The 117,894-nt window shown below is 35.4% G+C and overlaps 9 protein-coding genes, 1 long non-coding RNA gene and 1 pseudogene across 20 annotated transcripts; 6 read left to right on the forward strand and 5 right to left on the reverse strand.

The window, feature by feature from the left end:
- Positions 1–30,249: 30,249 nt before the first annotated feature.
- Positions 30,250–32,626, reverse strand: LOC108216986 (LIM domain-containing protein PLIM2b). The gene is made up of 5 exons (XM_017389840.2): positions 32,334–32,626; positions 31,844–31,943; positions 31,679–31,704; positions 31,511–31,600; positions 30,250–30,785 (listed from the first exon to the last, which is right to left on the reverse strand). Exons 1-5 carry the CDS (start codon positions 32,466–32,468, stop codon positions 30,471–30,473), a joined length of 666 nt encoding a protein of 221 aa, XP_017245329.1. The 5' UTR covers positions 32,469–32,626; the 3' UTR covers positions 30,250–30,470.
- Positions 32,627–33,632: 1,006 nt separating this feature from the next.
- On the reverse strand, positions 33,633–41,016 carry LOC108219343 (uncharacterized). Of its 5 annotated transcripts, none has more exons than XM_064092246.1 (14): positions 40,842–41,016; positions 40,656–40,703; positions 40,498–40,583; positions 40,095–40,169; positions 39,880–39,981; positions 39,657–39,739; positions 39,271–39,384; positions 38,756–38,870; positions 38,432–38,622; positions 38,214–38,333; positions 37,424–37,504; positions 36,886–37,124; positions 35,167–35,206; positions 33,633–34,946 (listed from the first exon to the last, which is right to left on the reverse strand). In XM_064092246.1, exons 3-14 carry the CDS (start codon positions 40,547–40,549, stop codon positions 34,356–34,358), a joined length of 1,803 nt encoding a protein of 600 aa, XP_063948316.1. In that variant the 5' UTR covers positions 40,550–40,583; positions 40,656–40,703; positions 40,842–41,016; the 3' UTR covers positions 33,633–34,355. The 5 variants fall into 5 exon arrangements, with proteins under 5 accessions (XP_063948316.1, XP_063948314.1, XP_063948315.1 ...); XM_064092244.1 differs by having other exon boundaries at positions 40,382–40,583; XM_064092245.1 differs by having other exon boundaries at positions 39,657–39,688; positions 40,382–40,583; positions 40,842–41,014.
- Positions 41,017–46,801: 5,785 nt separating this feature from the next.
- On the reverse strand, positions 46,802–52,390 carry LOC108216987 (uncharacterized). Its single transcript, XM_064092084.1, has 5 exons — positions 51,919–52,390; positions 51,357–51,473; positions 49,885–51,255; positions 47,335–49,668; positions 46,802–47,253 (listed from the first exon to the last, which is right to left on the reverse strand). Exons 1-5 carry the CDS (start codon positions 52,388–52,390, stop codon positions 46,802–46,804), a joined length of 4,746 nt encoding a protein of 1,581 aa, XP_063948154.1.
- A 1,273-nt stretch (positions 52,391–53,663) lies between these two features.
- On the reverse strand, positions 53,664–57,204 carry LOC108216988 (replication factor A protein 1-like). The gene is made up of 10 exons (XM_017389842.2): positions 57,148–57,204; positions 56,962–57,050; positions 56,404–56,521; positions 56,047–56,320; positions 55,362–55,449; positions 55,094–55,221; positions 54,763–54,980; positions 54,522–54,676; positions 53,966–54,260; positions 53,664–53,813 (listed from the first exon to the last, which is right to left on the reverse strand). Exons 1-10 carry the CDS (start codon positions 57,202–57,204, stop codon positions 53,664–53,666), a joined length of 1,572 nt encoding a protein of 523 aa, XP_017245331.2.
- A 5,996-nt stretch (positions 57,205–63,200) lies between these two features.
- Positions 63,201–81,080, forward strand: LOC108216989 (DEAD-box ATP-dependent RNA helicase 8-like; annotated as a pseudogene).
- A 2,655-nt stretch (positions 81,081–83,735) lies between these two features.
- Positions 83,736–88,571, forward strand: LOC108215831 (probable 6-phosphogluconolactonase 4, chloroplastic). The gene is made up of 4 exons (XM_017388419.2): positions 83,736–83,903; positions 86,070–86,476; positions 86,623–86,758; positions 87,803–88,571. The coding sequence occupies exons 2-4, from the start codon at positions 86,097–86,099 to the stop codon at positions 88,262–88,264; spliced, it is 978 nt and encodes a 325-aa protein (XP_017243908.1). The 5' UTR covers positions 83,736–83,903; positions 86,070–86,096; the 3' UTR covers positions 88,265–88,571.
- Positions 88,572–88,999: 428 nt separating this feature from the next.
- On the forward strand, positions 89,000–90,551 carry LOC108216415 (probable 6-phosphogluconolactonase 4, chloroplastic). The gene is made up of 3 exons (XM_017389168.2): positions 89,000–89,313; positions 89,383–89,518; positions 89,857–90,551. Exons 1-3 carry the CDS (start codon positions 89,093–89,095, stop codon positions 90,448–90,450), a joined length of 951 nt encoding a protein of 316 aa, XP_017244657.1. The 5' UTR covers positions 89,000–89,092; the 3' UTR covers positions 90,451–90,551.
- Positions 90,552–90,568: 17 nt separating this feature from the next.
- Positions 90,569–95,636, reverse strand: LOC108216416 (uncharacterized protein At3g61260). 2 transcript variants are annotated; one of them, XM_017389171.2, is made up of 6 exons: positions 95,482–95,636; positions 92,345–92,395; positions 92,085–92,135; positions 91,685–91,772; positions 91,349–91,430; positions 90,569–91,012 (listed from the first exon to the last, which is right to left on the reverse strand). In XM_017389171.2, exons 1-6 carry the CDS (start codon positions 95,561–95,563, stop codon positions 90,806–90,808), a joined length of 561 nt encoding a protein of 186 aa, XP_017244660.1. In that variant the 5' UTR covers positions 95,564–95,636; the 3' UTR covers positions 90,569–90,805. The 2 variants fall into 2 exon arrangements, with proteins under 2 accessions (XP_017244660.1, XP_017244661.1); XM_017389172.2 differs by lacking the exon at positions 95,482–95,636 and adding an exon at positions 92,734–92,888.
- A 2,019-nt stretch (positions 95,637–97,655) lies between these two features.
- On the forward strand, positions 97,656–103,388 carry LOC108216990 (uncharacterized). The gene is made up of 5 exons (XM_017389843.2): positions 97,656–97,750; positions 97,953–98,213; positions 100,043–102,313; positions 102,426–102,533; positions 102,632–103,388. The coding sequence occupies exons 1-5, from the start codon at positions 97,656–97,658 to the stop codon at positions 103,386–103,388; spliced, it is 3,492 nt and encodes a 1,163-aa protein (XP_017245332.2).
- A 179-nt stretch (positions 103,389–103,567) lies between these two features.
- LOC108216991 (uncharacterized) lies at positions 103,568–106,957 on the forward strand. Its single transcript, XM_064092322.1, has 11 exons — positions 103,568–104,016; positions 104,107–104,279; positions 104,380–104,459; positions 104,548–104,608; positions 104,698–104,778; positions 104,882–104,941; positions 105,076–105,307; positions 105,382–105,626; positions 105,738–106,034; positions 106,154–106,225; positions 106,310–106,957. Exons 1-11 carry the CDS (start codon positions 103,587–103,589, stop codon positions 106,661–106,663), a joined length of 2,085 nt encoding a protein of 694 aa, XP_063948392.1. The 5' UTR covers positions 103,568–103,586; the 3' UTR covers positions 106,664–106,957.
- Positions 106,958–107,871: 914 nt separating this feature from the next.
- On the forward strand, positions 107,872–110,625 carry LOC108216715 (uncharacterized). Of its 6 annotated transcripts, none has more exons than XR_010290969.1 (5): positions 107,872–108,057; positions 108,635–108,746; positions 108,961–109,169; positions 109,757–109,995; positions 110,189–110,625. It is a non-coding gene; the product is annotated as an uncharacterized LOC108216715 (long non-coding RNA). The 6 variants fall into 6 exon arrangements; XR_001806131.1 differs by having other exon boundaries at positions 108,961–109,132; XR_001806132.2 differs by having other exon boundaries at positions 107,873–108,057; positions 108,961–109,036.
- Positions 110,626–117,894: the final 7,269 nt, after the last annotated feature.

A 117,894-nucleotide genomic window follows, 5' to 3' on the forward strand; every position in this document is an offset into this window, starting at 1 on the left:
GAAACACTATCCAATATGGATCTGTATTCAGCTTGAAAATCTTGTTCACTAAACCCTTCATTGACACCTGCATTTCTCTCAATTTCTCTCTTTTCTTGCATCAAGGGCTCCCCTTGGCTCACCACACCACTTACCTCTCCCTCACTTACCCTTACTAAAGGGTCACTCTTTTCCTCTCCTTTTTCCTGGCTAGAAGAAAATGCCAGACCCTCCACACCCTCTCCTTTTGCCAGCTCACTAGGCTGCCTCTCCACTCCATAGCTCACTCCACTCAATCCTAGAAGTGTTTGTGCTACCATGTGATCAACTGCTGTAGAAAAAGGTAAATTAATTGAAGTAGCAGCAGTTGTCAACTGATGAGGGACATCAGTTGAAACATGAGTAGAGGAGGCATTCAACTGATGAGAGCTGTTAAGCAGATCAGCTGAAGGACAAACACTATTCAACTGATGAGGGAGATCAGTTGAAGAAAATGAAGAAATAGGTTTAGAGGCTGTGATAGTTGAGTCTGTGGTGATTGATTTTAAAGGAAAATCCACAGAACACACTGTCACAGAAGAAGGAAATGGAAGAGAAAGATCCAACAAATCATCAAAATGATGATGATCAATCTCAGAGGGGGGCTTCTCCATGAAATCCAAAGATGGAGAATTTACAAGTGTGGTGTGAATTAATTCCACATCCACAGAAGAGGTTGGGGATTGTGTTTGAGTAGGAGAGATGGTAAGATCATAAATATGGGTGATTTGTTGAGATGAAGAAGGGGGCTGTGACTCCACATTTATTGAAGTCACATCAATCTGACTTTGAGAAATTGCAGGCATAAAATCCAGAATGGATGCCTGTGTGTGTGCAGTGTGCTTAACTTTGTCACTTCTCATCTTCTTTCTCCCATAAGCTTTGATTGGTGAAGAAGTGGTGTCCCTCCCCCTTTTTAGCTGTGTCCCTGGTTGGGGACTATTTTCAATAGCAACATCCTTTTGGGAGGATGCTGCTAGGGATGAGTTTAATTCCATATTAACATCTGCAGTCTTTTGGGAGACTGCAGAGTGGCCAGGCTGGTCAACACTCACCTCTCCATCCTTGTTCTTAGGGCTTCTTTTATGTTCACCCTTTCCCTCCCCCTCACAACCTCCAATCACACTCCCCTCAGGTTTGTGTTTCTTGGATTTTACAACAGATGCCTTTTGGGAGGCATCTGAGGTTGGTTTAGAAGATTTGGTTTTAGAAGGTTTTGCCACTTGTGTGGACTGTTGATGGGCCTCTTCAACAGCCCTGATGGCAGAAAGCAAAGAAGGTGAGGGTTGAGAAAGAGTATTAGGAAAGCCATGTACCTCTTTTTCCTTTCCAGCCTCCATAATTGGCAGGTACACCACCTCCAAGGAGGGGTATAGATTCATCCTAAAGAGGTCTTTAAAGACTCTCTTTTCCTGCACAAAACTGGGAAGCTTGGCTTCCTTGTTAGTGATAACTAGCTTTTTATTAAGATGATTAGCTAGCATCATGAGAAATCTAACATAATAAATATTCCTAGGTCTACCAGTTTTATCACCTAGTTTCTCCCCAATTTCTTGGATCATCAAACCACCAAAGTTGAAATATTCATTAGTCAGGTACATGTCAAGCATTTGTAGAATCTGGGAAGTAAGAGCATTGAAATTACTAATTTTACCAGAGAATGCCTTAATAAATGCATCACACAAATAACTCCATTCTCTCCTAAGACCTCTTCTTTCTATTTTACCTAAGGCATCAGTTGGCAAAACATAATTCATGGCATAAAGTAAATTAACCAGCTGAACATCACTAGGCAAAGATAAAACAGTGTCTTCAGGAATCTTAAAGCATGCTTTCATAACATCAGCATTGACAGAATGAATTTCATTATTGACAGAGAAGGTTAGAGTTTCATGCTCACTATTAAACTCTGCAGAGGTCCACATCTCCTCCACTATCTCATGGTAGATGGTAGGAGCTTCAAGCATAGCATAAGAGAGCTGGCTTGACTTGATGAACTCCATCATCTTGTGATACCCCTTCTCCTCTACAGCCTTGGTATCCACAAATGATGCGAAGTTGTTCTTCTCATAAATAAACCCACTTGGTGCAGTGTACTTCTTCATTGGTGCCATTGCAATTACAGAGAAAACTTGAAGAAAGATTAGAGCTTGCTTTTGCACAGAGAGAGAAGAGAGCTTTGAGAATTCGAAAGAGTGAGATGAAAAGAAATGAAAATAAATTAAAGCACTTAAATACTTTCTCAGAAAATTGCTGTGATTGGTTGAGAAATTACCGTTGAGAAGAAATTACTCTTATTGAACTCTACAAAAATTACACACACGATCGTGTGTATAAAGTAGGAGAGAGACAAAAGAAATTTCAACGGCTCAGATCTGATAATGCTTTCAACGGATGGAATAAGCGCCTCTTTAAACTTCCTATTTAACTGATGAAGATCAGTTGAAGGTGTCTTCAACTGGTGTCATCAGTTGAATGAAAAACAAAACAAGAGGATATTGTTTCAAACATCAGTTGAAACAATTTCACTAGTTCATCAGTTGAAATATTATGGACTTTATCCAGAATTATAACTAATTCAATTTTGATAAATCAAAATTAATCAAATTCTGGCTGCCAAATTACAGAAAAATTCACTCTAAATTAGGAGAAATTTAACATACCTAATTTACTTACCAACCTTGTGAATGTGGATTCATCAAGAGGCTTGGTGAAAATATCTGCAATCTGTTCTTCACTTGGAACAAAATGCATTTCAACAGTACCAGCCATCACATGTTCTCTTATGAAGTGGTATTTGATGTCAATGTGCTTGGTTCTTGAGTGTTGTACTGGATTTTCAGTTATAGCAATAGCACTGGTGTTGTCACAAAATATTGGAATTTTTGAGAGATTTAATCCATAATCAAGTAATTGATTTCTCATCCACAATAATTGTGCACAACAGCTTCCAGCTGCAATGTACTCAGCCTCAGCTGTAGAGGTTGATACAGAATTTTGCTTTTTGCTAAACCAAGAAATCAATCTGTCACCAAGAAATTGACAGGTGCCTGTTGTACTTTTTCTATCAATTTTGCATCCTGCAAAATCAGCATCTGAATATCCAATTAGATCAAATCCAGAGTCTTTAGGGTACCATATACCAAGATTTGGTGTTCCCTTAAGATATCTGAATATTCTTTTTATAGCAATAAGATGTGATTCTTTAGGATCAGATTGAAATCTAGCACAGAGGCATGTAGAAAACATAATATCTGGTCTACTAGCTGTCAAATATAAAAGAGAACCAACCATGCCTCTATAATTAGAGATGTCCACAGATTTCTCATTAGGGCTTAACTCTAATTTGGTGGTTGTTGGTGTTCGGTGAAATCTACACGCAAGCGTACGCGATCACAAGTAATATATTAAGTTCGATCCCACAGAGACTGGTGAATTAAGAATACGCACCTATGCAACAATGTACGATCAATTATCACTGCTAAGACAATTAACAAGGATTGGTTTCTTTTATACTAATAATTAAATTACTAATCAAATTCAGAATAGGAAAACACATGGGATTCTAACTTCATTATCGAATTCATCTAGAATTGAAATTACTGATAAGCATGCGACTGTTGATCCTAATCAGACAACACGAAAGTAATACATGCCAACTCTCGTTGCACACATATCATACCAATCAAAATCCGCAATTAAGACAGAAATCTCATGGACACCAACAAAGCTCAGACCCTATATCTCTATAGCGGTAGTGTAAGCAGAGAGGTTTAATAGCAAGTCGTCTATCGTGATTACACAGGGTGATAAAAATAGTTCAAGTCTACCACAAATTATGTTTCATTCACATAATCCTATGTTTACATGGCATAGTTCTAAATTCAATCATCCACTCTCGCTTCAGAAAGAATTAACAAACAACTTAGAAGTTAGCTACGCTTCTAAGAAGAATAAGCACGGCTCATGCAAAGAAATCAACGTACGTCACAAAATCAAGTAATTAATATTCGATACTAGATTACATCGATAAATCCATTAGAATCCCATGAAGGCGGTTAGTTCATAATCGAACTAATCGACATCATGGGTTCAAGTGAAAACATGATAAAGACAAGACAATAATTAAACGGAATAAAAATGCTTGAATTAATAATAATAAGGATCACACGTTACAGATTTGATGTTCACGATCTTGCTCGAAACTGTCACTTCCTCGCAAAGAACGATCCAATACAACTGATAATGTGTTTTTTTACCAAAGAAAACTAGCTATGATATTGTTCGATATTCTAACCACTATGAGGCTAGGGTTTTTACACACGAGAAATAAAATGCATTGACTAAGTCAACCGGGCCTCGGCCGCTGCGAAAATCCATCATAAAAGCTGTAAAAATCGGCCCGGGAAGCTTCAGTGGGGCGCCACCGCGCTACTCTAGCGCGGGCGCGCTAGTGATGCAGTGAGTAGCGCGGGCGCGCTATCACTTAGCGCGGGCGCGCTAGTGACTGCACTGGCAGCTCCGTTTCTTCGTTTCTCGCTCGTTCTCGCGTGCATGTCCTTCCTCGCTTCTAGTACCACTTCCGTAGGTGATCACGGTTGCATTTAGCACATGCAACAAGCCCTTTAAACCCCTAGATAGCTCTAGTGGACGAGTGTGCTCTCGTGAGGGTTTGTAGAAGATATACCCACAAAATCCCAAGTCTCGGTGAATCCACAATTCTCTATTCTTGCAAATAATGCACCAAAACCAACCTAAAATGATAGAAAATCACTTCATCACCTCAACTCGTGACCTGCACAGAAAAACAATAAAAACACATCAAAAGACACTAAACACTTAAGTACAACCAACCAATTTAAGTGGAAATGAAGGCCTATAAGTGTGTATAAATACCACTTATCACACCCCCAAACTTAAACTGATGCTTGTCCTCAAGCGTCAACGACACTATACAATAGTACAATGCAATGCATGAATGCAACTACGTGATGAATGATTAAACTATGAAGTCATTGCCTTGTCAATTTTTTTATACCTCAGATTGTGCTAATGTTCTCGACTTTCATCTCTCTCGCTACCAAGTCAATCACTCTTCTATTTACCAGTGTGGAGTGCCCGTGTGTGCAAGCATGCTCTTTTATTGAGACAAGACAAAAACTACTACTCCCACAGAATCCCAATCAAGAATCGTAAAAGTTTAAAACTAACACCCCGTCACTCAAGTCCAACTAAAAGCCAAGGTCCCAAAGAATGTCCACACCCTTCTATTTTATTCACTATTATTTTTTTTTTCTTTTTATTGGTGTTTAATTGCTTGGTCTAAGGTCAGAGCGCTTCGCAGTGTAAATGCGTTACGAACACCACAAGACTTCACACACCAATTATTCACTTTATTCTAGTGGTTTATTTAACCGTGCAATGGTTGAGATCCCTAAAGATTTATGCACTAGTACCCATGTAGCGAGCGTTGGGTCAACAATCCCAAACCACGAAGGGCTTTAGGTTGTTAGGCACAAAGTCCCCTCAGACTTAATTACTCGAGTACTAATGAGCTCAACCTAGTTAATTCTACCACTTATTTTTTATTTAGTGAATTTATTTACTACTATTTTTTTTTTTTCTTTTCTAAATTTTTTTTTTTTTTTTTTTTTTTTTTTAGAAAGGTATATCTACTCCTCAGTTCCCCCAAACTTAAGATTTACAGACCTAAGCTGAAGGGTGCTCAATTCAATCCTAGAATTCATGGAATTTCGTCTAAATCCTATCTCAAGAACATATGTGAATTACAATTTCCAACACAAGCAATTTCCAAGTACTAACCTAGCATTGCAATTGAAACTACTAATCACGAACTACGCACATAATTCATCATAGGCAATTAACTTGGCTTAACTTCATAATTCATGCAAATGCTCGTGATACTAACTACTACAATTACCACTAAACATGTATTAGAAAGAAAACATGAGAAATAATCAAAGCAAAATAAATAAAAAAAAACGTGAACTACATGAACTAACTAACACATTCAAATAATAAAAAAAAACTATCTAATAATATGCTCTTCCTTAGATTACCACCCCCAAACTTAAAATTTTCAATGTCCCCATTGAAAGTGATAAAAAGGCTAGAGCGCCCACATACCTACTCGGAGTCCGAGTCCTCGCCCTCCTCTGCTGGAGGTGAATCAGGCGGAGGATACTGCATCCCTGCTCCGAATACTGGCCACTGAACTGTGACCCCCTGTGCCTGGAAAGCACTGCCTAGAGCCTGTGTCAAATCAAAAGCAAACCTCTGGTGGATGTCGTGCATGGTATCCATCCGTCTAGCTAGGCGGCGATAATGAGCATCTCCCATCGGTTCGGAGCTCCTCTCCGTCTGTGAAGTACCAGCCCCAGAAGCTCTAGGCTGCTCCCTCCTAACAAACTCTGGTCGTCCCCCTGGCACCTCATCATATATGTACCCGAGGCCTCGAGGGTGGGGAACTCCTCCATCCCACTCCGTCATCCGACTGATCGCCGAATGATCAATAGGTGTCCCTGGCAACTGCAATTGCTCGTTGGATGGCCAACGAACACCGCTCGTTCGACAGAGCTTCGTCACAATTGTGCCATATGGAATGGCACCAGTGGTTCCTCCCTTCAAGAACCTCAGCATCCCCTGATGAATAACATGTCCCAGATCAATGTATTTGCCCGAGACAATCCCAAAGAGCAGAATAGCTCTCTCCACTGTCACCTCATGCCCATGTGAAGATGGCATGATGTTAGCACATATGAAGGCGTTCCATGCCTTCGCATACCGGTTCAACGCGGCTGCAGGAAAAGATACATGTGCCGGCAGAGGAGGTGCAGTCATCTTCCAATGCGTGTCCGGTACACACATGTCATAAACCAACCTCTCAAGATCCACCGGATCGTCATCAAAGCGGCGTTTGGCACGCCCAATCCTCTCAACCACCCAATCTTCTTCATTACGGCGCCTAGCACGCCCCCCAATAACTCGGCGGATCGCATCCGCACTATAATCCACCCGGATTCCCCGTACCACAGTGAATCCATCTCGATTCTCCTTGGCATTAGCATAAAACTCCCGAATGATAGCCAAGGGAACCGCCTCTGGAGCCTCGCAAAAAGACTCCCAACCCCGCTCTTGAACCATGTTCAAAAGCTCACCATCCTCCGCCGTGGGTAAGAATCCCCTCTCCTTAACTAACGACTTATTCATAAGCCGTTGAAACTCGGTTCGCGCACCATCCGAGGTGAACTCAACCTCACCCATCGAGGAAGAATCGCTAGATGCGGGGGCTTGTGAGCTAGTTCCTTGTGATCTACGGGCTCTTTTGGGTGCCATTGACAGAGATTTAGAGTTGCAAGAGGTTTATGTGTAATGGGTTTGAGAGATTTGGTAGAGATTGTGTGTATGGATGTGTATATATAGTTAGGGTTTAGAGAATTATAATGGGATTTGGATATGGGTTTTGTGTTTATATAAGGATTGGAGAGTTGAGTTAGGGTTTTATGGGATGTATTTCGGGCTAGGCATGCAAAATTAGGATTGTGGGCTTTTAAAAACGAAAAAAAAACTATTTTTGGGGGAAAAATCCGCTGATCCTGCAGTAAGTAGCGCGGCCGCGCTAAGTATAGCGCGGGCGCGCCGTGCAACTTAGCGCGGTCGCGCCTGACACTAGCGCGGGCGCGCTAGTGTCTGATGCCGGAGGCTGAAATTGTTCGATTTTTGTGTTTTTGAGGTTTACAATGGTACATGGTGGTTCCAATGCGTGGGTTGCCTCCCACGAAGCGCTTTTTTAACGTCGTTAGCTCGACGTGAAGTCCAGAATTAATCCGATTCCGATGAAGTATCCTGTGGAGGATACCTCGTTCCATAACCAAACGAATCCCAAGTAACATTGACGTCTAGTGCCAAGAATGCTTCAGCAAGAGAGTCCGTTAGTATATCAGCAAAGCGACCAATTCGTTCTTCCAACGCGTCAATACGCCTGATTATTCTTCGGTACTGTGCTTCATTCAATGTTGAATCCGCAGGTGATTGAATTACAGATTGGTTACTCGCACTGGTAGAGAATAGAGGACAGGTGTCTCCACATGCATTAGAGTTTGAGTCTGAGTGAGCTCTAATTCTGTGCCAATTAGTCATCTGGACTTCCTGAGTGACTTCGACCGCTTCATCCTCCTCCGATTCTTCCTCTTTTGGAATCTTCCACCTTAGATCTTTGTGCTCAGCAGCGGCTAGGTTCTCTATCAGTTCGTAAGCATCATCGAAGCTTTTGTTCCACAAACTTCCTCCAGCTGCCACGTCTAACTCTGCTCTACATTGACTGTTTAGACCCCTGTAGAAGTAATTAATTGCCATTCCCGGAGGCATGTCATCTTCCTTGAGATTTTCGAGAATCTTCTTGAATCGGTCCCACGCTAGGCACAGATATTCTCCCGAGAATTGAGAGAATTTGCCTTCAGTGTTTTTGATAGCTGATACTTTGATTAGAGGATAAAACCTTGTACAGAATATTTTCTCTAACTTGTTCCAGCTATTAGTAGTGCTTGCCGAGAGAGAGATAAACCACGATCGTGCTACATCACGTAGCGTGAATGGGAAGAGTCTCAGCTTCACTAGATCTTTAGGTCCGATATTGAAATCCAACGCAGTAATGAATTTCTCGAAATTCCTTAGGTGCAGATTTGGGTCTTCGAGAACAGAACCCCTGAATTGAATAGTATCTTGCAGCTTGAGAATGATTGATGGCTTGATACGAATGCCACTAGCTGATATTGCTGGTTCAATTGTGTCAGCCTGATTATCATTGATGTTCAAACGAGAAAATTCATGTGACGCCTCACCAACTGCTGTCCTAGCATAATCCATTGTTCCAGAATCAGAAGAAAAAGATGAATTCATTGCTTCTTACGGGTTTGAGAACTCGTTAATATAAACGCGATCCAAGTACCTGAAATAAAGAAAAGAAGAAAAGTGAGAAGAGAATAGAATCCTAGTCAGTGAATTTTAACGCACACTGATGACAAGTACATAAACTAATTAATTAACACCGAGTCCCCGGCAGCGGCGCCAAAAACTTGTTCGGTGAAATCTACACGCAAGCGTACGCGATCACAAGTAATATATTAAGTTCGATCCCACAGAGACTGGTGAATTAAGAATACGCACCTATGCAACAATGTACGATCAATTATCACTGCTAAGACAATTAACAAGGATTGGTTTCTTTTATACTAATAATTAAATTACTAATCAAATTCAGAATAGGAAAACACATGGGATTCTAACTTCATTATCGAATTCATCTAGAATTGAAATTACTGATAAGCATGCGACTGTTGATCCTAATCAGACAACACGAAAGTAATACATGCCAACTCTCGTTGCACACATATCATACCAATCAAAATCCGCAATTAAGACAGAAATCTCATGGACACCAACAAAGCTCAGACCCTATATCTCTATAGCGGTAGTGTAAGCAGAGAGGTTTAATAGCAAGTCGTCTATCGTGATTACACAGGGTGATAAAAATAGTTCAAGTCTACCACAAATTATGTTTCATTCACATAATCCTATGTTTACATGGCATAGTTCTAACTTCAATCATCCACTCTCGCTTCAGAAAGAATTAACAAACAACTTAGAAGTTAGCTACGCTTCTAAGAAGAATAAGCACGGCTCATGCAAAGAAATCAACGTACGTCACAAAATCAAGTAATTAATATTCGATACTAGATTACATCGATAAATCCATTAGAATCCCATGAAGGCGGTTAGTTCATAATCGAACTAATCGACATCATGGGTTCAAGTGAAAACATGATAAAGACAAGACAATAATTAAACGGAATAAAAATGCTTGAATTAATAATAATAAGGATCACACGTTACAGATTTGATGTTCACGATCTTGCTCGAAACTGTCACTTCCTCGCAAAGAACGATCCAATACAACTGATAATGTGTTTTTTTACCAAAGAAAACTAGCTATGATATTGTTCGATATTCTAACCACTATGAGGCTAGGGTTTTTACACACGAGAAATAAAATGCATTGACTAAGTCAACCGGGCCTCGGCCGCTGCGAAAATCCATCATAAAAGCTGTAAAAATCGGCCCGGGAAGCTTCAGTGGGGCGCCACCGCGCTACTCTAGCGCGGGCGCGCTAGTGATGCAGTGAGTAGCGCGGGCGCGCTATCACTTAGCGCGGGCGCGCTAGTGACTGCACTGGCAGCTCCGTTTCTTCGTTTCTCGCTCGTTCTCGCGTGCATGTCCTTCCTCGCTTCTAGTACCACTTCCGTAGGTGATCACGGTTGCATTTAGCACATGCAACAAGCCCTTTAAACCCCTAGATAGCTCTAGTGGACGAGTGTGCTCTCGTGAGGGTTTGTAGAAGATATACCCACAAAATCCCAAGTCTCGGTGAATCCACAATTCTCTATTCTTGCAAATAATGCACCAAAACCAACCTAAAATGATAGAAAATCACTTCATCACCTCAACTCGTGACCTGCACAGAAAAACAATAAAAACACATCAAAAGACACTAAACACTTAAGTACAACCAACCAATTTAAGTGGAAATGAAGGCCTATAAGTGTGTATAAATACCACTTATCAGTTGGCATGGGAGTCTTAGCTTCTTTGCAATCCAATAAATCAAACTTTTTAAGTAGATCATAGATGTACTTGGTTTGATTTATGAATATATCTTCCTTTACTTGTTTAACTTGTAAACCAAGAAAGTAGGTGAGCTCTCCCATCATACTCATTTCATACTGACTTTTCATTAGATTAGCAAACTTCTTGCAAAGTTTCTCATCTGTAGAACCAAAAATTATATCATCTACATAAATTTGAACCAGAATAAAGGCACCATTTACATTTCTGTAAAATAGTGTTTTATCCACAGTTCCTCTGGAAAAATGATTATCTAACAAGAATTGAGACAGAGTGTCATACCATGCCCTTGGTGCTTGCTTTAGTCCATAGAGTGCTTTTAATAAAAAGTAAACATACTCTGGAAATTCTGGATCTTCAAAACCAGGAGGCTGACTGACATATACCTCCTCTTCCAGTTCACCATTTAGAAAAGCACTCTTGACATCCATTTGATAAACTTTAAAATTTGCATGAGCAGCATAGGCCAGGAAGATTCTTATAGCTTCCAGTCTTGCAACTGGTGCAAAGGTCTCATCAAAATCAATTCCTTCAGATTGAGAGTATTCTTTAGCAACAAGCCTTGCCTTGTTCCTGGTGACAACTCCATTCTCATCCACCTTGTTTCTGAATACCCACCTTGTTCCAACAATTGTTCTGTTGTTAGGTTTGGGTACCAGCTTCCATACATTGTTTCTCTCAAATTGATTTAATTCTTCTTGCATAGCAAGAACCCAATCAGCATCTTTGAGAGCATCTTCTATGACTTTAGGTTCATCCTGTGAAAGGAATGCACTGTACAAACACTCATCTTGAGTTGCTCTTCTTGTTTGTACAGATGCATTTGCATCTCCAATAATTAGCTCAAAAGGATGATCCCTTGTCCATTTTCTTTGTGGTGGAAGTGATTGTCTTGATGATGTGGCTTCATTATTGAAGTTCAGGTTTCCATGTTGGAAAGCTCCCCCTAAATTTGACATCTCATTATTTCTAGACTGATTGAAACTTTGAGACATTCTTTCAACTGATGATCCTTGAGGTGTTTCAACTGATCCCTCCAATGAAGTTTCAACTGATGCTTCAGTTGAATTTCCAATAGCAGTTGTTTCTTGCACTAGAGAGTCATCAGTTGGAACATTAGTTCCAGGATTAATTCCAACATTCTGAATAATGTCATCACAGTCATCATCACTATCATACAGATCACCTTCACCTTCATTCTCAAATATGAGATTATCATGAAATCCTTCATCAGAGAATCCTTGAATCTTCTTATCATCAAAAACTACATGGATTGATTCCATAACAATGTTGGTTCTCAGATTATACACTCTAAATGATTTTCCATCAGAGTATCCAACAAAAATAGCTTCATCTGCCTTGGCCTCAAATTTTCCAAGATTTTCACCTTGATTTCTTAGAACATAACACTTGCATCCAAATACATGAAGAAAGCTAATTGTTGGCTTCTTTCCTTTGAAGAGTTGGAAGGGAGTTAGATTATGAGGTTTGGTAATTAGTGAAATGTTTTGAGTGAAACAAGCAGTATTCACAGCTTCAGCCCAAAAATAGGTAGGAAGTTGAGCTTCATTAATCATGGTTCTTGCAGCCTCAATAAGAGTTCTATTCTTCCTTTCAACAACACCATTTTGTTGTGGAGTTCTTGGTGCAGAGAACTCATGAATAATTCCCTCTTTCTCACAAACTTCTTTCATCACAGAGTTCTTGAATTCTGTTCCATTGTCACTTCTTATCCTTCCAACTTTGACATCCGGATTGTTGTTTAATGCCTTGATATGATTGATGATGATTTTCCCAGCTTCATCCTTAGAATGCAGGAAGAAAGTCCAAGTAAATTTTGAAAAATCATCAACAATCACTAAGCAATATTTCTTCTTTGAAATGGACATTATGTTGACTGGTCCAAATAAATCCATATGCAAGAGCTGAAGGGGCTTCACAATTGATGAAAGAGATTTGCTTTTGAAAGAGCTTCTCTTTTGCTTTCCTAGCTGACAAGCTCCACATAGTCCATCTTTGGAGAATTCCAGCTTAGGTAGACCTCTTACCAAGTCCTTCTTTACTAACTCATTCAAGGTTTTGAAATTTAGATGGGACAATCTCTTATGCCATAGCCAACTGTCATCTGAGCTTGCTTTGATGAGAAGGCAAGTGATAGATTCAGACTTTACAGAATTGAAGTCAGCTACATACACATTTCCTTTCCTTTGTCTAATCAGAACCACATTGTTGTCATCTCCTTTGGTGACAACACAGGCTGCAGGAGTGAAATTAACTTTGTAACCTTTGTCACAGAGCTGACTGATGCTAAGCAAGTTGTGCTTAAGACCAGACACCAATGCAACTTCATCAATGATGACATTCTCTTTTGCAATCAAGCCATATCCCATAGTATATCCTTTGCTGTCATCTCCAAAGGTAATGCTAGGGCCAGCTTTCTCCACAAACTTTGTGAGAAGGGAGGAATCACCAGTCATGTGCCTGGAGCATCCACTATCCAAGTACCAAAAATTCTTCTTGTGGTTTCCCTGCACACATTTCACAAACAGATCAAGTTGATTTTGGTACCCAAATTGCTTTGGGTCCAGATTTGTTAGTCTTAACAGCCTTTTCCACTTTCTCAACCTTTTCCTTGGATTGAATTGGTTCAATCTTTGGTTTTGGTTGAGAAATTGGAATATCAACTCTATTTTCAAACACAGGCCTTTGAGGCATGCATACATTGTTTATTCCATGCAAATTTGAATGAAATTGAGGCATGTTGAAGGCATTAAAATAAGGATTGAACATATATGGCATGTTAGGCTGAGAATAAGGATTGTGAGGTAATAAACCAGGCATCATATTCATAGCAGATAAGTTCATGTGAGGAACAGATGTCATAGAAACAGGCAGAGATAAATTAGGAGCAATCACAGTTTTACAATTAGCAGATAAATGATTTACACTACCACACTTACTGCAGGTTTTCCTAAGAGCACTAGCATTGGGAGTGTAATTGGTGTGCTTGTTAACTCCTATTTTGCCATTTCTATTTCCTTTCTTCTTTTTAGTCTCCTCAGATTTATGCTCACTAGTATCCAACTTCTTTTTGTTCTTGTTACTGGAATTGAGAGTGTTATTAACACTATCACTGGTCTCAGAAGAATTATTCTCACCTTTAACAAAATTCTTTTTAACAGAGCCATATTTCTTGTTAAGCTTCTTGAGAACATTCTTGTCAACTGATGAGTTTTTGTTCAACTGATGACTCTCATCAGTTGAGACTTTGCTTTTCAACTGATGATCATCATCAGTATTCTCATCACTTGAACTGTTCTCAGATATCTCAAGCACTTTCTTATTCCTCTTCCATTCATTTTCTACAAAGGTCTCTCTACCTTACATGTTAATGATGTTGGTGGAAGCATCTCTTCCAGATTTCCATTTGGCAATAATCTCTTGTTCCTGATCAAGCTGCTTTCTTATGATCTCTTCTCTCTTCAGAACAACCAAAAGATCATCCTTGGCTGTCTGACACTCAATTTTCAGCTTCTCAAACTCAATAAATTGAGCTTCTAAGGCACTGTTTCTATCACTAAGAAAGGTGTTAGCTTCCTTAATCCTACTATTTTCCTTAGTGAGAGATTTTAAAGAAACATGCAAATGATACAATTCTGTAGACATTTCATTTATGGTAGCATTGCATTCATCTTTAGTTAACTCAACTAGGTTTGTAGTGAATACCTGACTACTGCTTCCAGTGTTTTCTTCTTGATCTGTAGAGTTGGCCATTAGAGCTAGATTGACAAACTCCTCCTCTTCATCAGAATCATCTCCAGCTGCCCAATCATCCTTTGTGATGAATGCTCTTTCCTTTTGTTTGAGAAGTTCATAATATTTCTTTTTGTAGTTAATGTTTTCACTTGATTTCTTCTCAACTTTAGGCTTTCTGCACTCATTTGCAAAGTGACCTGCATTCCCACAGTTGAAGCACTTGAATTTTGATCTGTCTACCATGCTTCTATCAGACTTGGGATTGCTTTTAAATGATTTTGCAGAATTAAAATTCTTTTTGAATTTTAGTTTGGAGAATCTTCTTGACAGGAAGGCTAGATGCTCATCAATTCCATCACTTTCTTCACCAGAGTCAACTACATCTTTCTCTTTCCTTTTTCCTTTGCTTGACTCTGAGCTCTCCTCTTTGACCAACTTTTCAGTTTCTTCAACTTGAGACTTTCCCTTGTCCTTGACAGTATCCTCTAGAGATGCAACTAGAGCCACAGATGAATGCCCTTTCTTTTGGCTTTTCTCAATTTCTTCATCTTGCTCCATTTCAAGCTCATAAGTCTTTAAGGTTCCATACAGTCTCTCTAGAGTATAGTCTTTAAATTCTTGTGTATTTCTGAGAGAGACTGTCATGGGTTTCCATTCTTTGGGAAGAGCTCTTAAGAATTTCAAGTTTGAATCCTTAATTTGATATACTCTTCCAAAGAGCTTTAGACCATTTAACAGTTTTTGAAATCTGTTAAATGTATCACTCAAACTTTCACCAGCCTTGAAATGGAATGACTCATATTGTTGAATCAGAAGCTGCATTTTGTTCTCTCTTACTTGCTCATTCCCTTCACAGATGGTCCTGATGGTGTCCCAAACTTCTTTGGCACTTGTGCAACTAATAACACTATCAATCATTTCTTGATCCAAACCATTGAACAGAAGGTTCATGGTTTTCTTGTCCTTGTGCACTTCTTCAGTATCTTCTTGAGAATATTCATGGATAGGTTTTGGAATCATCTTACCTACCATGTCTTCACCATCAGCTCCCATACTTGTGCAGACCTTCATGGGGACATGAGGTCCTTTTTCAATGCAGTTCACATAGCTTTCATCAATAGACAACAGATGCAGATGCATTCTCACTTTCCAGTGAAAATAGTTGTCTTTGTCAAGAACAGGAATCTTCACTCCAGCATCCTTCTTTCCCATCTTTCTCTAGCAGTGTTGATCTTTTTCCCTGTTTGTTGGGAACCTGGCTCTGATACCAATTGTTATTTTACACCAACTATAAGAAAGATTGTACAAGGGGGGGTTGAATACAATCTTTTACAAATTAAAAGATTCAAGAAGCAATACACTTAATCACAGTAAAACAGAAAACACCAAGTATTTAAAAATACGGGTGGATTGAAAGATCCACCCGTGAGATTTTATATAGAAGAATCTGTGGATTGATTACAATTCGCACAGCTGCTGGTTCATCACTCAAACAAGTTCTAACTCTCAGATTTTTCACTCAAGTAATTTGAACAAGTTCAACTGATGCTTCTAACTTGGTTATATACTCCAAGTTTTACAAAGCTTTTAGCTAGATTACAAAATGCACTCTAATCTAAAAACAATGCTGCACAACTTTGTCTTATGCATGCTTTCTGAGATGTCTTCATCTTTGACCATCATCTTGATTTGATCCAGATTGCACTGCATGAGATAAGTATGTTTCTGCTTCTTCTTTATTTTCCTAATTAGGCTTCCATGTCTATTTTAGTGTAATTCGATCCATGTGATTTGTCAGACTTAAGCTCTAGTCACTTTCAACTGATCTTTGCTTCATCAGTTGAAAGTTCTGGTTGCTTTCAACTTCTCTTGACTTTATCAGTTGAGTGCTAGGCTCATCAGTTGAATGAATTACAAACTCCATCAGTTGAATGCTGTTCCAGTCTCATCAGTTGAATTCCTCAGCATCATCAGTTGAACACTTTGTCTTCAGTTGAATGCTTGATTTTCATCAGTTGAAACATCATCCAGTCTTCATCAGTTGAATAGTTACATCTCATCAGTTGAATATCCTTCACTTAGATAAAATTACATGGCATTGGATATTTACAATTAGCCATCCTATTCTACCCATCCGTTGATAATTCCCAAGGACAAGAAATATAACAATTACAACTGAAGTTTGATAAAGATTCTAAGTAAGACATGTTACAAAATGTTTATGTTATCATCAAAAATTATTGATTCCTAACAGTCCATCCCGTGTATGCTCATGCGCACTTGGATATACTTGACTTCACATACAATACCTTCTTTGCAGGTAAGGTTGATAAGTACTGGAAGATGCTTGCCGAACGTATCATGGAACTCTCAACTCTGTGGGTACCCGGTGCAAACACGAGGTTAATGTTACCGAGAATGTTACTTTCGACTAGGGCTGTCAAAAAAATCTGAAAAATCCGATATCCGTTCGAAAAATCCGTTACCGTATCCGGGAAAAGCGGATATAATCTGTATCTGAAATAAAACGGATATTATCCGTATTCGAATCCAGGGATTGCGGATACGGATATGGATATAGGCGTATCCGTATCCGAAAATATTTGTATCCGGAATTATATATATATATATATATAATATAACTTATATAAATTTATTATATATTTATATTTTTCTTATTTTATTATGTAAATTTAATACAATAATTAATATTTTAAAATAAAAAAAATATTAAAATAAAAACAAAAAGAATATACAATTGACATAATAGTATTACGATAATACAATCGTGGCTCGTGACTCACATACACCGTAATAAGATATGTTTGATTAATAGTGTATAGGAAATGCTTCTGGTTCAACATCATCAAATTCAGTTGGCATGATATCAACCCCCTGTGCTGCAAATTGTTGAAGATAATGTTCTTTTTTTCATGTTTAAGTTGGTAACAAACAATTTATGACTGAGTGCTGTTGAAAGGGTCAAAATCTGTGTTTTAATTGACCTCAGAATGTTTATTTCAATTGTGGTGATGTTTGAGAAAACGGATCCGGATACGGAGAATATCCGGCGGATACGAATACATGTCTTTTTATACTAAAATTTGCAGATACGAATCCGGATTCGGATACGGTTTTCAGTAGGCTGATTCGGATACGGATATGGGCAAATCCGTATCTATTTTATCCGTTTGACAGCCCTACTTTCGACTATTTTAACGTGTAGACGACAGTATCTGCGAGGATTCATTACAATTGATGAATTAGGTGTTTAAATATGTACCATTTTTTATTGTATAATGTTTATGTCACAGGGACAGGAAAAAATTATGAAAATTAAAATCTATCAATCGCATCCTCCACGTCTATTAGTAATAATTATTGATTTGCCAAGCAACAATCAATAATTATTATTCTTTTAGTATAAATTTATTAATTTTAAAATTTGAATTTATTAAGATATATTGATATATGTATATATGTATATAAAAGGCTCAGAAAATATTTTAGCAGATGTGAGTATAGGGTGTTTGGTTAGCCTAATTTTTCAGAAATAAGGATTAATTTCCGGAGAAAAGTACAGATAAGTAATTTTAGATTTAAATATACTATCTTTATTAGTAACCATAACGATGCCGAAATCATTACTCACGGTTGACCCAAAAGTGTAATTTTCTGTTCTGCCGTTAACAAAACTGGAGATGATGCTGCCTGTTTTTGAATCTGCAGTGATGAAACAACAAATTTATAATAGATAACTTTGCTGCACATATATGTTATGCCCAAAATTTGACTATGAGTATATATAAAAAGGTACGACCCTCTGGAGGCTTGACCTCTATGGAAGGGCGTAGCCCTCTAAATGCTTGACCTCTATGAAAGGGCGCGCCCTCTTCGGAGGTGACCGAGGGGCGCGACCCTTGTAAGAAATTGACCATGAGATGAAGACCAAGGGCGCGCCTCTAGCGGGACGATCCCGTGGGCGCGGCCTTCAGATATTAGAAGACAAGTCTAACCCATTGTTGGGACAACTGATGGAACGAGGCAGCGGAGTTCAGGGCGTGCCCACATGTAAATATATTGAGTGAGAGGATGAGTGAGTCTCAGTGACGACCCTTCTGAGGGATACGAAGACTTACCCTTTCGAGGGAGACGAAGACCACCCCTAAGGGGGATATTGAAGACCTACCCCTCCGGGGGATATGACGACCCTTCCGAGGGACATGAAGACTAGTGCCGGGCTCATCTGGTAGTTATCAGGCTAATCTGGTAGTTCCCGGGTTACGTCCAGGCGTGATCTATAATCCTCAATCCTGCTATCTGCCGGATTGTCCTCGTGCGGGGGCTTGAGGTGATCATGATTGTTGAAGGCCCTCAGGGGTGACATGAAGACCGATCATATGTCTGGGTCCTGTATTCTGGTGAGTTAGTCCTCATTGGGGGACTGAGACGATCGTGCAAATTGGCTCCTCAATGGTCTTACCTCTTAGTGAGAACCTTCACTAAGGGGAAGGGCGCGTCCCTACACCTCAAGGAATTGGTCACGGCTCTACCAGACGTCTCCTCCATGCTACGAAAAGTAGCGGTTAGTGTCATCTCTCGTAGTGGAGATGATGCCGTATCCGTGATGTACTTGGACTAGGAGTCTGAGGTAGTTGGCCTCAAGGCTTAATTCTAACTGGAGTAGGACTCTGAAGGCGTTGGACGTCTAAGAGATAAGTCACCACCTCAGGGTTGGTCTTATCCTCAAGATTCCTAGTCCTGATCAAACTAGGAGTCTTGGTTCAATAGAACTACGTATGGCTTGATCCCCTATAAATATAGGGGTATGTAGGCACATTTGGGGATCATGAGTTGCGAGCACGTGAGACCAACTCAAAACCCTAATCTCAGCCACCCCCTAAAACACACAACCACCGCACTCCGGCAGCAAAACCACCGTCACAGATCTTGATTCCGGTCATGAACCTCATCTTTGTTGATTACCAAATTCCTCTATCAACAATATATTATACTACTGAGAAAGCATTATACAAAGTTTTAAGTGTGAGATATGTATAAGATTTCTCGAATTTATGTACCTGTTATTTTGCTTTCGCGTCCTGGTACAAACAACAAAAACAATATTGTTGTTAAGCTCTCTATAATATACAGTTCATATATATATATATATATATATATATATATATATATATACATACATATATATATGTTACAAATTAGTACTTAGCTCTCAATTTGTTTAAGAAGCGTCCGTAGTCATAATATATAGAGCAAACCAAAAAATTTAACTAAATCTTTTGTTAAATAGTGTTTATAACACAAAACAGTAAAATGTTTTTTAGGATAAAAAAACAGAAAGAAAAAACCGCCTAAATATCTCGCAGGGGGCATGTGAGAGTGCACATGAGAGAAGATTATGATACATCCATCTCTTAACTAACAGGGGTGTATTGGATTGGGATTTTAAAGCATTTTATTTCATTCATGAAATCCGAGGGTATTCGATTGGGATTGTTTGAAATCCATTAAAATCTTGAAGTATTCAATTGGGATTTTAAATTATGATACAAAATCCGGTGGTATTCAATTGGGATTGTTTAAAATCCATTAAAATCTGATGGTATTCAATTCGGATTGTTTAAAATCCATTAAAATCTGATGGTATTCAAATGCTGACGGATTTTTTTGGACTTCATAAATTGATGGATTTTGTGGCATTCTTCAGTGTATTTTAAGTTTTTTGAAATCCCATCAAAATACATGGGATTTTGAAGCATTGTGCTTAAATCCCATAAACTCTGTGACATTTTATCAAGAATCCGCACAAAATCAAAATCCCATACAATCCATTAAAATCCATAAACTAAAAACAATCCATTAAAATCCCAATCGAATACACCCCTCTAAATGTAAATATGAAGAAGGGAGCCTATCCAGAAACGGTTCATGAGATGCATGTAAGCCAAGTAATATTTTGTTAATTGTTTCTTCAACTAAGCAATCAACAATAAACCTCCTACAATGTAATGTTTAGCAGCAACCATTACAAACAATTCCACTTAAAATGTAGATGATGGATGTGGAGTCAGTGTTGGTCTTTCTAGATACATCAAAAGCAACACTAGCATATGCATATACAGGTTCAAGTTCTGCTCCAAATCATTTAAACTACAATTCTGTTATGCAATTATAAGATATTAAGTCGTAATACAAATTAGATTTGCCAAACACAGTTCTAGATAGATGACAATTATTTATACAAAGAAATGAGCTGATGAAGAGGTCAAAGACAGCAGTAAACTGTATACAGGTGGCCAACACAGACATTAAAGAGAGTAGGATACTAAAATCAGAATAACGAGTAAAGATCAAGAAAGAATAGGTAATACACACAAACATGCGCATAAGCATATGAGTAATTAAGACGACCAGATTAGACTTAATGACACTTAGTCATGTAACTACTATAAAGTTATATTTTTTATAACGGTTTGTCTAGCATGTGCCCACACATGCTAAGTACAGAAACTCATAAATTTGGTGTGTTTTGATTGGTGTGGTTGGTGTGAATGCAGGAGGGCCATCATTATTAAAGAGGTGTAAACCAATTAAAACAAAGAAAACCTATCAAATTTTGTGCTTATTGTGTGCCCATGGGTACACCATAGAAAAACCGTTTTTATAAAGACATGTGCAGGGGTTTTGTTTTCAGATCAAACTGCATACAATATGTTGACATCATAAATGTACAAAAGCATTAAAAATCTAGCACAATATTGGTAATAGGTAGTATATAATATCAATAGGTCAAATAACAATTTTTTTTATGCCCACTGCTATAAAACATAGCTTGGACGGGTCTAACTTTTGCTAAAAAAATAGTGCAGTTCCAAAAAATTTCTAGCCGGGACTTTAACTTTCTCTGCTGTATGTTACAAGAATCGTAATGTGATGAAAGTCATTAAACAAACTGAAATATATCACCCACCTCGATCTGCAACAGCAGTTTGGGTAGTTTCCCGACTTTTGATGTTAAAGACATCGCTACTTGTTGTCCGTTCTAAGACTCCAACGCTGTTACACACTGTTCACTTTTGATGTCCGCGGCCTAAAACAAGTTTACATATACCAGAACAATACGTAGAGATTGTTTTTATAACCCATAAAAGATACATATTTATTATGAATTCCTTATACTGCATCCAATAATTGGGGATGATTTTAGCATCACAGTGAAGCTATCCCTATTTACAACTTTAGAAATTTAAAATGCAAATTGTATTTGAGGTAATTAATAAGTAAGGCTCTTTGGAGTCTTTTTTAATTAGAGTACTTGGAGACCTAATCTACAACCATTAGATTAAAACAGAGATCAACGGCAGATTTGGGGGACAGCTGTCACTTTTTTTTTGAATGAGAAACTGCTGGATAGATACGTTTTCGTACAAGACCGTATAAACTGCATGTATCCAAAATTGTAGGATCGTGTAAATCGGCATTCCAGTGACAGTTACCAATCAAGTGTTCCCCTAAACGCAGTCCCCCAAATCAAAACCATCGACACGGCTGAGAAGCAAGCGTGAGGAGGACAACGGGATCCTTTTGATAAGTGTTTACACATCAGAGATTGTTTCGAAAACGAAAAATGAGTTCAGGTCAGTGTATTTCAAATTGAGTTGGAAAGTAGTAAACTGCTAATCTTTCGTGTATTTTACCATTATTATGCTTTGATTTTGCTTAGATTGTACTTGCTAGTCATTATACAGTGTGAACATGGTGAGATTTCTGTAATAGTAGACAATGGTATGGTCGATTTGTTTGTGGATAATGTTTGTTTAATTGTTCATTGTCTCTTTGTTAATCGTTTCTTGGCTTGATACGGGGGACGGAGTAATTGGATTAGTTTATGATACTGGTGTCAATTCAAGTAATAGATTCCTCACTTGGTAGGTATGTGTATGAAATTAGAAAATGAATGAATTTAAGCACTATAGTACCCCTTAGTCTGCTGATTGGGGTTTATCTGAAAATTGGTGAGGAACCATGTTTTTGGTAAATATATGTTTTGTGTTGATTGTGGGCTATGTTTATTTAGTTTGAATTTCCTGCCAAGTTTAGCAAGACTAGATGAGACCGTGCGTTTGTTTAATTGTTTGTGCTGATTGGGCTTGCATTGTTCTCGAGGTCTTGCAAATTGGTGGGGAACAACAGTCATGAGCTCAGGTTTTTTTACACAATGCACTTTGATATGTATATCTGGACCTGCATATGTAATCCAATTGTGTTGCAGAGTTTCGATTGTCTCTTTGTTTTCATTCTTAATTGTTCCTTGCTTACTTCTTTCATGTCTATTCTATTGATGATACAGTGGCCTGTGAATGTCTATTCGAATTCTTAAAAGTGGCCAGCATTCTTTTGCTTGTTTGTTTACTAAAATTTCATAAAACCTTTTGAAAGACAGAAATGGGTTATTGTTCGTTAAATGATGATGCATGCCTAAAAACGGGTGGGGGGTGGGGGGTGGGGGGTGGGTAGTGGTTGTGAGAATGTGATGAATTCATATTCGTTACTTATTCTCCTATAAAACTGTTTGTGAATAGAAAAATTACAAATTATGATAAATAAGATCATAGTTTACTGCGTTTTTGGTTCTTATTAATTTGGTTGTAGAGAGGTCCAGTAAAACAAGGCCCAGTAAAATGTAATTGGTTATAAGGATTAACAAAAAAACTCATCCTTGCTTATTTGAATCTGAATGACTAAAATGAATTTTTTAAAGTCTTTAATTTATAACTTGTTTCATTCACCTATTTGCAGAACGACGGAGAAGCGCAAGACTCATCGAGAGTCCTTGGGTCTACAACTAGCCCAAATAGGCTCCAATTTATGTTAATTTAGTTGATGAGGAGGAGGAATCATTTGCTGGACAACATAATTCAATGAACCAGGCGCTGGATCCGGTAAACAAAACTTGAAGTGGAGTAGGAAATGAAAGTTGGACGACCCTTGAAAGTTTGGATTTGAGAACGGAGGGGGTGATAGGGAAAACAAGACAAGATGATGTTTTTAGTGACGAGGAACACGACTTTGTTGCCCCTGCTGAACAATTTGGGAAGAGCAAACACTCTAGATTGCAGACTCATGAACCGGAAGATATGAAGAAGATGGTTACATTTGGTGCTTGTCAGAAAGCTGATAAGATAATTAAGAAAAGAACTAGACAAGCAGAGGTACATGAAAATTAACATTAAAATATTATTTTATGCCTTGCCTGTTTTTTTCAGAACTATTAATCAAACTTTAAAACTGTAGTCGTGCAGGGAACAATGAAATCTAATATGGATGCTGCAATTGATGAGGGTAGTCAAAGAGGATCAGGACACAAAGTTATTGCTAAAAAGAGTATAAAGCTCAGTATAGGTGGTGTTGGGAACCTTGCAATATTAAGATATCCGTTTAAACGGACGGAAGGGAGTAAAATCTGTCCACCTGCTAAAAATCCCAAAATACAAAAGGTTAGATTGAACGATGGATATATACAAAAGAAGTTCTCTCCTTCAATAATGACTCTTTTATCTTGTTTACTTGTCTTGAAAACAAATTTCTCAGGACTGGTAAATTTATTTCCTATTGTTTATTTGTCCCTCTTGACTTACTTTGTGTAAGATGCCTTTGCAGGACAACCAGAAGGCAGTGCTGAACAAGCTACGAATCTTCTATGCACATAAAAGAGTCAATCTATAAACAGTAAGAAGAAGATGGTGACTAGCGGAGCAACATACCTGGCCAAAGGGAAGAAAGTTGTTGGATAGTCAATCATAAAAAATTCACATATAATGTAGGCAAGCAAGTAATTTGCAAACTGATTCCTTGAGATGTTTAAAGGATCTTATGAAAGTGTGTTTGGTTTGATTTGTCACGAAAAACATAATGACCTGAAGAATTTATTTTTTTATAAAAAATTGCGTTTGAATTTAGAAATGTTGAAAGCTCGTTTTTTGCTATTCGATACATGGTCTACAGTTGCATTATATAGCACACTCTTTTACTTGAGCCATTAAAATAGATTATTGGACATGTCCAATGGTTCAGACTAAACACTTTTCCTGCACAAGTACTACTGTATGGACTAAATAAATAGTGGAAGATTTTTAATTGAAATTAGGAAAAAGTAATATGTTAGATTCTTAGTCATGCATGGTTTATTAATGAAAGAATTGAAACTGACCTCGCTATATTGTAAAGAGACGGTATGACAAACATAAGTGAAGATAATCAATGATGGTCAAAAACTAGTGAGTTTTAGATTATTGAGGAAAATGTTTAAAAGTTGAAAACACAAACACATGCAGTATCAATCTCAAAACCTGAAAGTAAGGTCATTATTTACAATCAAATACGGCCGAAACAGATGACCACAAATAGATTATTGCTGACATGAAAGATTTTATGATTCATTGGTCTTTTTGGGTTCAGGACATGTACGGGCATTGTCTCGTGCAAACTCTCTTCGGCTGAGACACTACACGAGCCATCGAGACACTACACGAGCCATCGGATTCATAACTCTCAATATGTGGACCAACATGATCACCTGCAGGATCCGAGGGAGAAATAAATAATGGTGTGAGATGTTTTAACAAGGCATCAAGCTGTATAATACATACAATCAAACAAAACTTATATGAAGTAAATTAAAAATTAGAAAATCATTGACAGAACAACTGAAAAATTCTCCGTCGAACAAAAGTTAAGCCAATGCCTTAACCCGGGATGACAAAATTAGAACGCAGAATAAAAAAATAAGCAAGGGAGATCAAAAGCACAAATACAAAGAATCAGAGGAGATCGCACTTGCTTATGCTTTGAACTGAAAACCAATGACAAAAGCATAACAGAAATGTAGGAACAGGAAGTGAACTCCTTTTGTATGTACCATTACTGCCTATGAAAATTGAGTCGGAAATTGTTCACTTGATTGTTTGTTAATGGGTTTTGAGACATAAATTCTTAGAACCAGCCATATTACAAAAAACACTTTCCTAAAACACTCTCAGAACATATTCAGCCTCAGAACGAGATTCAAAAAGACAAACAATAAATAAAACATGTTCTTCTACGTGTCACTTTATATACTTACTATAAGTACTATCGATCACTAAGCATTGCAAAAATCTGATTTCAATTAAACTAAACAATAGAGGAACTTCTATACTAATCTACAACAGGAATATTCGATTAACAGGAACAGAGAACTAAACATCTAACATACATTAAACATAAAGAACAAAGGAACCTTGTACAAACCTGACTGTTCTTCGCGAATCACCATTTGCAGAACAATCGGAGATATATAAACTAAGAAGGTAATCACCGCGAAGGAAGTCCGAATTAAAAATTGCAACCACTACGACGAGGAGAACAAGAAAATATATATTGTGATTATACAAGGAGAGAGACAACCGCTGCGCACATTTACCGTCATCCTCAGGCGCCACTCTTGTAAGTGACAGTTACTACAGATATATACGGCTTATGACATATACGGAAGTAGTTGTACAATACACAATTAAGTTTTAATTTAATAATAAAATAGAAAAATCTCATACGTTGGATTAAATTGTATTGGAGGGCCAGGATTCAGGACTCCAATACTCCAACTAAACATGGTCTCCACATAACTTTGGGGCCAAAGTTATGTGGAGACCATGTTTAGTTGGAGTATTGGAGTCCTGAATCCTGGCCCTCCAATACAATTTAATCCAACGTATGAGATTTTTCTATTTTATTATTAAATTAAAACTTAATTGTGTATTGTACAACTACTTCCGTATATGTCATAAGCCGTATATATCCGTAGTAACTGTCACTTACAAGAGTGGCGCCTGAGGATGACGGTAAATGTGCGCAGCGGTTGTCTCTCTCCTTGTATAATCACAATATATATTTTCTTGTTCTCCTCGTCGTAGTGGTTGCAATTTTTAACGCCTGATGTATGTATCAAGTATTTAACAAATATATATTATGAATTGTAACGGTCAAATACTCTACTAATAATGAAAAATAAAACAATTATCATATGGTAGTCAAATTCTATGAAGACCATAAATCTTTGGAGTATTGGAGACCATAACATCCACCATTCATTTTGATAACATCCAATGATCAGTTTTTTTTAGTTTTGTCATATAATTAATACTCGTATTTTTATTTATATGTGTATGCATTTTTTACGTGCATAACTGACTGCCTTGGCAGTTACATGTATTAGCATTTAATGAGTCTTTATCTCTTGAACCCTAATTTGTTCATAAAAATTAGGATTAAGTTGTCCTGCAATCTCAAGTTTTCAAGAATTAAATAGAAGCAAGTCAAATACTCAACTAGAAAATGTTGTACTTCAGTTCAATCGCTTATCATTTTCGTGACTCATTCTTCACTAGATCGCAGAATTGCAGGATAAAAAATGCAGAACAATTAAATCTTAAAAAGTAGGAGTATGTCTGCTGCATATTTGTTTAAACAATACACTTAAATTAATAACTAATCAAAGATGCACTACTAAGTATACGTTGCACGATAATGGAACATATAAACTTCTCACAGTACTAGATCTACAGAGACAAATACTGAGAACAAGAGACTATATATGGGGGACAAAATGTTCTATACACTCCTTTCCATCCCCTTCGTTGCAGGATGAAAATATCTAAGAAACTTGTATGTTCTGCATCATCAAAATATTATTCCGCACATCGATCTTACAAACTATTGTGCATATTGTTCTGCATCATCTCTTTCTGGCTCAACGTGATTGCACAGTATATTGTTTTCGTCGTGATACATAGTTGGTATAAGATACAAGTAAATTCTTTAATGTGATTTATTTTAATTAAAAAATAAAACAAGATGAACGGTTGGATCATAATTGAATGAATGGTGTAAGATGTGGTCTTCAAGTCTCCGATTAATTTAGGGTCTCCACTGAACTTTACTCTATTATGAATTCCTTATATTGCATCCAATAATTGAGGATGATTTCATCATCTTAATGAAGCCATCCTTCCTTACAACTTTACAAATTTAAAAATTCTTGGCAATAATTTAAACAATAGTTTAATTAAAATTTAAAATTTTAGTAATTTTAATAATTAATTAATGTCTATTATGTATCATATTTTAATATTATTAACTTGAATTATCGTCCAAAATAATAACAATATTTTAATATATGATATTAGTTTGTGTAAAACTATAATGTAAAACTATAATTCCTTCAGAGATGTTCCTTTTAATTCAGGAACATATATTGCCAATATTATGCATATAGTATATTACTATAAATTTAATTTAATATTTTTATACAACCATAATAAAGAATAAATTTAATAATTACATACTTATGACATATAATTATAATGTAAAGAATAATAAAATATTATTATTATTATTAATATTTTAATAACAATAATAACACTAATTTAATCTCTAATAACATGTGTAAAACTAAAACTCATTCAGACGATGGATATATTAATTCAAGTTTATATATTGTCAATTTATACGACTGTAGTATATTCATATAGTTTTTATTCAATATTATTGTACAACTTTAATAATAAATATCTTAAATAATTGTATAATTACAATGTCAAAATATTAATATAATAATATTATTATTAATTTAAAATCTTGATTAGCACCGTCTTTTTCCCTGAGAACACCATGCATCTCCGTTGTCGAGTTTGAACTATAAGTATATGTCCCGTTATGCCCCGTTATGCAACCATTTAGCACCTATTGGCTTAACCTGATTCTTAAATGGGGCTCGCATTCCAAGAGCCATATGGTTTGGCAACGTCACCCTCAAATACTTCAAACAACTTTTGGCAAAATTTCTCTGAGTGGCCAACAATACCACAAATAAAACAAAGTTGGTCTCTAAAAATTCTCTCTCAAAAAACTAAAATTCACTCAATTTTGAAGTAGACGCATTATCAAAGGGGTTTCCATTGGTTTTCGTCCGTGGAAAACCCCAAATTCTTTTATTTGATTTGTTTTTTTCAATAATTTTCTTCTTCGGGGAAGGATTTTTACCCTTCGATGCCGGAGCCTCCGATTTACTTTTTTTACAATTCAAACGGAGCTTATCAGATTTAAACCGGAGCCTCCGATTTACTTTTTTTACAATTCAAACGGAGCTTATCAGATTTAAAAGTTAGTCGACTATCTTGTGACTTCGACTATCAGACCTAAGTTTTTTATTTTCATTTGTTTCACTTTTCTTTTATTTCGGTCTTGGGCTTGTATGTTCAGGTTGTTTTCTCTCCCTGGTGAGAGGTATGTTTTCATCTTTATTGTAAGTGGTGGTCTTGATTAAATTCTATATGGAATCACAGTCCTGGTCGATAGCTCAAACAGTAGCTCCATCGAGGCATTATGAAGAGGGTACAAGTAATTCAACGAGATGAATGAAGCCGGTACCTAATTAAATTTGTATATACATTATCTTAAAAATATCATTTAACTGTCTCTTCATGAGAACAGACGATAACAATTTGCTGTTAGTTTGACTCGGTCATTGCTGTATATGTCGTGTGGCTTTTTATTCTGAGATTAACACCTTTATTTTTTTAAAAAAAACATTGGTACGTTTTCGTACTTAAAATTTACCTAGAACCACTCATCCCCTGCCATTTTGATCGACATACAACACTTTAGTTGGTACTCCAAAGTTGATGGATACTCGAATTCTCATGTAGTCCTCCAAACTCCAGCAAAATTGGTAGAAAAACAATCAACAAATTCACCAACATAATTACAATACCTTTGAGTATTTTCTCAGACATGAAACCAGTGCTCAGATCATGCACTTGTACCCATAAATTCATATTGTTCTTGGGTTTTCTCCATTTTTTAAGCGAGCCATAACCAGTAAACGTCTATTAAAAGACCACAGACATCCCTCCATTACCCTCTTGACATCTAATTCGTGGTAAAATTGGAACAGATAAAAGTTAAATCTGACTCTTCCATGTAAACGCCTCTTCCAGGTTTCCATAACGCAGCCATAAAATCAGTCATTCCTACTGAGATAAATCTACTAACCACGCACAACCCAGGATCAAAACCTTGAGCCTGCAAACCATTCACAACTCCCATGGCTCTTCTATTTCAAGTCCACCTTCTTCCACGTCTTCCAATGAAACAACATTTATATTTTGTACCATATCCATGACAATGATTGGCAAAATGATAAAAAAAAAAAAAAAGGGAGTATTAAACTTAAAGGACTTATGACAAACCAAACCATGTCAGATGACAAGAGTTTTTGCTAACAGCTATTTTGATTTTTGAAGCAAAAGCAAAGTATATTAGGTGTTGGACGGCATTAAATGCCCCAAATCGATCCCAGAATATCTTACAAAAAAATAAAAAACAAAATTTATTTATTTGTCTTTTATATATGTGGAAGAGATGTGTTGTTAAATATTTATTTGTTTAGTGATGTATGTATCAAGTATTTATCTAATATATATTATGAATTGTAACGGTCAAATACTCTACTAATAATGAAAAATAAAACAATTATCATATGGTATATAATTATACTAATTTAAAGTTAATATATACAAACATATAATATTGTGATTAATTTTTTAGTTAATCCCCAATCTACGGATTAAGAGCGTGAATGTATCCAACCCCCTGGTTCTCCTAGTGACTTTCAGAACATAAATTCGAAAAAGTCCAAAATAAGTACGAGAAAATAATAAATATACGAGTTACATTACACTATTAAATGATGAAGCAAAAACAAAGTATATTGTGCATCTCTGCATTCATGTTGTGTACAAATCACTTGTGATTATACATATATGTGTAAGTTTACAAAGTTGAAATTTGATCAAAATTTTAAAGGATAAATAATATAACAAATATTTAACTGAACCAGTATATATGACTGGTGAATGCATATGCAGTGTAGTGATTTAGGACTCCTCTGATTTCTGCTCATCAGTTTCTTCTTCTGCTGGTGCTTCTTCTGCTGGTGCTTCTTCTGCCTTTTCCTCGGACGTGCCCTCTGCTGCATGTTCCTCCTCTGGTTCAACAGGCACTACTGCGCTTTTAATCTTAGCGGCCTCCAACACGTGGCGGTAATTACCCTTCTCCAAGAAGAGTTGAGCAAAGTGGTGTTTGCAGTAGAGAATCCCATCAAGTGCGGCATAAGATGAATGTGTAAGAGGACACCCTCCATGAGCACACTTGAAACATGGCTTATGGTATGATTCTCCCTCCATTGTAATCTAATTTTGGATTAACAACATTTAGCAATTTTAAATAATAAGCCGGTTTTTAAAGCACTATTGTTAAGCATGCACTACCGCGCTTATGAAATTAAAATTAATGACCTTATCAAGGAAAAAAGTGAGTGAGTTAGACATGTATCGATAGATTGTCCCAAAATTCTCATATATGTAGGTTCCGTTTGACATTGTTGTGTGACAATTTTTTGTTGAAAAGCAGGTAAAAAAACTGTTTATTAAATCTAAAATTAACTTTTCTAGATCAAAACGTGCTTTTAGGAAAAGTAGGTCCTCATGCTTTTGAAAAAAACTGTTTTTTTAGCTTTTGCAGGAAACTATCATAAATTTTAGTATCAAATCTCGCCAAATTTTTTTTTTTTTATATTATAGCTTAAATACGCAAATATAAAAAAATTACCAAATAGTTATCTGAATTTCCCAACAACACTTTTTTTGCCAATACTTTTTCTAACAGCACAACAGTTTTTAACGGCACTGCCGAACAAACCCATAGTCTAGTTAAGATTTATGAAATCCTTAGTCTAGCGGTAGCAAGAGTAGCCATAATCTTATTTTTCATACAAAGATTGTTTTCAGATTTGAGCTAGTAATATAGCCTTAAACTTATTCTTCATTCATTTGTATATAGCCCTTGTTACTATCATACAAACATCGGAATTTCATATTTCATGAAATATATAATCTAAAAATGTTTGATCACGAACCTTCTCAAATGGATAAACAGTTTTCTGACAAGCTGCACACTTATCCTGGGTTCCAGAGAACAAGGAAGAAAGCTTGCTAGGAGCCCTGGTCTACACATAGAAACGAAAACTGAATAAATTGTTATGACATACCAAAATAATAAAGAATTATGCAGTCTAGACATTTACCATTGAATTTTCTCTCTCAGGCTTGGCTGTGAGAACAAGTCATTAGCATCATGCACAAACAATTAGTAAATTTATTCAAGAAGGATTATACTAATCAAATTTAAACTGTTTAATTGAAATTATAAGAAAGTAAATATATTATCAACTTAATTAATGTTTTCTCACATGTATGGAAATTCTTGCTGAAATTCCCAGATTCCTTGAAAAGTTGTTCAAAATGAGGCTTGCAGTAAAGGGTGCCATCCATGGATGAGTAGTTGCTCATCTGCCATGTAAATTGACTTGATTAGCCGATCTACTATCTCTGTGTGTGTGTGTGTGTGTGTGTGTGTGTGTCCCAAAATCATAAGCATCACATTATAAAAAATTGTATCTTCTTCCATTTATGGAATACACAACAAAGGTAATGCAAGTGAAAGAATCCTAGACATGCATGTATGATAAACTTAATATGGATAATTTCAGGAAAATGATTTACAGATAAGCGAGATTTCTATCGATACTGATGCGGAAATTTTGTACCCAGAATACGAATTATGATAGCACAATATGTATAATACAATAGAATGATATTTTATTCTCATTCAAACAACATGGGAAGATAAAAATGAGATATGCACAGATAATAAAAGGCAAAATTATGATTAAAATTTACCGTAAGAGTTCCTTTACAGTGGCTGCATTTGAAGCAAGACTTATGATATGTTACTCCATCAACAGATAACAAATCCAAAAAATACACGGTCTTGTCACAAACAGTGCATTTATCAGTAGTTCCGGTAAATGACATTTTTTCTTGCTAGAAAAATATGGAATCAATTTTTTTGGTTTTCAACTACTTTGATATGGAAACTACAAGTAAATGATAATTCTGCATCATCTTTTTGTGAAAAAGATACTACAAAAAAGTTTTGTCATCTTTAGAAATTAATAGAATTACAGATGTTTGGACATGAAAGGATTATAATTAGGTAAGTTATGTAATGTTGATGCAGTAAACATCGGATGAGTAAAAAAAGGCTAATGTTTTGACTTATTCTGTGCAAGAATATGAGGTGAGGAATAAAGGGCAATTAACTCAATATTTTTACGGTTTGTGTTATTTTTATCTTGCCTTTTATTAATTTTGGTTCGTATCAGATGATTCATAGATATATAAATTATGCACATATATTTGAAGATAGTGTCCTTCATTTGGTGAAAAAAATGGGGAACATGTTTTTGACAAGTAAAACGTGTTAAAGATGCCTTTTCCGTAAGAAAACCTGATAAATAAAAAAGATTTAGGCAAGACTTCGATATTCCTAATATTGTTTAACAAATTAGAAGTTCTGTAGTTTTCAATTTGATATTATGAAGTAGGATCATCAAGAAAAAAACTCGCGATAAGTTTTCAGATTAATTATAAAATCATCACTCGTATGATTTAAATATATAAAATTGGAGTGACTCGATGAGCTTGAAAATTTGTATCAAATAAATGGGTTTATATCAATGTGATATTCATTTACCCTCAAATGTCTCACTCGACTCACCCGTTCACTCAAATATCTCACTTTCATCAGCATTCTGAACGCAGACTTGTTTTAACCACTTAAGTCATTATATATGTTATTAAATTTTTTTAAGTCATTGTATATGTTATTAAATTTTTTGCAAAAACTAATATAAGATACGATAATGAAGGTCATATAACACTTGTAACTTGTAAGATACATATTTGACCGATAAAATATAAAAACGAGAATAATTTGAAATTCAGTGTATTGATTTTGTCAATTTTATAATTAGAGAAATTTAACAAAGTGAGATGAATGACAATTTAGATTGTTTAAACAAGTACGGGCTCACGAGGATGAGTCGAGTGAGACATTTGAGAACAAAATTTTAAATTACTGACCTGGCTGAGTGACCTCGTTAATGAATGACTAATTTAATACATTCTCACCTAGCAAGCGATGAATTTGATACTTATCCAGTATCCTCATCTTATTCACCTGGAACGAGGCAATACGCATGACTTAAATGTGTATAAATTTAGACCTGATGGTGTACACATCTAACTCATGACAAAAGTTGGCAATGATCAGCACAACACATAGTTTTTAATGAACAGAGGGGAGAAATATTACACTGCTTACACATTTTAGAGGACATTGCTAATATACATCGAAGATGGGTTCAGGCCCCGAAAGAGCATTTGCTTCATATGCTTCCGTCAGTATGCAACTCCGTCAGTTTCCCGAGGTGGCCTAGGTTACAAAGTTCAGAACTCAGAGTACGCAAGGTCAGTTTCCCAAGGTGGCTTAGGTTACAAAGTTCAGAATTCAGAGTCTTCTTCCCTAGGTGGCTTAGGTTACAAAGTTCAGAATTCAGAGTATGCTTCCCTAGGTCGCTTAGGTTACAAAGTTAAGAATTCAGAGTATGCAACTCAGTCAGTTCCCAAGGTGACAGGTTACAAAGTTCAGGTCAATTCAGATTACTTTTTCATTCTGCACTGTCACTATGCTTCATCGAAGGAACACGACACCAAAACTGTATGCAACATCAAAGACCCAGGCTTGATGCCTATTCTGGAGCAATTGATGTAGTAAATCAAGTAGAGAAACGTATGCCTGAAAGATAGTGACTGGATGCTTTCGGGGGAGGGTGTTGCAAATTGGAACCTGAAACATTATTATATGGACTCTGGGGGCAACACCACCACCTGAGCTAGTATGAGATCTGAAATGGTCTTTCCATGCCTGTCAATCCTCCGAGAGCAGTTTACACCACCATCTAATATATCCCTAACCACCACATTTAGAGACTTAATTCCCCCAACTTCATAGATTTCAACTGCAATGTGTTCATTGACCCATTTGTCTCTCCTTTCAATATCATCTGTAGTGGGAAAAGATGAAGGATTTACAAGTGTTGAGATAACTTCCTTCACCCATTTTGGAGTTAAAATACTTTTCAGCCTGACAATATCTGGGGGAAAATGTGGGATTATGGAAAAGTTCAGGTTGTTCCCTTTGTCTCCAGCCCTGCTATGGGCGACACTGTATAAAGGAATAGGTTGACCTGATAGGGCAGGAGAGGATAAAATTTCGGATAATGAAAGTTGCTCACTAGATCGAGATATAGTTTCCTTCTGGATTGAGATCGAGATTGAATTCTTTTTGGCATGGTCTTGTTTGAATTCTTGAAGACACGGTATCTGATTATTTAAATTCACTGATATGTTTTCTGCAGCAATTTGCCAATAAACATGCTCCCGACTGACCTGAATGATTAAATAAACATTCCCAGATTCAGTTTGTCTGCACATTATATCATTGTAATGATGATGAGAACGGCTCATGATTGCAATTTCGGTATATAATCAGCAAAGGTTCAACTGTGTAAATAAATAATAGAAAAAAAGATTACCAAAGAGAAATTAGACATCCGTAAGTGGTGTTGGTGTATTTGTTTTTACAGAGAGAGATTATAAGAAGACTCACCAATGCTTTTTCAAGAGAAGACTCTTTCTTATGGCCAATACTGCAGACATGAAGAAACAAGAAGTGTTAAACATTCGGCACTGTATTTAACTATAATCACATAAATTGGCACAGTGCATTATATATATTTCTTATTTGACCGACGAAGTATATCAATTGGGTTACAACATCATTGACTTTCTTTGAAATCTAGCTTGTCTGCCTGTTTATCATTCCTCACTCACAAGGCTAAATCAGTAATTTTATTAAACCCCAATCGAATTAACAGCTTGAATTTTAATGCAAGTGCAAATACTAATTTTAGTTACTAAACTGGCACACTAAGCCTCCAGAAAGTAACTATGATAGTAGTTAGCCTGCATATATGAGCAGAAGCAATTATAGATACAGCAGATTCACATATCCATCATAAATAAGAGAAACAACAGATATCAGACACCGAGATCAAAATTTAATCTAACAGACTAACATATCTTTGAATGTCAAAATATTTTAGCCATTGACATATTACTGAATGTGACACACCTAATGAAAGGAAAAACTAATTTAGATACTAATGTTAAGGCAAATGCAATCATAAGATTCATAATAACACTAATGAGTCTTGTCGGCCACTATTTTTGTACACATATTTTCTTTTTCATTTTCTTATCTTGAAATTGAAATTGATGTTCTGGTTCACTTACAAAATATTATATTTAGTTTTTACTTTTCTTACACTTTTCACTTTTTTTATTATTTATATCTTTTTATATTTAATACTTGTATAATTTTTTATATTATTTACTTTTTACTTATATTATTTATTTTGTCATTTAATACTTGTTGATTTTTATGTCTGACTTTCTATATCAAATTCACAAAAAAAAAATATGTTTACTTTTTTCGGCCACTATCCTTGTACACATATATATTATTTTCATTTTCTTATGCGAAAATTAAAATTGATTTGATGTTTAGTGTACTCACAAAAAAGTTATTTTTATTCTTTCAACTTCTTATACTTTTCACTTTTTTTTATTATTTATATCTTTTTTATATTATTTACTTTTTATATTTAACACTTGTAAAGAAGCTAGTAAAATGTCTTTCTAACTTCTGATGTTTGAGCTCCCGGAAATTACACAAGTGTTAAATATAAAAAATAAATAATATAAAAAAGATAAATAATAAAAAAAGTGAAAAGTATAAGAAGTTGAAAAAATAAAAATAACTTTTTTGTAAGTGCACTAAACATCAAATCAATTTCAATTTTTGGATAAGAAAATGAAAATAGAATATATGTGTACAAGCATAGTGACCGACAAAAGTAAAAAAAAATAAAAATTGTGAACTTGATTTAAAAAGTCAGACATAAAAAATCAAAAAGTATTAAATGTAAAAAATAAATAATATAAGTGAAAAGTAAATAATATAAAAAATTATACAAGTATTAAATATAAAAAGATATAAATAATAAAAAAAGTGAAAAGTGTGAGAAAAGTAAAAACTAAATATAATATTTTGTAAGTTAACTAGAACATCAAATTCAATTTTAAGATAAGAAATGAAATATAAAAGTATGTGTACAAAAATAGTGGCCGGCAACGACAAGACTCATTTGTGTTATGCACAGCTGGCGCTACCACGTCATTCTGTGTAAAAATTATGTAGGGGTTTATGTGCATATAGCTTTACTCTAACATAAAATGTTAAAGCAACATCTATTGAAAATCGGACCTGATGCCACCACCACCAGCTGGCCCATTTGTGTATAAAGCCATAAACTCCTTGGTAAACTGGATAGCATGATCCTCTTGCTTAAACAGCCCATCCATTCTTAATCTAATATCTGAACTTGACCTTTCCAACGCCATTCTATCATCAATGTGACTTGTCTTTAGACTATCCAGTCCAATTATATAGGAAATTATATGGTTGCTAACACCAGGATATATTTCCTCCAACCATGATTTTACCTGATGTAACAAAAGCACTAGTAAGAAATGAACTGTCGTTATGACCATTATGTATTTCTTAATTGCATGACTAAACTAAATAATAGAAGTATAATGTCTGAAGCAAATATACAATGTAGGACGAGAGAATCACCAAAACAATTGCATATAAACAGAAACGCTCAATCACTGTACAACAAATTTAATATACTTGATTATCGCCTTAAGAGCTTAAAAATACCAACTCATCAAGCATATTGAGATATATATATACCACGTACAATACAAACAGTTAATATTATATAGGCTACAGGCTATACCAAAAATTCAGCAGCTCTAGCTCGTTTTATACATTCACATCCCCCATACGAAATCTCTCCCCACCCTTTCCATCCTGAATCCTGAAAAGCAGAACAGTATGACTGGGTAAGCAGAATGGAGATAATAACATGCATATGTAAAAAAAAGGCGACATGGTTTCATATCCTATGTGTCAAAAACAGTAAACCGGATCTTCTAATTTTATTTATACAGGCTGCAAGCCTATTAAATGAAAATATATAGAAAAGGAACTTAGGAACAGGAATTTGAAGAAAGTAACTGGTATGCAGTGATATTAGAAACTGTGGAATTATTATGATGTCAGTTGAATATGTGCATAATATAATATTTGGGCACTAGGATAATGATACTAGAGCAAGTCCAACAATGTCCTATTAGATGCCTTGCAAATATAATAAAATATAATGTCCTAGTGATTCAAGGCATGATTTTGTATATTAACTCCAACAATATGCCTTATAATTGTGCCTTATGATTAATATAATATTATATTTTGAATTACAATTTGAGGGAAGGGAAAAGATGGGAAAGAAGAGATGTATAAAACGGGAGGGAAAGAAATCCGTTTATTAATAGAATTAAAATAGGGCATGCTTAGTGATGCCTTAAAAATGAGGCACTTGATGGATGTCCTAGTGTTTTAAGGCACTACTAGGACATTGTTGGAACACTCATTAATATAAAATGCCTAAAATTCTAGTTTAGGACACTCTTGGGCTTGCTCGGAACTGGAGTTGACCTTAGTTGAACATGTGCATCATAAATTACCTTTGGGACCAACAGAAGGAGCTTGTCAGGTACCAATACAGCCGCTGGTTTGGCTCCAGAGCAAATAACTTTATCTTTTGTTAATGAACAGAATGAAACATCTCGTAATTCTATCACCTGCTTCACATGAAGATAATATATACACTTTGTCTAATGCCTTTCATCTGTATATGAATATGGATAATGATTTAAAAATTATTCTTGAGTGACTAACTTACTACATCTGGGGTAACATAAGCACCCGGATCTCCGACCTCGTAAAGAAGCTGCTCGGCACAGGTGCTAAAATTTAACACCCCACCACTCCCATCTGCTTTTGCTACACATACTTCACCATCATAACCAACTTCAGCAAAAGGAAGTGACAAATCAAGAAGGTCTGAAAAAGGTATATCTCGAAATCTATCTCCTGCAATGAGAACAAACAAACATGTAAAAAAAAAATCACATGCGCAGAGGCCATTATAAGCAACCTGCAGTTTTGTCTCCACTTTTCAAGTCTTTCAGAAAAAATGATGAAAGAAGTTCAAGACATTATTTACCAGGATGCATAAAATATCCTCCTGTGAGCTGACAGCCACACTCAAGCAAGTGACCAGCCAAAGATCCTTGTGCCAGCAGCTGCAACTCGTCCCAGTTCCAACCTAGTTCATAAACCTAATCATTCAATATGTATTACTTCAGAGTTCAGACTGGTTTGGACAAAATCAGTGTACAATTAAAGAAATTAGACATTTGAAAAGGAAATCAACTTCAATCTCTTAACCCTACAATAAAAAATTTGTAGTGAATTATCCTTCTGTGGTTCGACGTTGTCACTCGACAAGCTTAGAACTTGTCAGCGAAGAATAACAACAAAATTCATAACTTCTATACTGTATGAACTATTAACCAAATTTTGACAAAAACTAGGATGTACAATCACATCTGGTATCAGAATAGTTCATTGAATAGTAAAACATAAAACACACACGCTTTGATAAGAAAATGAAATGGACCTCCTTGCGTTGTAAAAACACCACTAAGTTAGTCGAGGCAATTAATGCTCAGTTAATACCATTGGAGCTAAGAATAAAGCAGCATCGGCAACTCGAGAGGTAATTATAACATTTGGTCTGTACTTCTCTAGACACTCAACAATTGGAGCCGCCCCCAGATACACACTAACTCCCTGCACAGGTTAGACAGTACCCTATTACCAAAACCAAAGAGGAGATATAACACACCAAATTTCTGTAACACATATCGAAAGAGAGTCACTAATAATTAATGTGTTACTTAAATAGTATGCAATGTCTTGACAACGTTAGTAAAGACATGCCATCACTATCTATAGAGATGATAATAATGTAAATGACATTGTGATATCTACAGATGACTCTGGGAAGCATGTCACAGAGATGTGTGGATCCAAAAAATTAAGTGTAAGTGCTGAGTTCTTACATCATTAAAAGATTCCATCTGATGATCCACACCTGAATATATATATATGAAAACAATAATACAATAAGCCTTGATGGTATTCCCTATATACATAAAGGAGAAAGAAAAATTACACGTGACGTAAAAACAACAGGTACAAATTACCTTTTTAGTACAAGTACTATGACACTTAAGACCAACTTGAAAGATATATCTCTTTTCAATCCTTTGATAAGCATTTTACCTGCTTTTGAGACCTCAACTTGATAAGCCACACCAACAGTAATACTAATTCCCAATGTGCTTGCTGTTTCTAAAACCTTTTTCTGCGCAGCACACGCATCGTCTGGAATTAAATAATAGATCAAACAGACATCCTTTGACAAACAAAAAACAGCAAAGGAGAATAATGCTCATAAGTAATGTGGCGGTTGTTGTAGATAATATTTAGCTGCTTACTTGCACCCATATTGGTGATTATGCAAACCCCTCTTTCAACTGCTAGGGGCAGTAGCAAATGCATCCACTCTTCAACTGCCAACAGAGACAAATAATCCGGTTCAGAGTCGGATTTGACAATCGAACAGATATAATGACTAGTCCACTAATTATTGCAGTAGCATCAGCTAGTGCACATGTGAAGCACAATTTATTTAAACCAATTATCTAGATCACACTATTAATTTAAACAACTGAAATGCCAATTTCTAGATGCAACGTCGTCCAAAAATAACATAGTAACATACTACGAGGATCATAACCAACACCACCGGACTTGATTGCCTGGTAGCGGTCTAACAAAGTACGCTCTGCTAGGCATTCAAGCACGAGATAATTCAACTCTTCGACGCGTTGCAGTAACCTGAGAGCTGCCAATGGTCGATCACCTCCAAAACCAGCACCGCAGCCAACATAAACCTTGTCCTTGCGCTTTCGAGGATTCACTCTCTGCATTCAACAAAACCTTCAGCCCTTCTTACACACGCAATTCATAAACAGCATATCGTGCAATTAACTAACCTTCCTAACCACACAATTGTGAATCTCTACTTCTTCCGTACCAGAATCCTTTCAATAGCCATTAATACATATAAAACATAACAAATTACAGCAAAATAAAATAATAAACAGCCAGCATCAACAGTATAGATTGATAATTAACAGTAATTGAAGAGGATAATAAGAAGTGATGAGGGATATACATACAGGTGAAGCATGTGAAACGTCCATTTTTACTGTCTTCTTCGGCTGCACTGGTTGATGTTTATCCATCCGTGGGGTGTTTATTGGGTCAAAATTTATACTTCCTCAGTACAAAAACATTGAGCTGACTTCTGCGGAGATTAAGAGAACGATAGCAAAAATGAGTAAATTTGATTGAAAAGTGGATAAAATGATGTCTATCAAAATTTTAAAAATAGATTGAAAAGTGGTTAAAATCGTGTCATCTATCAAAATTTTAAAAATAGATTTGAGAGAGTATAGGAAGTTAGTTAGTATTAGGGTTGAGCATTCGGTCGGGTCGGTTCGGTCCAGAATCGGACCGGACCGAACGGACCGAAGACCGAACTTCTGAAAATTTTTGGATCGGATCGGACCGAAGTTTGTATATGGACCGAACCGGAACCGAACCGAAATAGTTCGGTCGGTCCGGTCCGGTCCGCCAGAACCGAACTTTTTTTGAAAAATTTAAATTAATCTGTGTTATAAAGGAAATATCAAGCATAATTAATGTAAAAAAATGCAGCGACCAACACATGATTTAGAAAGCCAAGTAACATTCAAACACCACTCCAAAATAACATTAAGTTTACAAATTTTAAAAATTAAAACACTGACAATTGACATTAGTCTGCTAGAGTGCTAGTTGATCAAAAATAAAATCACTGCATGTATTAGCCTCTGAGTTCAGCTAGTCGAAACAGCCTTAGCTTCTTCCAGCTCTTTCAATCTTGACTGTGTAATTACTTGTCCTGCCTCCAAGTCTCCAGGTATAGCCGTACAGAGTCGGTGAATATAGATATTAGAAAATATAATATAAGTGTATAAGTATAATATGTTATTTAATATATAAAATAAAAATATTATTTATATTATATATAAAAGTTCGGTCGGTTCGGTTCAGGACCGAAGTTTTTCGATGGGGATCGGACCGGATCGTATTTTATTTCGGTCCGGACCGAAATACCCGAACGGACCGAACTTTTAGAAAATTAGGACCGGACCGGACCGAAATTATTCGGTCCGGTCCGGTTTTTCGGTTTCGGTTCGGTTCTGCTCAGCCCTAGTTAGTATAATACTCCCTTCGTGCCCCTGGTTTATATACATGGAGACATAGACGCAAAGTATAGTTCTATGAGAGCATCTCGGTCATCTCCAACCATACAATATCCTTAGCTAAAATATGAATTTGTATGCCAAATATAAAAAATTTAGCCAACTTGTTAAAAAATATACCACTCCAACCACATCCATTTGTTGTCTATAATTTTAGCTATATGGATGGTTATATTTGTCGATCTGCTACACATCTGTAAGAACTCTATTGGAAAATTACACATCATTTATTACTATATTGAACTGATATATTCTATTTTAACAATCTAAAATATTAATAACTTACTAATTTTAAATTATAGCCAACCAATATAGCCAATAACATTGAAGCACAATGTCTCACAGGTTCGGCAAATTCTACATAATGTCTTACAGGTCCAATTTAGCCAACGATTATAGCCAACCCCGTTATAGATGCTTAACTTATTTTTAAGATTTTTCTTTTCTGAATAAAAGTTTGTATGTTATATTTTTATTCAGAAAAAGAAAATATTGGAAATAAGTTACATAACTATATTTTATAATAGCATTGAAGTGCGTGTCGAGCAGTGAAAAAGAGAGTATAAAATAAAGAAATAGTGAGTGTAATAATGAAAAGTAGTGCTCAAAATTATAAGTCTAAGTTCATTCTTTTTGGGACGTCCAAAAAAAAATAAAGGTCAGTTAAAATGGGACGAATGGAGTATTAATCTTCTTTTGTTTATGCTTATTTTAGGCTTTAAAAAAGGGTGACATTTTGGTTGAATTTAAAAAACGTTTTTTGTTTGCTTACATCCTATTCCCGAGTTTTTTTTCATGCCAATGTAAGTGAAATTGTGAAATTAAATGAACTTTCATTTTCATTTCATTTTTTTTCTTTGACAAAAAATACACTTGCTCGTATCGATATACGCCAATACTCCGAAGAGTTTTTTTCATTCAAAAAAGCTTATCATCTAATTGAAAGACATGAAAATGTCTCCTGAAGTTTAGACAATAAGACCTTAATTTCCAAAAAGAAAACGTCCCAACTTGTAATACCACGCTACCTGAAACAAATACGATTCATTAATAACAAGAAAATATAATAAATTTAATAACTAAAATCAGTATAGTTTATCAAAAGATGGTAAAAGTGAATGAAATGATAAATATAAAAATAATTCGACAAAAAAAGATAATATAAGAAAGAAAACAAGAAAAAAAAATATCTAACCAAAGGGAGACCCTTCGGCTAAATATATAACAAAATAAATAATTACTAAGAATAATTAAGGATAAAAGTATTAAAATATAAAACTGTAATCTTTAAAAAATATCTACAATATTAAGTAACATATTAAATAAAATGTAATAAACAAGCCAACAAAATGGCACCGAATTGCCGTTTATTAGGCCAAAAATATACGCCATCAATCATGGTCACCCATAAATTGTACAAATAAAAGCCATTAATCAAGACTGCAAGTAAATATACACCAGTTAACATATTGCATTAAACTCTAATAAATGAGAATTAAAGCATTTAGAGCATATATAAACAAGCAATTATTCGAGAAAAATAAAATTCAAAGATTAACACCAATCAAGTGAGTCAACTTACCATTTAAAATAGCTAAAATTTAAAACTGCAATAACTACTATTAAAGCCAATTCAATATAATAAAAGAGGGCAAGAAGCTTACTTATTTTACAAAGCAAAGCCTTTAATCATGCAAGAAAATTAATGAATAATAATTTTCAAAATCATACTACCATCTTATCATCACCAACAATCACCATATCTCTTCATGTCACTAACAACAGCGAAGAACAAATTCTAACCTTAGAAGATCATAAAACACAATTGCAAATAAAACTTGTGACTCAAAATCGATAAAAAGACAACATATTAAGCACGTAATATACATAATAAGTTTGACTACACTTCACTAACATTCTCATCAATCAAATAAATCAAAAAAAGACAAAATTATGACATAAAACAACACCTACAACAATTGATAATCGCGCACAAATACTTACTTAAAGAGAAATCCAAATTTTACATCAACACTTTTAAAAACATATAATATTGAATATACTAAGAAAACAAATAATCACATAAACATGTAAATTAAAAATCAGAAAAAGTACACATTTGTTTTTGAATGTCGAAACATGTAGATCCGTAGATGAGCCCTGACACGACGATTAGAATACGTGTGTATCATGTTTGTTGGTAAAGAATCACCAGCACTCCTCTTCCCGTTCCATTATCGTGAAGCACGATCGCATCTGATTGATACGCTGGTTGACAAATACTCATATAGCACCATAAACTCCCCGCCCGAAGATAGAACCACGAACACAAAGATTGATAATCAACTTCCTGAAATTGTTTATGTGCCTGTTACAATTGATAACTATAGAAATGTAGAATAAGAAGTTGCTTTAAGAACATCACAATTCCTCTGAACCAATTCTGAATGTTACGTATAAAAATAATGTTGAATACTAGTTGTTTACATTTTCATTTTCAGTTTTGAAATTAAAGTTTTGGAGTAAAATTATGTTGTAATTACATCTATTTTTACTTGTTTTCGTCCTTCTAAAAAAATTCAGGATCAGAAATAAGGGTGAAAATTGTATAATTTTACTTCCCCTTCACTTGTTTTCCTCTCTATTTATAACTCGCGAGCAGAGCGTTAAAGTGAATAAGTGGATTATTATAAATAATAATTGAATTTGATGTTTAAATTATTAATTGTGTTTGGATAATTTTATTTATAAGTCAATCGATTGTATGAATCTAAATTATAGATTTAAAAAAAATCACATTATCATATTATAAGAAATTTATTTATAAATAAAATTTATTACACATTAAAAATTTAAAAACTTCATAATAAAATGAAAATTAAAAAAAGGCCAAAAGAAGCTAGTATTTCTCGCTTTTAACTTATGGCTTCAAAAGCTTTTGGTTTCAAAAGCCCAGCTTCTTCTATCGAACAATGCACAATAAGTAGGAGCAATACAAGGGCTTAAAAGAAACTTGAACAATGGCCAAAAATGCCCATAATATATATTTATAATTAATTTTTATAAATAGTTATAATGTGAAAATTTTGAATTTGTTACGTAATAATATATAACATGAAAAAATATCAAGAGTTAAATGATAATATGAAAATGTTGATTATTTTATTATTGTCAGAGACGGAACAAAGTTTGAAATTAATACCCTTTACTAATAAGCGAAACTACATTATAATATGGAAAGGTTGTAATACTGACACAACAAATGCAAACTCTCCCTGCACTGTTACTTTAATTTGAAATTATTTTGTTATCAATTTAATTTAAAACTAGAGATGAAAACGCGCTCCGCGCGATTGAAAATCTTTTGAGGCATTTTCTTTGTATATACCCTGTTTTATGTTTTGGAATTTTATAAGGGAGCATAAAGCAGTAGCTCCAGAAGAGCGTTGGTTCTTTATGTTTCCTTTCTTCCATTGTTTAGATTTTAGCTGATGGATGTGCCAGACACGGACAATCCGTAGAGGCAGTAAACTTGAAGAGCAAGAGACATGTGAAGTGGAAACCAAAAATCTGGTAACTAATACAGCAGTAATGAATAAGTCTTGAGAATACCGGAATCAGTAATTTTATATAAATACGAAAGAAAATGGTGAAGCAGAGAATGGCCAGAAAAGATGAAACATTTGAGCCAGATTCCTCAGGAGTGTTGGTTGCTCAAAGCTTGTCCTCCAATTACCTAGAGTCCACAACTCTTTTGGGATCATTTGAAGTTAGAAATGATCTGTATGCAATTAACCTCAAATTGTCCGGCGGCAGTGTCTGTTAGAAAGGAAAACTGAAAAAGTCAGCAGCCTCTCATATCACCAAGATCATGCCATATGTATGTTTCTATATCTTAATCAAAAGTTTGTAGTTGGAACAAAGAACACCTGCTCATATGTTTCCCAGTGGGATACTTGCAAACTAAGACAAAATTGCCGCAAGTAGGAACTGTACATAAATTATGCAATCCTCTAAAGGAGATAATATATTACTAACTACTTGCTGATAACGTCATAGCAGACTTTTAAACGGTAAAGCTTCAGCAGTTGAAGAAAGTGTTTAATCCTAAGATGAATCTGTCATCAAAGCATAAATTGCAAGACCAATCCTTGTATAGAAACATACCGAATTCGACATTTGCATTGAAAATTTGACGCACATTATACAGGATTCAAGTACCTTATATTCATGGAAACAGTTATCCGAAGTAGCCGGGCCTCATTCGACAGTGATGAGTGATCACCCTTAGCAGCCCCCCTAGAAGTCAAATTTCAGGCATAACCAAAAAATACCCGGTGCGAAAATAGACTGAGACAACCAAAAAATGAGAAAAACTAAACTTTAATAACATAAAAAAATCCACCAAAAGGTCTACTATCCAGAGGTCGAAGGAGCTGTGATTTATATGATACCAAGCACAACAGATTTAATAATTTATCTAGGAATATATTTTTTATCCTTTTCCGCTAAAATGACAGTAACTGTTTTATGCACAACTGATTCATATAATTTTGTATTCCTGATCCGAACAGCAGGAAGGCTTGAGTGAATGGAGTAGCTGATATTGCGCAGATCAAATATGACATTAAAGCTTAAGTTTGGCGAAATGAAAACAATCATTAGCATGATTTGATATGAACAAACTGGCAAGAGTATACTATTTGTTGCTGGAATTTTAGGAGTTTACAGCGGTTCCTTTTAAATCAATCCACCATTATTACAATAAGAAAGACAATAATCTCAGACGCACACTAAGCACTGACATATAAGTAGCTTGAGATGCAACATCATCTACCAATTATGTTGCTGAAAACCTCCCTGTAAACAATGTTCTTGATAAGTGTGTGTTCCTTCATCTCCTGATCAGCGTTAACAACCACCAGTCCCTCTCGGCTGCTGGCCCTTGACAATGCCACATATACCTGGCCATGAGTGAATGCCTGATTTGGCAAATAAAGGCCAACATGTTTCAAAGTCTGGCCCTGACTTTTATTTATTGTCATGGCGAAACATGGCGACACTGGCAGTTGTCGCCTATTGAGTTTAAACGGCAACCGTGACTCATTTGGCGCCATTATTATCCTGGGTATAGTAACATTTTTACCTATATTTGTTCCAGATATGATGTCAGCTCGAATTGACCATTTACCTAAGCAAGTGACAATCAACCGCGTGCCATTACAAAGACCCTCAGATTGGTTAAGATTTCTAAGGAGCATGATGGGCAATCCCTCTTTAAGTCGGATATCATGATTTGGGATGCCGCTAAATTTCAACTTATTTAGAAACTCTGATGGGTACAAGATGTCATCATCGTCATTTTTAATGCTTGCCTTACATACACTGTCGGAGCTTAGATATGTCCTCCCATCTCCTGGCATCATGTTCATTAGGTAGCCATTTAACTCATGAACCACGTCATTTTTTGGTGTAAGTATAGCACGCTCTTTAAGGTATTCTCGATTCATGTAATTTTGCAGGAGTGCCGGGTAGATGGCATCAATGATATCCTCCATTGGCTCAATTCCTGTTGGTCTGCATAGGTCTGTAGGCAATCTAATAGTTTCTTGTTCAGCATCCTCGTACAGAGTACCATCCCCAATCTGTAGCAACCATTTATCAAATAACGCTATCCTTTTAGCCTCTTCCGGGTCCAAACCTTCTCGATGCAGCCTCATATTCTGTTTAAGCTCGTAAGTTTCAAAGTACGGCCACAAATATGATGAATTAAGTGAGGCCTGAACTATGTCATCTCGGTCGCCTTTTGGGATAACAGGTAAAATTTGACGGTAGTCTCCACCACACACGATTGTGATCCCTCCAAATGGCCTTGCTCGACTGTCTTCATACCTAGTACAAAGTATATCTCTTAAACTCTTGTCGAGGGCTTCAAATGCGTATTTGTTAGCCATAGGTGCCTCGTCCCAAATAATGAGAGCTGTTTTTTGAAGTAGTTTGGCCAGCTGTGTACCATGCTTAATTTCGCATGTAGATTCTTCAGAAAGATTTAATGGAATACGGAAGCGAGAGTGTGCTGTTCGACCATTTGGCATGAGCAAAGCTGCTATTGCTGTTGTTGCAACAGGAAGCACTATCATTGATTCTGATCTGAATTTAGAAATAATTGTATTCCATAAGAAGGTTTTACCGGTCCCACCATGGCCACTTATGAAAAACAATTTACCTTGATCATGCTCCACAGAATGAACAATCGAGTCATATGCCTCCTTTTGGTAAATATTTAATTTACCTAATAATTTCCCGTGCAGTGCTTTCAACGCCACTCGATCATAATCTAGCTCCTCGTTAAACAATCTATTCCCCGTATCTCTTGTAAGTGATGAATCTAGCTGTGGCATCCCATCTATATCTTTTATACTTTTTCCTAACTTTTGCATAAGCTCCTCGATCTCAAGCAATGTATAAGTTTCAATCTGTTGTGGCGTTAGCTGGAGTTCAGGCACCCTGAATCTCTTCCTCTGCAACAATAGAATGTCTTCCGAGAGTGTGCCTGAATGTGTTATCCAAAGTTGCCTAACATCAGAAACTTGACAATGTATGAGAATTGTGACAAAGAGATTGCGTAGCTCATTTCCGGTGGCCCAAACTGCAGCCTCAGATAAGCAATCCGTCCATTCCTTATCATCGTCTAGCAATCCTAGAGCATAGCATGCTGCCTTGTAATTTGGATAAGTCACTCCATTTACAGTGCGTATACTTTCAAAAGAAGTGCTCCCTTTGACAAAATTAAGAAGCATGCGCATGTAAAAGCGTTCCCCACTTGCAGGATGTGCGAAATATATTCTACCAACTACAACACCTTTTTTCCTCCTAGTCCATATTTTATCCTTAGCATTCCAAACCCATTCCCTCGGAAATTCAGAGTAAGTAAGACTGCGTGCATCCTCGTGACGCTTATTTGTCTCCAACCATTCAGTGAACTTGGTCTTGGCCACACCAGGAACACTGAGAACATTTTCCACACATTTATCTTCTTCGAACACCACGGTATGCTCGCCGGGCAAGTGAAAGGGTAGTCTTTCAACTGCCGGATACCTGTAATTAATGCTGAACTGAAATATCCTCCAACAGGCCTCATTTGCTGATATATATCTACAATCAAGATATGTTTTAATCTCATCCTTTTCTTCAATATTTTCCACAACTGCGGTTGCTCTATCGGGACCCTTATTGATATACTTGAACAAATATTTTATAGATCTTGCACTATTGCAGAGTTCAACATTGATATGAGCATCAAATTTGACAAGCAAATTTCTGTTGTAAGGCACCACATACCGATTATCTAATAGTGTATTTCCTTTCTGCACCTGAATGCCGGTATTCCTTCTCCTGTAAATTGGAAATCCATCCTCCCCGATTGTGGTGCGCTCAGTAAACTTTTTAGGAAAATGTTTGGAACATTTTCCTTGAAACATACAAGGAGAGCTTTTGTTTGCCTGACCACATGGCCCATGGAGCATTGACCTCTTCACTGCGTTGTAGGCTTCAGGGTCAGTATTAGGATCTGGTATTTCCGCACTAATTATTGTGTCTATATAATCGGCCGAAGGGTTCTTCATCGATGGATGCAAGAACAGAAGTATGTGCGCATGAGGGAGGCCCCGTTTTTGGAACTCAATAGTGTACATACCTGCAGCAATATTGCGAGACAATCGAAAAGGAAAAAGAGTTAATATTGCAGGACAATCCAAAAAAGAAAGAGCTAATATTGTGAGACAATCCCTAAAAAAAAGAGTTAATATTGTGAGATAATCCACAAAAAAAAGAGTTAATATTATCAGACCATTAAAAAAGGATCATAGGTTGTTCTGTTAATTTCAGGAACCGGAAGAGCTAAGAAACTTACATGCCATTATTATGCCAAATGGTTGTTCCTTTTTGAGATACTGAATTAGTTCTTGCAACTTGATCTGAAAAACCCGGCAGACAACATCGATTCTGTTAGGGTCATCTCTTTGTCCTATCATGTTTAGCATGTCATTTATTTCTGGCCACTTTGGGTTACACGTAAATGTGATAAATAAATCAGGGTATCCAATCCATCGACATATTGCCATTGCATCCTGATAATTCTGAGCTCTGTATCGTGGTCCTCCGGTATGTGAAGATGGCAAAATAATTGATTTTCCAATTATTGAACAATCTGAATCCCCGCGCTGCACAGCATCCATCAGTCCTGAGTAAAGCTCTGTCCGCAGCTCTTTCTGATGAGTTTGTATCCATCTAAACCTCTCCTGCTCAACTGCCATGTAGGCATCAACCATATATTGTTGAAGGAGCCTACCTGCTTGAAGGAGAGCATGACCCTCGTTGAGCCTTTGCTGGAACCTGAAGCAGTAGTACTGGCACATTGATAGTTGCTGCCTTTTATAAGTCCGGGAGCCTTTATCTTCTAACGGTATCCCAAGTCTGTAGCCATCCTCACCGTGAGGGTGAATTAACGGATAGACCATAGCCATGTAGCTCGGGTGCAACTCATTAATGTGTGTAACCCCTTTAGCACGGTGACGCACAATAATATCGCGCTCAAATTTTTTTTTAGAGAGATCACCTACTATTAAACCAGCTACCTCGGACACACTTGGTATGTTGTACTGTCTTCCATCAGTGGATCTGGTTTCTGGCATACGCAAGTGGAAAGTAGTTGTTGGTTGTGCCTTGAACATGTCTCTTGCCCTTCTAAAAGATTTGACCAGATTGTTGTGTTGATCTAGCATTTGAGTTAAATCCTGGACAATGCTGTGGTCAATTTTGTCCGCCTTCTTGAGTGTGCTTATTCTATTATTAACCTCATGATCAGTGTCATATATGTATAGCTGTGCGAATTGTGGTTTCTTTCCTGTTGGTGGGAGCAATGAGCTCGTGTTGTGATAAACCTGGCCACCGGCACGAAAGACATAAGGACCTTTGCTTTTGTTAATTAGTTTATCAACCTGGACACCCAATGATGCGAATGCAAACATGGAGTTGTAAGGCCTGATATTGCGTCGAAATTCATTTCCCCGCTGTCCAGATTCTGGGCCTAGAAGATGTTTGAGCACAGGTGGTGGTTCTTTCAGGAGTGGTAATTTGACACGGCCTTCCATGCAACAAAATGTGAATTGGGGGTTCGAGGTTTGCTTGTTTCTTCTGGTGCGTTCCTCAAACCATAGTATCGCATGACAATGCTTGCATGTGTGGGTAGGACGGCCTAAATATGATGTGCCTGTGCATGAAACTGCAACATGTGAGGAATGAAACCATATCAGCAATAGGCCCCTTTTTTTTTCTTAATAATTTATGTGGCGATGAAGTGAGATCTAATATATGATAACTTACCTGAACCTGTAGGTATATTTGCAGTGGATTTGTTTCCGTCTTCGACATCAATCAAGAGGGATCTGCCAGTGACACATTTAGCTGTGGTGGGCACTCTTTGTTGGCTGCCCTGTGGATCTATAATCAATCACATGACCAAACACATATTAGTCATATATGCTGAAGTATTATGAAATTAAAGCGTAGAAGGATGACCTCTGATAACGTAGTGGTAAAAACCAAAAAGTACTCACACTTTAACACCGGCATATTATTTTACCAAATAAACCAGGGACTTCCTAATCAAATATTTGCCAAATATTACAATTATACATAAAAATATCGATAACCTAATCCTGAACCATGTAGTTAGGTAGATATGAATCAAAATATTAGAAGAAATCAAGCAAATTAATGACCAAATAAAGCAAGGCCCGGCCATGTATATGTCAGAATATACAAAATGTATGTAACTTTTACCATTACATATTACTGTTTGCAGAGTGTTGATATGTACATGGTGCATGGGTCACTGAAAAGAAAACTACATAAAATGCAATTTCCTAACTGTGCGTAAAAGTACCTGTTTGTAGATGAATGGCATGTGCAAGTGGTTTCCTGGCCTGTCCAAGATTTATTGCCAAGGCAACATCACTTGCTCCATTTTTGTCAACACTGGAAGGCGTGGCAGGTGTAAAAGACACATCACTGTTAATGAATGATAATGTTGTTGAGGAGTAAATTGTCCTGGGGGTATCTTGCATTAGAATGTGCAAACTTTGCAGAACAGAGGAGGCTACTTGTTGGTGTTCGCCTCTCTGCAGCCGTCTACCTAGCATAATAAGCCTCCGTCTCATTCGAGAATGCTTTGCTATTTTTTTTTTCAGCTTGGCCAGGAACATATAGTTGTTGCAGTGTTCATTTACAGAAGTGCGACGTTTTAGCTGAAGTTTAAGAGCTCTTGCCCGGCGCGCCTGTACAGATAGGCAACGCCTGAACCATGGGGGCTCCATGTGGACCTCAGGAGGCAACAAATCGTTTTCAGACTGTTCCATTTCTTGCCCTGCAAATTAAACGTGGCTAGTTATATATGTTCTGAAGAAAGCATTCTAATTTCAGGGCTTGGAAGGGTATGTAATTAGGGAGACAACCTGCTTGTCTGACTTGGCATACCAGGAGCAATATTTGTAATGCAATCGAAGAAAGGAAGACTAAAAGCCTGCAGTTAGCAGAATAGAAACATTCATATCTGTCATATGATGGGTTTTATGCTAATTTTTAGTTTTTTATTTTATGATGTCGGGGACACACAGTTTATATTATGTAAGATTTAATATTAAGTAATTATTATCATATATATAAGCTTAAAAATTTGATAATGTTAATGTTAAAATTATATTGGATAAGACTGAAAAGATTTGTTCAAGATTGATGGTTCACAGAATGAAATTTTCTCCTGAAAAGTAAGCCTCAACAATTTTCTCCCTATCCATTGTTCTGCCTCCACTTAATATATTAATCAGATATTTTATACGAGTAAAAAAACAATATTGAGGCACTAAACTCATAATATTGATATAAAAAATACTTAAGTTGATATTTATTTTTTGCAAAATTTGTTTGGAGGCAAATACGAAATATAAGTATATATATGAATAGGTTTTTGACCAACTGGTTAGAGATTTTTTGTTGTCGAAATGGAGGCATAATAATAATTTTCAAAATTATTTCAGTATTTTTCACTAAAAACTTCATGTGAAGTTGTTGCATAAATATATGAATATATTATTCTTGCGATAAACAGTAATCATTTTTGTAACAGACTCGTAGCATCAATATTAAAAAGCCATTGTCCAATATTTATTTGTTTAAAAGCTTCTTCTAAAATAAATACGAGATACAGGAATATGTAATCTGTCGAGTAGTATTATATATCTTATATTCAGAGGATCAAATTTTTTCTCTATCAAGTTGAAGGCACAATTTTTCCTCTGTATATCTACTTTTTCTTCCTATGTTAAATTAAATTTAGTGTCACCTAACATATTAATCAGGTTTTTCACAAATAAATAATCTAGGCCACAAATAATATTTCAAGCTGAAATACTAAAATAATATACAACAAAGATAAATATGCGCAAAACAATAACCAAAAAGAGCTGGTTCTTGTATTCATTCAATGTCTAGACAGCAGACTTGCATGCAATTCATTACTAAGAATTTGTTCATAATCTAGTCAAAAAGAGTTGCAAGCTTGCAAGCAAGAAAGAGATAGAACTTCTGAAAATGTAAGTACGTTCTCAGCACTTAGATGTCAAGATCACATTGTTATTGGGCTTCATTGAGTTCCTGGCTTCCATCTTCACCAAGTTCCTGGGATGCATCTTCTTCACAGGAGGATCGCTTCCTTTTCTTTTTATCCTCGGTTGTCAGCACAGTATTGCTACTAGTTGCAGGGCCTGACTGACAAGCATTTTCCTGGATGATAGGATTAAGAAATTAATAGCTAAAGACTTGCGAGGTGTCAACATAAATCATAAAACTAATCTGAAAAGGTATGTGCTATGAATGTTTGTAAAGATTGGAGGGTGACACAGGCATTCATGGGAGTGTGAAGTAAGCACACTCACTTTTCTAGCCTCTTTTTGTGCATACACAGCCTCTAATCCCTCCACTGGGGTGAAAACTGTCGAGACTCTGTAATCCTGGAGACCCTCAATCAAATTATACTTGTCCAGTTTGAGCTTGAAGACCAATTCTTTGCCTAACAGGGTATTCAGCTCTTTGGGAACTGAGTCATCACCAGGCTTCATTTTTCCTAGCAGCTTCTTCGCTGATGTGTCTAGCAAATTTTCGGCAGGATAATTGAACATGACCACAGTTGTAGTACCAGTACGATCCTGTACCTCAGCTTTGACACGATACCTGGATAGAAAGGTGTAAGCAAGAGTATAATTTACCAAACAAAACGAAGAGTCATCCCTCTAAACTTGGCTAATCATATTAATCTGTGATGCCTCACAATTTAATAATCACATCCAATGAAGCAACCTTAGTTAGCTCGCATGTATTAAATATGTTAGGAAAGTCCTAGGAAGCATAATAGATATATATAAACTTCAATGAGATTCAACCGGTTCCAGGAGACAAAAAGAGGAGGTGCAATATTAATATTTGATGCCTTACAGAGCGAGAGGGTATTCTAGTGTCCCACAAGAACGACAGACATAAACCCCATTTTCGAATTCAGCTTTTTTCACACATGATCTGCAAGCAATATAGTACCAGCCCTGGCCAGAATTTATGCCTGTTATCGTCGCCTTCAAGGTGACAACAGATTCCTGCGAGAGTTCCAATTTTATAGTGAATCTAGGGTCCAGGGCATAGTACTTGACAGTTGTAAGTCAAAAGAAGTGTTCATATATACCTTCATCTCTCCTGCGCCAGTAGCCTTCACAAGTGCATCCACAGTCATACGGTTGATAAACATTTCTTCCTCAGGGGTTAACTTTGCAGCAGAGGTGCCCTGAATAGGTTTAGCTTGAATTGAGAGCGCGGAAAATCGCTCCTTTATGGAGGTAACGTGGTCAACCTCTGGGTTTATGTAGACCTTGCTAGCGCTAGTTGTAGAAAAAGTGAGTGAACCTGACACATTTAAGCTAATTGTTTCAGGCACATTGTTTGTTAAATAACACATAATATTAGAAGCTACCCACAAATTCGGAAAGCCATAATAGGGAGCACATCATAACCCAAACCTTGACGAAAGCGTTTAACTGTCACTGAAGAGACCACGATAACATAAGGGCCGGAATCCTGTGTGTACAAGGCAGGATCAAATTCTTCCCCAAGTTTTCCCCAGAGAGTGACTGTGCTATTGACCGAACTAATAAAAGATCAATGGTCATTAATATATGAGGATGAATAACATCAGAGATATTGAAATTGAGTTTGAATTTTTGTTTCACAGAAAAGTGTATGAACGCAGCCAGTGAGATGAGAAAATGTTGAAAAAAGCCGACTTACTAGTCTGTTAAAATCTGGATATCCCTTTTTTTGGAGCCGCTCCTAACAGTTTCAATCCCCTCAAAACCAGTAAAGCAACCTACAATATCTGTATAGCCACAACCCCAAAATGCTCCTCAGGCATATTGAAAAAACCGAGAGTTATATGACAAAACAAAGGGAAGAGTTGTGCACTTGAAAAAGTTAGTCATTTGACGTGGCAAATTCAAAAAAGCACGCATTAATAGGGTCTGCACCTGGAAATATTAAAATTTTAATCTTTTTCAAAACAGACCATAAGGAGGTTTATATTCCGAGTTTATATAAATGGGATAGTTTGGACTACAGAGTGCAATAGCACGAAGAGGGAAAGTAACCTATCCTAAATAACAACAAAAACTGAAAACGAAGAGATTATGAAGTAAGTGAAATCAAGGGCACTAAAGCTGGCATTAGTTTCAGGCAGAAACTATAAATCATGCAATCAACTCAACAGAACTCAGTCAAACCGGTGCCATTATTTTGAGCAAGAAATTATAAATTATGCAATCAACTCAACAGAATTAACTCAAACCGGACACTAAGCCACAGCTGTTGTGAATCTTACATATATACGTATAAAAGAAGAGGAGCAACCTCAACGTTGGCAATTTATAAAATTTATAAAATGGCCGGGAACACTTAAAAAAGGAAAATAGTGTGATACCTGAGAGGACAGTTGGGTCATTAGCTCGACTTTGCAGCACAGTCTGATTCACAAATTCAAAGCCATATCGCCCGATGCTAACATCACTCTCCTGCAATTCTTGGACAGCAGTTGTTGCGAGAAAAAGGAGTTTGACATCGCTTGCAAGAGGCCTGTACGGGTACATGTTTGTTGTGACCTTCAAATTCCTGAGGCTATATACCCTCCCCTCAAGCACACGATCCGCATAGCGAGGAACCAAATGCTTGCGCACAGAAGCATGCATAAGATTCTCCTGAGGATTCGAAAAAGAAGATACGGAGTGAACAAATATGTAGAAGTAACGATAGGTACTAATTTTTTTGGCAAAGAACTGACCTTCTCATCAATGAGTATCATATCAAGGCTTATCAAATTCCCGTCCTTCGTGTTGACTGACTCCCATTTTCTACAAACACGGACCTTGATCATCCAATCTTCTGTATGGTCATCTAGTCTTATATTTTATATAAAGGAGGTTCCTCAGAGCTGACGTGGCACGCTCCACAGCTCTCCTTCACTGTTTCACGCTCCCTGGCCCTCTTCCGTCATTCCTCTCCAAGACTATATTATATGTGCCTTTAATTTAATTTAAAAGGTTCCTCAGAGCTGACGTGGCACGCTCCACAGCTCTCCTTCACTGTTTCACGCTCCCTGGCCCTCTTCCGTCATTCCTCTCCAAGACTATATTATATGTGCCTTTAATTTAATTTAAATTTAAATTATAAGATTGAGTTATTTCGTATGAAAATATGTACACGGTAGATAAGAGGGGTGGAGTTTTTAGGGTGGGGAGTTGAAGAGCCTGTGCAGTTACCACCATTCCGGTAACGGCTGACCTATCGGCTGCCCAGCTGAGATGCTATAAATTATCACATCTCGCGCTAATGGCTCTACCTGGATTCGCTGCTCATTTGCGTTTGCAAAGAACGAGGTTTGCTCCGGTATGTTATTCCATCAATTCGGTCGGTTGATTGCTTGTGCAACTGCATTTCAAATAGAAAGAAGCAGGTCAGGAGCCATAAACAAAGAGACATAGTTGTGCACAAGCAATCAACCGACCGAATTGATGGAATAACATACCGGAGCAAACCTCGTTCTTTGCAAACGCAAATGAGCAGCGAATCCAGGTAGAGCCATTAGCGCGAGATGTGATAATTTATAGCATCTCAGCTGGGCAGCCGATAGGTCAGCCGTTACCGGAATGGTGGTAACTGCACAGGCTCTTCAACTCCCCACCCTAAAAACTCCACCCCTCTTATCTACCGTGTACATATTTTCATACGAAATAACTCAATCTTATAATTTAAATTTAAATTAAATTAAAGGCACATATAATATAGTCTTGGAGAGGAATGACGGAAGAGGGCCAGGGAGCGTGAAACAGTGAAGGAGAGCTGTGGAGCGTGCCACGTCAGCTCTGAGGAACCTTTTAAATTAAATTAAAGGCACATATAATATAGTCTTGGAGAGGAATGACGGAAGAGGGCCAGGGAGCGTGAAACAGTGAAGGAGAGCTGTGGAGCGTGCCACGTCAGCTCTGAGGAACCTCCTTTATATAAAATATAAGATTCTTTTAGATTTCTGTACTAAATTGTCAAATAACTATTGAAAACAACTATCACTGCTGGATTAATAAGAACTTCACCTCACATTGCACATAATATATTTATTAGACTTCTAAATATTTATGAATTAAAAAATTTAAATTTATTTAAGGATTAAAAAACTTACAATCCAATCTATATTTTATCACTCCTGGATATTTTTTTCATCTCTTTCAAAATCATAATAATATAATGATTTTATTAAAATCAAATCTTTTATTCTGTAATAAATTCTTATCATGACATGTAATAATTTTAAGAAAATTCAAAATTTAAAGCATGATCAGGTGACAATAGAATATTTTACACCTAAACAGAAAGTAGCAAAATCATAATTGACCTTATCACATAATAGCCATTGTTATACTAGCGTTCAGACACCCTAATCGCATAAACTGAGACTGGAGAAGTGGCACCCCAGCTATCTATATGCCAGATAACAACTATAAACATGCCAAAAGTGTAAAGCCGTAACGGATGAACAATCTTTGGCTGTGAAAGGTGAGCTTTTGCGATAATTACCACCACCGGCAAAGATTTAACGGGGGCTTTTCCGAATTCCTAAAAGTCTCAATAAAACCATTATTAACAAATCCAACATCGAATAACTCCAAACATAATTAAAAAAAATAACAAAATACTCCAAAAGGATTCTGCAAAAAAAAAAAACTCCAAAAGGAGAGACAAAACAACCACTTCAAAACGAGAGACACACGAACACCTAAAAAATAAGGTTTTATTCAAAGAAAATCAATGAAAATGAAAGAAAACAAAGCGGTTGGGGTTTTCCACCGTAGAAAAACTAGTGGAAACCCGTCGACTAACTTGAAAAAAGACGAAGATAAAGGACCAGAGGCGGCTCTCCAAACCCTAACTTTCGATAGAGGGTGCACATGATGTTTAATGTAAATAAATTTATTAAGAAAATGATAATATAATCAAATAAAAAATATTATAACTATAATAAATTAAAAAATGAAATTATTTAATTCCGTGCTTGGCACAGGTCATAAGAGCAAGTTTAAGAGTGGCCTAATTGATGTCCTTGATCAAAATCTAAGGCATTTGAAGCAAATGAGTGCTCCAACAATGTCCTAGTGGTGCCTCTATGAGTGTCCAAGTAGAAGCCTTAAATATATAATAAAAATATAATGTCCAAGTGATTAAGGACACTATACACATACATCTACTCCAAAAACATACCTTATCTTCATGGCCTAATATTAAAATATTAATATATTTGAATGCAACTATATTTAAGACAAGTGTGAAAAGGTGTGAAAAAGGTGGGAAGTGAATATTTTATGGATTAAAATTGTTTAGGACAAGTGTGATAGTGCCTTATTAATGAGGCACATGTTGTGTGTTCTAGTGTTTTAAGGCACCACCAGGACACTCTTGGATTAAATTTTTGTCCCAAAAGCCTTAAATTTTACTCTAGGACACTATTTTAGGACACACTAGAACATCTAACAAAAGCCTTTCTGAGGCAGCACTATACATGTCCTAACCATTTCTATCAAAAAGAGCATCTCCAGTAGTATCCCAAGTAGGTTCCCTAAATATACAATAAACATTTCAAATTCTAAAAAATAGGGATCCTATATTGATTGACAACTCCAACAGTAATCTCTATATGTTATTTGACAATGCAAACAGTAAGTTAGATTGTGAAGAGGGGGGGGGGGGGTTGAATACATTCCACAAAAATTTTGAACTAATTTTCTTTAACAGATTATATTCAATACACATGACATAATTAACTCTAAACAAAAATTAAAGAAGAACAAGGATCTTAAAAATTTCAGGTGGATTGTTTGATCCACCTGAGAGATTTTTATATTAAGAACCTTCCAAGCAAAATGCTTAGCTGCTTACAAAAGAATGAAGAGCAGAAGCTTACAATTACTTACTTGTTATCTCTACTGCTTTGCTCTTCAGTTCTCAATGTTTGGATACATTGAAATGAAAATTAAAATGTGAATACATACTAATACAAACTAAGGTAGCTTGTAAAAGAATAGTCATACACCTTTTCTAGCAATTATATATATATAGAATTTCTTGGACTTGATAGTACATTTGGCAGCTTGAAATTCTTGTTGTTTTTCCAGAAATGGTAGGCTTCGAGGTTCTCAATATTTGACTAAACGGCTTTTAGTTTAGCTTCCAAAACTGGTGCAACACCTTTCACATCAACCCATGTGCTTTTTGTCCTTTACTTGACTTGTAGCTGTCAATTGGTAGTCATCAACTGCTAGAAGAATTCAGCCGTTGACAGTTCTTGAGTTCTCAGTGTTTAGATACATTGAAATGAAAATTACAATGTGAATATATACCAATACAAACTAGGGTAGCCTGTAAAAGCGTAGTCCTACACCTTTTTTAGCAATTATAAATATAGAATTTCTCGGACTTGATAGTACATTTGGCAGCTTGAAATTCTTGTTGTTTTTCCAGAAATGGTAGGTTTCGAGGTTCTTAATATTTGACTAAACTGCTTTTAGTTTAGCTTCAAAAACTGGTGCATCACATTTCACATCAACCCATGTGCTTTTTGTCCTTTACTTGACTTGTAGCTGTCAATTGGTAGTCATCAACTGCTAGAAGAATTCAGCCCTTGATAGTATTTAAGTTACCGATTGATAGCATATCTTGATTAGCCATTAATAAGATTGATGTAGCAGTTGATAGCTTGTTTATTTAGCCATCGATGCTTTTTGACTAGCCATTGATCTTCACTTCACTTGAATAGATTACATGACTTCAAATATTTACAATTATGTATCCCTATCTATTCATCCATTGATAGAACAACTGTTAATCTAAAGATCATAGAATTTATCTATCAACTGCTAAGGTACTACTGTTTTGTCGCAGCACCGCATCAGCAGTTGATGGGTAAGTTGATCAACTGCTTCTACATAAGTATGCTAGCCGTTGATCAGCTACAATAAAAATTTCTCTAAGTACAAAATTGAAGTAACTTTGTAACATCAAGCATCACATATTCCTAACACTATTTGTGTTCCCTGTTATTATATACTATTAAATTCAATTTCTTTTAACAAAAAGATAATAAGAAAAAAATGGGAAAGAGTGTCCAAAAAGTGAGAGTTGAATATTTAATCATTAAAAACAAATAACAAATGAGTTAGGTTTTACCTATTTATGAGGAATGAAAAGTGGATTCTAAAATTTAGGGAATGGGTAGGGACTCTGCAGGAGAATTTTTATCCATATTTCTCAAAATTTTAGCTTTGGACAAGGTATAGGTAATCTGCCGGAGATACTCTAAAATTTAGCTTTCTCTCATTTCAACACATTTCTCTCCTCTCTCCTTTTCATTTTCCTCCAACAATAATTCAAATATATTTTTATTTTAATAATAAGGGATAATAATAAGACATATTGTTGAAATTGATATATTAAGATGATATCCTGCTAAATCACTGGCACACTAATTTTTATTATATTTAAAAGTCACTTGTTAGTCCTGACAAAAAAAAGTCACTTGTTAGGACATTGTTAGGTAAATATTAATGACGTGAATCTCATTTAATGGTGTACCACACAGGGTGGTTACTAATTAATGAAGGTATTTCTAACTTTAACAAGGAAAGTAATTAGAGTTAAGTTCCATTAGTCAATATATTTACTGTAGTACCGTAGACCACGTATGTTCTGCAACTATAGAATGACATAAAAACATTGCAAAATGTATGAAACTTGTTATTTTGTGAAATACATTCTATAAATATCACTATTTCATGAAAAATATTGAAAATCATTTATGTTCGACAAGTAGAACACATATGTTCTGTAATATGTAAATATGTTCTGCAAACTTAACATGTTTTGCAGAATAATGTGTTTTTCACCATTTAACTTGTAGAATGTTTATGATTGTCAAAATTTTTAACAAAATAATGATATTTATAGAACATGATTTGCAAAATAACACATTTTGCAATGTTTTTATGCCATTCTATAGTTGCAGAACATACGTGGTCTACAGTACTGCAGTAAATATGTGGACCACGTGGAACTTTGTTCAAAGTAATTATGTTGTTTATTTAGCGACAATTAATTTTTTTCAGTTAGCAGTGTGTACAGTGCAACTTGTCCCAAAACATATACATACAACAAATACAATCTTGTTCAAAACCTAGGGTTTTAATCCTTCGGTATTGACCCGATCTCTCTGAAAGGCATATGTTAAGCCTATTTGTATTTAAGAGGAATCAACTCAACTCTGATAAGAAAGCAATTAAATAGCAAGTACTGTTATCCGGAATCCGTACGAAGAACGTCAATTGATTTATTGAAGATTTTATGTCAGAAGAATTTCAGGATGCTACTGCAAACCACTGGAAGAAGCTCATTAATATGATCAAGCCTCAGTGTACAAATAATCTTTTGTAGCACGTCCAGAAGATCAGAAGGTATAAAGTTTAAATACTTTATTTATTCAGAAGATTCCATTATTGTGTCTACAAATGAAGAAGAACTAAGAAGACGAAGAATCGACGAACAAGTCACAGCTTAATTGTTTAAATGACAAGGAATATTTAATTGAGCTAGTTACAGATGAACCAGACAGTACATTTGTGTATCAGCTCATCAGATTAAATATTCTACGTCAAAAAAAAGTGGTCGTTCATTCAAGTCGAAGATCTTAATTGTTTACAGAAGACTCTGAAGAAAAAGAAAAGGGATAATTGATTATCTAATTATTTAATCCACTTCTCAAAATAATTATATGTGATGTGTAATTTATTTATTAAATTAATTCTATCTCGAATTAATTTAATTTATGAATTTATGCATTTAATATAATTAAGTGGATATTAATTGGTTAATTAATTAAAGGATATAAAGTATTGTCTTGTTGGATCACAAGGAAAGACAATCCATTTGATTGTCTAAGTGAACCTTCCCATTAGATTGTCTAATCCTTAGCTTCCAAGACAAGCCATTTGATTGTCTTACCTTCCCATTAGATTGTCTTACCTTCCCATTTCATTGTCTTGCCTTAGCTTAGATTGTCTTGCCTTGCTTGTTTTGGCAAGACAAAGTGCTTAATTGTCTTAGCAACCACTAGATTGTCTTTGCCACCATTGTCTTGCCTAGTTCTTGAGATTTGCCTATAAATATGGCTCATTCTCATTCATTTCAAAGTGTTCAAAGTGCTTGTAAGCTTTCAAGTTGTGCTAAACTTGCTATTCGTTAAATCCGCAGTTTACAGTGCTTTGATCATTCGGTTGTTTTGTTCCGCTGAGTTAGAATACTTTCTGTCAAATTTATTCTACGAACTAGTGGACATTAAAACGAACCATATTAATTTTATAACGACTTAAAACATTGTTATATTAATTAATCTTAATCTGATTAACAAGTTTCATTCCAATCAGATTTATTCCGCCGCGATTATTTTTAAGTGACGATTGTATTCAACCCCCCCTTCTACAATCGTTCCAGGACCTAACACTCTCTGTAATGAACTCGTGAGGAAGATATCAGTCGGGAATGGGCGGGAATCACAGCGGAAATATCGGTCCGAGCCCTAATTATCAGCAGCAACAGCAGTACGGTCAGAGGAACTACGTGCAGAGTAATCAGCAATTTCAGCAACAACAGCAGTGGCTGAGGAGGAATCAAAGCGGAGGTGTTGATTCCAGTGTCGCAGAAGTCAAGAAAACTGTCCAGTCTGAAGCCGCTGATTCTAGGTATCGTCTTCGGTTTCGTTGGGCTTGTTATCAAGTTTTTAGTTTATTTGTATTTTCTTTTTGATATGTTTCACTTTCAGTCTTTGAATGTTAGTACTATTGTAGCATTTCCTTGGAATGTATTGCGTTTTCTGAAGTAATTAGTTTTGGTCGGAATGTAAAGTGGTTTTAACATAGTTTTTGAGTGTTGAAAAGTCCAAAAATCCGGACAGTCTAAAGCTTTTATATTAGTGTAGATATATATGTAATGTGATTGAATTTTGAATGAAACATTACTGCAGCATTTTTGTTTCTGCTGCATTTCTTGTCATGTTAGGTTTTTTGGTAGTTACATTTCTCGTGTTTATATATGCATAAATATTACTGCGGTGTTTATTGCGTGTCTGAATTTATTATGAACTAGGAACTAGGGATTATTGGTAGACCAACAGATCCCCGTATCCTCATGCACCCCTATATCGGATACTTGGATTCTTGGGTACACTTGGATACTTAAAAAATTGTGAATAAATTTCTTTTTTTTCCACAGAAAAAAATGAGTTGACATAAATTCTTGTGCTTTGGATGCTTATATCATGTATTTGATTCAATTCACAATGTTATTTTTGTTAGGGTTATACTGAAATATTCGTTTGAAGTATATAACAATTATTTGAGAATCTTGAATGCATATTTTCACATTGTCTGTATATTATATATTGTAGACAATCTAGTATCAAATGGGATAGTAGAAGATTAGATTGTCGAGTTCCTTATATAATATAATAAAGGTTCACAGTCTAAATGGTGTTAGACAAACCATTGGAACGACTGAAGTATTATTTGGAAATAGTTTATCTTGACTATTGAATAATACTTATATACTTTGTGTATATTGAACGAGATCAAAATAGTAGAATAATTGTTTCTTTAATTCTGACAATAAAGAACTAAGATTCTATGATGTTATTAATGCTTAAGTTCTTAATCCGGATATAGTGATTGACACTTGTATTTAATGCACATGCCTTGACTCATAAGTTAAGTAATTTATTTTAAATTACGAATTTAAGTATTGGGCAATGACATTATATACAGAGTGGGATATTGACTATAGAAGGAAACCGTGTCCGAAAAATATATTCGGGTGATGATGTCCTCTTGAAAGCTCATAAAGATAATTATGCTTTAGTCCTGCAGGCAGATTTGTTCTTGCATAATTATAAGGTTGAGTGGATGATCAAGGATAAAAGATATTGATTAAATTAATTGTCAGAAATTAATTTAATTAATGGACATGCGATATCTTAAACATGAGGAATTTATAAGCAATTAATATGGGAGCCGAATTAAATAATTAATTTACGGAATTAGGAAAGGTAGTGCAAATATTAATTCTTTAGTGGATTGAATTAATATTTAATGACATTGGGTCTGGCCCGGAATGTCATTGGAAGGCCTGACCTAATGGTCCATGATCCCTACTGTAGCCTATATATATTCTCGTTCTCCTAAAGCTGAGAGACACACCAAAACGAATTCATCCTAAAGTTTGAGAGAGGTAGACGTTTTTCTCAAGGAGACAGCTAGGGTTTTGGGTTTTCGGAGCTTTAAGGAGAGGCATACCTTGGGAGATCGAAGGCCACACTTCGTCCAAGGAGAATCAAGGAATACAGTAGAAGACGTGGATTTGAATCGCTTGTGCCATAGCGATTGAGGTTAATATTCTGTTCGAACTTTCAATTAGTATCATAAAACACAGGGCCAAGGTCCGATTGTTCCTACAATGGCATCAGAGCGAGGTTGCGGTTCTGCGTTTTATGATATGTAGTCCATGTCATGATTATATATATGCATGTATATAGTGGGTTCGTGATGCAAGTTGTTATCCACTATTATGGCCATGTTTTAATTATGTGTTTTGGATCCCACGTGGTTTATCGTGGTTATTCAGTTATGTTTGGATTCCACGTGGTTTATCGTGGCTGTTGTAAATCACGAGGGTTGATCGTGATAGTTTTGATCTTGTAATTCAATTTGTAATTGTTTTAGATTAGATCTGATGTAATAGAATAGGCTGGTTCGTCTGTACAATTTGTATGTAATTGTTTGATCAACGGGGCTGCAAGAAACAAGGATCTTCCGCTGCTGCGATTAGGGTTTTGGGGGTGCTGCACTGTTTTGGCCGTAACTTTTGCATACGATGTCCGATATGGGCGAACGAGCACTTTTCGGAGACGGCAGAACGAGACGGAGCTAGCTACAACTCGGGACACCTTGGTTGAGGTGTTTTCGAGGCTGTTTTCAGAACTTTTCGAGGCATTCTGAGGCCGTTTAGGCCTCCAAACGGGCTCTCGAAGTTTTCTGGAATCTTCCGAAGGATGAATTCGGAGCTGATTTTTCCGGGGCCATAATGGTGGACGTGTTTTATTATGATTTACATAATACTTGATTGTTGTTGTTATGTGTTTCTTGTCTTTGTTGTTATGCCATGTGATACTAACCCTTCGCATGCTAGAATGACATGGACATAGGGATGTTTTTCATTAATGCTTTAATCATGATAGTATGCTGCCATGTTATGTGTTCTTTGTGTTGCTATGATCATGATAGTATGCATGTGGACTTCGAAGAACTAACATAGGGCGATGCATATAGATTAAAATCCTCATAGTAAATTCTAAGTGGGAGAGGGAGTTAATATGATATTAAATCCCATGGTCTCCATCATTGTTTGTATGTAATTTAACATAAAGACGAATATAAATTATGTATACGTCACCCATCGTGGCATGTAATTTATGGTGTCTAGAATGTTATAGATATTACTGGAACAAACTTCTTAAATTAATACGAATGGATACGAATTTTCATTATCTATGATTTGGGGCGATTTCTAAGGCTTATGGGTATTAAGTGAGACCGATGTGACTCCTCCACTGCCTAGAAATCAAACCAGAAACGAATATTGAATTGAAGTATTCTATTCAAGGAATATTGGAAGGTATACATGCCGCCCATCGTGGCGTACCAAGTTCCATAGGTTTCGGATAATTTAAGATTTGATGATGGTATACACTTAGCTATGAAAAATAATATAGACCACCCCAACGTGGCTTATTGTTTAGTAATAGGACCGAAGTAACGTTTAAACAAATTTAGGTGGTATACATGTCACCCATCGTGACATACCAGAAACTTATGGTGTTTAAACGTTAGTGCATTTAATTTTAATAATTGTTAGAGGAAACAATAGGTCTTAATTTTTAATGCACCCTTCTTTATGTGTAATGTGATTTTTTCATGCATGATTCTCAGGATAAAATGGGCTTTAATCCACTGTTCACCATACTTAAGGATAACAAACTTACCGGACCTAACTATATTAAATGGAAATGTAATTTGGACATTGTGTTGACTGCTGAGTAGTACAAGTTTTGCACTTATGAACCCAAGCCTGAGCAGCCCGCTGCTAATGCTCCTGATGAGGAGAAAGAGTATTATAAGCGGTGGATAAAGGCTGATGAGATGTCGCGATGTTACATTCTGGCAGCAATGTCGGGTGTTTTGCAGCATCAGCATCAGGCTATGGCCACTGCTTCGGATATGCTCTTTAATCTCAAGGAACTTTTTGGAGATCAGAATAGGGCTGCTAGGCAAGTAGCCAAGAAGGCTTTAATGAACACTCAGATGGCTGAAGGTACACCTGTAAGGGATCATGTTCTCAAGATGATGTCACATCTGAATGAGATAGAGATCCTTGGTGCAGAGCTTGACGGGGAAACCCAGATTGACATTATCCTTATGAGCTTGCCCAAGAGTTTTGAGCAGTTCTGCTTGAATTACAACATGAACAAGAGGCAGTATAGTCTTGCGGAACTGCTGACAGAACTTCAGGCAACTGAAGGATTATTTCGCCAGAGTGTTCAAGTGAATGTGGCTGAGAAAGGTTCTTCCTCTAAGCCGAAAGGCAATAAGAAGAAGAAAAAGGCTCAGACACAGAAAGCTGTGAAGGCAGTGGGAGTTCAAGGTGGTGTGAAAAAGCCTAAGGGGAAGTGCTACATGTGCAAGCAGTCGGGTCACTGGAAAAAGGATTGTCCTCTTCCTAAGAAGACAAACGATACTGGTATGTCTCTTTCTCTAGTTATAGAAACATTTGTAGCGGCTATATCTACGAGCACTTGGTGTGTAGATACTAGAGCCACTGATCATGTTTGTAACTCTATGCAGGGGTTCCAGCAATCCAGAATGCTTAGAGATGGTGAGATCTACGTGTTCATGGGAGATGCTACGAAAGTAGCAGTAGTTGCAGTAGGAGTTATTCATTTATCTTTTGGTTCTGATAGGATTTTGGTTTTGAACAATTGTCTTTATGTACCTTTTTTAGAAGGAATTTGATTTCGGTTTCTAAACTTGCTATGGATGGTTATAATGTTTGTTTGGATCGTAATGTTTCTATTATGATGAATAAACGGAATATATGTTCTGGTACATTGCAAGACAATTTGTATATAATTAATCCTAGTCAACCCGCACTGCAACTACAACATAGGGTATTGAACAACACATCTTCTACCTCTAATAAAAGAAAGGAACCTCCTAGTTTGAACCAAACATATCTTTGGCACTTGAGATTAGGTCATATTAACTTGAGGAGGATTGAAAGACTGGTAGTAGACGAGCCTTTAGGCTCATTGGCAGTGGAGCCATTTCCAGTTTGTGAATCCTGCTTGGAAGGTAAAATGACCAATAGGCCTTTTAAGGCAAAGGGGAATAGAGCCAAAGAAGTGTTAGGATTGGTTCACTCTGATTTATGTGGACCTATGAATATCCAAGCAAAAGGTGGTTATGAGTATTTTGTCACTTTTATTGACGATTATTCTAGATATGGGTACGTTTATTTGTTGCGTCGTAAGTCTGAGTGCTTTGAGAAATTCAAAGAGTACAAAGCTAAAACGGAGAAGCGACATAATAAAAGTATCAAGTCACTATGATCTGATCGTGGTGGCGAATACTTGCTTGGAGAATTCAGGGAATATTTATCAGAAAATGGGATAGAATCCCAGTTGACTGCACCAGGCACACCCTAGCAGAACAGTGTAGCAGAGAGAAGGAACCAGACTCTTTTAGAGAGTGTTAGATCGATGATGAGTTATTCGGATTTACCCAAGTCATTTTGGGGACATGCCTTAGAGACAACAGCTTATCTTATGAACTTAGTACCTTCTAAGTCGGTTCCTAAAACCCCTTTAGAATTGTGGACCGGGGACAAACCGAGTCTGAGACACATTCGGATATGGGGTTGTCCAGCACATGTGCTGAACAAGAACGCGACTAAGCTAGAATCTCGTACTGAAGTAAAGCTGTTTGTAGGCTACCCCATGGGAACAAAAGGTTATTTATTTTATAGTCCTAAGGATCGGGATGTCACTGTTAGCACCAATGCAAGATTCTTAGAGGAAGACTATATAATACCTCACAAACCCAAGAGTAGTATCGTTTTAGAGGAACTAGTGGGAGGGGCGAATAATGAACCTGTAGTACAAGTAGAACAACCACAGCAGACTGTGCAACCGGTCACTAATACCGCACCAGTTCCTCGTCGTAGTGGGAGGGTTGTTCGACAGCCCGACAGATTCATGTTTTTGGGAGAGTCTTCGGACTTGGTCTCTGGTCAACATGATGATGATCCCCGGACATACGAAGAGGCAATACAAGACAAAGATGCAAGTCTTTGGCAAAAGGCAATGGATTCTGAGATGGAATCAATGTATTCTAATCAGGTCTGGGAGCTCGTGGAACCACCCAAAGGTGTAAAACCTATTGGATGTAAGTGGGTCTACAAGAAAAAGAGGGGATCAGACAAAAAGGTGAAAGCCTGGAAAGCAAGACTTGTTGCGAAAGGGTACACTCAGAAAGAAGGTATCGATTATGAGGAAATCTTTTCGCCAGTAGTCATGCTTAAGTCAATCCGTATTCTTTTGTCTATAGCAGCTCATCTCGATTATGAGATTTCGCAAATGGATGTCAAGACAGCTTTCCTTAATGGAAATCTTGAGGAAACCATCTATATGCAGCAACCAAAGGGATTCATTAAAGAAGGCCAAGAGCATCTTGTATGTAAGCTGAAAAGGTCTATTTATGGACTTAAACAAGCTTCTAGGTATTGGAACATTCGCTTTGATCAGGCAGTCCAGTCGTATGGATTTGATCAATGTCCAAGCGAAGCATGCGTGTATAAGAGATGTGAGGGAAATGCAGTGGTTTTTCTAGTGCTTTATGTTGATGACATTTTACTCATTGGAAACAATGTTAAGATGTTGTCTTCAATAAAGGCATGGTTGTTCAAACAATTTGAAATGAAGGACTTAGGTGAAGCAGCATACATCGTTGGGATCAAACTTATAAGGGATCGCAAGAAAAGGATGTTGGCTTTATCTCAGGAGCCCTACATAGATGACGTATTAGGTCGTTTTAACATGCAGGACTCCAAGAAGGGTAATTTACCCTTCAGACATGGAGTTACTCTATCAAAGAGGCAGTGTCCTTCGACACCTAAGGAGATAGAGAACATGAAGGCAGTTCCTTATGCTTCGGCATGTGGGAGCCTAATGTATGCAATGTTATGTACGAGGCCTGATATCTGCTTTGCCGTGGGCATGGTTAGCAGATACCAGTTGAACCCAGGACAGGAACATTGGAGTGCTGTAAAGGCAATACTCAAGAACCTTCGAAGGACTAAGGAGTATATGTTGGTTTACAAGTCCTCTGATTTATTGCCTCTGGATATACTGATTCGGATTTCCAGACAGAGAAGGATAAGAGAAAGTCCACCTCGAGATGTGTTTTTACTTTGGGACGTGGAGCCGTAATATGGAGGAGTGTGAAGCAGAAATGCATCGCAGACTCAACCATGGAAGCCGAATATGTGGCAGCCTCTGAGGCAGCCAAAGAGGCTATATGGTTCCGAAACTTCCTGCTGGATTTGGATGTGGTTCCTAATCTGCCACAGCAAATCACGATTTATTGTGATAACACTGGTGCTGTGGCGAATACCAAGGAACCACGGGCCCATAAGGCAGCGAAACACATAGAGCGTAAGTATCACCTCATACGACAGTTCGTTAAGCGAGGAGATATCATTGTGGCTGACATAGCATTGAAGGATAACCGGGCAGATCCTTTCACGAAGAGCTTACCAGCTAAGGCTTTTCAGGAGCACATGGAAGCGATAGGAGTCAGATTCTTGGTCACATAATTATTATAGTTGGTAGTGGATTGCTTGTAATAAACACTGATATACTCAAAGAATATCTTGAGTATAAGTGGGAGATTGTTAGGGTTATACTGAAATATTCGTTTGAAGTATATAACAATTATTTGAGAATCTTGAATGCATGTTTTCACATTGTCTATATATTATATATTGTAGACAATCTAGTATCAAATGGGATAGTAGAAGATTAGATTGTCGAGTTCCTTATATAATATAATAAAGGTTCACAGTCTAAATGGTGTTAGACAAACCATTGGAACGACTGAAGTATTATTTGGAAATAGTTTATCTTGACTATTGAATAATACTTATATACTTTGTGTATATTGAACGGGATCAAAATAGTAGAATAATTGTTTCTTTAATTCTGACAATAAAGAACTAAGATTCTATGATGTTATTAATGCTTAAGTTCTTAATCCGGATATAGTGATTGACACTTGTATTTAATGCACATGCCTTGACTCATAAGTTAAGTAATTTATTTTAAATTACAAATTTAAGTATTGGGCAATGACATTATATACAGAGTGGGATATTGACTATAGAAGGAAACCGTGTCCGAAAAATATATTCGGGTGATGATGTCCTCTTGAAAGCTCATAAAGATAATTATGCTTTAGTCCTGCAGGCAGATTTGTTCTTGCATAATTATAAGGTTGAGTGGCTGATCAAGGATAAAAGATATTGATTAAATTAATTGTCAGAAATTAATTTAATTAATGGACATGCGATATCTTAAACATGGGGAATTTATAAGCAATTAATATGGGAGCCGAATTAAATAATTAATTTACGGAATTAGGAAAGGTAGTGCAAATATTAATTCTTTAGTGGATTGAATTAATATTTAATGACATTGGGCCTGGCCCGGAATGTCATTGGAAGGCCTGACCTAATGGTCCATGATCCCTACTGTAGCCTATATATATTCTCGTTCTCCTAAAGCCGAGAGATACACCAAAACGAATTCATCCTAAAGTTTGAGAGAGGTAGACGTTTTTCTCAAGGAGACAGCTAGGGTTTTGGGTTTTCGGAGCTTTAAGGAGAGGCACACCTTGGGAGATCGAAGGTCACACTTCGTCCAAGGAGAATCAAGGAATACAGTAGAAGACGTGGATTTGAATCGCTTGCGCCGTAGCGATTGAGGTTAATATTCTATTCGAACTTTCAATTAGTATCATAAAACGCAGGGCCAAGGTCCAATTGTTCCTACAATTTTAGTAATTTTGCTACTGGATTTTATCATTTATAAGATCAAATATATGTTCATTATATCACCGTAGTATATAAAGCCTGAAGGCTTTTTAACAGGTTAATTACTAATAGGTCCTCCTGAGTGGGGCCGTATTTACAAAGCTTGCCACTGTTGTACTAATGAATACCGTATACTGCACGTGTCAGCTCCTCCGTTCATTCCTTTCTTTCTTACAGGTTTGTTGAAAAAGTGAGACACAGCCATGTTTACACTGCACGTGAACTGAAAAATGATTTGCAAATGATTTAGGTTTGTAAAATGATTTAATTTAAAAAATATTTATTATTATCCGTAAAAATTATTTATAAGTAAAATTTATTTTTATCAGTATTATTATTACTAGCTTATAACCCGTGCAACGCACAGTCGGTTATAATATTTGTTATTTTACTGTATGTATTTTAAATTCAACTAATTTTAGTTTGAAAATAAAATTATAATAGAATAATATTATTAAATAAAAATTTTATTTAACAGCCGAATAAATTCTTAGTAGTTAAGTCTGTCAAATAGCTAATTAAAAATTACGTCGAACATAGATATATTAATGAGGATGTTAAAATATATTTTTTTATATATTATAATTTAAGAAAACCTAAAAACCCAGCTATATATCAACCAATCAATATTTCGTTATTAATGATTAATAATATCGTATAGAACATATTATAAGTTAAAGAGACGCATAAATCCAAATATCGACCCATCATACTAATCTAATTTACAATATTTTAGTCTAATGAAAAATAAAAAATATATTATAATATGTTATAAATGTTATAAATTAAAGAGGTCTAGGGTCGAATACCAACCGGCTCGCCAAACTCGACTGACCGACCAACAGAACTTTTCCTATTTCGACTTCAGTGATACAATAATATAAGTATAATATAGATTTATAATATTACTTTTCAAGTGAGACCATTAGAGTATTTAAAAATAATGTTAATGTTTTTAATTGAAATATATCATCGGTTATTTATTAATAATTATATATAATAATATTATAGGTTTATGTATGTGTCGCCCGTGTTAATTGTAGAAGATCTGTCTTTTTAAGTTAGAAAATCTAAAAAAGATAATGTGTTTTAGTTAGAATAGTAATTACTATTTTGCTCTATGTTATTTTAGAAGATTGAGTTATTTTGGTAAATATTAAATATGATGTTTGTATGTGCACATTCCATTTACCTAGTATATTAAGCTGTCCACACAATTTTCAGTTGTAATTCTCTAGGAAAATCGGGTAGAAAGAAATAAAATTCACCTAGTTCGTAGAACTTCTACAGTAGTTCTATAGAAAAGAATGAGCAAAAAGGAGAAAAACAATATGCATGCTGCATATTGGTTGCAAAAATATTGTAATAGCATTAAATTGCTTGGTACTGCTGCTGCACAATTGTTGATATGTGATGCAGCAAAAGATCTTCTTACAAGTATTTGACATCATCATGTCGATATGTGATGCAACAAAAGATCTTTTTACAAGTCTCTGACATCTGGAAGTTATCGCTAAAAGGCTTATGCAATGATGAAATGCAAATCAGTAACATTATTAAATCGGTTTTTCTGTGGTGTGCCCATGGGCACACATTAAGCACAAAAATTGATGAATTTGGATGGTTTCTATTGGCTTAACCTTCTTTAATAATGATGCACCCCCTGCATTTACACCAACCACACCAATCAAAACCCTCCAATTCTATAAATTTTAGTGCTTAACATGTGCCCATGGGCACACACTAGACAAACCCTTATTAAATTAATGTGTGCTGTTCAAAGCACTGCACATTGTTGAAAATTGGTCATGACTACTGCTAGGAAATTCTGATTTATTCATGATTTGAACTATTAAACATTGGGTTTGTCAAGTGTGTGCCCAAGGGCACATGCTAAGCACTAACATTTATAAAATTGGAGGGATTTGATTGGTGTGGTTGTTGTAAATGCAAGGGGGGCCATCATTATTAAAGAGTGTAAGCCAATCAAAATCTCCCAAATTTATAAGTTTTAGTGCTTAGTGTGTGCCCTTGGGCACACCATAGAAAAACCGTTAAATATTTGTCTTCCAGATTTGTCTTCTGACATACATAATACTATTAAGGCATTTTGCAAAAATCATGTAATTCTTTCAATGGTTGTATGTCTTTTAATGCAGCTGTCTTGTAAATTGGGAAACCTGGATGTTCTGGGGGCAGACGCAGACCTGATATGTACACTTTAATGTTCAGAACATTTTCACCGTTGCCTTTTTATTTTCTCTCGTCTTCCATTGACCGTCTCTTTTGTTTGCGTATCATCCCATGCAAAACCTACTCAAAAGATCAATAGGATTGCATACTTGCAATTATTACTTGATTAAAATTTATATGATTTGTTATGCCATGGAGTCCTCAATAAAGAATTACCAAGGACCAATTTAACAAGATCCTGCTTTGTTTATATGCATATGTATAACATCCAGTGATTCAAATTCCAGGTCATACCTAAGAAGAATGTGTGTGTGTGTATGTTTTTATTTGCTGCATTTTTTAAATTCCGTGCATTGAGTATTATGTATTTGTTTAAGTTTAATAATAATATATAATAAATTTAATATTGTATTATAGTTTACTGCTGAAAAATTACTTGTTTTACTCTATAAAATAAACTTAAACAATGCTTTGTTGGTCAACTATGGAAGTCTTGTCATTTTTGCTAAAAACTAAACAGATATATTGTTTTAGAATTTCACCAGGCTTAGGAAATTCCTTGGAATGGAAAACAGTGAAGATGACATTCTCTATTTTATTGTTACACGAATTTTATTATTTATGTGATCGGCCTATCTTACCTCGCAATCTTAATTACTCTTGCTCTAAATTTATTTCCAGGATGTGACTGCTACCAAAGAAAATGAATTTGAAGACTATTTTCTGAAACGTGAGCTCCTTATGGGAATATATGAGAAAGGCTTTGAAAGGCCATCTCCAATTCAAGAGGAAAGCATTCCCATTGCTTTGACAGGTAGTGATATTCTTGCTAGAGCTAAAAATGGTACTGGAAAAACAGCTGCCTTTTGCATTCCAGCATTAGAAAGGATTGATCAAGATAACAATGTGATTCAAGGCAAATAACAAAAATAATTTGAGGATTTATCTCGACCATTTATCGTGCTAAATTCTTTATGTTGCTTCTATAGCGAAGGTTCTGACTGTGTGTATGGAGACCATAAATTATTATTTTTAAACATATATCTTCTGAATCTAAAAATGTATCACTGCTCTGCAGTCCATTATAAGTATATATGTTATAGAACGTGTATTCACACTTGACGATGGCTAGAGCTTACAATATACTGCACTCGTATAAATTATGAATGTGTGTATGAATTGTTATTCATCTTGATTGGAGGACACATTATGCATGATGCAAAGATGTGTGTCCAGATTTTAAGAAGCGCGCGCCTCACCCTAGGCTCAAGGTAGTATCGCACCTCGGTGCGCATAAGTCTTTCGACGCACTGTTGAGGAGTATCTCGTTTGATCATCATTCTCTGGAGAGGTCTTATTTGGAGCATTTAGTATCAGCCCGGGGTCCACGTGCCAGTCGAGCAAGCTGGCATTTTCTTATCTTCCTTTGCATCTCTTTGCCGCATTTCTTTTTTGCTCACTTCCTCTCTAACTAGCTCGTATAGTTATGGTTTGCAAGACAAGGACTTCAATAAAGGTTTGTCCAACAGTAGATTCTTTCCTTAGGACAGAAACCATTTTTATTTAATACTTATATAGCACTGATTACAGGTATGAAACTCTAGTTGATCAATGTTTTGTTATTTCTGTGACAAGAATCTGTGATCATGAAGCTTTTTCTGTAAAGATAGCTACAGTAGCTGCACTCTGTGTATATGGATATATTTTACATGAAAATGGTGTTTTGTTGTTGGCCTGCTTAATCTTCAGGACATGTAGTCAACTCAGTTTAGTGGGACAATAAGACTTGGTGATTTCATTGTGATTCTCAAATAAAGAAACTATATTTATCTACATTAATTTATATTAAAATCTAACTGAATCAGTATCAGTAATGGACAACAATCTATGTGTGGTATTTCAAGCAATTTAATAAATATGTCTACATCCCATATGTGATAGCTTGTTGGCATCAATTTTGCATGTTCATGGCTAACTTATGCTGCAGTTGTTTACTTGTTCCTACAAGAGAGTTGGCTCTTCAGACTTCACAAGTTTTCAAGGAGCTTGGAAAGAACTTGAAAATTGAAGTCATGGTTACTACTGGTGGAACCAGCTTAAAAGATGGTATCATGCGTTTATATCAGCCAGTTCATTTACTAGTTGGTACTCACGGAAGAATTCTAGATCTTGCAAAGAAGGGAATATGCAATTTGCAGAATTGTGCTATGCTTGTTATGGACGAGGTATCTGTTAATTTGTTGTATGTGTTATTGTCTTTGGTGCTTAGGGTTCATGGGTGAAGAAATACTTCTACATAATTCTTTTGCATGACAAGATAACGGGGCTAAATTATAAGTTGTACTTAGTTAACTAACCTGTGCCATTATCATTTATGCTTGATTTTATTATTTTTTAGTTATATTATGTTTTATTTAATGATATGTCAGGCTAATAAGCTCTTGTCCCCGGAGTTCCAGCCTTCCATAGAACATCTCATTAGCTTTTTGCCTACGAATCGTCAAATTTTGATGTTTTCAGCCACATTTCCCGTGACAGTCAAGGATTTCAAGGATAAATATTTACAGAAGCCCTATGTTATTAACCTTATGGACGAGCTTACTTTGAAAGGAATAACCCAATTCTATGCCTTCGTTGAAGAAAGGCAGAAAGTCCACTAGCTCAACACTCTCTTTTCAAAGGTTTGATCTCAACCTGAACATTATGTAATTTCATTGTGTAGGTTGATTGCTGATGCTCTATGTAAGTATTGCTATTATATCTACCTCAGCTTAAGATCAATCAGTCAATCATTTTCTGCAATTCTGTGATCTGTGTGGAGCTTCTGGCTAGGAAAATTACAGAGCTTGGTTACTCTTGCTTCTATATTCACGCAAAGATGCTTCAAGACCACCGAAACAGAGTGTTCCATGATTTCCGTAATGGAGCATGCAGAAATCTTGTTTGCACTGGTATTGTTAAATATAGTTGCATCTTGCTACTTTATTAAGTATACTAGTATTTAATTTATTTTTTTTATTTGTTTCCAATATTGATATATACTACAGTTAGATTCTTTTACGACCTACTGCTTTCTTTATTACTTTTCCACTTTGGTCTTATGCATAAAAAGGAAGTATATATAATTTTACCATTGGACATGGGTTAGCTTTGATCTTACATAGTCGAGCTTTTCTTTTCTCTTTATTGTTAGTTATCTGGTATTTTTTTTTTTTGACTCATTACCTGGTATCTTTTATAATTATAGATATTTTTGCTGTTGTTTGACATATTACTCATAGGGGAGCCCGTGCCTCCTCTCTACTTCTTCTCTGCTGATTCCTACATGTTCAGGATAAAAAACATAGTTTAGGGGTTACAGCCTTATTAGTCGCCGCAAGGGGATTTTTTTTTACAAACAATGGAAATGGTAAATGTGCAATAGATTCTAGTTCTACTTGCATTTGACATGTTCCTGTTTTACTCATGTTTTCAACTATATCTACTGTATTTTTTTTGTCTCCCTTCTCATTCAGGCTTATGGTTTACTAACTGCCACAAGCAAAATTCCTCGACCCATTAATGACATCTCCTTTTCATAATTGGACCATGCCATATAAAAGCTTGTAGCACAGTTGTTTTGGCTCCTTAGAATGTATTTATATTCTTAGGTATAAACGAAACAAAGCTATATTTAAGACCGGAACCAAGCAATTCAAGATATACATTTGTTCTACTCAGCTTGTTTAGCTCTGCCAATGTATATATATAGATAAGTGTGTCTGTGCATGTGTATGTATGCATAACTATAATTATCTATATAAAATCCTGTATATGCATATTAATACTAACGAATCATCCTGAATTTTAAAACTTTGTATATAAAATAGAAGTGTTAGTGAACAGCTCAATTTGGTTCGACTCGTAAAGAGCTCTATCTGGGCTCGTTTATTAGTGAGCTTGAGGTTGACACAAATATCTTTTTGACTAGCAAGCATGTGATGGCTAGAGAAAAAAATGGAGCTCAATCTTGCTTAGCCAACTCTATACTTGTTCGCAGCCCTAGCTTTGAATTCTTCGATGTTCTTGTCTTTATTACATCATCAATTTATCTGCTCTCTTCCATATATGCCATCGATTGAAGTTAATGAACTCCTCTCTGACTCCTTGTTAGATTAGGTTTACAAAGCCCCAAATTATTTAGTCCATTGTTTCGAGAGACTGATAAGTCGTCCCAAATGAATTTAAGAAAACTTTGGTTTGGGTCTTCTAGGCTTATTCAATGGGACTTTCGTTTGATTTTAGATCAGGTTGGTTTCAATGTTAGATTTCTCTTATTTGTTGGCTTATTGGTACCACCTCAGCATTTTACATATGGCTGCTCTGCCAATATATGATGTAAATGATGGAAAGTCAGATTCTCTTGTATATAAAAAAAATTAATGAGTGCGTTTTCAGTGTTGTTTATTTTAGCCATGCAAAGAATGTAAGTTGGCAACACTTGTACCATATTGGGCACAAAAACATTTAACTCCACTTACTGAATGTTTTGTAGTCTATACCCAATTAGACATGAATACATTTTTTTGGTTGTTATGTACAATTTTCTGAAATACTATTGAACTGCAAATATGGAGCATTGTTTATTGCTTTATAAACATTTAAGGTTGTTTTATTGGAAGGATTATAATTCCCGGATTATTACCTTAAATGTCTCAAATGTAAAGGATTATAATCCTATCAATTCATATTTCAATCATGAAGGTATTAGAATCCATAGAAATAAATTATAGAAGTAATTTTAATACAATCTCATGTGATTATAATTCTTTAAATTTAGTGAAAAGAGGGTAGTTGTCCGGGAATTATAATCCTTTCAAACAAACCTGGCGTAGGTATCTTAAACTCTTGTTGCTATTATGGTTTGTCTTTTGGTCTTCTAAGTTTGTCCTGGTGATACCAGTTTATACATAACCCAGTTTTTTTGTTCATTGTTTTGTATGCTTATATGGAATCATCTTTTCAGATCTATTTACAAGAGGGATAGATATTCAAGCTGTCAAATTGTTATCAACTTTGATTTTCTGAAAAGCACCGAAACTTATCTTCATAGGGTATGTATGAAAATACTCTTGCCATTGCCGGTTGTTTACCTTTATGTAGTTCCCTTTGCATATTCTATTCAGGTTGGTCGATCTGGGAGATTTTGACACCTTGGTTTAGCAGTGAATCTGATCACTTATGAAGACCGGTTTAATTTGTATGTTACTGCTCATATGTTTTCATTTTCTGAACCAATGCATTTATTTATACATCCAAGGTCCTTGCCCTTTTTTATGTGGCCTTTGTTTTCTCACAGATATAGGATTGAACAAGAACTTGGGATCGAGATAAAGCAAATTCCCCCACAGATAGATCAGGCCATTTATTGCCAGTGATTTGTGATAGATAACTGGCTCCGCTTTTAACACCGACAACATGAGTGTATGATGGCACAGTTCAGCAAATGTATGAAACTCCTTTCTTGTTTTGGTTGTGAGCTTGACCTCTTATATTGTGCTCAAAGGTCCAAGTAGATTTAAAATTATGACCATGTTTTTCATGGTTTAATATTTTAGCGATTTCTTGATTGCGTATTCCCTTCACAATTTAGGATGCGTTATGATCACATTTTTCATCCATCTGCCTAGTAATTGATGCTAGTGCCTTTATTAGCAGTAGATCACTTTAGATTTGTAGAATGGTGGAAGAAATTCTAGGAATCAGTACGTTAGTCTCTTCGCAGACACAATTGCAGATGTAAATCTGGCTAGTCAATAAAATGGTTGTGGCTTCAAGAACCTCTGGATATTCTTCGATTGAGAAAGAATTGAAGAAAGACTATTTTGATCTCGTCATTTAATATGATTTAACTTAGTTTTGCATGACTAAGATCAGAGTTATGAACTTTAGTGAAAACAATGATTGCACTACCACATGTTTGGCGCTGCATGTAGACGATTGAATACAGTTTGGCCGGATAGTTTTTCTCTGACCAACCTTGATCTTGTTAGCAAGCAATTGTGCTTTTATTTGTTGTGAATTTACACTCTTGAGTCTTCATAGATATGGGCTCGACTTAATCAAATGTCTTGGGTTTGAAAGTTCCGGACTATGCTGTAAAGGGCGGTTCAACTTGAAGTCATTTTAATTATTTGGTTTCAATATATTTTGGATACACATGAAAAAACTCCGGTTGGGCTCGCTCTCCTTTATCGGGTAGATAGCATTTCTGATCACCAAGTCTTAGTTGTCAGTGCTCCTGTGTATCCTTGCATCTTTGAGTCACCTTTGGTAAGTACAACAGAGCTTTCCAACACAAGGGCCAGGCCTCTTTAGTATTGAATGCAAGAAGCTGAGTTAGCACAGTTATCATTGTTTTATAATCGAGTTGGTCAATTATGTAAAAATCAAATCTCTGCATTTTTTATCGAGTAAGATTAAAAATGCGGGGATGAAGAGAGAAGATGTTACCCCCTCTGCTCTTTTTTGTGTGTGGGCGGGGAGGGGGGGCGACGGACTTTGTGGTGGAAATTAAGTTTTGATTTATCAGAAGGTGTGTTGTTGAGATCACAGTTCCTTTCAGAACTTCTAAAACTTTCAAAAATGATAAAAGGTTGGTTTTTCTGACACTGTATTTGGGTTGGTTCGATTTGGTGAAGGCAGGGTTGGTTTGATTTGGTGAAGGCAATGCAATATCAAGGATGATTCATAAAGGATTTCACTGAAGATAATTGAGTTTGTGTGGCATGATAATAATTATCATGGACTATTTAAAATGGATTCAAAATCATGTTCTGGTTACAGATTTTGATTTAGCAACTTGTGAATTTAAGCACTATCCATGTTTTATGGTTAAGTTGTTAGTTTAACAACTTTGTGGATGTTTGTTTGTGTGTCATCTTCCCCCATCCTCTTGGAAAATTGATTATGTTTCACAATTCATAAACTAAACACACTCCCCTATACAATATCTTAAAACTTATGCAATTGAAGTACATAAAATAGGAATGTAAAATCTTGAATAATACATATATAATGGGTTATTTGGCCCAAATTTCTCTGAAGGGCCACTGGTGATTTGTTTTAATATTTTAAGAATAAACTCGCCAACTTAACACTACAAGAAATCCCGAAATCACCAACCAAATTTCCCAACGGAAACAGTTCCGTTACAATTTTCCAACGGAATACTGACCATTTTTTGTGCAGGAGGAGGTCAAACCATCAACAACAGATTACCAACGGACTACCAACTAAAATTTACCAACGGAATATTTCGTTGGGAAACAGGGCGCCTTGTTTACCAAATTTGTATGCCTTGTTTTAATAGTAAATATTATCGCTGTTATCTTATTTATTATTAATGATTGTCGTATATCTCATTCCAATATCTAGAAATTATGAGCGTAATATTATCTTTGAGAACATATGTTGATAAAAATTTAGTGCTTGAATATTAATAAACATTATTGTACTTATATATGAATTTTTAGTTTTCAGACCCATGCTCTTTCTGTTAGTGATATATCAGTATCTTGTCTTTCACTAGTTCAGTAATGCATATTGTTTCATTCAGCTTAACAATTAACTGCATACTTTACACAAAGTTATATCAAATATTTATAATTTTAAAAAAATTAGAAATACTAATTTCAAATACAGAGCAAAAACAATTTGAATTATATATAAATATCAAATATCATATTTTAGGTTTGTATTTCGTTTTTCTATGTTATTTTTGCGGTCCTATTGAAGAGATACTAACGTGATAAATGGTCCAGAAGTAGGTCATGTTATCGATCACTGTAAAATAATATTCTAAGTATTACCGGAGGTTATTATCAAATAATATTCTAAGTATCACCAGAGGTTATTATCAAACATGTTCGAAGGCATGTCAAATGTAATTGATCTTACGTCTCCCGTATGATTTGGTGGAGGCTTCTTCGTTTGATGCTTCTGTTTAATAGAAATGGTTATTTATTTGAAAAAAAGAAAAGAAGAAACAGTGGGGTAAAACCTTTTCTTGGCTTCCTTTCTTAAAAGAATATAACAAATAATTCATTTATATAAGAATGATGTAGGTATTATCTCAGTGAATTTACAATCATCAGGTATTATCTCAGTGAATTTACAATCACTATTCAAAGATTATTGATCGACAGGAAGTAGAGCTGCAAACAAGTCGAGCTGTTCGCGAACAAGCTGAGCTCGACTCGACTTGTTTAAAACTTGACTCGGTTCGGTTCGTTTTCAAGCTCGAGTTCGAAAAAAAAAAATTGTTTGTTAAGAAACTCGAGCTGAGTCGAGTTTTACTGGTGTTCGACTCGACTCGTTAAACTCAAACTCGACTCGACTCGTTAAACAAAATATATATGGTGTTTTTAATTTTTAATGTTTATAAAATATGGATGATGTTTTTCTTCCCCATTTTTGATACCATAACATTATTAAAATAAGTAGATCTTAACATCCTTATGGTAGATTATCAATAAATTTTTCTTAAAAACAAAATATAACATCAATTCATTACCAGCCTTCTTTGAAGTAGTAGTAGTTTTACTAGCTGACTATTAAATTTTCACCTCAAATATACTTTTTAATTTTTAATATTACTGTAATATGATTAATATAAGTAGATCATAACATCCCTACGGTTGGAATTTCATGAAAAATTTTGTTAAATAAAATAAAATATCAGTTTAGGATCAGGCATGTTTAAAGTAGTAGTTGTTTCACTAATTAATTATTAAATTTTCACATCAAATATATTTTTTATTTTGTGATATTTTTGTAACATCATTAAAATGAGTATATCTCAACATTTGTGCGCTTGGATCTTCAAGGAATATTTCAAAAACTTTTTAAAAATTAATTAAATTTTCAAAAAAAGAAAAATTCACAAACAACTCGACTCGACTTGTTCGCGAACAACTCGAACTCGACTCGGTTCTTAACGAACTTGAGTTCGAACAACCAAAATTGTTCGATAAGCTTAACGATCAGACTCGACTCATTAAGCAAAAACTCGAACTTGATAAGCAAAAACTCGACTCGACTCGGTTCGTTTACAGCCCTAACAAGAAGTAACATGTGAATTATTATTTTTGAATAATGTTTTAATATATAAAAATATAACTAATAAATATAAAAATTTAAATAATTGTTCTTCGAGATAATACAATAAAATGGGGTGGTTACATGATATAATAATTAAATTATATTAATTGATAACTTATATTATATACTTGTATAAATTAATATATCGGTTAAAATTTAATAGAAAATATGTTAAAAATGGATATTATTGATCTAAAATTTAGATACAATACACTCCCTCCATCCCAAATTAGATGAGCTCGTTGACTTTGGGCACATATTTTAAAGTTCATTGACCGCATAGCTACATTGCTTATTTTTAAAATTTTATTTTTGCAAATAAAAATTTAAATATGAAATTTTCGTTTACAAAATAAAAATTAAAAAAATAAATTTCGAAACTTGACGGTCAATGCACCTTAAATTACGTGCCAAAAATCAACTAGATCATCATCTGATTTGAAATGAAGGGAGTATAGTTTTTCATTAATTAACCGCATACTTTCATTTAAGCTCATACTTTCTGATATCAAATTTCAAGAGAAGTCGGCCGTGGACATGCTCTAATTCGGTGCTAAATCTCGAATATAACGACAGACACAGCAAGCAACAGCAGAGCTGATGCATAAAGACTAAAGAGTGATAAACCAAACCACCATTTTTTCCGTGTAAATCGAGGTACAACTCTTTTCATCATCCTCTCTTTTCCAATCATGTATATGTATATGTATGTATGTTTGCCCAGTTATATGTTTGCAACTAAACTGCTTTGCTTTATATATGTTAATTCTTTTCATTTGACTACTTAGCTTTTATGCTGTGATTCTTGCCACAAATTTGTTTTTGTTTTTGCATTCCTCAATTCATTAGCTTCGTAGCTGGAGTCTAAACTATTCACAAATTTTTTATTTGTCTACTCGGGCCAAAGGGGTTGATACTTAATAGGATGCGTTTTGCAATTAACTCTGGGGAATAAGAGGGGTTTTGGTTGCTTTCGATTAATCCGGTAACTCAGGATGCCGAAGAATGCCCATTTCCGTACCCTTTATTCCCGTTAAAATTGAAGCTCGGAAGAATGGTCGATGAGCAAGTCATGAATGTTTAGATTATGTTTGTTTCCGAGGACTATAATTTCCATTCGCTATATATTAATATTATTCATTTTATAGCATTTGATCCCGTGAACATGTTATTGTCACTTTCTAGCTCATTTTGGGTGATTTAGAATACCACCTTCTACTAGGTATGAAATCCAATGGAAGTGAACTACGAAGAAGATGACTTGAATTAAGTCCGTGTCATAATAATGATATGAATTTAGAGTATAATAGTTAGTAGTGCACCGACTATTAAAGCTTCAAATATGAGATCATATACATTTCACTTCCCGTCATTTGAAAACTGACAGCCTGTTATGGGTAGAGAGTGGATCACCATAACAATCACAACTGAAAAACATATATATATATAGGCTCATGATCAAATAGAAACCAATCTTAAAATAAAAACTAGAAACCAATACAAGTTAGTGATATTCTCAGTACAATTTAGTGATATTCTCTTTAGAATTTAGTGATATGCGTTGCAGGAATTAGTGAAAACTTAATCTTCAGATATGTTCCAGCTTAGAACTTCAAATCTGTTCATGTTTTCGATTCAGATGGTGGTAATAGTGGTGGAGATGGTGGAGGTGAAGGTGGAGATGGAGGAAGGATGATTGTAGCGGATGTTTGGGCGGCTTGAAGTGGGGGATTGGAGCGTTGCCGGAATAGTGGCGGCTCTGCGTTTGAAGTTGAGTCGAGGTGGAGAAAGAAGTATGAACGGGGTTGAAGTAGGTTGAAGCATCGATTAAGATGAGGTTGGTGAAGATGGAGGTGTGGAGGTTGTGTTGTTAGAGAAATAATAGAGGTGGAGGTGGTGGTTATGGAGGGGGCGGGCGGCATAGAGGTGGTAGTGGTTATGAAGGAGGCGACGACGGAGGTGGTGGTAGTGAAGGTGGGGTTGGTGAAGATGGAGGTGGGTTCGGTGAAGATGGAGATGGAGGTGGAGATGGGGTTGTTTAAAAATTTAGTGGTATTTGTTTTAGGATTTAGTGATATTTGAGCTTGGTTTTTAGTTTCTAGGATAAGGAGGTTTCTATTGGAGTAAAACTCTCTCTCTCTCTCTCTCTCTCTCTCTCTCTCTATATATATATATATATATATATATATATATATATATATATATATATATGTATGTCGATGTCATATGCAATTTTAGAACATTGGGGCAAGTAGGATTTGCACAGAAGACTTTTTCTGGTGTATTACCGGATACATGATCAGCTATCCCAAAAGTTGAACTTGTTGGAGAAAGCCAATAAGTGGGACTTTTACATTAACAGATAAGATTCCAAGTAAGAGATAAGGTTCCATTTGAAGTATTCATTTTAATTTACAAGTAAGTTTTTTTATTTTAAGAATCGAAGCATAAGAGTGACATTTTATTAGTCTTGCCATTATACTAAGGGTTCAAACCTCTGACCTACTTGAAGGCATATACAAAATGAATTTGTGCATAATATTTTGTGAAGGTCTTGACTTTGTTAAAAGCTTATAATTCTAAAGTTATCTTAAATATAAAATCTATAAAAGTTTCATATAAATATGTTTTCTACACATGTTCAAGTGCGATAATAGTCAAAGGTTCACATAAGCTGGGATAGAGGTAGTTTATTTGGAGTCTTAAAGTTAGAAAGCCTTTTCTTTCTTTTAATCTCAATGCAATAAGTGTAGAGTATGATGTTCTAATCCAAGAAATGACTTCAATTTTTTATTGTGAATGTGTGATTTTTTTCCATGAAAGGGGTGCTATACTGCATATTGTCAAGACATGGCATTTTCTTCTACTGCCTTCCTCAGCACTGTACGCACACTCCCTGCTCAAGTCCCATTGCTACGACCTATATCATTGTCTACTCCACTGACCTCTAAGTTATTCGTTTGTAAGCATCCTATTAGCGCATTAAGATCCACAGGTGTATCCTCATTGACAAACCACCTGAATCCTGCGAGGCTTGTTTTAAAGAGGAAAGCATCAATGACTGGGGTGGTGACTGATAAGGGCAAAGGTGACATTAAAGTGTTTGATTCTGAAGAAGATCTTGCAGTGTCACTGGCAAAATACATTGCTAACATATCAGATAAATTTGCAAAAGAGAGAGGCGCTTTTACTGTTGCTCTTTCCGGAGGTTCTTTAATAAAGTCACTTAGGTATGCAAAAACATTTCTATATTCTGCTTGTTTGTATTTATAGTCCCTTTGAATTTGTAGATGAGTCCATGTGGGAGATGTACAAGCGCCTAACAAAATGTATGGTGAATGGTTTTAACGTTTAATATAAAAAAATTGTGTATCAGGAAGTTGGTCGATCTACCCCACTTGAGTTCAGTTGATTGGGAGAAATGGCATGTGTTCTGGGTGGATGAGAGAGTAGTCCCCAAGGATCACCCAGACAGCAATTATTTGCTTGCCTGTGATGGACTCTTATCCAAGGTACAGTTTGTTCTCAATGTATTTTTTACTTTTATTGTTACAAAATTGAAATTTCATTTGTGGACATGAGTTGCTGCTTATTCTTAATTTTATTTTTTTTCCCCTTATCATTTACTCTCTGAAGTATTGCTATGTCAAGTTCCCCAATGGTGGATAAGAGTGTACATTAAAGACCTTGCGTTAATGGTCCTTAAAGATTTCTTTGCAAATTTTTGGAGCTGATAGAAACCAATGTCTTGCGGGTGATAGCCAAAAATACCTGATGTTTCAAATAAAGTAACAGAATACCTATTTTCAGAATTTTGGCCGAAAATATTGACGGGATACCCACTTGAGGAATGGGTATCCGGCCTTGATACCCAATCCATGACTGGGCATCTCACCGGTTTTTTATTTTATTCTATGGAGTTGTGATACGCTTTTGGGGACTCGGTATCCACTGATGCCTTTGAGGACGGGGTATCCGGCCATACCCATTCTGGAAGTGGGTATCCTGCCCAATTTTTCCAATTTTGTTTTGGTAAAATAATAAGTTCCCCGGAGAAAAATAAGAAAACGATATTTCTTTGATACCTGAATGAGAAGCAGGTGTTGCACCCAATTTTTTCTGATAAACAACAAATTCTCTCGAAAAAATTAAGAACACAACATTTTTTGGGATACCCAGATGAGAAACAGGTATCAGGTGGGTAGAAATGGCCAAAATTCTGGAAATGAGTGTTCCTGTCAGAGTGTCGCTTGAGCTAAATTATTAGGTAGATTGACATTTTCATGTCTTGCTCAACTTCATATCTTCAAGGACAGCCTGCAAATTCAGTAACCTTCTAACAAGGATACACAGATTAAAGCATGGACTGTAAAGAATTATAATGAGAAAAAGATTGTAATCAGCGAAGATAGGATTTTGAAGGCTTAATAGTACTTTTTACATAACTTTTGGTGCATTATGAAGACAAAGTTTGAACTTTAAAGGTCCTATAAGTTCAGATATATGTTTCATTCTTTATGTGCAATCCATTTACCCTTTTCCTCCAACTTTGACAGATTCCACTTCATCCTGGCAATGTCTACGCTATCAATGATGCCCTCTCAGCCAAGGGTGCTGCTGATGATTATGAGACATGTCTTAAACATTTGGTCCAGAATCAAACACTTGCTGTCTCTGAGAGCGGATTCCCGAAATTTGACCTCATACTTATGGGCATGGGTCCAGATGGACATGTGGCATCGTTATTTCCTGGTCATCCACTTGTCCAGGAGAACAAACAGTGGGTTGCTTCAATAGAGAACTCCCCAAAACCACCTCCAGAAAGGATCACTTTCACATTTCCAGTAATAAACGCCTCTGCGCACATTGCAGTCGTGGCTGCTGGGGCTAGTAAAGCTCACCCAGTTCATGTAGCTGTTGGCGATGGTCAGAATCCTGATTTGCTACCTGTTCAGTTGGTCTCACCTGAAGGTGAGCTGGCTTGGTTCTTGGATAAGGAAGCAGCTTCTAAGCTTTAGCTTATCATCCTTATGTTGAGTTTCCCCTGGGCAACATAAGCTTATCATTGCATTTTGTAATTTCCCAGATAATTTTGTAATGTAAGTTGTTTTGATCTGTTGTAAGGTTTTTCATTACCTCTCTGTGACTTTTTACATAAAGTGAAATCCGTGATCTTGTACATATTAGATTCAGTGGTTGTCACTGTTTCTCATAGTATTATGTTATTTTTGTAACCCAATACTTAGCTGCTACTCAGAACCTGTCAGATAGAATTTGTGCATTTATGATCTGATTTTGCGATATTGGGTTCACATGAACATTCAAGTACGTGTGCTATTCCGTTGCTGCTTGTCCTTGCATAGATACCACTTGTTTATATATCTGCATCCATGCCTCTCCTTCCCCACGGTTATACAGCTACGTTGGCATTCCGCAAACAGGAAGAAACACATATTTAGTATGTTACTGTTCTGTTTTTAGCAGATCCTGGGATTTTCTTATCTTGTGCATTTAGCATTTTGTACGCCCCTGTGTTATCTTTTGGTGAAGTGCTAGTATTAGATTGATCAATAAGCAAGAAATCAGTTGACCAAAAGTATAGTCCTATAATTTCTAATTTTATTATATCTGTCAGCAGTTGGCAACATTTGAAACGTGTGGGTCTCTATTAATTTGGTTTTACTGTTATTATGACATACTTGTCCCTTGCTTGTATGTTGAGAATAGAATGAAGCTGATTCATTGCTTCACTGCACATAAAAGTGCAACTTTAGCAGGTAAAATTTTGTCAGGAACCCAATTCTGCACATTAATAGGGTGTATATATCCATGATTACTGAACTTCCATGAGCAGGCGTCTTTTCGGAAAACCTGGCAACTTTGCAGAAGTGCAGTACTCAACAGCTAAGATGAGAACTAATAATGTGATACAAAAGAAGTTGCTCTCCGAGGAAGAAGTTTCTGTGGAATTGGCGCAGTATGTTATATACCTGTCCGACAAATGTATCAAGGCTAAAGACTCTTTCACTGTTGTTCTATCAGGAGGAACTCTGATCCATACAATGAGGTAATCAGCATTTATTTTTACATTCCATGTACCGTGTTTAGTCCTTGATAATGTTTTTCGACATTTCAGGAAATTAGTGGAGAAGCCAAACGCTGACTGCGTTGATTGGTCAAAGTGGTTTGTTTTTTGGTTGGATGAAAGGGTTGTTTCTCTGGAGGACCCTGACAGCAATTATAAACTGGCTTATGATGGTTTCCTTTCCAAGGTATAATCTCACAACCATTTTACTTTCCTTTAACATAAGATATTCAAGAACTGCAGTTTGATATCACACACATTGTTCTTATAAATTTGTCAAGGTCAAGTCTCTAGAAAAATATTTGAGAACTTTTTTGACCATTATATATCTGTAGGGTGTGTTATATATGTTTTTCCAAGAGTTATGCATATTTAGATGTTTCCTTGTCAGGAATAATACTTTTTCCAGTGTGAGTCAGTGCCAAACAAATGTTTGCTATTGAATTACGATCTACTTCCACGTTGCAAGATAGTGCTTGATTTTGATCTTCCATTCTCATCAGTTGATGTTCTTAATTTTGTGAGGTACCAATCCCCGATGGCAATATATTTGCCATCGATGATGAATTATCAACAGAGGAAGCAGCTGAGGAATACGAGGCCCGTCTGAGAGTTCTTGTTGACAACAGAACCATAGGCCTGTCAAGTTGTACTGGTTTTCCAAAATTTGATCTGGTACTACTTGGCATGGGACCAGACGGACATGTAGCCTCTCTATTTCCTTGGCTTTATCAACGATATGAAGAGGAGCGTTGGGTGACTTTTGTCAAAGACTCACCAAAACCACCCTCATCAAGAATTACAATGACCTTTCCGGTGATAAACTCATCTTCAGAATGTGCACTTGTCGTCACAGGGAAACAAGTAGCTTATGCAGTGAAAGTGGCTTTGGCTTCTCGAGAGTCTAACTTTATTCCTCTACCTGTTGAAATGGTGTATCCTGAAGGAAACTTGACATGGTTTCTGGACAAAGATGCCCTGTCCCAGCTATCAAATATCAACGATCACTCTTACAACAGCCTGTTTCTTGGACTTGGCTTTCTGGTACTTATCATCACTTGTTTACTCTACTACTTCCCTTGTATTCATATTTTTCTGGCTTTGTTAAAACAACAGTAATGAACTATGTAAGTCCGGTTCTGATTCTATCAGACATGTAAGACATTGTCATGTCTTTTACGTATAAAATATGATGAATAAAAGGGCTTCTCATTTGCAGACACTTAAAACAATTCGGTGAGGATACCAAAGATCAAATCCTTCTTATGATTCACCAGTTACGTAAGGACTCATGATTAAATCTATAAAGTTTTGTATACAAATTCTGTAATGCATATATAAGAAAGCCAACACTTTATTCATATTGCTTCATCTATAGAAGAAACCAACATAATACTACAGAAAATAAATGAAAAAACGCAACAAAAGAAAGAAAATGCAGCACATGCACACTCAAACACACACGAGCAATGACTCATTTATAACTCCCAAAGCACCCATAACTCTTCTTTGGCACATGACCTGTTGCACGATGCTTAGCAGCCATCTCTTCTGTCTTTAGAATGTCTTCACCTCGTTTGGCTTCAATCATGGCTCTCTTTTCTTCTGCCTCCTTGTGAATTGAAGCCTGCTTGTTTCTCGTCTTCTCTGCATATTCTGCTTTCTTGTTCTCCAGTGCTTGCTGCACATACAGAATACGTTACCAAAAAACATTCATAGTATTCATTCGAGGAACCCTTTTCTCTTGTAAAATCAGACACCAACCTCTATATTTACATATCGACAGATCATACTAATGAAAAGTTATATAGAGGTACTAACTGGAAGATAAATGCATTTCACTTGTCTTCAATAATTTATCTTAATTCCATTTTATTGGAAGGGCCGAATTTCTTCTTTGGAGTTATTATGTCCGTAGTAAGAGTTAAAATCCGGTTCTTCATGAACCAATATTATTAATTACATCTGACAGTATCAGTAAAAACCAAGTTATAAGATAAATCAAGTTATATATTACCTCAACTCTTTTCAGTTTTGCTTCAAGTTTAGCTTTCTGGTTATTCTCCCATGAGTTGACATTAGCAAGTTTCTTCTGGCTCCTGTTCATTTGTTCAAACATATACAGATAAGATTAGCATAATATTTTGGTATATCTGCGGAAATATTTTATATATTAGCGTTAAACTTATTGCTAGAAGAATATTCTCGGCTCATGTAAGGAAGAAGAGAAAACTATATTGCTAGGATAGTATAAATGGGCTATTTGGCGGAACAATCTGTAACTGTGCACATTGATGGTTTCAACACAAGAAACTTAAGAGAAGCTGGAAGTGTATAGGACATCAGGACTTACTTGTTTTCAACCTTTGCCTTCTGATTATGCTCCCAAGCATTTATAAAGGATAATGTCTTTTCTTTATCCAACTCTGAAAGAGCAATATCTGAAGACAAATTCAAAGTAATTAGTTGTTACATTTATAATGTTTTTATGGTCAAATTAAACAACTAGAAACCTTAAGAATAACAAGTAATAGGCCCTTAAATTGAACAGGATTTCATTCAGTTCTTTTTGAGCTAACAATAAAGACATTCTGCACTATGCCAGCCATATTACTAACTGCAGAGCTCATCTCGTCAGATGCTTTCAGAATGTATATTTCCCATTGCCATTCCTTTATTTCATAACATGAATTTGGTAAACTATTATATATCGAAATAAGAAAGAGAAAGCAGAGCTGATCCTTATCACATACCTCTGTCATAAGATCCCCTGTGAGACTTGTTATTCGTAAGCACTTTGTTCTCTGAAAATTGAGAGGAAATGAGAGTAAGATTTAGATAGGATGAATTCCGTCTGCAACCACAAACAAATCTTTATATGTATTTTATATATCCTTGCTGTAATTAAGGGGCGAATAATATGTCCTGCTAATTTTATATCAGTTTACAACATGGATTTGGTAGATTAGAGAAAGAGAAGGCGATCTCCATTCAATTTACTCAGAACACGTACCTCCTTCATTAAACTCCTTGGAACTTTTCTTTTCTGCAAGATCTGAATTTTCTGGCAAATATGACAGGAATATGGCATCAAGATTTGAGTTGCATAAACACAACAGAAAATATACTACCGACTACTATTACTGAATATGATAAATGACTCCCGGGCCATGGGAAACCTAATGAGAAATTGTGTATTTGTGAACAGAGGGACTCGTGATAACATGATCTTACATTGAATGTGTACTTGCAGAATAACTACTATTGTGTTTCAGACTATAATTCTTACTTGACCCATGAGTATGAAATAAATAGTGCAAAGTAACTTAACTACTCAGCTGCCAAACACTTCAGAAATCATATAAGTTAGACTGCCGCAGTTTATACAAGCTTTTGCGTTACCTTTGATAAAGTGACTCATGCCTGTTGTTCTGGCTATAGATGCTACTATGAACAGGTATCAACTGACAGGAAGAGCTTTCTTATTCTACACAGGTCTCGTACTGTAAACGCAATCTTTTATATAAACAAAAAACCGACTAATTCTTTTCTTTGCTTTACTATTTAAGTTTCATTCTGTTGGAGACATATAGATTGTAAAGAGAATGGCATCTTCAAAGCAAGTTAAAGTGGCTCTACATGAGTAACTATGCAAAACAGAAAGCATCTTCCAGCAATCAGAGCATTTACAGGTTTGTCAAAAAGGCGACATATTCTCCTCAAAGACATATCAGAAACAAATTATATTTCACAAAGCAGTTGATTTTTACAAAATTCCTTCACCATACAATCGTATTATGAAGTTAATACAGTACAGAACAAGAAATCAAGCAGGAAGGAAAGTGAACAATAATCAAACAAGACAACAATGTTGTCACAGTTCATTTGAGGTGCACTCTATAAGACACACATAGGTTATTAATGTTAAGTTGACATTCCTGAGTGCGCAAGGGCGGAGCCAGGAAAAAAATTTCATCTAGGCTAATTTTGGAAAAAATTTCTTTGCCAAAAGACAAATTTTACTTAATCTTGTTTTTTTTTTGAAAGAAATCTTACTTAATCTTGTTGTTAATTATTTTTAAATCTCTAATCTCCTCCCTTCCTTGCTTGAAAACCTAACTAGAGTTTTGTTTTCAAATTTTTTTTATTTATTTTCTTCCCTAACTCTCAATTTTTATATTAAAAAGATGGGCTGGGTCTAATTCATCCTGGGCTACCTTCAAAAAAGCCATAATAGAAAATTTTAAAATATTATATTTTTGTCCTCGGTTGGAGCCCACACAGCCTTTGCTGTGGCTCCGCCCCTGTGCACACAGCCAGGGGCGGCCTCAAAGGGCCTAATCAAAGTTGGTTTACATTGCCCTAATTTGTATATACTCAGTTATTCAAATTTATATATAGATGATTCCGAAATTTTGGGGCCCTGAATTTTTTGGGATGAGCTTTTAAACACTCACCACCGATGCGGACAGCAATAGTTCTCAGAGGCATTGAATTACACATACTTAAGAGTCCATGCAGAAAGAATGCTAGCTTCTGTAAAAACTGAAAAGTTGAAACTGAAGCTGTATAGCATACAAGTGCAGAATGCAAGCTCATCTGTGGGAATCCATTAAAGACAAAAGCACAAAGCAGCAACAATTGAAAAATTAAAAGCCGAAGCATATTATCTTGACCAAGATATTGTACCATTACTTAAAAAATTAAATAACTTTATGTTTATATAATCATTATAATAAGTTTACTATGAAGTATATCAACAAAGCTAAATAAATGTTGATAGCCTGGTAACAATTCTCCTTCCCTTCTACATGATTGATATACTTAAAATAATTTATTTTTTGATTCCTCCCAAAAAGCCTCATACTAATAGTAATGGAGTTGTTCAGTTATATATATTCAAAATAAATCTTTTTTATCTTTCTGATGTGAGACTTGGTTGACACCCGCTCAACAATCTCCCCTCAATCCAAAAACCATCAATGTTATGACCCTTATACCGCCGCTACTCATTTATGTTCCTCATCTTGCGGGACATGCCACCCAACCACCTTAGTCGTCGGGAAGACTTTCGACACAAACCGTTCAAGATTTTCGATCACAGTTTCGAAGACCCTCCCACATCACACAACTACAGCCCTCTACTCCAGCATCAACTTCTTGATCATCAATAATACTACTTGTTCGGCCGATTAACACCCATGAACTCCACATTAGTATGATATTGTCTGCTTAGGACCATAACCAAACCCTCACTAGGCTGCTTATATTGAATACAAGTCTTATCTTTTCGTGTGGATTTGGATCGACAGCCCCTCAACATTAGCATCTCCTTACAATAACATATAAGACATTTTTAGATTTTCAAAGTTGAGCGAGGACTCGGCCTAATTCCTCTAGTTCCTCGTTTATTCTTGAAAAATAAGTCAAGTATTTACGTTCTAGAATGCTCAGTGTAACAAAATCCACTAGTAGGAAATCCCCGGCATGTAAATTTTCAAATAACAAACTATTTATCATAAACTGAACTCACATATTTTTATCAAAAAGACTCTCCTATCTGTCCTGCACAAGCTATCATGCAAGTGTAATATCATGCATAAAAATCAAGAATCAAGAAATAAAACTTAGGGGTCGTTTGGTTCGAAGAGTGGTATCGGGTTGGAATGAGGAATCGGGTTAAGCTGGTATGGGTTTGTGGTATCATATCTGATATCATGTGTTTGGTTGAGTGCTGGAATCAATATATGCAATATTTGTAAAAAATAAGTTATTAATTTATATTAATTGAAAAAATTAATAAAATTATTAGTGTTATATATTTTTGCATCATTGATTTAATTTTGTATAAAACATTAATATTTGATTACCTAGATTACCTTAATAGAGACAAAAAAATAAAAAATGAATGGATACTCATACCTCCATCTCATACCCACCTTCTCACCTAGGTATCAAAAACTCATACCTTATATGGGTTTGAGATTATATTTTCACCAACCAAACACCAGGTATGGGTTTGGAATAGACAAACCCCATACGTGATTCCACATACCCATGAACCAAACGACCCCTTAATTTTATTCCTAAATATATATACAAATAAAGTGTCGTTTAAGAGGTGGCAAAGACATAGAGATATATTATTACCTTGGCCATCATGGCTTGCCGTCGCCGGAGCAAGTTCTGCCGGATTTTCATTATTATGGGGCGGTGCATCTTGAGTTTCCATGGTTTAGAAAAGATTTAATGAAATATAGGGATAGGAAAGTACGTAGTAGCTTAAATTTAGGTGCTATCAAAACAGAAATTGTGATGCATATATTGTCGGAGCAAAATCCGGAGATTTTTTATGTGATCATTTCTTGCTATTTTGGTCATGTGTTTTCAAATAAAACGTCATATTGGATAGAGTTCAACTAAAGATGGTCAAATTTTTTTCTAATATAGTCGTGGAATAAATTTTTATTGTCAGACTTATCGGATAATGTAAGAGTTTGTTTAATGCGGTAAATATGAATGTACTTTTTACATTTCCGATTCATTTTAAAGATCATTGAATCTGTCACAAATTTGTCTAGGGATCATTCAATAGAACTACTTGTAAGGCTCCGAATTATTTCTCTTAGTTTGTTCTTATTTTCTCAATAATACTTCCCATCAGATTTGTTCCTAGATATTAGATATACTCATTTTCAAGATTTTGATTTGGTGATAAATGATTTGGGATGAGGTCATTAAGCGATTGCGATTCAGTTTTAGCCATATCTTGTGTCTACATATATTTATATCGAATTTTCTATGGTGTGCCCAAGGGCACACAATAGTCACTAACATTCATGAGAATACTAGCTTTTGATTGGTGGATGGATAATAAATGTAAATGCCCCCCCTGCATTCACATCAATTTCATCAATCAAAACAAGCTATTTTCATAAAAGTTGGTGCTTATTGTGTGCCCTTGGGCACACATTAAAAAGACCGTATTTATATTTGATAAGGTAAGAATAATGTGAATTGACACTATACCATATATTGCATTTAGCAACGACTCAAAAAAATATTTGCTCAATATCGTTGCAATTGAGAAAATAAATTTAGTATATTGCAACGTCTATAAAATCGTTACAATAAACTTAAAAATTCGTTATAAATTTCGGAATGAATATAAAATGAATAGTCTATTGCAATGTTATTAAACAATGTTGCAATATATGTTATAATTTTTGCCAAAAAATTGGCGGGCCAGTTAAAATATCGGAGGCGGGATAATGAAATATTTTTGCCGGGTCACTCAAAACAAAACGAAAAGATAAAAATAACACTCACACTCATCAACAATCCCTCACCTCCCCTTGCACACACTCGACTGAAGAAAAAGAAAAAGATAATGAGTGAAAATGAAGGCGATATAAAGAGCTCGAGAGATGAAGAAGGCGGCACAAAGTGCATCAGAACATATTTGGGCTAACTTTTACAAATCAATCAAGATGGGATGATTGAACAAAATTGGGACTTTTATCAAAACTAGGATTTTTTAGTATGAATTCGGGGTTTTGGTTTTTCACTAAATTCTCTATCAGGGTTTAATTGAAGTTCATTCTTTGTTTCAGGGCTAATTTGGTTGCTTTGGGGTTTAATTGAATTTCTCATCTTGTGCTTCTACAGTTCAAGGTACATCCTCTCCTTGATTTCATGTATATATGTATGTGTTTATGTCCTGTGTATATCATTAAATAGATTGTCTGTTTGGAACTTTAATTGAGATTCATGTGTATATGTGTGTGTGTGTGTTTATGCCTATTCTGTTCTTTATGTGTGTATGCTCTATTCTCTCCACTTGCTGATTGAGATTGTGGGTGCCTGGAAATCATAAAATGAGGGTTGAACAGTCTGAGGAATTTAGAACTGGAGCAACTCATCTGAAAACCAGAACAACTTAAAGAGAGCATCTGCACTTTGAACAACAGGTTCTAGGACAGGAATATCTTTAATTTATTAAAGAGTGATTGACACTTTGCACCCCTTATGTTTAGGCGCTTTTTCGATTTGGTCTCAAACAATTTTTTTTGGCAGTATGCACCTCAAAATTTGAAAAGCGCTTCGCTTTGCACCCCTTTGACCAATCTTCGTTATTTGACCGTTAAAGTTAACAGATTTCACGTTTTCACTTTGCACCCCACAATTTTAATTTTTTTTCATGAGTGTTTTGAAATATTTTTTTTCAAAAAAAAATATTTTCCTCAAGACTGAAATGCCTCCTTGTTTCCTTGTCTTGGCCAATAATCATTATTCTTATTCTTTCTGAAAAATAAGCAATGATCATGGTGGGATTAGCAGACATTCCAATCATGGGAAAGTTTGTGGAGAAAGTATCTGAATATACAGTTGATGCAGTGTTTCGAGGTTTGCACTACATGTTCTGTTATCATTTATCAAACTCTTGTTAACAATCTCAATTCTGAAATTGAGAAACTTAACATCGAGAAGGAAAAGATGTCCAGGAAAGTTAGGGAAGAAAAAGCTAATGGGAAGACAATCGAAGACTATGTATCAAAATGGGAGACCGATGTGGAAGAGATCTAAAAGAGTGCTGCTGAAGAGTTTTCACCTTCATGCAGTTGCATCCAGCATCTGTCTATTCCTAATCCCATCTCCCGTTTTCGAATTGTTAGGAATGCGGTGAAGAAGGCCGAGGCAGTAACTCAACGCATCAATTTCGGAAAGGAACATCTAACTGGAGGGATTGCATACCTTCCGGAGGTTAAAAATGTACCAAAACCTGGGACCACGTTCGAGGACTTTCAGTCCAGAAAGGGGACATATGGGAAGCTCTGGGATGCACTAGTAAACCAGATGTGGAATCCAGAGTGCTTGCTATGGTTCACTATCTCAAGGCATCTTCTTTGTTGCTCGACTCTGGAAAAGATAATGAATTACTAAAGTTCACGACATCATCAGAGACGTAGCAAGATCCATAGCTTTCACAGATCCCGAATATGCATTTTTACAAGTAACATGCAAATCATAGGACTTGACTTCTAATGACAATTATCATTCCCGAAAATTCTTACGAATAGATGCAGAGACTGATGATGTTCACTTTAACGAGCATCTGGGATTCCCAGACCTGCATACCTTGTAGCTACAAAGCAAGTACCATCCGCAACAATTCTCAGGCGGCTTCTTCTGCATATTTGCGAATCTCAGTTGTCTGATGCTACAAAAGGTGAAAAATTCTTGGGAGCTGTTCTCTCTTCAACCTTTAAGTAATCTCAGGACGCTTAGGTTTTGAAATATTTTTTTTCAGTCTTGAGGAAAATATTTTTTCTTGAAAAAAAATATTTCAGAACACTTATGAAAAAAAATTTAAAACTGTGGGGTGCAAAGTGAAAACCTGAAATCTGTTAACTTTAACGGTCAATTAACGGAGATTGGTCAAAGGGGTGCAAAGCGAAGCGCTTTTCAAACTTTGGGGTGCATACTGCCAAAAAAAATTGTTTGAGACCAAATCGAAAAAGCGCCTAAACATAAGGGGTGCAAAGTGTCAATCACTCTTTATTAAATATAAAAGTGACATTTGCATTAATTTGATGTAATTGTACCTATTATGGCACACATTATTTTCTGCTGGATTTCTTGTTGAATATATGTCTAAATTTGCCCCTTGGACAGTAAGTGCTAAATAGATCTGGTGTAGGAAACTGGTTACATATGAGCCTGACCTGACTATATATGAGCTTCATCAATAGCTTGTGGTAGTTAGAAGAGTGAATATATATGATCTTACTATGTTCTTTGCTTTGGATGAAAATACAATACACTACACCATAGATTGGATATCGCAACGAGATTTCAAAAAATTAATCGAAAAACGTTGTTATTCAGAGACGAGTTCATATAAATTGCAATGATTTCTAAAAGCATTGCAATTGAAGTAAAAGTAATTGAATAATGCAATGGTTTAGATAAACGTTGCAGTAGATTAGATTTTTGGGCCCAAAATTTAGGCGGGCTATTGAAATTTTTGAGCGGGCTTTCTATAAAACTTTCCGCGGCTATATGTAATAAAACAGACAAACAAAATAAAACAAGTCAAAGTAATAAAAATAGAAAGCTGAGTCGAGGAAAGAAAGAGAGAGCTCAGTGGAGAAAGCTGGGAGGGAGCTCGCGCGATTGAGGAGATTTGCGAAGAAGGAGAAGTTTAAAGCTGGGAGGAGATTAACAAAGCTGGGAGGAGGTTAAAGCAAACAAAATCTACAGAGAATCAACATCCGAGGACGAAAAGCTTAGAGGGTACGCCCCAAATCTCTCTCCTTTAAACATATGATTTGTTAATTAGGGTTCATCTGGGTTTATTTTTGGGATTCGTTTTTGTTTATACATGATGTGTGCTAATTAAGATTTATTTGGGTCTCTTTTACATTTTACATGCAGTGTTAATTAGGGTTTATCTGGGTTAATTAAGTTTTGTGTTTTTGTTTTTTAATTAGGGTTTATCTGGGTTAATTATGTTCATTTGGTTTAATTATGTAAGCTTCTGTTTTTTGATTGTTTGAGTTTTGTGTGTTTGATTTTAGATTATTAAAATGTATGACTGAAAATTGTATTTAAATGCCCTGTTTTCAGCTTGTGGTTTTCAAGAGTATGCCCTGTTTAAAATTAATGTATTTATATGTTTTCCTTGTTTGTTATATTTCATTGTGTGTAGTATTGTCGAGATGATTTGGGTTCTGCGTCCTAGGTGTACTGATGAGTATCGTAAGGGGGTACAAGATTTTGTTTCAAATGGGTTTGCTAATTTTGGGGTTGGTGCTGAACTGAAGTGCCCGTGTCTAAATTGTGCTAATCGTTTTTGGCACTCAATAGATAATGTATATGATCATCTAGTACTTAAGGGCCCGTATCCAGAATTTGTCAATTGGATATATGAAATTTCAAAACCAAAGTACCGAAAAGTTAGTGATGATTGTGGTATGGGGTTTGGCTTAGGCGAGGACTTTGATGAGATGATCCGTAATAATGCCAAAACTGGAATGAATAGTGATGCCAAGAAATTTTATCATCTAGTGGCGGAGGGAAAACAGCCTTTATATCTGGGGTCTATAAAATTTACTCGTTTAAGTTTTATAATCAAACTATACGGATTGAAGTGCACACATGGATTTAGCGAGTCTGCCTTTAGTGGTATTCTAGAATTAATAAAGGAGGCCTTCCCTGATGTAAATTTGCCTCCATCTTTTAACGAAGCTAAAAATATGATTAGGGAGTTGGGTCTTGATTACCAAAAGATACATGTATGTCCTAATGACTGCATGCTATATTGGGCTGAAAATGAGAATGAAACTAACTTTAAAGTTTGCGGGGTTTCAAGATGGAAAACACCACAAACTGGTGGACCTAATTCCATTGAGAAAATCAAAGAAAGTACTCATAAAATCCCTGCAAAGGTAATGAGATACTTTCCCTTGAAACCAAGGCTGCAACGCTTGTTTATGTGCAAGGAATATTCAGAACTCATGGCATGGCATTCAGTGAAACGAACCAAAGACGGGAAACTTAGACATCCTGCCGATGCTGAGGGATGGCAGTCCATGGATGATAGATTTCCAAATTTTGCTGTAGAACCTCGAAATGTTAGGTTAGGTTTAGCTTCGGATGGATTTAATCCATATCGTACAATGGGTCTATCGCACAGCACTTGGTCAATTGTTCTGGTCAATTATAATCTGCCCCCATGGCTCATTATGAAATCAGAAAATTTGACTTTGTCAACGATAATTCCTGGACCTGCATCCCCTGGTGACGAGATAGATGTGTATATGCAGCCCCTGATTGCTGAGTTAAAAGAGTTGTGGGATGTAGGTACAGAAACCTATGATGCTTACCATGACAAAACATTCACGTTACGCGCGGGGCTCTTGTGGACGATTAGTGATTTTCCGGGGTACGCTGTTTTATCGGGTTGGAGCACAAATGGTAAACTTGCTTGCCCTGTATGTCACTACTGCACGTCTTCATCCTACTTGAAGCATAGCCGTAAAGTGGTTTACATGAACCATAGGAAATTCCTCCCACCTGACCACAAACTTAGGTCTGATAAGAGGAGATTCAATGGTCAAGTGGAAACCAATCTTTGTCCACCACCATTAACTGGAAAGGACATTGAAGAACTGTTACATAACTATGAAAACAATTTTGGAAAGTTAAGGAAAAAGAAAAAGGCTACTGATTGTCCCTGGAAAAAGAAATCCATTTTCTTTGAATTACCATACTGGAGTGGTAATATACTTAGACACAATCTCGATGTCATGCACATTGAAAAAAACATTTGTGATAAAATAATAGGGACTTTGTTAAATATAGGTGGAAAGACGAAAGATCATCTAAACGCTCGCCTAGATTTGCAAGAAATGGGCATTCGTAACAGCCTTCATCCCGTAAAATCAGCTGATAACAAGCACTATGTAATCAATCCAGCTAGTTTCAATATGACTAAGAAAGAGAAGGAGAACTTCTGCTCAGTCTTGATGAATGCCAAACTACCATATGGATGTGCTTCTAATATCAGCCGTTGTGTGCACTTGGAAGAGAGAAAAATATTTGGATACAAAAGCCATGATGCACATTTTATTCTCCAGTATTTGCTACAATTTTCTGTTATAAAGACCTTAAAACCAGAGGTCGCAATACCATTGATAAGGCTGGGTGCATTCTTCAGGGGCATATGTGGGAAAGTAGTCGAGTTGGAGGATGTGCAGAAGTTGCAAGATGAAATTATCGAAATACTATGCCAACTTGAAACTATCTTTCCACCAGCATTCTTTGATATCATGGTTCACCTGCCGCTGCACTTGTGTAAAGAAATTCAAATTGGGGGGCCAGTGCACCTAAGGTGGATGTTCGGAATTGAACGATATTTAGCTAGATTAAAAGGTTATGTTCGAAACAGAAGCAAACCGGAAGGTTGCATGGCTGAAGGGTATTTGGTTGAAGAATGTCTAACATTTTGTTCCAGATTCTTAAGTGATGAATTGGAAAAAAAAGACAGAAGAACAGCAGAATACAAATGTTGGATACCCTATCGGTTCAAGGAGAAACAATGATGGAAGATCAGTTGACTTGTCGGATAAAGTGTGGATTAATGCGCATCGATACGTTCTCTTTAACTGTGGAAACTTGGAAATTGAGAAGCTAATCGAGTATGTCTTTCTTCTTCTAGTATTTGACTGCATCTAGAGTTAGTTTTACTAATATTATGCCTAGAAATTTTTAATTTGTTTTATCTATTAAATTCCAGGGAGCATCATAGGTTGTATGATAATAATGAAAATCCAAACATGTACAAAAGAGAAAGAACACATCATGAAGATTTCCACAATTGGTTGAGACAGGAAGTTGAAAAAAAATTACAATGTTCTGCAGAATTGTTTAGTTTGGCCAAGGGACCTCTAAGATCTGCGAAAAAGTATAGTGGTTATGCAATAAATGGATTTAGATTTCATACCAAGCAAAGAGATGCTAGGTGTACGACACAAAACAGCGGTGTCTTCCTGTCAGCCCTTACTAGTAGTTATGCAAGTTCAAAAGATCGAAACCCGATAGTTTCTGAAGTTAATTACTTTGGAGCGATTGATGAAATTATTGAGGTCGATTATTGGGGAATTTTAAGTGTAGTTTTGTTTAAGTGTTCTTGGTATAAAAAAGATAAGGATTGTTGTGGGCTGACAAGAATTAATATGAAGAAAATATTGCAGAAAAATGATCCATTTGTTCTAGCCTCACAAGTACAACAAATATTCTACATTCAGGATTGTACTGAGACAAATTTGTATTTTGTTGTTAAGAAATCGCCAAAGGATCAGAATGATGCGGAGCAGGGAGATGGTGCACTTGAAGAAGTCAGTGGACCAACAATGCATGATGTTGAAGTACGCTTTCAAATAGAAAATGAAGATGGTAACTGGTTAAGAGATGATCTTCCAAGGCAACAAATTCTTGTGCCAGTTGAAGGAGAAGAAGAAAATGATGAGGACCCTGCAAATCCCATATTCTAGAATTCTCTTGATATTATGTATTTGATTTTGTTAAAATGCATTGTTTGGATTTGACAATTATGTATTCCAGAATGCATCCTTGTTTTGTTATAATGTAATGAATTCTCTTGATAATTATGTTTTTGATTTTATCCTCATTAATGTTAATTATATTTTCACATAATTGTAATTACATGTTTAGATATTTATTGCCTTTACATGATACTTGTGTTCGCTAAAATCATTATCTCATTATTTATTTTGTTTCCAATATATTTCAGGATGGAAGAAAAATATTTTTTTCTGAGGGTCTCCCACAAGGGGCAATTCCTAAAAACCAAGTATCATGGTGGTAGTTGTCTTAAAGTTCCAACTGCTATGGACCCTGAGAAATTCTCATACTCTGTTCTAATGGAGTATGTGAAGGATGATGTGGGATACACTGAAATAGGTGGAGTTTATGTAAAGAAAGCTGGAGGGGGCTGGAAATTACTGGATAGTGACAAGTTAGTTTGTGAGCTTGTTAACGCCTTACCACAAGGATCTGTGCTAGACCTTTATATCGATACGGTTGTTGACAAAGCGATAGAACCCGCTGAGCAGTTGCAACCACATGTAATTGTCAGACCAAGGACTACTTTTTTCGAAGGTAAACCTTAACTAATTTTAGGTATGTGTATAAGATCATTAATTATATTAGTTACTGACTTTGTTGTGTTATTGATATCATTGTACCTAGCTGCTGATTTCCAAGTGAAGCGCAAGTATGTGACTCTACAAAACCTTCAGCAAGAGCAAGAGCAAAAACAAAAGAAAAAATCAAAAAATATTGATAACCAGTTGCAAGTAGAGCATTCTGCTACTAATGATCCGAAACAATCCAAGGAGCGTGACCGGATTGCAAGTCAAGGGGTAGCTCATATATATCTGCAGATAACTTAATTTATTAAAAAATCTTTTACTATACCTTTATCAAATTTGGCTGACTTTATTTTAATTTATGATTATGTAGGTTGATGCTAAAGCCTATGAAGATCAGAGAAGGAAGAGAATTGAAGAAAATGAGCGGCGTGTTAAAGAGCTCGGTTTGAGGTCTTTAGCGTTTGGACTTGTAACTACAAAATCCAAAAAAAAAGAAACGAGTTGTGGAATTGTCTGATCTAGAATTGTCTTTTGATAGGGAGTATGTTCCGGGAGACGATAGCCTAAGTGAAGGTGAAGAGGAGGAAGTTGTCTTGAAGGTACAAATTTTGTACTATTCTCACAAAAATTATTTATCTAGTCGAGTACATATAGCACAGTTTAATAACTCAAATTAATTTGTTTAAAGCCCAAGAAAACTGTAAAGCCAGTTGTGCAAAGGAGACCAATGACTCGGTCTAAAACAGCAAGTGAAGGTGTGCGAGTAGAGGTATAAATTATATTAGTGTAAAACTGTTGTGTTATTTTTTAGTTTAAGTTACTATATTATAAAAACAGTGCATTTCATATTATAATTTTGCTCCATTTTTCAGGAACCTGATCATGCAGATACTTTATCTTCTCCAGCACCACCAATTGAAAAATGGAGCAAGGTATGTATATCAATATAATGTGAAGAAATCAATTTCTTTTTCGTGCACTTTATAGCATTTTAAACAAATTATACATTTCATGAATGTTAATGCTTCTTTCAATTATGTTCTGATTTTGTCATTCTTTTCATGAGGTTGCTAATGGAGAACTTGTACCGCCTCCCCCGCCATTGCCAACTAATCTCCAGCATTTAAAGCATATAAAAAAGATGAATGTGAACGAAGGAGTTGGTTGCATGGCGGCGTACACTAAACTGCAAGAATCCATAAAGAGAAGGGAAGAAGAAGAAAAAGAAAGGGAAATTGAGTTGATGAATAATGCTAAGGCTGGTGAGAACCAAGAGGGCACCAATGTGGTTCAAGAAGGTATTTATTAAACTTGTACATTTCATAACTATGAAAATATTGCGCCGATAACAAATATATTTTCAATTTTATAGATGAGCCTAAAATCAAAAGGAGGAGAGGACCTACGAAAATGAGTTCGGTTTTCACCCGGAGACTGGATGAAAGACCAGAGCTTTACCTCAATCATGAGCTGCAGCCGGTGTCCGATGATAGCAAAATAAGAGCTGAATTTAGCAGTTTTCTGGGGAAATTGTCACGGGAGTGTGTGCCACTTGATTATGTTAACTGGAAACAAATTCCTGCTGAGGAAAAAAATAGCTGGTGGGAGTTTATCAAGGTAAAAATGACACATCTATTACTTGTACAGTTGTTTACTTTTAGTACATTTAAATTAGGATACTTCAAATATTCTACAACTAACTCCATACAATTTTTTTATTTTATTTAGCAAAAGTACATCATTCCCGAGGAAGGTAAAGATTGGATTATGAAGACTATTGATGAGTCTTGGAGGGTGTACAAAAGTCGATTCAAGGCACACTATTATACCAAATATGATACTGATGAGGATCGGCTAAAAAATAGGCCTCAACATATTTCACTAGAACAATTCAAGTCATTGATAGCATATTGGGGTGATGAGTTTGTGAAGGAGAAGGCAAGAAAAAATGTAGTAAATCGGCAAAAAGTTAAAGATAAACACAAGGCTGGCCGTAAAAGTTTTGCTCAGATTGGCAACGAAATTGTGCGTGCACCACATATATATAGTACATAGAAGTTCAGTTAAGTTCTATTATTCAAACATATGTTGATTTTACTAACGTCGTCGTTTTTTTTCTTGATGTATTCTTTATTTTATGCTAGAAAAAGAAGAAGAACCTGCCTAAATCACCATCAAAGGGGAAAATTTACCCTAAAACTCGCAAGTTTCCGAAGGTAAAAAGTTCTTGTTTTATATTAGTATTATCACATAATGTGTTATCTGTCATTTCTTAACTATTGCTATTTTCATTGTTTTAGAAAAAAGCTGGTGACAATTTAGAGGAAGAAGTCAGTGATCATGATTCGGTGGAACTAGACTTTGATAATCATGCGCCTAATTGGCTTCTTGGCAGAAGTGGAAGGACAAGGAAAACAATGCTAGATAAGATGCAGAAAAGAGAAAAGAACAGATCTGAAGAACTGATAAAGCTAAGAGAAGAACTTTCTTGTGAAATGGAGGAGAAGATGAACAGAAAGCTGAAAAATATTTTGGAGAAGATTGTTCAAATGACTTCTTTACAAATTGACATTGACGAACTATTGGCTGATGACAACACTGATCATGGGGCTGAAGCGGAGTTGGATGGAAATGAAGCCGAGGGAGCTACATGATAGCTTCAGATCTTATGCAGTACTTTTGTTTCAGATTTCTGGATGAATTTGTGAACTAATTAAGTAGACTTTCTCTGTACTTATTAAGTGATTGTTATTTTGCTTTGCACCAAAACTTTAGAACTTTAGTGGTTGTCAGTATGTTGATGGGATAGTCCATTTTGAGTTGGTGGTTATGTGCCAATGGTTGATGGCTAGCTTGGTTGGTTTTTGTTTTGTATACCAAGTTATTTGGTGGATTGTAATGGAAACAAACATGTCATGCCAATTTGTTTACTGAAATCCATTGCTATATCCTATAAAACTGTTGCTATTGTGAGTGATATGTTTTAGTAAAAACATTGCTATATCTTATAAATTGTTGCCATTAGTTCTTTTTTGGTAATTAAAACATTGCTGTAACCTGAAATATGTTGCCATTTGTTCTCCCTTTAATTCTATAGGCATTGCTGTTGCACCTATTTTGTTGCCAAATATGGTTTAATTCATTGCTATAACCGACATATTGCAATGGTTGACAATAGGCTATTGCAAGGGTTAAATTATGTTGCAATAGGATATTGCAAGGGTTAAAATATGTTGCTGTAGACTCAAAACCATTGCCATATGACACTTTTTGCAACTACTTTAGTCGTTGCTATATGTTACTATATTTGTTGCAATATCGCCCTATCGTAACGGGAGCAAAGTTAACGGTCATTTTTTATTAAAACATTGCAATAGACTCTACTGCAATGGTTTTACACCATTTGGCAACATTTTCAAGGGGTTGCCATATGCCATCTATGGTGTAGTGATAAGCCGGTAATATGTTTCTCTATGTCTTTTGAGCACTCTTCCAGTCAATCACTCCTTGTTATATCTTTCAAGATTTTACATGCTCTCGGTGACTCCAACCCTTCCACCCTCACACAGAAACTCATTTATTTATTATCTTTTATATTTTATATTATCATTTATTGTAAGATTCACTACACCATAAAAGGGCTATAGCAACGCCAAGTCTGAATTTTCCCCATAAATCGTTGCTGTTTCTTAACAAATTTTGACAGACCTATAGCTGTTGCAATATTTTTATAAACCGTTGCAAATGAGTATAAGTTTTACAAAATCAATAAGAATTTGCAACGAGTTTGTATGACCGTTGCGGTAGGGTTTAAAATTTTGGGCCCAAAAAATTCCCGGGTCCTTAAAAGAAGCGGTCTTCCTTGTATTTTCTTTTGCCCGGGCTTTCCATCCCAGTCAACACACAGTATCTATCTAAAAAATACACTACTCTGCCCTAATCCGAGAGAGAGGCGCTAGGCAGGAGATTCATATTTAAGCTCAAGAAACTCTCGAGCTCTAAGATTCAACCTGGAAAAACCAATCAAGCTCGGACAACAAGCTCAGAGGTAAATAACTAAACTTTATAATAGATTTTCTTTCCCAAATCAATTTTCTTCCTCCAATTATTTTTTATTTGTTGGTAAATGAAAATGGGTGTTTCATTAGGGCTACAATTGTGATTTTGTCGAAACTTTTGAATTGGGCATTTTAAGATTCGGGCTTCGATTAGCTTTTAAATTAATTAGGGATTCAATTGTGATTGTGTTGAGATACATCTCATTGACTGGACACTGTTGTAAGTTCTCTTGTTATGTCCCAGTCGATTGCATTTGCTTGTTTCGTACGCCTTTTGTTATGAGTATTCAACTTTAACTTTGTATATGTTTGATTTTTAATCTTTGATTTTAATAAATGTGAAATATATACATTGCTCTTCAAGTGTTTGATAGAATGTCTGAATAATATTGTTTGCAAAATCTACTACATAACTCTGCTCATTCCATCTTTATTCCCTACTCAATTTTTGTTCACCGCAGAATCAATAGAAAGCTTCAACCTATGAATCGAGACTTGTTTAAAGTGCTTCTATGGTTAATAAGTGTAGATCTTTGATGACTGATCGGATTTGCTATTTTGATGTAGGATCTTGGACCACGGTTGTCTGCTGCGCATTTTGTGAGTATTATCTCATCATATGCTTGTAGAGGTCCTTAAAAGAATAAGAAAAACATAAATGATATATGCATTTTTTTTGGTAAGGATAAATGATATATGCATTTTTTTTGTAAGGATAAATGATATATGCATTATTAAGGTTCAGTTGTTTGTTTACAGTATGCAAGTAAATTGAAGTCCATAAATAATATCCATATGTTTTTCTTATTTGTAGCTGTTTTATCCAAGTATTATTTTTTATCTGAATGATATTATATGTTGTATTTTGAAATTGATGCATTCTACTTGAACAGATAAAGAGTCTTCTAGGAACCAAGCTAGTTTTGACCAGTCACCTTTCTCCTGTGAGCTTGTTTCTAGAAAGAAAGGGTTAGTCTTTACATACCCTGGTTTTTGTAGGTCTACCCACCAACTTCGGTCAGCCCAACCAATAAAGATCAAATTGAAAACAAGAGAGTGTTTCAAGTGAAGTACTCTTATCCATCAGCTTTGTACCATGATGGTGTGTTTGAGATTCCAAGCTTTAATATAAGTTTGGGTATGAAAAAACAAGCAGATACAGGTTTACATATGAAGATAATTACCAATCTATTCCCTTGGCTTCAATTTTTATTTATTCCTTGCATACTTTTTAGTTCTTTTCCACTGTTAGTGCTAATTCATATACTTGTAATTGTATAAAACATTTAACTCCCGATATAATCTTTCTTTATTGATTCTCTCTCCTCATTTCAAGGTTAGAATTCTATTTTTGTTATACCATAGTTAAGATTAAATTTTTGCAATCACATGCTAAAAAGAACAAGTAGCAATCTAAAACAATTACTACACTATATTTGTTATACCATAGTGAGGTAAATTTAACATTTATTATTGTACTTGGCCATCGTTCCTGAACAAAGTTACTATTGTACTTAGATATGGTTCCTGACCAGAAAAGTTTAACCATATATAAATGTCTGCTCTGTTGGACTCCTTTACATCCATTTCTTGTTTTCTTGAATTTTATTTATATGCTAGGAAAACTGAAAATTTATGCTTGCGTTGGTTTCTGAAGTGCTCTCACAGTTTTATTAATTAATTTTTCAGAGCACAAAAATGAGATAGTGAAGCGCTTGTAAGCTAGGAAACACATCCGTGGAATGACTGGTGATGGAGTAAATGATGTTCCTGCTCTTAAAAAGGTTGATATTGGAATTGTTGCGGCTGATGCAACTGATGCAGCACGTAGTGCTTCTGATATTGTCCTTACTAAACCATGACTCAGTGTTATCATTAGTGATGCATTGACCAGTCGTGCAATCTTTTAAAGAATGAAAAACTATATGGTAATCCGTGATTGGACTTGTGATAGAGATTGATAAATATGCATTTATTTGGTTGTTTTTATGTTTTTAATCAGTGATATAACTTATAAGTGATATAACTTGTGATAGAGATTGGTAAATATGCATTTATTTGTTACAAACACAAGTTGCTTCATGTCTTGCCCATCTCATTTTTGATTTTCGTGATATGCAGGACCTTAAAGGAAACATCATAATAGTAGGGTAAAAACATCAGCTGCAACTACATTGGTCGCAGTTGAATCCCAGTAGCACAGCCTGGAATTTCAAAGGTTTCGTAGAATCCCAGCAACAAAGACTGACTAGAAAGCATGCATATATGAGAACGAAGAAAAGAATAATAGTGTTATGTTCTAGAAATTTGAAGAAAAATAAATACAAGGATGACAGTCTTCTTGACTTAATTAGTTTTAATTATCTCCGTCTAGAGTACATACTTTTATTTAGATTCTGCCTTAAACTTTATTGACTAATTTATGTATGCGACTTAAATTTGGAAAGGTTTGTAAAACTTTGTAACGGTCATGGTACCGCTTTTGGATTGTTGGCTACTTGATACTAATTGGGATTCTGAATAGACGATTGAAATCTGTGGCTATATATGCCTAGCTATTTGTATTTGCAGCAATGACATTTTTATTTTTTTAAAAAAATTTGTTGCTATTACATCAAAATCTGTTGCAAAAAATGTATAAAATTATTGCAATATAGGCGAAATCATTGCTATATCTTGATTAAAAATCATTGCAATTGGTCTAATATTTGTTGCCTTAAAGTCATAACAAATGAAACAAAATTAAGCTAATGCAATACAAGGAATGCGTTGCTGTAGACAAACATTTGTTGCTATATCGATTTATTGCAATAAAATAATTTCATTGCTGTATGGGGATATATTTGTTGCTATATCCACCAATTGCAACGCGGTCAGATGCAACGCCAAAATTTGGCACTTTTGTTGCTATAGAACCTATTGCAACATATATAGCACTTTGGGCAATGGTTTCTCCGCGTTACTATAAGCCTTTTATGGTGTAGTGATTATATCTACTACTTAAGCTATACTCTAAGTTATGCTAATAAAACTAAATTAACTATAATGTTTACAAGAAATGCAGATTGAGAAAAGATTTGAGAAGGTGAAGAAAGAAAAATCCAGGCCACAAGCAAAATTTTAGGAGTAAGCAGAAAAGTCTATATTCAAAAGAATTCAGCAGGCTCTGATAGATGGAAAACGAGCTCGATGATTTTGAAAAGGATGTTATAAAGCACATGTTTTTACCTGCTATATCCCCATAATGTGTGCTTGATTAGTAACAATTTTTAGCAAATTAGATGTTGAAAAATTGGTGTATTGACACTATACCATAGATTGGATATCGCAACCACTCAAGAGAAAATTTCCTCAAAATCGTTGCGATTGAAAAAATAAAATCAGTATATTGCAATGCCGAAAAAATCGTTACAACAGAATCAAAATTTCGTTATAAATTTCAGAATGAATATTCTATTGCAATGTTGTTAAATATCATTGCAATAGATGTTATTTTTTGGGCAAAAAAAATTGGCGGGCCAGTGAAATTTCAAAAGCGGGATAAATAAAATATTTTTGCCGGGTTAATCAAAATAAAGCCGATAGAGAAAAAAGAAGACTCGTAAACAGACAGTCGACTAAAAGCGGGCAATGGAGAGAGAGAAAACAGAAGGTGACAGAGATAAAAGATCGAAGAAGGCGAGAGAGAGAGAGAGAGAGAGAGAGAGAGAGAGAGAGAGAGACTGATCGAAGAAAGCTGGTAACGGAGGGATCAATCTTCTTTCCCTAATAACTTGAAGTATCTCATGATTTAGATTTGTGTTTAATTGAGTTTGTACATGTTTCTAATTGAATTTGTTCAAGCGTTTAATCGATTATATGTTGTTAATTTGGCATTAGGTTTGTTAAATTAAGGGTTTATGTTCTTAATTAGGTCTTAGTTTTGTTAAATTAGGAGTTCATAATTTGTGGGTTTTGCTTGTTGGTTATTTTAGGGGTTTAATTTATGGCCTAAGCTATGGAGTAATTACTCACCCATGGTAATGGAGTAATTTATCTGCTCTGATTACCTGCTTTGCGTACCATTAGCCTGTTGTCGTGCAAATGGTAAGCTATATAGGTGGTCCTCTTGATATATTTTTTTGATGATTCCTTTTGATATATATTGTCTGATGATTAGAAATTGGCTTTCATTTATCTTTGGTTTTTTAAGGGCATCTGCAGTATTTGATGGCCTTATTTGTTTGATTTTTGTGGACAAAAAACGAAATGGAAAATGTTACATGCCTGGACATGTTGGTTTCTAAGACCTGAAACGTAACAAGGGTGCCTAATGTTGTATCATTCTTTTAGGGAGGATCAATTCCACCTATACGGATGGAAATTAATCAAGTGCAAGCAGATAGAAGATCTCCTTAATTGGATTACTGGCACAAGGGACCCTACATGAACATCACTTTTAAAACATAATATGACAGTTGTTGTGTCAGTAACTTTTGAAATGAGGCGAATTATGTTACAGATTGTTCTTTAGTTGTAATGTGCTCTGTTTTCACTTTACCATCATTGAGTTATATAGAACTTTACATGTGTATAGTGTCATGGTTGATTATACAGTTTGTCAATCTTGACATTTTCTATTACTTTGTGTTAGGAAAGACCATGTAATGGTGCGGATGTGCTACCAGATTTGGCTGGGGCTTTGAAGCCTTTGTCTCAAAAGCAATAACGCTCTGTAGACCTATATGAACTTGCACAATCCACTGAAATTGTTGTTGAGGAACTTGCTCTGCATCAGGCTCTTAACAATCTAATTGAGGGTGCTTTGTTGATTTCTAGAGATGCCCCAGCACATCGTGCTCTTGGAATAATCAATCACAATGGGCCTGATATGTCAAGTCTATTGTTACTCATTTTTTGTTGATCAAAATTTTGGTGTAATAATCTAGACTTAGGATTGTAACTGCTCTTGGTTGTGGTTGTGTGGGCATGGTTAGATTTGTGGTGGGTAACATTCTTACCTTTTTTTAGGATGTTCTTGTAATGAACCTTTAATGGCAGATTAATATAATTTCGAAATAGTCATGTCAATTTTTTTTATTCATATTGTTGCAGTATATGATTATAATGTTGCCTTAGAGGTTACTTTTGTTATTGTAAATCATTTGAATACAATGCATATTGGGACCAAAATTTGTTGCCACAAGTCCTATATGGGAATGTTTAATTAAAGAAAAAATGTTGCAAATTTTTGTTGCAATAAAAGAACAAACAACAGCAATGACTTAAATATCATTGCTATAGAAGAAAAGTTGTTGCAATATGGGCAAAGCTAACGGTCGATTTTTTGAAAATCATTGCAATAGACGCTATTGCAATGATTTTTTATAATATAGCAACTATTTTCAGGGGTTGCTAAATGCAATCTATGGTATAGTGTGATACTTTTGCCTATTTTCTTGATTGTTCTAGACGTGTAGTTGGTAATAGTCTTAGTATTGTTTTGGGATGTTCTTGTAATGAACCTTTGAAGGTGGATTAATGTATTTTCGAAATGGTCATGTCAAATTTTTAACAAGCCGTTGCAATATATGCTTATAATGTTGCCTTAGATATTGCTTTTGCTATTGTAAATACTCTAAATTATATTGCATTTGGGACAAAAAATTGTTGCCACAGATCCTATATGGCAATGTTTAATTAAAAAAATGTGTTGCAAATTTTTGTTGCAATAAAAGAACAAACAACAGCAATGACTTAAATATCATTGCTATAGAGGAAAAGTTGTTGCAATATGTGGCTTTGGCAATGATTTGAACTTGTTGCAATACATGTGTTAATTCATTGCATAAAGGGCCCTATGGCAACGAGGGCAAAGTTAACGGTCAATTTTTTGAAAATCATTGCCATAGACTCTATTGCAATGATTTTTCATAATATAACAACTATTTTCGCTGGTTGCTAAATGCAATCTATGGTATAGTGTGACCCCACGATAATGGTATGATTTCAAACTCTTTTATCTTAGTGCTTTTAAATGTATTTTGTCTTATATGTCCTTTGTAATTGGTTATATATTACATAATTGAATTTTGTGATTCATTTATAACTAGATTTATAAGACTTGTTGTATCTTTAATTTTAATTATTGTGTTCCTTCCGAGGGTGTATCATAGTTGATGGCTTTTTGATCGTATATTGCGATTTTGTTTGTCGTTTATTAACGAGTAGTTGAGAAGTCGCGCGTTGCGGCGGCCTATAAAAATTATATTAATGATTCAATATTAATATTTGTAGAATGCAATAATTTTGTGGCTGTTTATAAAAAGTATATTAATGATTACAAATTAATATTTGTAGGATAAAATAAATTTTATATTATAAAAAACTTGATGTAATACCAATACTAATATATAAAATTGAAAAATTAGATTATAATTCATGTTGAAAAAATGAAAATAAATTTCTACACGTAATTAACAATTTAAAGCACGACAAATCTTAATTTTTTTTTTGTTTTTTTTAAAAGTAATCATGTTCTTACATTGTCACCTTCCTCCAATTTTTTTGGATTGATTATGTACAAAGACATATAACTTATATCCGTGAGATAGCAGTCTATAACTACCCTTGCTTGTAACAACTTTTATTTTTTGATACTATATGAACAATCTGCACTTAAAAGTTTTTTGAACGGAGCAAACAGATAATGCATGAACAATTTTTTCCGGTATACAAATTAAATCATATAAAAATTAACAACAACAAATATGTCCAATGAACAAAACAAATATTATAAAAGAATAACCAACAAACATACATCACTAAGAGTTAATTTATTGATATCATCCATCAATATCATGTCAAGACTGTATTCCTCTCCCGTGTTTGAATTTGTCGACTCCCACATAGCGGTTTATAACTATCTTTGCTTGTAACAACCTTTATTTTTTTTAATACTATATAAACAGCCTTCACTTATCGTTGCAGAAGAAAAGCACCACCGAGTTAGAAATCGAGCAAGAGAACTATCACCAGACAGAGGTAGGGTTGTGGTATTGAAAGAGAGTAGCTTGTGTTTAGATGATCCAAAACCCTACAACCTATAGGGGTATTTATAGGTGCTTCCTTCCCATAATTAAATAATCTGAAACAAAATCAGATTAAAACTTTCAAGCTGCTATATTCCATAAATAATCTAAAACAAAATCAGAATCTGAAACTTGCTTCTAATATATCCGAAACTAAAAAAGGCAATTCTAATTTTTGATATTTTTCATCCGAAAATTCTAGAAAATTAGAAAAATAGAACGGAACGATGTGAGAGACGCCACCTACACGCCCCTCACATCAGATTAAAACTTTCAAGCTACTATATTCATAAATAATATAAAACAAAATCAGATTCTGAAACTTGCTTCTAATATAGCCGAAACTAAAAAAGGTAGTTCTAATTTTTGATATTTTTCATCCCAAAATTTCAGAAAATTAGAAAAATTCTAGAAAATTAGAAAAATAGAACGGAACGATGTGAGAGGCGCCACCTACACGCCCCTCGCATCAGATTTAAACCCCTTCAAGCTACTATATTCCATAAATAATCTGAAACAAAATCAGATTTTGAAACTTGCTTCTAATATATCCGAAACTAAAAAAGGTACTTCTAATTTTTGATATTTTTCATCCAAAAATTCCAGAAAATTAGAAAAATATAACGGAGCGATGTGAGAGGTGCCACCTACACGACCCACGCTTCTCCTTTATATAAGTATATTGATTGTGTCATTTTAGATGACTTTGTTTCGGTGCCTGACATAATTTTTCGTGCTTGATTCTTTCTTTCTTTCCTCCTTTTTTCTCTCCCTCTTTATTTTCTTCCTTTCCGTGGATTTTTGTCTTTAATCATCTGGGTTTTCTTTTCAATTATTAAGTTTTATTGACTAAATTTCCAGGGCCATCTCTGCATGAATTTTTATTAGTCGGTAAACGTTTTTGAATGAAAGTTCTCCTTTCTTCTTAGTTCCGCGGATTTCGCTTTTCTTTTGAGTTTTTTTTTCGGACATCAAATTTTTATCTGATTTTTGTGGGGATTTTCGACATGCCCTTTGGTTAGATGAAAGTTTTTATAAATGAATGAAACTTTCCGATCCTTTCGGTACAATTCACTGACGTGAAAGTTTTATGACAGAAAAAAATACTTATACGCACCCGCACAAAAATCGATTCTTATTCTAATTAAAATTATTTAAACACTTAAATAAGTTACAATCATATTATTTAAACACTAAAACAATTTATAAGTCATATTATACGGACATTTAATAAATTATAAAGTATAAGGGGCGTTTAGCGTAACTTGAGAGATGTGTTTATTACTTAAAAATAAGAAGTTAATTATAATCGAGAATTAATTTTTATTTTATATGCTTGGATAAATTTCTGGGAATTTACCAAGTATACTGCTTTTTGGATCTTAGTTTCAAATATACTACATTCACTAAAATCTTTCAAATAAACTATCTTTTGAATCTTATTTGCAAATATAGAACTCTCTCTTCGCATTTCCCGATGCCTCAGATCGCTTGAGCTTCTCCGATTTAGCTTGAACATTTATTATTTCCCTGAGCTTCGTCTGTCCAGAAAGGTTGTCATTTACTATAGGCACTAAACATTACAACACATATCCCTTTGGAGGATCGTCTTTCTCGCACAGCATCTGATGTGTGTATACACAGTATTGCATCACAAAAAAGAAGGAAATAGAACGGTATTAATGGGATTATTGAAACTAGAAGTTTAGTTTAGATATGGGGTGCTATGAGGATTATAAGAAGGGGATTATGAAGTTTGCTTTTGAGTTGATTTCTAGTTGCTGTTTTTTTGTTTTTTTTTAGATTGCAATGTTGATATTAGATTGGCCTCGTAGGGTGTTTTTCTTCCTTTGCAACAATTTGCAACTTATTATGCAACTAAATATAATTTTCAACCGATTTTTTCAAAGTTGCATATCTTGTTGCATATATGGTTGCTAGCAGTTGTGGATATGGTTGCATATGCAACCAACGTATTTTTGTAAATATTTTTAAAGAATATAGTATTTTTTCAATTTATTTTAAAAAGTGACAATATTTTTGCAAAAATTATTTTAAACTTGGTTATTTATAAAAAAAGAGGCTCTATTTTTTGGTGTTTACAACTTATTGAGTATTAAAGTTAGTAATACGATAAAAAAATTATCGTAAATTATCTTTTAAAATAGTCCTATGCATATTTGTAAAATCAAATTCCAAAACAAAAATAAGTCATTAAAAAAGTTAAAACTTTCAAATTCTCATAATCTGACTTTGTAAATCAAATATTGACTTATAAATTCGTTAAACAAACGATATGAATAAGTTATTGTGACTTATAAAAATAAATCTTGAATTGTTTAAAGAAGTTGTTATGCCAAACATGTCCATAATCTACTTATCATATATAATCCACTTCTTTACTTAACTAACTTTAGAGTACGAGTATTGACATTATTGCACTTAATAAAGAAGCATACACACATTGTTTGATAGGAAAAAAACTTTACCTATTGTTTTCAGGGATTTTTTCATAAATATTCAAACCTAAGAGAATTTTTGCAAAAATATTGTCATTTTTTTAAAAAAAATTGGAAAAATACTATTTTTTCGAAATATATTTTACAAAATACGGAGTTTGCATTCACAATCATATCTGCAACCATATACGCAAGCACAAATGCAACTTTCAAAAATCTGTTGAAAATTACATTTAGTTGCATGATGAGTTGCAAGTGATTGCAAAGGTAATAAAGTGTCCCTGTGGGATGAATACTA

Source organism: Daucus carota, chromosome 4 (genome assembly GCF_001625215.2).
Source record: "Daucus carota subsp. sativus chromosome 4, DH1 v3.0, whole genome shotgun sequence".
Lineage (NCBI taxonomy): Eukaryota > Viridiplantae > Streptophyta > Magnoliopsida > Apiales > Apiaceae > Daucus > Daucus carota.

Coding starts and splice junctions, on each gene's coding strand:
- LOC108216991 (XM_064092322.1), top strand. CDS start 103,587: ATGATACTTGTGTTCGCTAAAATCATTATCTCATTATTTATTTTGTTT. Junction 104,280..104,379: donor ACCGGATTGCAAGTCAAGGG/GTAGCTCATATA, acceptor ATGATTATGTAG/GTTGATGCTAAAGCCTATGA. Junction 106,035..106,153: donor CTCAGATTGGCAACGAAATT/GTGCGTGCACCA, acceptor ATTTTATGCTAG/AAAAAGAAGAAGAACCTGCC.
- LOC108216415 (XM_017389168.2), top strand. CDS start 89,093: ATGAGCAGGCGTCTTTTCGGAAAACCTGGCAACTTTGCAGAAGTGCAG. Junction 89,314..89,382: donor ACTCTGATCCATACAATGAG/GTAATCAGCATT, acceptor TCGACATTTCAG/GAAATTAGTGGAGAAGCCAA. Junction 89,519..89,856: donor ATGATGGTTTCCTTTCCAAG/GTATAATCTCAC, acceptor TAATTTTGTGAG/GTACCAATCCCCGATGGCAA.
- LOC108216988 (XM_017389842.2), bottom strand. CDS start 57,204: ATGGCTCTACCTGGATTCGCTGCTCATTTGCGTTTGCAAAGAACGAGG. Junction 54,981..55,093: donor AGTTAAACGCTTTCGTCAAG/GTTTGGGTTATG, acceptor TAAATGTGTCAG/GTTCACTCACTTTTTCTACA. Junction 54,261..54,521: donor CTAGAATACCCTCTCGCTCT/GTAAGGCATCAA, acceptor CTTTCTATCCAG/GTATCGTGTCAAAGCTGAGG.
- LOC108216416 (XM_017389171.2), bottom strand. CDS start 95,563: ATGGAAACTCAAGATGCACCGCCCCATAATAATGAAAATCCGGCAGAA. Junction 91,773..92,084: donor CAGGGGATCTTATGACAGAG/GTATGTGATAAG, acceptor ATTTGTCTTCAG/ATATTGCTCTTTCAGAGTTG. Junction 91,013..91,348: donor CAAAACTGAAAAGAGTTGAG/GTAATATATAAC, acceptor CTGTATGTGCAG/CAAGCACTGGAGAACAAGAA.
- LOC108216987 (XM_064092084.1), bottom strand. CDS start 52,390: ATGGAACAGTCTGAAAACGATTTGTTGCCTCCTGAGGTCCACATGGAG. Junction 51,474..51,918: donor TGCCATTCATCTACAAACAG/GTACTTTTACGC, acceptor GATTGATTATAG/ATCCACAGGGCAGCCAACAA. Junction 51,256..51,356: donor AAATATACCTACAGGTTCAG/GTAAGTTATCAT, acceptor CACATGTTGCAG/TTTCATGCACAGGCACATCA.
- LOC108219343 (XM_064092244.1), bottom strand. CDS start 40,907: ATGGATAAACATCAACCAGTGCAGCCGAAGAAGACAGTAAAAATGGAC. Junction 40,704..40,841: donor ACGTTTCACATGCTTCACCT/GTATGTATATCC, acceptor GGCTATTGAAAG/GATTCTGGTACGGAAGAAGT. Junction 40,584..40,655: donor ACAATTGTGTGGTTAGGAAG/GTTAGTTAATTG, acceptor TGTTGAATGCAG/AGAGTGAATCCTCGAAAGCG.
- LOC108216990 (XM_017389843.2), top strand. CDS start 97,656: ATGGTGGGATTAGCAGACATTCCAATCATGGGAAAGTTTGTGGAGAAA. Junction 97,751..97,952: donor TTTCGAGGTTTGCACTACAT/GTTCTGTTATCA, acceptor ACCTTCATGCAG/TTGCATCCAGCATCTGTCTA. Junction 102,534..102,631: donor GAAATTGAGAAGCTAATCGA/GTATGTCTTTCT, acceptor ATTAAATTCCAG/GGAGCATCATAGGTTGTATG.
- LOC108216986 (XM_017389840.2), bottom strand. CDS start 32,468: ATGTCATTTACCGGAACTACTGATAAATGCACTGTTTGTGACAAGACC. Junction 31,705..31,843: donor CAGCAAGAATTTCCATACAT/GTGAGAAAACAT, acceptor TTGTTCTCACAG/CCAAGCCTGAGAGAGAAAAT. Junction 31,601..31,678: donor CTGAGAGAGAAAATTCAATG/GTAAATGTCTAG, acceptor TTCTATGTGTAG/ACCAGGGCTCCTAGCAAGCT.
- LOC108215831 (XM_017388419.2), top strand. CDS start 86,097: ATGGCATTTTCTTCTACTGCCTTCCTCAGCACTGTACGCACACTCCCT. Junction 86,477..86,622: donor TCTTTAATAAAGTCACTTAG/GTATGCAAAAAC, acceptor ATTGTGTATCAG/GAAGTTGGTCGATCTACCCC. Junction 86,759..87,802: donor GTGATGGACTCTTATCCAAG/GTACAGTTTGTT, acceptor CAACTTTGACAG/ATTCCACTTCATCCTGGCAA.